The sequence below is a fragment of the Urocitellus parryii genome, chromosome 2 (genome assembly GCF_045843805.1).
Source record: "Urocitellus parryii isolate mUroPar1 chromosome 2, mUroPar1.hap1, whole genome shotgun sequence".
NCBI lineage: Eukaryota > Metazoa > Chordata > Mammalia > Rodentia > Sciuridae > Urocitellus > Urocitellus parryii.
This window is the reverse complement of record NC_135532.1, coordinates 23477706-23621884: the sequence shown is the minus strand read 5'-3', so window position 1 is coordinate 23621884 and position 144179 is coordinate 23477706. Positions and strand designations below refer to the sequence as shown.

The following is a 144179-nucleotide window of genomic DNA, read 5'->3' as shown; positions in this document are numbered from 1 at the left end:
AGTTTTAACAATCTGAAAACTTTAAATTCTAGATTTACAGGTTTTGAAACTAACTTCCAAACAAAATAGGATAAAAGTAACGCAGATGCATACTACACTGCCAAAGCAGCCCATACATGCCAAGACATCTTCAGAGCAAGTCCCTTTGTAATTATTCCTTGATGAGTCTTAAGGTCATTTTTCATCTGCCACCAACAGCCACCTTTAAAAACAACAAATGACCTACTGGGAAGATGGCTCTTAGGCATCTGCCCTGCCGGCTCACCTGTCCTCGCACACCCCAGTCCCAGGGCAGTGCGGGCTCAGCTGGTGTGGGCCGGCCCCTCCCACTCAGCCTCACCGCCTGCTGGGCCTCGGGTCACACTTGTCCCGGGTGCCCCGCTTTCTTGGGGGGGAGTACCCCACCGAGCCTCGAGTGTGCAAGCTGTGCTTGTAGGGATGGCTTCTGTGCTTCTTCGGGTTTGCTTCTTTCTGGTCCTGGCTTTTCGCAGGTTCCTTATTGCCTTCTTTTTGTTCATGCTCTTGCTCTTTATGGGAAGGCAATGTGTTCTTGATTGTGTTGATTAAGAATCTTTTATTTGTGCCAGCAAGAGGACACTTCATCCTGTGGGGTGGGATGGGGAGGAGGATGAGAAAAGGGAAACCATCATAAATAAGAACTGACTTTCAAGCTGAACCCACTATCATGATTAGTACCAAAGAACTGTGCTTTACAAAATCAAGTTCCTGAGTTTGTTCAGCTTTCCTTGCATGCCACCTAGTGTAAACTCCGAGTACAGGGGAAAGTAAAGACTTAGAATTCCTGAGGCAATCTGACTGGACAGGGTGCACCCTCTCGACCTTTTGTCCTGGGACTAAATTTCTTTTTCTTTTTAAAAATTTTTTTTTGGGACTAAATTTCTTATGAAATTTTATGTACAGGTGTTAACAATAATTGTTAACAACAATGCAAATTAGTAGAATCATTTAATATTTTCTCCATAAAAATGCCTGATTTGATTATAGTCTCTTTCCAGTTAAATTTATTGTTTTTTATTATCAAAGAATGAAAATGAAAACCAAGTACATTCTGGTATATCTTAAATACAGGAGTCAAATGACCTCTAGAAAGAAAAAAAAAATGCACAGGGCCCTTAATTATGTAATAATCTCTCAAAAAGTTTCTGCATGGAAGTAGCTTCATGATTCAAGTTCACCTGGGAAAGAGACTATAAATAATTAAATTGCCAATTTATATGCTTAGATATTTACTACAGTACTTATTTCGTATTTTTTTCAGGTGTAATTATACATTCATTTGGAAAAGAAAATCCCAAATAAATGAAAACCTGCATATTTCTCTTGGCTGTGACCAGTCTACCATATGATGGGCTATTTTAGGACAATGCTGGTCCCTAAAAAAAATCATGTTATTCAGGGTGACTGGTATTAAACAAAAATGAATAATATCCATCTTTCTATAAAACTTTTTCACACAACACAGACGGTCTCTTACTCTGGTTTTAATTCTTTTAAAAATTTTATTATTTTTATTTACAGCGGAATGCACTGTAATTCTTATTCCACATATACAGCACATTTTTTCATATCTCTGGTTGTGTACAAAGTATATTCACACCAATTTGTATCTTCATACATGTACTTTGGATAATGATGACCATCACATTCCACCATCATTTATAACCCTCTGCCCTATCTAGAGTTTGTCTATTCCTCCCATGCTCCCACTCCCTACCCACTATGAGTCAGCCTCCTTATATCAGAGAAAACATTCAGCATTTATTTTTTTGGGATTGGCTAACTTCACTTGCATTATCTTCTCCAACTCCATCCATTTACCTGCAAATGTCATGATTTTATTCTCTTTTATTGCTGAGTAATATTCCACTGTGTATGTATGCCACATATTTTTTATCCAGTCATCTATTGAAGGGCATCTAAGCTGGTTCCACAGTTTAGCTATTGTGAACTGAATAACCCAATCGGTAAATGGGCCAAGGACCTGAACAGACACTTTTCAGAAGATGATATACAATCAATCAACAAATACATGAAAAAATGTTCATCATAGCTAGCAATTAGAGAAATGCAAATCCAATTCTCACTCCAGACAGAATGGCAGATATTATGAATACAAACAACAATAAGTGTTGGCAAGGATGTAGGGGAAAATATGCAATGCAAATTGGTGCAGCCAATCTGGAAAGCAGTATGGAGATTTCTTAGAAAATTGGGAATGGAACCATCATTTGACCCAGCTATCCCTCTCCTCCATCTATACTTAAAGGACTTAAAAATAGCATAATACAAGGGCACAGCCACATCAGTATTTATAGCAGCACAATTCACAATAGCTAAACTCTGGTTTCAATTCTAATTTTTCAACTTCAAGAGGTTCAAAGGCACCAGGTGTGGTAGCATACACTTATAAACCAGCAGCTTGGGAGGCTGAGGCAGGAGGATGGCAAGTTAAAAGCCAACCTCAGCAACTTAGCAAGGCCCTAAGCAACTTAGTGAGACCCTGTCTCAAAATAAAAAATAAAGACTGGGGAGGTGGCTTAGTGGTTAAAGAGCCCCTTGATTCAATCCCTAGTATTAAAAAAAAAAGTACAAAAGCAATACTTAGTTGAAACTACACTTAAAATTCTGATTCAAAATTCTTTATAATAACTTTATTATAGTATAAGTTTTATATAGTTGTAGGCCAATGAAAGTGTTCTGAGCACATTTAAGGTAGGCTAGGCTAATCTATGATTTTCTGTAGGCTAAGTGTATCAAATGCATTTTTGATTTATGACATTTTCTTTCTTTTTTTTTTTTGTATTTTCAACTTGTGATTTCTTTCTTTCTTTGTGGTGCTACAGTTTAAACTCAGGGGTGCTCTACCACTGAGCTACATCTCTTGGCCTTTTTAAAATTCTAAGATAGGTCTCACTAAATTTCTCAGGCCGGTCTTAAACTTGTGATCCTCCTACCTTAGCCTCCTTAGTCACTAGGATTATGAGTGTGTGCCACCATGCTCAGTTATTATGGGTTTTATGAGGTTGTATCCCTATTGTAAGTCAACAAACAGTTGTATGTAAAAAATCAGTCCAATAGTACTCCATTACAGTAACTGTGTAGTATAGTATTGCAGAAATGAAAGAGGCTGTTATTAGCCTGGCCTCAGAGGTCAGATCACCTCAGGCAACCAGAATGACATTGAATCTGGAAGTAAAAGGAAGAAGGCAGAAAAAATAGAAAATAAAATACTCCATGCTGCAAATAAGTAGCTCTTAAGCCTAGAAGGACAGAGAAAACACTTCAGAAAAGCAAAAGTTATTCTCTGTGAGATATGCCTGAGCAATGCTCAGGCTAGGAAGTGACTAGTGAATGAAGTAAAATAAGGAAGGAAAAAAACTTGAGAAAAAAGGAAGCTGGAGGAGTATAGTAGAAGCAGTGGCAACATTTAGAGGTGGTGACAGTATTTAAGTTTAGGAGCCTCAGAATGAGAGGAGGAGCAAAGAAGAAAGGCAGGAACAAGGGCAAAGAAACACAGTTCTGCAAAAATCTGGAGAGTATAAAACTACTGGAACTCCCTGCCCTATCGGGGTGAACTTCCAGAAAAAGTGCACCATCATTACACTCCCCTAATAGTTCCAAGATAAAGTCCATTGATTCATCCTAGAGGCACATCAGCACTGGAACACTGCTGAGCATGGGGAGGGCATGTGATAAGAGAGTGGGATGAGTTCTTCCTGGCCTTATGGAATGTCACTGAATCTAGGCACTGCTTTGCTGAAGATACTCAAGCCACTGCAGTTACAAATTCAGCAATGACTCAGAATTCTGAGTATCATGCACCAGCATGTTCCTAAATGGTGTGCCACTGACAACCTAAAGAAAAAAACCACCCTTTGAACATATGTGGAAAGTATTCTGGATGGGTGGTCTGCTGCTTACCATAGGAGCAGAATCATTTTTGTGAAAAAATCAACCACATCTATCTCTTGGATATGTAAGCCTAGAAATAATTAGAAAATAGACCCACTACAGAAGAATTCTGGGTTAATTTCTGGAGTGGGCCATCTCAATACTGGTAAAGCTGATCAATTATTCTCTGGATTTAAAAAATGAGGAAAGGTGAACTATTTCCAGATGGGACAACAGGACCTCAAAACAAAATCTTATGGTAATTGCTGATGAAATCCACTAGATTCTGTGACTTTCAGTGTCAGATCATCTTTAAAACCATATGCTTATTGGAGGTTTGCCAAGCTTAGCTACAGAACTGCAGTGTTCATAGTATTATCCACTGACCCAACATACTGACCACAAGACTAGTTGTGAGAATGAGTTGTTTTTCTAGAATAATTCCACAAGAAAACTAGCATTTACATCTCCTTTTAACATCAAAGATGTAATTTAAAAGTTTGACACACAAATATTGCATGTAATTGGGGTACAGTGATACTTTGATACATGTATCAAACATTGTATACAAAATCTAAATATCAAATCAGAATATTAGCTTATCTATCACCTCAAGCATTTATTATTTCTCTGTTGTAGAATTATTCAAAATCTTCTCTTCCAGCTCTTTTGAAATATATAATAAATTACCAACTACAGTCATCCTAGTATATAGGCAATTAGACTTTGTTTACCCTGTTTTTTTTTTTTTTTCTTTTTAACCTATTAACTGACCTCTCTTATTATCCACAACTTCCCTTCCCAGCCTCTGGGAGCCACTATTCTACACTCTACTTCTGAGGTCAACACTTTTAGCTTCCACATATGACTATGAACTTGTGGCATCTATCTGTGCCTGGCTGATTTCATTTAACATGATGTCTCAGGGCTCTTCTATGTTGCTACAAATAACTGGACTTTATTCTTTTTTCATTATTTTTTAATGGCAGAATAGCATCCCATTGTGTGTAAGCATGAAAATTTTTAAATCCATTCATCAAAAGATAGACACTTAGGTTGATTCCGTATCTTATGCCACTATAAACATGGTAGTGCAGATGTCTCTTTGACCACTGACTTTTTTTCCTTTGAATATATACACAGTAGTGGGATTGCTGGATCATGTGGTAGTTTCTATTTTTAATTTTTTGAGGAACTTCCATTTATTTCCCATAATGGGTGTACTAATTTTTATTCCGATCAACAATGAATAACAGTTCCCCTTCAAAGATGCAAATCGTGTGTGTGTGTGTGAGACACACACACACACACACTAAGGATTTAACCCAGGGGCACTCTCTTGCTGATCTGCATCTCCAGACCTTTACTATTGGCTTCAAACTTGTGAGCCTCTTGCCTTAGCCTCCTGAGTTGCTGGGACAGGTGTAGGTCATGGGCCTGGCCAAAGATGCAGTTTTTAATGTTTGTTATGCCTGAAATTCCATTCAAGGTGAAAATCCAAGGATGGCTTAGAGAGACTTGGCTTACTTGGGGTGAGATAATTTTAAGTCAGACCTCTCCTAAACATGCCAATATACATTTTAGAAATAATACTCTCTTAATAAATAAGACAGGGCAATGAGAGAGGAGAGTAGTGGCAAGCCAATGGAAAAGTACATATAAGAAATAAATTTGTTAAGAAATTATAAAATTTGTGCTGAACATATTCAAGTGTAAGAGAGCAGCATCAAAGCTAACATTCTCGGAAACCAATTGGGAGAGTTTCTGGCTTTCAATGTAATCATTAATTTTGGTGAATCCCAAAGTCAGCTCTAACACTAAGAAATCATACTACATGGCCCAATGACTGAGCACACACATTCTAGAATCATACTATCTATCAGACTGAACATTAGGCATGTTATGTAACCCCATCTTGCCTCTTAGCTGCTAAATGGGGGATATTAATAATGACTATCTTAAAAGGATTGCATGCAGATCAAAATGAATGAGAACACATGGAGTGCTTAGAACAATGCCTGACACATAACAGTTAATTTTAGCTTTGGCTCATAGCTTAATTTTACTGTTTAATCAGCTGTGTGACCATGGACAAGTTACTTACCTCCTCTCTGCTTTGGTTTTCCCCATCTGTAAAATGGAACAATAGGAGTATCTACCTTAAAGTTACTGTGAGGATTTAATGCTATAATTCATAAAGCATTTAGCATAGTGGCTGGAATATAGCCAAACTTCATTAAATTTCAAGTTAATCAAGAACATAGTAGAGCTGGGTGTGGTGACACACATAATCCCAGTGACTAGGGAGGCTAAAACAGGAGAATTTCGAGGCCAGTCTCAGCAATTTAGCAAGACCCTGTTCCAAAATAAAAAATATATAGGGCTAGGGACATAGCTCTGTGATAAAATGTCCTTGGAAAACACACATACATAGCCAAGTATCTGATGTTTCTTAATGAAAAGGAAAAAAACTCAAAAAACAAAAGAAAAAAAAAACCTTAAGTTATCATTAAAAGCTAATGAGACATTTCATGGAAGTTTTCATAATGACTGTTAAAATTCAAAAGTTTTGGTACTTGGAATGGTTAGGCTTCCATACTGAAAGTTTCATTTTCTAGGCTATCTCAATTCTCTATTGGTACTAGAGTCAATGGGCTACTAGATACTACCTCTGAGCTTTATAACTTGCATTTCCACATGTTTTGCAAACTTTCTAGGACTATTGTCCTCAGATGTAAACTAAAGGTTGAAGTAGTAGGTGAGCTCTAGTGTCCCTCCTAGTTTTAAGGGTCTCTGCTATAGGTGTACCCGCTAGAGAACAGGATCCCCTTCATTCTTCACATTAGGAAATTACTTTATTTCCTGTATTTGTCCTCTTTTACCTCTTATTGCCATTTTCTCCCTGAATTTGAGATAACAAGAAAGCTGGTATAAGACAATAAACCATCATGCCTTTTCCATATCACCTTTGAACCTTATAAGATGAGCACAGGCCACGACTATTAGATGTGTTGGCACCAAGTCTGTGACTGTGTTTGAGAAGGGGTGAGGGACCAAGGAGACTATAGGGCAGAGCAGCTGCCAACTTATCTGTCTGTGGCCCATCCTAACCAACTGACTTTCTCATAGTGGCTAGTTATTTTGATTTTTGGTTTGTTTGGTTCCAGAAAGTTAGACTAGCTCATATGGAAAGTGCCAGATTTACGGCGTTAACAATATAAATGGATATAAAGCCTAAATATCATAAGACTGGTTACTGCTATAGAAAGGACCTATGACACACAGCCAGAATTAAGGTTTAGAGTTCTATCTATGTTAAGCTTTATTTTTATTAAAAAAATATTTTTGGTACCAGGGATTGAACCCAGGGGCACTTGATCACTGAGCCACATCCCCAGCCCTTTTTATTTTTAAATTTTGAGACAGGGTCTTGCTAAGTAGCTGAAGGCCTCACTAAGTTGCCGAGGCTGGTTCGGAACTTGTAATCCTCCTGCCTAAATCTCTCGAGCTACTAGGATTGTAGGCATGCACCATTACACCACCTCACAAACTTTGTTTTTTAAAAATTTATTACCTATAGCTGGGTATGATAGAACATGCCTGTAGTCCCAGGAACCTGGGAATTTGAGGCAGGAGAATTTTAAATTTGAGTCCAGCCTGGGCAAAGTGAAACCCTGCCCAATAAAACATTAAAATGGGGTAGGAATGTGGCTCAGTGGTAGTGCACCCCTGAGTTTAACTCCTAGTACTGGGGGTATTTATTTAGACAGGATCTCCTATGTTGCCAAAGCTGGTCTCAAACTTGTGTGCTCAAGTGATCCTCCTGCTTCAGCCTCTTAAGTAGCTGATACTGGGCATAAGCCACTGTACTTGGCTTATGTTTAAACAACTCCCTTGAAGGTCAAATGTGTCATCCCAGAAGTTGTGATGGAGGGTCTCACATGCTATAGGAGAGGAGAATTTCTAGAAAGTCTGCCATTAGAGACCAACATGGATTAGGGCTAGAATTATAAGCTTTTCACTTTTTTTTTTTTGAGTGGATACACCATAAGGCACTTGCTCTCTGTTGTTATCATACTCAACTTATGAAAAACAAAATCTGGGATGCAATAACATGAACTCAGCTGCTCTGGCAAAAGGATCACAAGTTTAAGGTCAGTTTGGGTAAATGGAATGAAATAAAAAGGGCTGGGTCTATAGTTCAGTGGTAGAGTACCCCGGAGTTCAATTTCCAGTATTGCGAAAACAAACACACACTTAAGAAATAAAGTAAGCTATAAAGAGGGCTGGGGTTGTGGCTCAGTGGTAGAGTGCTCGCCTAGCATGCTTGAGGCACTGAGTTTGATTTTCAGCACCACATAAATGTAAATAAAGATATTGTGTCCCCTTAAAACTAAAGAATAAATATTTAAAAAAATAAGCTATAAAGAAATCTAGAGGACAGAAAGTGGAAAATAAAAGGCGATTTTTAAAATTTTAATATTTTTGGGTCTCCCATTGAAGAATGGAGGTAGTATCTATCTTTCTACAGATTTAGACCTGCTACTTTTGGCTTCTAAAATAGCTTTATAAATATGATCAATTAAATAGTGATATATAATCACTAGCCATTGGATTTTAGGTAGAATAATAACAATGATGATATATACTTAGAAAGCAATCACTGTGCTAGTACATTACCGATGTTACTTCATTTAGTCTCTATACCAGCATCTACTTTATAGACCTGGCAACACTAGTCTGGCTAGGGCAGAAGGAACAGGACAGAGGAAGGCTCATTGCTGTCTAAGCAGATGGCTGATTAACAGAGCAGCCAGGGAAGCAACTACAGGAAAGTATATGACACAGGATCAGAAAAGGATGGCTAGTCTCAGAAGGGCAGAAAGTCACAGACATGGTTAAGGATAAGGATGAATACTTGACTCAACATACTTGACTTTGAGGTGAGTGAAATATAATAGGCATTGGGAAATTATGATTCATAAAAATTATTTTTTTTTCTTTTGCAGTGGTAGAGATCAGACCCAAGCCTCATGTATGCTAGGTAAGCACTCTACCACTGAGTTATATTCTAAGCCTCATAAAAATTTTTATGGAGTTTGGTGTAGTGGTACAAGCCTGTAATCCCAGTGATTTGGGAGGCTGAGGTAGGAATGAAAGTTTGAGGCCAACTGCAGCAATTTAGTGAGGCTCTAAGCAAATTAGTGAAACCCTGTCTCAAAATAAAAAATAAAAAAGGGCTGGGGATGTAGCTCAGTGGCAAGTGCCTCTGGGTTAAATTTTTTTTTTTTTTTTAAATGGTAGGGAAATAGATACATTGGGGTCATGGAAGCAAAATTCCATGTAATGCACTTCAATTCATTCCCTAATTCTATGGCCAAATCCATTCCCATATCAGCAAACAGCATTTCATCTAGCATGAACTATCATGGATGTAAATCTAAAATAATGCCTCTGGAAAGACTGAGGCTTTGGTCAATTACAACTCACTTTGTTGTTTAATGCTGCCACAGCTAATACAACCATCCATAGTGCTGCAGTTTACAATTTGGCAATTAAATGTCTCAGTGTGTGGCCACCTGAGAAATGCTTTTATAATATTATAATCCCCATTACTAAACTGTTAACCCTTAATTACTCTGCATACAGTAATCCACCCCTTCCCCCAAGCTCGAAGAGGGTGTTCAATGACTATCTCCAACCCTGTGCCTAAAAGTAATGTAAAATATTTGATGTGTATATTACACACACACAAACAAACACACACACAGATAGATGCATTATGCTAGGCCTGTAGTAAAGATAAATACCAGGCTATCATTCCAGGTTTTTTTGTTTGTTTGTTTTGTTTTTTTGTATTGATGGGGATTAAATCCAGGGCCTGGTGCATCTGAGGCAAGCACTCTACCAACTGAGCTATATCCCCAGCCTGAGGCTATCATTCTGTATATTCTCTTCACTGCTTTTTAGAAGACTGCAGAGAGGAACAAAAGGTAGAGGAGGGTGAAATTCAGAAGCAGATATGTAAAGAGTAGTTTGCTGGTATAGACTGTGGTGAGGCTGTATTCCTTGGCCTCTAATCCCTTAGCAACACAGGTAATTTACATAGATATGTGATCTAACAGTAACACATTCAGGGCTCTCTGATTCACTTTCATAACTGGATATGGCAGGAATGTAGAAAGCAGGGGCAGTAAGCACTTGCATTTCAGAGGGTCATCAGACAATAATCCAAAGAAGAAAGCTAGTGTAGAAAAGCAACATCACAGCCTATCAGCAGAGAGCTAGCTGGGGACCTTAGCAAACATCTTTTAATAGGTTATACTTAACCCATATTATGTATAAAGTAAAGACTTGGATTTCTCTGGCCCTGAAATACTATCAAGAGCCTCATCTATGCATAACCTGAGATGCGAGCTCAACTTGCTCTTCCAATTGATTCTAACACAGGAACACTGTGTTGTGATCACTTCTTATTTTTCTGTATTCACAAATTGATAAAAAACCTGAATAAAATGGAATGTGAGTATTCTTTACTGCTGTCCATATCTGCATCTTAATATACTTACTGGTATGCAGTTGAGTATTTAAATTAATTTTAAAAACCGTATGTCTGGATAAAGACTGGAGAAATTATTTGCTTTCCAATAATTAAATTGAGGACAAGGCTGAGGATGTGGCTCAGTGGTAAGGTGCATGCTTTGCATGCTCAAGGGTCTGGGTTTGATCCCCAATGCCAGAGGGGGAGAAAAGTTGGCGTCATCAAGTGGAAGAATAATGTGGGTTATTTCCTCTCTATCTCTAGACTGAATTTAACCAAAACAGAAAAGCATTCAAGAATGTCATTTTCCTTAAAACAACTGGCTTAAGAAAACAAGACTCATTTTCTTCAATTGAAAATAAAAGACTTTCATTATCCATCTCTCCCCTTCTACCCTCCTAGGAAATCTCTCTGGTTCTAGTGTGCTTGTACCAAAGTGAAGCTAAAGCAGATTAACCATAAGTGCATTTCTCCAATAATTTGGGGTTACATTCTCAGTTCCTAAACTCTAGACCTATTGTGAATAATTCCAACAGCTTCCTCAAAGCATTTCAATGGCAGCATGTAGTTGTTTCCTTAAAAGGTCAAATCTTAGCGTGGCTCAGGGGCACATGCCTTTAATTCAAGGGACTTATAGATCTTCGGCAGGAGGATCTCAAATTGAGATCAGCTTCAACAACTTAGTGGGACCCTAAGCAAGCATAGCAAGACCCTGTCTCAAAATAAAAAATAAAAAGTGCTGGGGATGTAATCCCCAATTCCTAAGTAAAGAGAAAAAATGGAAACAAACAACAACAACAAATGAAAATGAAAGGCTCATACTTTGGGACAATACTGAAAAATTACATTGGGCTGGAGATTAGCTAAAATGAATGTGACCAGACTAAAAATGGCTTTGAAGACAATGAAGTCAGGAAATTTTCTGAAATTTATGCTTATAAATCCCTTTTTGTTGACAAAAAGGAAGTCATATGGGTCAACATTTCAGCTCCCCCCAAGGTCTCTGTCAACAAAGAGCCTCTAAAGATTCTTTTGCTGAAATACATCCAAAGAAGCATACAACGCCAAATGGTATCTTTCTCTGTAAAATAAAAAGTGGTACCCCACTTGCATTTTCTTTTTTGTTTAGCAGCCTCTGTCTGGCACCTGACCAACTTTCTAAGATCTTTCTTATAGAATATCCAAAGTAAAACCATGTCACTCACTTTACTTCTATTTTAAATTGTAGGACAATTATAAAGGTTTTCTAGATGTTTAGAAAAATAAACATGGCCCACCAGTGAGCAACAGAATATCTTCTTTATGATTGGGCCAGGGTATAAGTGGCACATGCCTGTAATTCCAGTGACTTGGAAACTGAGGCAAGAGGATCACAAGTTCAAGGAAAGCCTGTGCAATTTATTGAGACTGATTCAAAATAAAAAAGGGCTGGGGATGCAGCTCAGTGGTAGAGCACTTGCCTAGTATGTGCAAGGTCCTGGGTTCAATCTGTAGTACCATAAACAAAACAAACAAATCTACAAACAAAAACTCCTCAAACTATCAGTCCAAGGAGGTCCACTCCATAGGGATGGGTGCTTGGACACCTGGTCAGGTTACTCCAGTGCAGAGGTACTGTCTATCTCTGGCAGAGGTGTGGATCACTCTGTATTCTATAGAGCACATTTTCGTTATTCTTTGAAGTCAACCAGGATTAGTAAATTATTTTTAGAATGTGTGCGCACTTTAGAATCACTTTTGGATATCTTTATTTTTAAAATTTTTTTTAGTTGTAGTTGGACACAATATCTTTATTTTATTTATTTATTTTTATGTAGTGCTGAGGATGGAACCTAGCTCCTCGCACATGCTAGGTGAGTACTTTACTGCTGAGCCCCAGCCCTATCACCTGGATATCTTTAGAACTCCAAAGTCTAGTCATGCCTTATAATAACTGAATGTGGGACATATGTATTAGTAGTTTTTGAAGCTCTCCAAGTGATTTAAAATATACAGATAAATTTGGGAACACACAAATCCACCCACAAATTTAAATAGATGGAACCCAGGTGTTACCCCAGGACGAGTAGAATATAGGGTACATGCGCTTTATCTCAGCACCAGTAAGAAGACGTAAGCTGTGGTTGTCCTGGGTCTAGACCTCTTTTCACAGCCCATATAGCTTCCTGAGTCACTGGGATTACTGATGTGCAACACCACTCCTTGCTATGCTTTGTTATTTTTCTTGTTTTGTCACATCTGCTTGCTGAAACCTCTTAGAGCAGCAGTTCTCTAAATATGATACGTGGAACTGGGGGTCCTTCAGGTCTCACCAAGGGATCTACAAATTTATTTTCATTTATTTTATTTATTTATTTCATTTATTTTCATTTTATTTATTTTATTTTGATGTTATTCATTTTTTCCCCACAGGATTGAGGTTGACATGTGCACTAAAGATGTAAAAGCAATGAATAAAACTTATACCAAGAATCAAGACAGTGACACCGTATGGTAAGTGGGAAGTACACGTAAAGCACTTCTGCTATTTGTGAAGAATGATGGTTACATGAAAGAAAAGTACTTGTGTGACTGCTACAAAGTGAAGTAGCTGATTATCTAGACATGAGTGAACCTGTCACCTCAAGGAAAAAGATTCATAGTACTCATTGCCAACATAAAACTGTAAGTTTTATTTTTTACTTTTGTTACTGGGGATTAAACTTGGGGTGCTTACCACTGAGCCACACACTTTATTAAGTTTGAACAAGCTCTATTTTATATAGCAACTGCCAGTGTGAACTTTATTCTCCTTCACCAAATTGTATACAATCAAATGTTTAGAGTTAAAAATCATATTTTAAGATAACCTGTAACTTACTAAGAACTATAATTACAACAGAAATTCTTTAATGATGAACTCTGATATAATACTGCTTTTACACAGGTGCCTTTGGGCACAGTGGTTATCTTGAATCTTGGGAATTTGTGAACAAAAGGGATGATAAAACCATAATGCACATCTTCCATACACACCCTGCCGCCCACATCCAGTGGCTGGAGCTTCTCAGCATTCAGTCCTCAGCAGTGCTCTTAATCCACACTCGCCTCTGGGTAATTTCCTCCACATACAACCTTGTATATTCCCGCTCTCTGTTGCAGATTCATATATGGATATTTCCTGCTAAGGCTTCTCTTGTTAATATATTTCTGAGTTTTAATAAAGATTACTCAAGAACTTACCAACCCATAGGTCCCATTGTTTCTGCTCTAGTTTTCCCACGCTTTGCCTCCTTTAGCAGTTCTTCTATTGCTTTCCTGATGGGAAAGAGGAAGAAATTTGAGATGCACTCACTCCACTAAGTTATGAAAATCAACTCATTTCTCATGTATGGGAAAGAAACTGACTTTTAAAGCATAAATGCTGGGGGAATACTTTTTTCTTTTTTAGTGGTGAACAGTTTTGAATACAAAATGAAAAAGAACCCTTTTATATGAAGTGAAAAATACTAAAAAGAAAATGAGAATAAAATAACGAATTGGAAAAAGTATTTGCAATATTAGACAATTCAATTATTTATCCTTAACATAAGAATTTTTTCTTTTTGCTACTGGGAATTTAACCCAGGGGGGCACTTTACCTTTGAGCTATATCCCAAGGCTGTTTCTAAATTTTTAGATAGGGTCTGGTTAAGTTAATGAAGTTCTCACTAAGTTGCATGTATCCTATGCTTAAAATGTTTAAATTCACTATTATTTAAGGAATCTCCAATTAACCATATAATGATTAATGTTTCTGCTCATTAGTTAGTGAGGGAGTAGATAAATAAGTATTCTCTTCTCTATTAGTGGTGACAGAATATTTTGAGAACAATTTGACCACATGATAAAGAGCCTTAAGAATACTACATACCTGTTGACCTAAAATTCCACTTTATCTTAAGAAAATATTCAAGTAAGTATGAAAACTATATGTATAAGGATACTCATTAAATACCTTGTTGACAAATAAAGAACAGAAAACTTAAATATTTACTAATAAAAGATTGGTTAAATAAACCACAGAACTGCCACATTTGGAGAAGATTAGGCAGTCAGTAAAATAAACATGAAGGAATAATTGACACAGAAAAACATTCCTAAGACTATAGACATTCCTATAATGACATTCCTTTATATATACTTAATATATAAAGCTGGTTACAAAACAGTTATGTATAGAATAATCTTATTTTAAACATTTAAATGCATAAGAAACCATTTGGAGGAACATTGTTAAGATAACCTTGGGGTGATTTTTTTGTTGTTTGCTTCTCTGTATTTTTTTTCTACAATTAATATGTATTATTATGTATAACTTATACATAATAATTTGATATGTATAATTTTAAAGAGATTAAAAATAAACTCCAGAAAACATACTTACTAACCATATTCTGAGATTTAACTGTGTGTAAGATACTGTGCTATGAGTAGCAACATAGGAAGATAATCCCTACCTTAAATATTATTATGATATGTAAATTATAAAGTTAAGATAAAGAGGTATGAAGTTGGAAACAATATAGTTCAGAGATAGAACCATAAATCTAATCAGAGTTTTAAAACTGAATAATTTATATAGATTCTATATTAAAACATTTAATTATACTGTATAGTATTACTGCATACTACTTACATAATCCTGATGTGATATTAGTATTTTGTTAGTTTATACTAATTTTATACTAATTTTTATCTTATCAAAGTAAAGCATGCATATAGCTTAAAAAGACAAACATTTCAAACATTTAAAAGACAACAATAAAAGATAGCAGTCTTCTACTTCATCCTTCCCTACTCACCCCACCAATTTTTTTCTCTTTTAAAATACATTTCTCCTGCTATTTACCTCCATATTCCTAATACTATGCTTTTAAACTATTCACCATCCTTTTAATAAAACACATCTGCTTCTTTTTGTATAACTCACATTAAAAAAAATTCTTATTAGTACTGACATCTTTAAAAAAAGGTCTTTTCAGTTAATTCAGCAACTTAAACAGTTTATGATCTCTCCTAGGAAGGCCACTTCCTGGGTCACTGAGGAACTGAAGCACTTGCTTATCTACCAACATGTACAACTTCTTACCCTGAACTTGCTCAATCAGATAGTTTCACAGCCCAGTCTTAGGATATCACAAATAAGAAGTCATCTGATTATTCTCCTCCTTCCAGCTCTTTAAAATAATACAGCCTACTGATATGATCTGGCAACTTTGTCTATTATAATTGCTTATGAAAATCTATCTGATCTAGCTTCAAAAGAGAGAGCCTTAAAAGGTACAACTATTCTAAAGACAATTCTCCACTTTCCATTCACTAGTGTGATAGTTTCTAAATAAAAGCGGATCATCAATCATTCTTAGCTCCATCCATATGCTCTTGTCATTACCACAGAAATAGTAAAAAATCTTCACTGGAAAAAAAATAATTTAAGAAGTTCCCTGTTTATGAACAATATATATATATATATATATATAAATTACAATAAACTGGAATGCATTTTCTAATAAAAGCTGTGTGCCTGGCTTTCTTGTACAGACTGCAAAAGCTTATTTGAGTCAGAATAAAGTTGAAATGCAGTACATCACAGAAAGAGTCTTACAGAAACCTTGAAGGCATGTTCTGGGTTCATTTAAGAATTCTGATTCTTCTTAATTTCAGTTTCACTTAAGATAATCTCCAGCACGGTTATTAACTTTACCTGGTATGATTAAGGGTGCCTTCTGATTTATAAATACAAAGAGAAAAGAAGGTGTATGTATGAGAAAGACTGGCTGAGGTGAAAGGAATTCAGGGATGAAAGATCATACAAGGAAGGGCAAGGAATGGGACAGGCATTCAGTCAGCTGGTCGTCTCACTGATAAAGATGGCTTAGTTGCAGTCCATAACAGAGGCTGGATGCAGGATACCACTCCTGTGGTTGTACTGTTAGGTGTCTTTAGCTGGTTTAACAACTGATGTAGATATAGAGCTTTCAGTTTACAAAATGCTTTCCTATCTGAATATGGTGATATAGGAATTACCACCAGCTTACAGATGAGGAAAATGATATTCAGAAACATTGACTACTTTGCACAAAGTAGTACTGCTAATGATGAGTGAGGAGGAGGAGGAGGAACAAAGTAAATGAAACTCCATCCAGGTGTTTGTCTGTGTATCCTCTGATCTTTCATTAAATTATCTCCTCCACAGACATTTGTACAGCAAATCCTAGAGAAATTTTCTATCATTAAGAGGCAAAAAATTAAAAAAAAAATAAAGAAAGAAAAGCTGTCACTTCTTCTATGTATAAAGAAAGTAGGAACAGGCCGATACTAGAGAGGCGGAAGGAATGAAAGAGGATTGCTCACTATTTTATCCTAAGAATGTTGAGCATTCCCTACTTCCCACCCGAAATTCTCCAGCATAAACTTCTGCAGGGCCTTTCTTCCAAATGGGAGAATAACATTTCTCATAATTATGTATTCTGACCCTGAAACATCATCACCTTCCAAACTAAGGGGGAAAAAAATCAGGTAGTTTTTCTACTGCTATGGCCTCTGGAACTCTTGCTAATGAATTCCTGAGTGAGGATATAGTTAGTAAATCTTGTTCTACTGCTCATAATTCAGAGGCTAACCACACGAATTATCAAAGATCATGGAACATTAATGTGTGTGGACCAAGACAGTTTTTACTGAGATGTTGAAATAAAAGTGTAAGCTGAAGTTAAAATACGGGAAAGAAACAGAAGAATATATAAGAACTAAATATAGAACTTAAACAATTAAAAAACTACTGAGGCATAAATTCTCCAAACACTAATTTTTATACTTACTTGAAATATCTTAGAAATTTCTTTGTAAAACAAACCCACTATATTAGAATGTTAAGTTCCACAAAATGAAGACCAGTAGAGCTGGGTCTCCCAAACTGGTATAGCAGTTTTCTGGGCACGGAAACAAACTATAATCAATTTTCAATGATCCACGAGTGTATCATCTACAGCCAACTTTCCATTCTAGCTCAGCTTGCTCAGGACTATCTATGCATTCCATCAGCCAGCTGGTACATGCTTAAGGAATGTCAACTGATCATAATAAGAGCTTAAATAAAAAGCCAAGTGGGAATGCAAATCTGGTGCAAAATCATCTTAAAATCCAAAGTCAAACAAATTAGTTTTGAGTTATCTGGGTCTGTGTTTCCTTTTATTCATACAAATCAACTGAGAGCTATAACTATTCTAGTCTCTAGAAAGGATACCAAGAAATTGAAGGCAATTAAAACGAAGCACCAGAAATGGAAAGGCAAATTAAATAAACAATTTAGGAAAATGAAGTTTAAAAGAATAAATTCAGGAGTCAAATCTTAAGTGACTGCTTAAAAATGAGGGGGGGGGTGAATAAGCGAGGGTAAAGGAAAGCTAGGAACATAAGGATGATCATGAGAAGCTCTCCTTGTTTTGTGACTCTATCAGTCTTTAAAAAGTCACCTTTGGCTGGCTGAGGTGGTGTAAGCTTGTATTTGTGGCTACTTGAGAGGCTGAGACAGGAGGATGACAAGTTGAAAGGCAGCTTGGACAACTTAGTGAGACCCTGTTTCAAAAATAAAAAAGGTAGGAGATGTATCTCAGTGGTAGAGTATCCCTGGGTTCCATCCCCAGCACTACCTCCCCCTAAAAAAGGTCACCTTTGAACAACTAACTGTACAGTATCTGTCACATGAGAGAAAAACAGGTTCAAATAAAATCTGTTCACACAAGCATGACTTGGTGACAAGAATACAGACTTCTTAGAAAACTGGTAGAAACCAGCATCATTTGCTGTTTACTGGGAAGTCCTTTGACAAGCCCTGTTCATTATCAATGATGATGGTAACCAGTAATTAACAATCAAACTACTGGGTAGAATATAAGAGAAATTTTGCTATAGCAGCCTAAATTTCTTTCTATAATGCAGTATTAAGATTTGAAGAGAAAAATGGAATAATCTACTTGATCTTTAGTAAGGATTTAATGTCAAACCACAGAACACTCTGATTAAAAAATGTGGGCAGATGATCGGATCACTGCTGGACATCTGCAAACAGCTGCCTATAGGCTCATAAGGAACCAGCAGTAACTAGTGGTTTAGCAATCATGCAAATCTGTAGAAACCACAGGACAAAGTCTGGATTCTGTGTGACTTACTATTTTGATTATTATACAGACAAATTCAGGATATTCTTATTTAATTTCAGTAAAACAGTCAATTAGGGTCACCTACCATCACCGAAGAAAGGCAAAAAATTTTAAATTGTAGATAAGGTTTTTGAAGACAAGGTAGAACTCAATAGGAACATTAGAGTCATTTGGTAAGTAAAAGATTTATTCAAAGATATAAGATGGAGATGGCAGAAATTAATCTGTAAATTATGCCAAATATCAAATTATGCCATACCAAAGACTTATATTTTAAGTATTATGATTTTTATAATGAGTAAGGCCTTTCCTACAAGACTTACTACTAGGGATTTCATAGCAAATAAATACCCATATATATACTTTAAAACAAAGGATGAATTATCTAGAATGTGGGGAGGGAACTCCAACATCTATTTATAACATAAAAAACAGGAAGTAGTGAGAAAAAGTGCTTAATTTTTGAAAATACACCAAGAGTGGAGGCTGATGTAGGAACACAAACATGAATGAATTAATGAGACCTTTTGATCTCATGTCCATGCCCACATGGACATCAAGAAAGAAGAAAAAAAAACATTTTAATTAATGACTCAAAAATATTAGACAGATATTAAATTGTTTGCAATGATGATGACAATTATCTTAGCTACCTCACAGGGTTTGTTGTGAGGATAAAACAAGGTACTTTATTTGGACCCAAGTGTTCTGTATTTTATAAGAAGCATAAAAAATATGACAGCTAGTTTTTACTTGACCAAATTCCCAAAGGTCAGAGAACTTATTTTTTCCACTTTAGTTTTCCTTACACATGGTAGGTACTAAGTTAAAATTTGGGGGAATTAATGGGTTCTATAAGTGAGTGGGACATGATAAAAATGTAAAGTTTTTTTTTTTTAATGGAACTCAATATAAGAAAACAACTTGATTAAACAATGGATAAAGGAGGAGCTAGGCATGGTGTACATGCCTGTAATCCCAGTAGCTTGGGAGACTGAGGCAGGAGGATAACAAGTTCTTAAACTCAGTCTCAAAATAAAAAAAAAAAAAAGATAAAAAAAGATTGGGGATATAGCTCAGTGGCAGAGCACCCCTGGGTTCAGTCCCCAGTATTTAAAAAAAAAAAAAAAAAAGAACAGAGGACCTGAAGAAACATTGTTCACAAAGAAACATTTGAATGGCCAACCGATACATGAAAAAAAAAAATGCTCAAAATCACCAATCACCAGAGAAATGTAAATTAAAACCACCATAAGATGTTGCTTTGCACCTGTCAGAAAACCACAATAAGATGATGTTGAGGTTACAGGCTTCTGTGTAATCTCCTAAAGTGGTCTGATTTGAACAGGAGCATATTGGCATCACATATCCTTAAAATATTAAGTGAAATATTAGGTCAGAGGTTGGTGTCATAGCGTAGTGGTACTGTGTAAGGCCCTGAGCACTGGGGAGAAAAAAAAATAGGTCATACTGGGAAACCACAGACCCTAAAGTCAGAATCAGGTCCATCTGGAATTTTTCCTGCTAAGATTGAAGATTTAGATTCTCAAAGGCTGCTTGAAAATCTCAGCAAGGCTCCATACCTGCAAAACACTCTTCCTGGTGAACAAAGTGCCACATGCCTGTAATCTCAATGGCTAGAGATGATGAGGCAGGACTGCAAGTTCAAAGCCCAGCCTCAGCAACTTAGTGAGGCCCTAAGCAACTTAGAGAGATCCTGTCTCAAAACACAAAAAGAAAACAGGTTGGGGATATGGCTCAGTAGTTAAGCACCCCTGAGTTCAATTCCAATCCCTGATACCCAAACAAACAAAAAACAAAACAAAACAGAAAATACTCTTCCCTTAGGTCACTACCACTTAGTCATAATGGCCTTTGTTTAACATCTAATATCATTCACTGGCTATGTAAGTGGTAAAAGTCCACTTCATTCACATATGTTGACATCCTCTAAACTTCCATTTCCTAAGACAGATGCTAATTGTGCTTTGAAAGGGAATAGCTTAGTGTTGGTGGCTGAGTGCTATAGTGAAATGTAATAATGGGGACACTGGCTTGTCTATTATCAGTTCTTGCCACAAGGGATGTGGGATTACCATGTTTAGGGACCTGGCTATGACTGTCCAGAAGCCTAACACAGCTCTAATGCCCAGACTGACTGCAGTAGCTATCTGCCCTTGGCCGTACAGCTGAGCTTCACTAGGCTATGCCTTCTGTCCAAATGGCTTTTCACTCTAGCCACACCTCATCACCAGACACTCAGCTCAGATGCTGCCCTTTCCACCAGACCTTTCCTGATCTCCCTTGTTTACTCCACATCAAAAGATGTAGTTGCTCTTTTTTCTCAAGTCCACTGATGGGCAAGTGAAATCCTACATGCCATATTTCCAAATATTTAAAAGTTATAGAATAAGCAGGGTGTGATGGCACAGGTCTGTAATCTCAGTGATTTGGGAGACTGAGGTAAGGAGATTCCAAGTTTGAGGACAGACTCAGTAATTTAGTGAGGCTCTAAGAAATTTAGGGAGACCCTGTCTCAAAATAGAAAAAATTAAGAAGGGCTGGAGATATAGCTTGGTCATAAAGCACTGCTAGGTTTAACCACCAGTACAAAAAAAAAAAAAAAAAAAAAAAAAAGTGTCACAGAAAAGCTAAAAAAGTATTAAATAAAATGTATTCCTTCTTCCCATCTTAACATTACAGCAAAAACAAAACAAAAGCCCATATGACAAAGTCAGCAAAATATTTGCTTTATTGCTAATAGACTAGTCTATTAGCAAGCTGGTAATATTTGGACAAATTAAAAAATAAAGACATAATTCATATATTTATTTACTCCATAAATTTTCTTGAATTGGTTTCAACAAAATTCCTAATTATATTGTGATTATCATGATTTTCACATAAATGATTTCTATATTAACCATAATCTAAAAGTATTAAAAAGAAAATGTAATATTCAATATGAGTAAAATTTTAATGTTTCTCAAAATGTACATTACCTTAAAAATGTAAAAAACTGACAACCTAAATTTTCAATGTTTTAGGATGTTCTTGTGAATTAGGTATGGTGGCACACACCTATAATCCCAGCTATTTGGGAGGCCGAGGCAGGAGAATTTCAAGTTGGAGACCAGCATGGACAACTAAGTGACTCTCTGTCTCAATATAAAATAAAAAGGACTGGGGATACAGCTCAGTGGTAGAGCACCTGTGGGTTTAATTCCTAATACCACTAAAACAAAACAAAATAAGTAAAATGCTCTTATAAAATGAAAAGATGATCTATGAATCAGCACCAAACTTCTTGCATGTTCCATATAGGCTTACACATATGCAATGTGAGTAATAAGATTTAACATTGCAAAATATTACTCAGATTCCAGGTGCAACTATTACAAGTACCATATTGTGTTAGTCAGCTTTCCATCATTATGACAGACCCGATAATCAACTTATATAGAGAAAAGGTTTAGTTTGGATCACAGTTTTGGAGGTTTCAGTCCATGATTGATTGGCCCTGTTGCTTTTGGGCCCGTGGGCAACACATCACGGTAGAAGTGTGTTGTTGAGCAAAAACTTCTTACGGTGTGGGTGGGAAGCAAAAAAGAGAGAATATGGCATGGGAGTCCCATTATCCCCTTCAAGGGTCCACCCCCTAGTAGTGCCACCCTGGAGATCAAGTCTTTTAACACATGGCCCTTTGGAGAATCATTCATTCGTTCATTTTTTTTTTTTTTTTTTAAGGTACTGGCGATTGAACTCTGGGGTGCTTTACTAATGAGCTACATTCCCAGTCCCTTTTATTTTTTGAGACAGGGTTTCATTAAATTGCTGAGGCTGGCCTTGAAGTTGCAATGCTCCTGCCTCAGCCTCCCAAGCTCCTGGAATTACAAGCATGCACCACTAGAGCTGGCAGAAAAACTTTCTCATGGTAGGATCTATTGCATTCATGCAAAGGGGAAGGATCTGGCAAGTTAATGTGTCTTTTAACTTCTAAACACTTCTGTTGCTCAAGCTGGGCATGGTAGTACATGTCTGTCATCCCAGGGACTTCAGAGAGGTGACTTCTTCAATTAGTAATGTGGGTTGATTCTTAATAATTAAGCTCTTAGCAGGTAAATGTATTGCTCAGTTCATAAGACACCATCCTCTCTGTAGGTTACTAATTTCATTTTCAAATCAGCAATTTTACAAATATTTTTTCTTAACTCTGAATTCAGAAAATGATGATTCATTTTCAGTTTATATTATAGGACCTGAGTAAATGCCCAATGGAAAATATTATATAAATTATGAATAGCATCTCTTACTAAAAATAATTTTGTAGGGTGGTAGTGGTAGGGTTGCTTAGGAAATAATAAACTAAATAGAAAAGCTCCTGAATTATATAATACCAGAGACAGCAGATCTGTTTGATAGGCCAATTGTTAGGTTTAAAAATACACGTTACATGCGTACTGAAATATTAGTTGGGACAAATAAATCCAGATGAGAATATAAGGTCAAAATAACTACTGAGCTATTTTACTCAATAAAAAGCATTTTTTTTTAAAGAGAACAGATGTTTTGAAGAACAAAACTGGTGAAAAGAAAACTGCAAAAGAAAAAGGGATTTAAAGTCTAGAAAGATGTGTGTGGAAGGAAGCCAATATCCAAGCAAAGAAAAGCTAATATGGCAGCTGCTTGAATTTAGTAAAAGGCAGGAAAATGTGGCAAAATATTAAAAAGGAGAAATATAAAATAAAACTCAAACTCTTACCAAACAGCTATCCAAAATACAAATAGGAAATCATATCATAGAAATTATATGAAAGAAAATATTATAATATAAAGTCTCAAAAGTTTGCCTCGACAACTTTAATGAGGGTAGAAATTTGACATGTTGTCCTTTGATAAACACCACATACCAGAAAAACCACCTTACCGAAAGCTTCATCTGTAAATCACTCTGGTGATCTTAAAAGAGCTTTATTTTGTACTGCAAATGATCTGCAGCTTTCTGCAGACTGTCCAAAACAATGCTTCAGAGTTCTTGGATCTCAGCCCTGAGGATGGCCTATTCAGCAGAAAAGTCTGGTCAGCCTGCTGGAGCTGTTTCCTTCACTTGTGTCAAAGCTGCAGTAATCTGTTAGAAAACAAGCTGTCCACCCTTCATAGATTTCAGTGTCTGATTCATCAAATGATTATAAATTATATTCAAAACTAAGAGCTAAGGGACAGAAAAAAAATAAAAGGAAGATAAAGGAAAGTTCCACAATTTGTAGGATTTCCTAATAATCTCAAGCTCATAAATTTTTTAAAAAATTCATATTACATATGTAGAAACTAATCTCTTGAAGGTGCTATTTCAGGATAAATAATTTACCTGTCATCAACTGAACTGAACAATTTTTAACCCAGGAAGAAGACATTCATACATCTAGTGCAATGTACAAAATAAAGGGAGGACTGGAAACTGTAGGCACAGACTCAAATGTGGCCTGGGGCCTCTCAGTGCAAGGCAGAGGTGGGCCTTGGGAGGCAAGAGATAATGGAGCCAGAGTTATTGAGGGTGTAGCCTGCTTGAGTGAAGGTGCTTTCCTCCTGCCATGTGAATTGCCAGAACTAGCCTCATCTTAGCTGCTAGGCATTTTTTGTCTTTCACACCATAAGTAGCAAAGAACGCTTTGAGGGTAGTATTAAAAAAAATACTACCATATAGGTACAGATCATATTTTCTACACTAAGAATTAAGTACAACTATCTACTATACTTTTGTAAAACCAATCAGTAAATTCTTGACTCTTAAACCCTACAACTTCAAGTGTGAAGTTGTTTTTCAGTTATTAATTTATACAGGGATGAAATTGAGTAGGACAAGCAATTTCAAACCCCATTTCACAATTAAGAAAATATATTAATTAATATGTATACAAGTGCTTGGAAAAACCTCCGTTTCTATAAAGCAGTTAATAAAATTAAGTAGTTAAGCACACACACAAACCTAACTTCTGAGCACTGTTCCTTTGAGAAGAATGTTTACAAAAGTTCAAAGTATTGAACTTATTGGTCTACCAAACAAGTATACCCAAACTGCACAACTGTGCAAATAAGGTTTTATAGTAACTTTCAAAGTCCCCAGAGATGCTTCCCCTTAGCTGGCTGAGGTTGTAGAGTTTGGTGAAATGTAAACACATTCTTGACGCTGAATTCAATGGCACTAGAAAAACTGTAGAAATAATGAAGAAATAATGAAGGGAAAGAACAGCTCATAAGGACTAATCCTACACATGCAGTATTTCCAAAGAGGTCCCAAATCTAAAAATCCAATATTTATATCATATTATACATCAGTTGCCAAAAGATGGACATAATACCTTTGTTTATTTAGTTTTATATGGTGTTGGGGATCAAACCCAGGGCCTCACACATGCTAGGCAAATGTTCTATCCCTGAGCTACACCCCTAGCCCCTTCAGTTGCTAAAAGAAACAAACCATAGAAAATAATACAGTTGGAGATTTTGGCATCAGGAACCGGTTGTAAAACAACCAAGAACCAAAACCTTTAATAAATGTAGAACTTTATTCTGAGACTTGTTTTACAAGGTATCAAAAACATCAAATTCAATCTTCTCCTAGCTGTACATATTCGAATCATCTCACCTACTAGCAAAACATGAATTATTCTTAGGGATAAAAAGCAGCTATAGTTTAATTGGATGGAGAAATGCTAACAAAGAGTTTAGAACCAAGTTAAAATAGAAAAGGTATGCAACTGAGAGTTCATGGTAAAATTGTAAGACAGTTCATGCTGATTATTCAAACAACATAATCTGGCTTCTTCCCAAAGTCTAATACACGGATGCTTACAAAAAAGGGCACTGCATTTTCAATGCAAATGCTTTGGACTGTCTTTTCATATATCATCTGAAATATTAACTCCCCAAATTTACAATTTTTTCCTAGTATTTGCTTGACAGAAATTGGGCCCACATATGTAAACTTCTTAATTCCTACACATGTAGTATTTCCAAAGAGGTCCCAAATGTAAGTATTTACAAGGCTCTTTTTTTACTATAATTTGCAAGGAAAAACTCCAAAATGAATTAAAATGTTCAGGTTAAGAATCATTAAGTAAATGCTGTGTATATGTATATTTTAAATGCAAGGTGAAAGTTTCCCATATGTTAGCATTAGAGGTCATCTAGTTTGATTGTCAAAGTCAAGAAAATTATGGTTCAGAGAAGTTAACAACGTGCCTAAGACTAAATAAAAATATCTGACTTAAAAAAATAATTAAAAATTATCAATAGTATTTCTTCTTTTCCCCCAGAATCTAGGATGGCATAGTATCTAAGGAGAAATTGTGAAATTATAATGTTTCAGCCCAGGATTATTACCTTTAGAGAACACCATGAGTACCAAAACTAACACTATGCCACTGCTAGGACGTTATATGATAACTGTGTTCAGAAACACTGAGCTTCGGTACAGAATTTCTTACCTGAAAAATCCAGACTGAGTAGAAATACTCAGGAATTGTCCCTAATACATCTCTTGATGCTTTCAGAAGAGAGATCATACAGTTGCTACTTTATGGTTTTGAATTGAGGCCATGTTCAAATAACCTTAAGAAAATGAGAAAGCAGCTACAATGCAGTGGAGAGAGAATGAATTACAGTTTGGTCACTTGCTACATCTTGTGACAAAGATCACAAAAATATGGATCTGTAAAATGGGGACATTTCTATGACCCTCTTGGAGTCCCTATGGGGATTAAATGCAATTACACATATATTTACTTTGCAACTATAAGATACCAAACAAATACAAGGTGTTATTTTAAGAATTAAAAAAATATAACCATATAGTTACAGCATGATATTGACAGTTGAACATATGATAATCAAAACACACACATACACACACATATATATATATAAATATAGTAACATCACTGTAATAATTTACAAAATAATATGAGTCCTTTTATTGGCTAGGCAATTAAGGGTTAGGGAGGCTGACATGTATAAGGGTCACAGTTGACTCAAACTTTAAGCCTCTGACTTTACATTCAGACAGCTTTCAATCAAGACATATCCTTACTTTATTCAATCATGAAGATGTTTTCTATATTTTGAGATGTTCAAGTGGTCTATTGGCACAACACAGATGAAAAAGTTAAAATGACATTTTCGTTGGGCACAGTGACCATGCCTGTAATTACAGACAGGAGGATCACATGTTCAAGGCCAGCCTGGGCAACTTAACAAGGGAGGCCTTGAGTCAAAATAAAAAAAAATATATAAAGGGCATAGCTCAGTGCTAGAGTGCTTGCCTAGTGTGTGTAAAGTCCTGGGTTCAATCCTTATTACTCCCCTACCTGCTCTATACACACATAATAGAAAAAGAAAATGATGTTTTCATGAACCAAGTATTGAGTAAACCCATCTTTTTTTTTTTTTGGTTGGGGTGGGGGGGGAGATTGAACATTAAGCTATATATTCCCAGTTCTTTTATTTTTTGAGACAGGGGTCTGACTAATTTGCTAAGCCTGGCCTTGAACTTGTGATCTCCTACCATGCCAACTGAGTTAACCTGTATCTTGGTCCTTAACTGAATACTCTCTTTAGTTAACTCTTTTCATGATTAAGATTTATAAAAAGCAGTCCCATTTCCAATGTTTCAGCCTCAACTTAGAAACAATCAAGGATTACTGGGCAACAAGTTGTTTTCTTAAACTCAACTCTTTAGAGCTTATGTCCTGGCATAGCCTGGTCTTCCTATGTGGAGGGTTAACCCAGGCAGCATGATGGCCACTGAAGACTGAGCTAAAGAGTAAGGCAGTCCTGATTCCTGTCCACTCACTAGCCATATAACAGATCTCAGTTTCCTTTTCTATAAATGGGAAAAACACTATCTATCTTGGAGGATTAAACTGGTTTCCCCACTTGAATCAAATGATTCTTATAGTCACAGTTACGTGGCTGTTAGGCCATCTGTTTTTGACTAGGAATAAGCCTAGTTGGCTTTCTCATGTCCTGGCGTGTTCTGAAACACATATTTCAGATGGGGACCAACCTATTAGAAAAGCAAATAGGAAGGGAACCCTCTGCTTGCTTGCTTGCTACAAGTCTGGGCAGCAGACAGTGGCACACCTGTAGGCTAACACTCCTAAAGACAGACATTTTCAGCAGAACAATTTCTAATTATAAACCCGTAGAATTCCTATTTTTTTCCTAACCATTTAAGGGCAAAGTACAATCTTTAACATGTAAACAGATAAATGAACAGAAAGCAGGAATAAAACTATATTACCAAGACTGAAAGACTTAGATTACAAGGTCTGATGCAGAACATAAATCCAACTCATTTACTTTGACAAAGAACATTTCTCATCTATATGGAATATAGTGACAATTGAAGCTACGTCTCTGATTTTTTAATTGATTATTTTTGAAGAAAAAAACTCTGCTAAGTATTTCAAGTACTAGGATTTATTCTTAAGTAAGCAAACCAGGATCTGAATAACTTTATTTGAGGAATCTCAGTGATTTGTGATCCTTGAACTCTGAGTTCCAATTAAATTTTATTCTGAGATCTCATATAACTTACCTAATATGGTGGTAAGAAATGAACGCCTTTGGACAAAATGCTCATGAGGACACAAGGGAAAAACTCCAAGAGTCTATTATGTATATTGTGGAGCAAATTTGATAAAAATGACACAATCGATGTCAAGGATGCTTAGTTTTGTACTTCATATGCTTCAGGCCATAAAAAGTCAAAGATTTCTAACAATTTTTCAGCAAAGCCAAGGAAAGTCCATTTTGCAAAGAAAGGATAAAATAAAACTTGAGTTACTATATCAGTAAACACCATTAAATTTTAGTTTTGGAAATATGGGCCTATGAATGCCCCAAATCTGAGAATATGTAGTAGGTATATAGAGGTGTTAACAATACTAACAATGTTTGCCTTGGGGGTCAATTCTTATTTATGTGAGAGGACCTCTCTTGCACCCAGACTTGGCCTTCCAAATCCAGACTCCTGCCTTCTTACATGTGTATAAGCACCATGAACAATTCTCAGCTCCGGTTACCCCTCTGGACTCACCTACCTGGCAATACCTGACAGATGTGCTTGGTTTCTACTGTGCAGGCTATTCCTCTGTTAGTCTGTCTTTGTCTGTTCTGGTTAAGGGCATTTTAGTTTCAATGAACTCCTAGGTCTGACTCTTCCTGGACAGGCCCAGTCTCTTGTCATCTATATATGAAAGATTATGGAGCTAAAGACATACAACCACAAATCAACTCAAAACAGACTATTTTCTCAGTTTTTAAAATTCAAGTGCAAGTCTTAAAGTATTTAATAAACAAACTTAAGAATCCATCTTCTATTTGAAATCTCTGCATTCATGGAACTTATGTTATAGTATGTATGGTGGGGGGATGGACATTATACAAAAACACAATAGGTAAAGTTGTGTGTGTGTGTGTATGTATATGTATATATACACAGATAGATGGATAGATAGATACACACAAATATACATACATACATACATACACACACACACATTAGAAGGCAGTAGATGTTATAGAAAATACATTGCAGGGGAAGGGTCCTGGGAAAATGGGCTACAATTTATTTTCTGGCACTCTTTACAGCACTGGGGATTGAACTCAGGGGTGTTCTCCCACTCAGCTACAGCTCCAGACTTTTTAGAATTTTTTTGAGACAGGTTCTCACTAAATTGCTCAGGCTGGCCTCAAAGTTGCAAACCTCCTGCCTTAGCTTCCCAAGTGGCTGAGATTACAGTGGAACTACAATTTTAAAGGGCATGGGAAAGTTGAAAGCAATGATACCTATCTTTCAGACATGACTCTTTGGCACAATCAGAATGAAAACTCTGAAAACAGGAGCCAAATGAGATTCATCTTTGTATCCCTAGTATCCGGAACATGGTAGGACTTTAAATAGCTGATGGGGGGAAAAAACGCAGGCATTCTATCTTTTTCCAAAGGAATGTTATTTGTAATAAAAGGCTTATGAGAGAGGTGGTTAGGGAATGTACCATTTGACCATGACATAGCAACATATCTTAGAATCAAATCCATAGAATTCCACTCCATGGCACTCAAAACAATAATCCTACAACTTCTGCTCCACTGGAGTTCTGTGGGGACAAGATCTCAAGGAAAATCTGAGTCACTATATTGGTATTATAAAATAAAAATATCTTTTGGGCTGGGGAATGTATCTTGATTGTAGAGCATTTGCCTAGCATACCCTAGGTTCAATTCTCAGCACATTAAAAAGGAAAAAAAAAAGGCTTTTGATCAATTTCAAGTGGGAGATACCTACTTTTATTTTAGATCAATAGACGATAAAAGATGGAGCATGAGAAAAAGCTGATGTCCTCTAGTTTTTTCCCTCCCTGTTGTGGCACTGATATTTGATCATGCATACATACATTCATTCAGACTACCAAGTGCCTGACCCAGTTTTAGGGGTTGGGAATAGAAAGGCAAATGAGGACAAAGTATATTTAAGTCGAGTTCGACAACAATCAAGTGAAAATATAATGCAATGTTAGTGAACAAAAAGTGTTATGAAGGAATAAATCAAAGTAAGTAGATAGAAAGTGACAGAAGGTTCTATATAGATGCACATTATATTTTAGAGAAAGTAGTCATAGTAGATAGCCTCTGGGATGGTTCAACCTCTTGGTATTCAAATGCTTGTGTGATTCCCTCTTCTTAAGTGTGGGCTAGATATACTGACTCATGTTTGACAAACAGAATAAAGCAGAAGTGACTGGATGTCACTTCTGAGATAAGGATATTAAAAAGACAAGTTTCTGTCTAGGGTTTTCCAACTCTCTTGGATTGCTTGCTCTGGGGGAAGCTAACTGCCATAGCGATAAGTGATTGAGCAAGAAGGCAAATCCTCCCCCCACACACTTCAAGGCTACCTTGTTGTCTAGATAACACCTGGATTGCAGCCCAAGTGGTTTTTGTTTTGTTTTGTTTGCAGAATTGGGGATGGAACCCAGGAGTACTCTACTACTGAGCTGCATCCCCAGCCCTTTTTATTTTTTAAGACAGGGTTACACTAAGTTGCCCAGGCTGGCCTTAAACTTGCAGTCCTCCCACCTCAGTCTTTGGAGTAGCTGAAATTACAAGTGTGCCCACCATGCCTGGTGCTTTGGTGTTATTCACCCAATTTTATAGATAAGGAAACTGGAGGTTCAGAAAGGCTGTCACTCACCTACATTCACAAGCTAGGATGTGATGGATCCCAAGTTCTCTGACTTCAGAGGACTACCCACCCTTTGCTTCTATATGATACTGCCCTGAAAAAAGAAGTCCCTAGAGTCTCTCCCACCCTTGAAAAAGTAAAACAAACAAAACAAACCCAACCCCAATGGTTGTTTAAGTCTACTAGTCTAGCCTCTGTCTGATTAGATACTCCAGGCTATTTGATTTTCTAATGGAGTTGTTTAGATGATGCATTATCTTTAATTTTTTTCAGGTTTGACCCAAGTCAAAAAGGTAAAACTTAGAAATACATCCAGGTAACTTTTCTTTTTGACATATGCATAATGAACAGGGAATTTATAAGGAAATAGAAATTATTTGATAAAATATCAATATACTCTATTTTATGCAGTTTTATGCTCACTGACCTAGATTGAGCCCCAGCTTCCTACCAACATTTCAGACACCTGGCACTACATCAGGTATCCATCTGCTACAGAACTTGCTTTTTCTTCCTTATCTAGAAGCTTGGGGAAGGTTATGAATGTTCCAGAAAGATCTTACTTTACCTTGAAAAAAGAAAATAATAAGAAACCTAATCTACTTGATTTTTATCTATTCTATTAACAGGAATGTTATTTCAAAATACTGTTTTTCTTAAAGAGTTTTAATAGACTGGGAACCTACCATATAGGGTTCCTCAAATTCATATTACAGTGCTGCTTTGGGCTAACGAAAGTTAAAAAAAAAAAAGAAAAAAAAATCACCTTTCCCCCCAACGTTTTCACTAAGAAACATGACCTAATCAGCTTGTCCAATATCATATAATAATAGTAGCATTAATAGCTAACATTGATTAAAAGTATGCTATATTGGCCAGGTACTGTCCTAAGCAATCACTTTGAATATATTATCTAAATAGTTAAAGCATCCATATACAGTATTATTGTTATTCCAAAGTTACAGATGAAGAAACTCAGGCGAACAAAGAGGTCAAATGTAGTAAAAAAAATTCCAGGCAGTGTGATTACAACAGCTTGTAACTTCTATGCTACACTGCCTCAGTTATTTAGACTGAAAAGGTATCCAAGATCCCCAACATTTCAATTTCCATTTCTAAGTATCCCCTTCACATCCATGGGTCCCATATACGTGGACTGAACCAATTATAGATGAAAACTACTCAGAAAAAAGAAACTGTGTTTGTACTGAACGTGTAGACTTTTTTCTTGTCATTATATCCTAAACAATTATAATAACTATTTATATTTTATTAGGTATTGTAAGAAAGATAGAGGTGATTTAAAGTATACAGGATACACATGAATGCCATGTTATTTTATATGAAGGACTTCAGCATTGGTAGATTTCCATATCCATTAGGGTCCAGAAACCTCTACACTGGTAGTTATTAAGGTATAAATGTACTTCTTTTCTTAAAAAAACTACCAAGAAAAAGACAAAGCTCCATTATAAAAACAACTTCCCGGCAAAATATAGACACATGTATCAACTAGTCTGAAACACCTACAATAGCCTACTACCCTATAATGCTAATGCTCTTTTCTATAACTATTAGCTAAATACAAATCAAAATTAAGTTACATAAACTTGGGCACTAATAAAAACCACACACATAGTTGAACTACAAAATTTATTCCTTTAAAAAGGTTCATAATTTTGCCTTTTAATTGCTGAATAATTTTAGGCTCATTTAAAAAAAATTCTGGTCTTATTTTCATTTATCTTTAGTCTTTCCTTTTAGTGCTCTGCTTAAAACAACACCTCCTGAGAAAGGCCTCCTTTGATTACTCAAAATTTTCAGTGCTTTCTCCTCTCTGCTACCCTTCTTTTACTTCTGTTTATGTGACTGCCTGAAAATGGATTATATCTATACATTTGCTTATTTCTACCTCTGCCATTAGAAAATACAACTGTTTATGGACTAACTTGTCCCTGCTGTATCCTGGTTCCTAAACTGTGACTGCAGTGTGTGCTCAATATTTATGGGATGAATAAATGAAATGTTCCCTTTGAATAGAGAAACCTGGGAAAGCAGATGGCAGCAAGAGTCAGTTTGCTCCCTTCCCTGATCCTCTCCCAACTCCCAATCTGTGGCCCTAGATTTGAATCCTTAGAAAGTATTAGAATTATTGTGATATTGGTACAGAAGGGGAAGATAAGGGTTGTTAAGCAACCTCTTATTAGTTTAGTACTAGACAGGCCAGGGAAGAGGACATTATAAACCTGGCCTTGCTGATTTTTGGTTGTGAGGAAGTGGCAAGAAAACTATGGTATCACATTCAATTGTAAAAATTAATCAGGCACTGAGATTATGAAAATTCTGGTGAATTCTAAAAGAAAACAGCATTGTTTTCTCACTGTATTCATATTTTTCACTACTGAATAAAGGAAAGCAAAAAGCAAATTAAAAACAAACAAACAAACAAAAAAACCTATGGGGTAAATCAACATGAATATGGAGCCCCAAAGAACTTTGGAGTCATTTTCAACCCTTCTCTCACCTTTACCCATGTTTGTTTCTAAGTTACTTTATTTTTCAGTAATTTTCTATTTCCATTCCTACCATTATGCCATAGAAAATCATATTTACACTATACCTCAACTATTACAAATGCCCTCTAACACTGCATCTCCCAGTATTCCCTTTCATTTATCCATTCTGCACATGGGTATGAGACAAAAAAATAAAACTTTATGGCATTTCCTAGCTCAAGAATTGTAATGGGTCCTTTACACTGAAAAAGAGGAAACCTAGGGGCTGGAGTTGTGGCTCAGTGGTAGAGCACTTGCCTAGCATGTGTGAGGCACTGGGTTTGATTCTCAGCACCACATATAGATAAATGAATAAAATAGAGGTTCATTAATATCTAAAAAAATATTTTAAAAAAGAGGAAACCCAATTATTGTGGACATTTACTTTACCAACCCATCAACTTCAATATCCCATGAGTTCCCAGAAGGCAGGTGATGCCTGTTTTATTTGCTACCCTCAGTGTCTAGCACAGTGGCTGACAGAATGGGTGCTCATGAAATAATCATTGCCTCACTAGTGTCTCTCACACATTCCATTCTATGTTCAGCATTTACTACTCACCACTATAAATACAATCTATTTTCTTTTTCATGTCCGGTCCAAAACCACATAAGATTTTTTAGGACAGATTACATTATACTCATATTCTCTTATTTCCACTATATCTCAGGACTGTGCTACTATTAGGCATATACTTACTATAAATAATAATGTAAATTTGGGAGAAACTTCATTATTGAAAGAAAGAAAAGACCAACATAGTAATTGTTCCAGTAGAAGTTAAAACATTTCAAGTAGCAAAAGGAAAACTAACAGTAAAAATTTGAGCAGAAAAACGCTAGATTTAATTTTTATAGGTCCTTGAAAGCAGAATAGAAATAAAAGATTTGGGCAAACTTTCTAGAAGCCCGGTGTGAAGGGTGTTACTTACAAAGATTATCTCAATCTAAATGATGCTAACCAAAATTACTTTGTCTAGTGAGCTGGAGAATATAATCTTTTTACGCTTAAAAGAAAGGAAAAGAAGGGTGGGGAATTATGGGTCATGAACTTGACATGCTTTCAAATTTCTTGAAACAAGATACTCTGGGTCAGTACTGAACAGATCACTTTTTTGCACGGAGGGGGTGTTCCGAGGATTGAACTCAGGGGCACATGACCACTGAGCCACATCCCCAGCCCTATTTTTGGTATTTTATTTAGAGAAAGTGTCTCACTGAGTTGTTTTGCTCCTTGCTTTTGCTGAGGCTGGCTTTGAACTCGCAATCCTCTGCCTCAGCCTCCTAAGCTACTGCGATTACAAGGTGTGCACCACTGAGCCTGGCAATAGATCTACTTTTTAAATAGACACCTTTTCTTCTCTAAGAGATTTTGCATTAGCCTGTGCATGATGCCAATTAACTAGAACACTTAGATGTTACAGCTACATGTAGTTTATAAATAACTAGTTTGTAAAATACTCTGAAAATAGAAAGTGCTAAGCAAGTACTCAGAATTATTATATATTAAAAGCCTTTGGTATGCAATCATTATTTAATTATTGGCTTTTAAAAAGGCATAGTATTTTATAGTTGGTCAGAATTTCTGATCTTGAATTATTAATAATACATCAGCCTATTTCAAGTGAAATGCTATTAGAAGGCAAATCAGATACTGATAAAGTGATTTTTTTGTTTATATAAATAAATGTTTCATGTCCATCTTTCTCACCCTGTCTTAGACCAACTTAGTCTTTCCCTGGTCCCTTCCACGGGTCTGGGCCTCTCTTGGTTATCCTATCTACCCTGCACTCAGTTTCTACCTTCTCCCATCTGCCTTCTGAATGTGTTTTAAATGGACTTGTTATGGTTAACCTAAACAGATTCAAGATTGCATGTCACATGACTAATGATAATAAACTCTTTATGCACAATGATGTAATAAGATGTGGTGGTGGTCACCAGCAGGTCCATTTCCCATGTGTGCTAATTACTTCAGCCTACTATCATCTTTCTATACCTCTATGTCCACTAATTGAACTTTGTTTTCATCTCCTGACAGTTCTTGGATTCAGTATTAAACTCCATGTAAATAATCCTACTTACTATGCTTATAAGTCTACCCATAGGCAAAATTTTGGAAGAGGCAAAGAACTTTTTGTTCCTTCTCCACTACCCCTTTTGGGCTTCCTTACATCTGCAGATGTTAATTCCCTTACACTGACCCTGGGTTTCTAGAATCTGTCACCCTAAGAGAATATTTTCTATTCTTGTCCCATGACTTTGATCTTTCCTCATCCCTACTCTCACTTAAACCGACTTCTCGAATGCCTTGAGTACTTATTGGAAAACTCAAACTAAGCCATTTCTCTACATAGTGAGTGTTAACGTTTACTTTTTTGCACATACCAGATAAGTGCTCTACCATTAAGTCATGTCCCCAGCCCACTTTTACCCTTTTAGACACTAAATGCTACTACTAAACTAATGCTACTCTCAGCCCTGTAACCTACGTGCCAATTCCAAATGACATTTCTTGGTGCTTCTCTGACTCATTCAGTATCACTCTCCTGTTTTGAAAGTCTTGGCTTTCACAACTTTTGGCAGACTTTCCTGCTATCTCACCAATCAACTCTTTGTTTAGTCACAATTTAATACTGAGGTTACCTAGGGCTTGGTCTTGCTCTCATTTCTTTGCTACTCTCAGATTTTTGAAGATTTACATCCTCTTTATGGTGAAGACTCAAAGTTTATCTCCAGCTTAGATAACTCATATATGCTGCCTATAATGTTCAAAGTGGAACTTTTCTACCTTTCATCCCACTTAAGTTTCCCCATTTTATTAATTAGACCACATAGACAGGAATCATCTTTCTGTTTCCTCACCTTCCAGACCCAATTCCTGAGGTCCACCAATTCAGTTAAAAAATATCATCTCAAATCCACCCTTTTTCTCATTCTTAGCTTATCACTTCCCAGGCCACTTCACTTCTTTAGTTTGTCTCTCTGGCTTCCCTATAATACATTCTCCTAGTTGTATGTAATTAAAGCAATCAAGATGGCATTCCTACTGTACTTACAATTCAACCTCCTTACCATGCTAGCTCTTCCTTCCTCTGAATCAAAAGGACAGGTCCTTCTCCTCCTTGCCTACTATGTTACAGATGTGCAGATCTTGTTTTTTTTTTTTTAAATATTTTAAAATTTATCAATGGTCATTTATTTTTATGTGGTGCTAAGAATCAAACCCAGTGCCTCACACATGCTAGGCAAGTGCTCTGCCAATAAGTCACAACCCTAGCCCATGAGCAAATCTTTTTCTAATACCTTAATTCCTCAAACCAATTTTCTACTTCAGGACCTACATACATTATTCCTCTGGAATGCATTTTCTCTCAACATTGCACAGCTAACTCCTTCTCTTCCTATAACCCTGGGGAGACCTTCCTTGACTTCTGTATCTAAAGTAGATTACTCTCGTGTTTTTATCTTGACCCTATATTTGTTTCTTTAACAAAAATACAACTTTATTTCTTTAATGTTGTCCTTATAATGCATGCTCTATGAGAACAGGAACCTTTGTGCCTCATCCACTAGTCTATTCTCAAGGTCTTGTACAAACCAGGTACTCAGTAAATATAGAGATCTTTAGAAATGGGCTCAGTATAGGAAATGTAGACTCTGTGGCAGGCTAGAAGAGGTCAATGTGAATGACTGAAAGGTTACCCATCATAAGTACTTACATAGACTCATCCAGTGTTTTACCAAGTAAATTGATATCACGATTAGGAAAGACAAAGTGTTAACAAAAGCACACAGAAGTTTCCCAAAGTAGGCTGGGGAGGTTGACAATAATCAAATTTTGTCTAAAAGTATGGTGGAACTGTTCCAATAAGAGAATAGCAGCATCAAAATCCAAAGCACAGGGCTCTGAAGGGTGAGGGAATCCTTGGGTTTAAGGTTTGACAGATATGTAGGGTGAATTGAGAGGCAAGTTGGGTAGGACAGTTATGAGACACAAGTTGAAGAAGTAGATATGATGGCTCTTAGATGTGATATGATTAATATTTCAAGTTTTCCAAAAAAGTCACTTCCACCCAACATAGAATTTTCCTTCTCATCATCCTTATTTTTATTCCAACAGTGTGTCTTTTATGTGACCCTGGGCTATACTTACACACCTATTGGTCATCCCAGTTTTATCCTATAAAACAATCAAAATATCTTGGCTTACTCAGGTCATGACTAAATATTTTATTAATGTCCTGCAAATCAAGAAGTAAATTGGTATCTATCCTATAAATACTATAAAGATGGAACTTGATACCAACTAAACTCTTATGCAAAATCAGAATCCTCACAATTCCCTCAAATTCCCCACTTTTACTCAACCTACCAACCAAAGAATGCAATTCTTATCACTTACAAATCTAGTAAGAAGCCAAGTTCCCTTTCCAATCTTCTTTCCTCCTTTTATAAACCAACTAGTCTACTGGGTCATGTTCTATTGCACCCACCACCCTTCCCTAACTACCCCAACCAGGCAGGAATGAATATTCTTTTTAATTCTTATGATCAAAATCCTTGTCTAGGGCCCTGATTTTCTCATAGTTTCCTCACTTTCATTGTTGATCCAATTAAGAAAGGTATGTGTGGGTCATTCTTGAGGATCATTTGGCTGTAAGGAAGAGAAACCAGTCGAATTAGTTTAAATAAAAGAGGGAATTTATTAGGTGAATACACAGGTTCTTGTAGGGATTCCAACAGCTGTATCCCACACCTGAAGGATAAAGCATGCTGTAACCACAAACTTCTAATTCTGGATTCTGCACAATCATGAAGAGAATTTCCTAGAGGATAGTCCTCCTTGTATCCTGAATAAGGGACTAGAATGTAGATTCATTTCTGCTTGCTTTTTGATCCTTATAGTCCTTTATGCTGGCCTCAAACTTGTCAAGCACATGTTGGCAGACATTCATGAGCTCATTCAGACCTCGCTGAAATGGCTCTACAGCTGGAAGAGCACCTCGAGTCTGAATGCGCAAATTAATTTTGCTCTCAGAAGGATGGGTCGTAGTGTAACCACAAAACTCCACTTCCGGATTCTTCATGATCATGTAACGCAGAGAATTTCCTAGGGTATGGTCTTCCTCGTGCAATACAAAAGTCACACAGTGTCTATCTGTTCCAGCAGCCTGGACCATTTCCAGGGCTGTCTTCCTCTCGCCTTCAGCCATTGAGGTCTTCAATCCAGATATTTTTCTACACACATATTTTTTATAAAAATGAGATCATTCTGAATACTGCTTTGCGACTAGCGTTTTTCCATACTAGACTGCGATTGCAACACATTAACCTACTACAATTACATAGAACTTTCTCGTTTTCCTGCTTCCACTTCTATCAGTAAATACTTAACTTACTGCCTCCAGTTTCTCTCTACTCCATCTGATCATACACACTGATCACAAGGAGAGTTTTCTCAGAAAAATACAAAAACTTAAAGCTTTGCCAAAAAAAAAAAAAAAAAAAGAAACAGAAAAAGAAAAAGGTCTTGGTAGCCACGAGAGGTATAGGATTACATAGGGTGGGCCCAGCCAGAAGATGAAAAGGAATTGAAAGGCTAGAAAAACAGACTGCTTTAGTATAAAAATAAAAACGACAGATTATCAATGTGCAAGCTCCACTATGGCTTCCATTAGCAAGAGGTTAAGGAAACTAGGAAGTGGAAGGTGTAATATAGGTCTAGTAGTAGAGAGAAAAAGAACTCGGCATTTAGGGGGTCTTTATAAGCAGTCTGCACAGAAAGGAACGTGAGCGGTAGTTACTGGGACTCAGGCCTGACTCAACACGGCGGCTCGATCACTCGGGAACCGCGGCCCGGTGGCTGACTTTACACCAATAGGGGAGGGCGGTTCGGGACGTAACTTTGGTCTCCCAATGGGGCGTCCCTCCCAGATAGCTACTACACGGGACGTTTCTACGTAAATATATCCACATCTCTTCCCCCTCTACCCAAACGGACCCCGCTCTGCTCTCTTTCCCTCTTTTCAGCGCCCGGAAATACGGTTGTGTCGCCAGGCCTGGCCGCGATGGCTGGGCCCGGTCCGGGCCGCGTGCCCCTCAGCCACCCGCTTCCCTCGCCGAGCGAGGCCCGCCCGCCCCGCTCCGCCCGCCTCCTCGGCCGTTACCTCTCCAGCTCCTGGTCCTCTTCCATCGCTGGGGCGGTTTCCGGGATCCTCAGGTGGTGCTGGCGGAACGGAGGCTCTGCCCCATATCGCGAAGCGTGAGGCGAAGCAGGAAGGAAGAAAGGACCGACGGAAGGAGCCCAGGACCCAAAGAGCGGGGAGGAGCCGCAGCGGCGCGCCGGCACCCAGCCACTGGGCGTGGCGTAGAGGCTCCGCCCCCAGGGCCCCGCCTTCGGAAGGAGGAAGGCGCGCGGCAGAGTCGCTCACCTGGCGCTCCCGCTGTTAGGGCACCCGCTCGGGGTCGGGCACCGGCCTCACCCCGAGGCCCATACAGGCCTATGGGAATCTGAGCTCTGCCTTTGGAACCTTACCCACGTGGTGGCAAAGGGGGCGGGTCTCACCTACCGTCCCAAATCACCTTCCTTCTTAGGGCGGCAGTCGGGCCTCTCTCTGACTTGCTACTAGACTCGTGAGGGACGGTGTAGCTTCTAGACTAGCCCTTCCCGGACCCCAGTCTTCACGGGCCTTGTGTGGGACAGCAGGCTTAGACTATAGTTAATCCGCCTAGAAAAAGGAGGGGGCTAATTTGCGTAGAGATGAATTTAATAACAATACTACGGTGTAGGACGGTATTTATCTCACCGGGTTTCTTTACAGCTGCACATTTCAACTAGATCAAAGAACAAGCGTTTGCCTTTTTTTCTTGAGGACGAGTGAGGAAACTCCTCGTCTAGGATCCACCTTCTCCCCTAGGATCCACTCTGCCTTTGGAGTACGTCCTTCCCCGCTACTACCTTCCCTTTTCTTTCACCCTTTGGGCTGTTTAAACCTCCTCACTGGCGGAACCTCCCGCTCACCTTTGTTCCCAGGTGCCCCAGCCCCCGCCTTTCACCACCAGACATACTCTCCACCCTTCTTATTTGGTATCTCCTCTCTCTATTCCTTCAGGTGCTCTTCCTCGCAGATCAGTCCTTCTCACTCCCCTGCACCCTCCAGACCCCAGCCAATCCCCCAGCTGTCCTCTCGCCCAACACACCTACATTTCTGCTTTCTTGCAACACTTGTTTTCCACCCCGCCCCACCCCCTACTCCCCTAGACGTTCCCTCCCTCCCCAGCTGTTCGACTCTTCTAGCCGCGGTCGGGGGTGCGCGCAGATATTTCTCCAGCGTCTTCTGCAGGGGAATCAGGCGAGCGGCGGGGACAGCCCAGAGCGGGTGGGGGAGGGCGGGCGACGAGAGGCGGAGTGGGTTCACTCTAACCTGGGAGTGACGGCCCGTTCTAACCCGCCCCCTGAGCTCTAGGATAGGTGGAACTACTCTCTGGCCCGCCCACTCCCGCCCCGCGCCGCGACTGATTGGCCCAGGTGCGTGTCGGGTTGGGGTGCTCGGCCCTGGCGCTTGCCCCCGGGAAGGCAGCAGGGGCGGTTGAGAAGTGAAGTCTTGGCCAGAGTTTTCTTCTTGCCAGGAAATCCGCGGCGGCAGCGGCGAGTCCCGGCAGAGAGGAACCCAGCTGGCTCCTGGCTCTCCCTCAGCGGGCCGCGGAGAGCGGGAGCTGGCGCTGGGCTACGGCGCTGGAAGCCGGTGTAAGCCCCAGGCAGCCGCGCTTTCCCAGTGAGTAACTTTGCCCTGCCTGCCTCGCTCCGCGTCCTCTCGCCGGCTCCGGGCTGCCGCCTCAGGTGCGGGCGTCGGCGGGGTGTGGGGCGGCGCCGCGCCCCGGGAGGCGGCCGGAGCGGCTCCGCGGCCCGCCCCGGAGCCGCCGACCTCCGCCGCTTCCCTCGCTAACTCGGGCTGCGGGGACAGCGTGGAGCCAGGAGCGGGAGCGGGGCTGGCAGAGATGGTGCCCTGTGCCTGGTATCGCCGCGGGGCAGGCGCGTGGAAGGCGGGCGGCCCCCAGCTGTTAGCATTTGGTGGTTGCGGCCACCGTGGTGCAGATCTTTGCGTCGTTTGCTTTTTAAGGAAGGGTGGAGGAGTGGATGAGTTTTAAAAATTTTGTGTGTGTATGCATTGTTGAGAATGAGTGGCATTAGCCACCCTTCCGTTGGATTTTGTTCTTGTGTGAGGGTATGGGGAGAGATCATTCTCTCGCCCCAGCCTGTTGCCTGTGAATTGTCACCTTTCCCTTTAGGCTGGAGAGAATAGAAGACAGATTTGACATCTTCCAGGGGGTAATTTGAAAATACGGATCTTGATTTGGAAGCAGTTCATACAAAGCATCGCTTAGGAAACACCCCCCACTAGCTTTTCAAAGCTTTATGCCACGTTTTAGATAAGTTTTGACTTATATAGTGTTTCTTGTAGTATTTCAGTTTACATTAAAGGTTGTGGATCCAGATATTTGTATCTGGCAGATACTAAAGTACACTCGTGCATGGGCTTCATCGTATAGATTTTTCTTTTTAAAATCACAGAAATGAAAAAACGAAGGTGGGTGAAAAGCTGTGGCAGTGCAGGAGAAACATTTGTAAGCTCTGGTTTATTAATTGCCTTCACTTTAAGAATTTCGCATTCTTGTAGCAACAGTACTTACTTGGAAATTGGCCCTGTTGTCAAGACAGATTTTGATTTTTCTCTTGCATGTATTGTGAACAACACTGATGAAGTTGGATCTGAGATCAATTCTATCTACTTTGATAAATTTGATTTCCACCCCCATACCCCTCTGGAAAAAGGACTTTGGCAGGTAAAGAAAGAAGAGGGGAGGGATCTAGTATCCTGTTTGGCCTGTCAAAGCTTTGTTGAGCCAGGAATAACAAAGTTGTGCCTTTTAAGCTTGTTCAAGAACCACATGTGCGAGTTTTCCCATAGGGGTAAAATGTAGGCCAAGTTCGAACCACAGTAGAATAACATTGCTTTTAATTCAGCGTACTTGTGTGTTAACTTCTTAATTTGTGCCTTGTTCTTCTGCTCTTTTCATTAAATTTGAAATTTTCATTGTTTATTCATTTAGCTAGTCATAAAGTGCCTAATGCATGCCAGGCATTAATGGCAGAGGTCAGTTCTTACTCAGAGTTGCTCAGTCTCTTATGGAAGCTGATCCATACCTTTGTTCTACTAATTAATTACCTCACAGTAATTTGAATAAAGTGCTGTGGCAACTTAAGAATCTTTTTTCCTGGAGTTTGTTAGAGAGGACTCACATAGGCACTTTTCAAAATTGGTGTTGGACTTTGCCATATATATTCTAAACACACATATCTTTGGCATGTTGGATTATGAGATCTGCATATGAGTAGTCCAGCTGGAGAATACAATGTTTGTGGTTGAAGTAGGATTCAGGGGCTGTTGTGTTATTCATTTCAAAGCACTTTGCCTTGCCTGCACTAGGCACTCAAATATTTATTTATTAAGCTGTCCTGAGCAGAAAACTGAAAGGTTTTGTGTACCATATTAAGAAATTTGGACTTTATCTGGTCAGTGATATAGAGCTGCCAGTTTTAAGCAGGAGAATGTCATGACAACATTTGCATTCCAAAAAGATATCTGTAGCAGTCTGAAGGATGATGGGGGTCCAGATGGGAGGTAAAGACAAAGGAGATTGTCACAATGTAGGTGTTAAGTGCTCAAATTTTTCAATTCAGATGATCCAGATTTGAATCAGGCTCTGTTACTCTCCAGTTAACTTCTTCATTCCTTAGGTTCTTCTTCTCTTAGGGTTTGGGGAGTGAAAGTTGGGGAAAAATATGTATTACTTAATAGTACTTGGTAGGTAGTAAGGACTTGGTTCTCATTCCATGAGAAGGCATTGATAAAAAGAGATAATGTTGCATTTAGGAGACTAGACTCTAAGTGACTAGATAGGATTAATGAGAAAAAGATGATTCCTAGGTTTTTTGCCTTAGGGCACAGGCATATTCTGGTTTAGCTGGCTGTGGAGTTAGAACAGAGGTCAAATTTTAATTTCATCATTTACCCTTAGAAATTACTATCCAGGCTGAGTTTTGACTTCCTAACATTTAGGAAATGATCATAGTACCTGTTTAGTAGGGTTTGAGGATCAAGTGAAATTATGCACGTAATAACCTTGGCACAATACTTGGTACATTCCAACTGCTCAATAAATATTAGTTGTTCCTTTAGTGATGATGGCATTAGTGAGCTGGTGGAATGTTGGAGGCTGTGAGAAGGATGGTTAAAAACAATTGAAGGCAAAGTAAGGAAGGGAAGGTAAATAAATTCTGGCTTGGAACCCACCCAATGAGGTGCTAAACAGATGGTTGAGATGTCTGTTATACAGTTGTTGGATGCATGTATCTGAGAGGAGCTAGGAAAGAATAGAAAAGGAAAAAGAATTTCCATAAAGCCTTGTGGGACTGTGTGAAGTGGTGGAGCTTTTTGAAAGATTTGGGGAAAGACGGTGAGATTTTGGAAGAAGGGGTGTTGGAGTTTATAGTGTAGCAATGGCAGTAGTGTTGACATTGAACATCAGGCATCTCTAGCCTCAAAATGTGTTTTGGCTACTATCAAAGGAGAAGTCTAGGCTTTTATAATCTGTTTTGCTCTGTTCTCTTATCCTTCTCTCCTTTCTGATTGCCCCCACCAAAACCCAAACAGTTTGTTATGCAGATTCATTTACTTCATCCTTTGCTTTCGGGGCCAGAGCTACCTTCCTATATCCAAACCCCATGAAGTTTCTAGAAGAATCATAGGTCTCATTTCATAGATTTTACTTTGTTTAGAAAGCAGTGTTGGCTGAGTAGTAAAACATACACATCTTGGATGAGCCTAAATTGTCCCTGTTAAGAGGGCCTGGAAGTTTTACAAAACAAATCCCTTTAGCCTAACTATCTATGTTTTTTTTTCCTCATAACAAAACACAAAAATCTGCAGTCATGTAAGTGTTTTTGGTTTAAAAAAAAAAAGGCTGTTAACCTGAGATGTTATTAAGAGGGATTTTTAAAAAAGCAAATACTCATGCTATATATTATAATAATAAATGATCCCCTAGTTGTTTGTTTTGTATTTTGAGGTGCTGGGGATGGCACCTAGGTTCTCATGGGTACTAGGCAATTAATTATTCTACTACTGAGCTACCCCATCAGCTCAGTTGAGTAATGATTTTAAAGAAGCAAGTATCCTAGGTTCTATTTTTAAAATATGTTCTTCCCAGAGCAGAGATTCTGTTTTGCTCACTGCAGCATTCTCAAATACTTAGAAAAATAAATACTAATGTATGCATAAATGAATTAGATCCATTGGCTTTGATCTGTCTTGGCCCACAGACTTTTCCAAATTTTTGGAATAATCCCTGGTCAGAGGGAAAACAAGAGAGAATTGATCTAGCTAGGACACTTAAGATGCAAGAATTATACATGATTGATGGCTTTTAAGATTCAACTATTTTAGTGCCAGATGCTGCAATTATTTGCATAATTCCCCACTACCACCACCGTTTCCCCCTCACATTTTACAACGATAGTTATGGTGTGTGGTAAGGAGAAACACCTTTATATAGGGATATGGCATTGTTCAGAGGTAAACTGACAACAGCTGTATCATACATTTGTCCTCTTGATTCTTACAGAACTCCAGGTCAGAGTCTCAGAAGTCTTGATAAGGATAGTTGAATAGAAATGTTGTGGGCAGATAGGGCTTAAGCATAATTTAGTCTCATAGCCTGGAGATTTAGGACTTTTACTTCTGGCAGTTAATATTTCTTAGTGGAGAAATTATGTGAGGGAAAATTTTGTTTTTTCCCCAATATTAGGCTGGATAGGAGAAATGAGAAATAAAGACAAATGCAGAAAATAGGTAATAGACAAATAATATTCTAGAAAACAACCATTGTATATCTATTTAAAAAGCAAGTTGTCTTCATATGTAAAACAAATGAAATTTCTGTTTTTCTTTATTGAAAGAGTAATCTTAGAGTTCTTCTAAATAACAAAGTGCCCCAAAATTAAAAACCCATGTCTTAGGTAAAATAAGTTGTACTTGGCTATAATCAAGGTTTCAAAGGCTCTGCTGGCTATTTGTTTTGTAAATAAAGTAAATCTGGAAAATATTTGCCTGGATTTTGGCTGCCAATCTTCAGTTAAATTTGAAATTTAATTCTTTATCAGAATCTTAAACCATGTAATTACTAAACAAATTGGAGCCTTTCACTTAAATCCTCCTTTCATCTTGAGAATACTTTTCTTCTACATGATTTTAATGCTTGAACTTTGATTTTTTCAATTTAACTATATTCATTCAATACCTAAGCATATATCATCTGATCATATTGAGCTGTGTGGAACACACATGACAGTTTTTTCAAGGGCAAAATTTTAAATTCTTAAAAAACATTCATTCAGTGGAGGAGTTAACATTCAAAGCAATTCTATTGAGATCCATGACTTCCAATTACTTGGCTCTTCACCTCTTATGATCTTCACTTCCACTGTGTTTTAACATTCATTTGGTAGTTTGTTATTTCCTCAAGTTTTTCACATTAGAAACATGTTCTTAAAGTTCTATATCCTGTTCTCTGATCATAGTCTTCTATGGAGCCTTTCAGCTCTCTTATTCCCACACTTATTATAGTACAGTGCCCTTCTCACAGAGATAGTTTGCAGATTTCTGTATTCCACTGCATCTCCCTTTCCCTGTTGCATGAATATCCATTAGACTTGCAGTTTTGCAGCTGGAATATATTTTTACTGGCACTTTTGCATCTCTTGAATTTGTGCTTTACCTGCCAGGTAACACTGTTGTTCAGATTAACCCTGCTTCTGCCCCCACATTGATTTTCAGATTAACCCTGCTTCCATCCCAGCATTGGTTTTTCTCCATGCAGGGATTTGTCATTCTAACTCCTCTCCATTCTCCTCACTCAATTTGGTACCTATAAAATGCTTCCACAGTGACCTGAGACACGCTTTCATTAAATAATAGATAGAGGTCACACAGTTATAAACTGTGATGAATGCTTTGAAGAAATACCATGGGTTATGCTATCCAGTATTATAGTCACTAGATACATGTGACTGTTGAGCTTTTGAAATGTAGCCAGTCTGCATTGAGAAATACAGTAATTGTAAAATATACATCAAATTTTGAAGACTTAGAAACAAAAAGTCATAAATTATATCTCAATAAATTTAATGATCACATCTTAGTGATAATATTTTAGGTATATCAGATTAAAGTATTAAAAGGAATTTTTTCACTTATTTTTTTAAACAATATGGTCAGTAGAACATGTAAAATTACATGTGTGGTTTGCATGTTTCTGGGACAGTGCTGGCGTAGTGTGTTGTTGGGATATAAAGGGAAATGATATTTCTGGTGAGCTGCATATCACTGAAACCTCCTTTAGGAAGTTGTCTTTGAGGGAATATGTGGATGAATAGTGTTACACAGGTGAACCCTCTCTAGAAGATGCAGTTGGAGGTGGATGGCATGTTGGGGTAGAGGAGAGCTGGAAGAATCACAGAGGCCAGAGAAGCAGGGCCTGATCATGTATGCAGCTTTTTTGGTTCTAATGAAGATTTTGTTCTTCATCACTCATAGATTATTCCAAACCTTTATTTTATCCACAAGTTTTTGTCTAACCCCCACCTCTTCTATGGTCTGCAAATAATCTGATCATTTCATGGAGAAAATTGAGATGGTCTATGATTTCTCTAACAATTCAGTCCCTTTCCTTCTTATCTCACCTACTGGACCAAAGTCTCAGATCTCTGGAAGGCTAACTCTTCCTAATGCTCTCAATTCCATCCTTCATGTCTCTTTCAGGAGAGGCTTCATGGATTAACTCTGTTATTCTATATTTAATCTCTCCCTGCTCACTTTATCACATCCACCTATAAGTGTGCTCCAATATTAATCTAATGAAGCAAACACAATTTCATTGACCTCATATTTCTCTTCAGTTATTGTTCTTAATGCATAGCAATTTTTTAAAAAAATGTGATGTATTCAAAGCAGTATGTTTAAAATGTGTTTACATATCAAAATAAAACTATTAATGAGATTTGACTTCTTTCTGTATTGAGTACTTGAAATCTGGTGAAATATTTTGTACTTAACAACACTTCTCATTTAGATGCTACACTTTCAGTGATTCAAATTAAGAGAATTCTGCAAAAATTATGGAAATTTAACAGAAAAATAGCATATTGCTTCATTTTTTTTTCTTTTATTGTGGTTAAAAAACACATGCAATTTACCATCCTAACCATTTGCTAAGTATATTCATGTTATCATGAAACAGATCTCCAAAACTTTCCTCTTGTAAATCTGAAACTACCATTAAATAACTTTCTGTTTTCTCCTCTCCCAGCCCCTAATAATCACTCTTCTACTTTCTGTTTTTATGAATTTGAGTATTTTAGGTACCTCATTTAAAGAGAATCATCCATTATTTGTCTTTTTAATACAGAAGTATGGTTCTGTAGGCTTCCCCCCCACCCCCCAGAACCCATCTTTTTTCCCCATGTTTTTTATTGGTGCATTAGAGTTGTACATACTGATGGGAATTATTGTTACATATTTGTACATACACACAATGCACAATATAACAGTATAATTTGGCCAATATCAATCCCCAAAACTTCCCCTCTCCATCCCTACTTCTTTGGTTTTAATCTAGTTTTGAGTATATCGTCCAAGGGTTCAGGTGTTTAGAACTTGTTCCCTAAAGTGGTGGGAACTTTAAAAGGTGGGGCCAAATGGAAGGTCCTTAGGTCAGCTGGGGGGGGGGGCAAGCCTTTGAAGGGAATATTAGTCTCCTCTAAACAGCCAGTTGTCATAAAAGCCTGAGCATGACCCTTGAATGGCCTCTCTGGCTTCCTATTTCAAGATGTGACTCTCCCTTTCACATGTGCTCCTGCCATCCTACATGTGGTCCTCACCAGAGCCAAACCAATGCCAGTGCCACATTTTGAATCTGCAGAACTGGGAGCAAAGTAAAGTAAACGTTTTTCTTCACAAAGTTAGCCTTCTTTAGAATTTTTCTTATATTAATAAAAATGTACTGATACATATGGTAAAATCAGAGTGCCAATCACAAACTTTTAACTAGTGTTTATTGTATTAACTTTTCCTGTGAAATATTTACCTTTTAAAAGTTTCCATTATAATTTTGGCCTCCTAAATATGATAAAGTCTGAATTTTCTTTTTCTATGGTTTGGGTTCACCTGAAATAATCAGTTTGTGCTGGGGGACAATTAAATAGACTAGAAAATAGTTCTTAAATTGTTTATTCATACAGCATGATAAAACTTAAGTATAAAAAGACTTACAGCAAGATTGGGTAAAATTTATTATTATAGGTTAAGAGTAGTTGTGGTTCAATTCCCAGCACCGCCAAAGGGAAAAAAAAAATAGTTGTAATTGAAAACAGATTTTGTGTTTGTGCAGATCCTAGGATAGCTAAGAAAGCTTTTTTCCTTGACTGGGTATTTATTGAATACATATTATGTGCCAGACTTTAATGAAAATATAGCAATGAGTAATGTAAGTAGGAACCCTGCTATAGAGTTTATGTGCTGGGGGAGCAGGAGCATGTGTTATTTATTATAAACATAAGCAGGTAAACACATTAATGAAAAGGATAATAAATCTTAGGAAAATAAGGTGACATGGTTTGATCTGAACATGTTGGATCTGAATGGTCATGCTAGTGATAGTAGAGCTGGTTTCCAGATTTCCCTTCAGCTATTAGTTTGTCTTCACCAGGAAAACTTTTAGCCAATACTGCTAAAAAAGAATGCAGTGTTGGTAATCAAACCCAGGACCTTGTACCTGCCTGGCAAGTGTTCTATTGAATCACACCACAAGCCCCAACAATGTCATATCTCCCTCTTGACCCCAGCCACCTAGTTCCTTCCCTTTGCACCCTTCTTCCTTCTCAGTGAAATGGCTAAATAGAAATAGTAGAAAGGAATTAAGAGGAGAAGCAAGGCATCTGGAGAAATCATTCCTCAGTTAATTTGCCTTTTCATGATGCTGGGAGTTTAGTCTGTAAAGACCTGAGTTTGTATGTGTTAGTATTTCAGTGGGGTTTTATATTCTATGTTCTGAATTAACAGAAACAAAACACTACTAGTTATTAGAAGAGGGAAAATTGTTTTGTCAATTCTTACAGAATTCTCAATTTTATTTTGAAGCTTCTCATCTTAAAAAACTCCTATCACCTCATAAAAAACTCTTAACTTATAACTTATCTTTATTAGACAGCCTTTACAATTGATGTGTAAAACTTGTGCCTTGCTTTCTTCGGTACATAAGAGTTTGGAGTGTGACCCATGACTCATCAACTGACGTTGTGGTACATTTTTAGAAACAAAGAATGAGATAGTAGATTTCCCTTAAGCAGCAGTGCAAAAGTAAATACAAGAAAGCACAGGGGGCACTGGGATTGTGGCTCAGAGGTAGAGCGCTGGCCTACCACACGTGAGGCACTGGGTTCCATCCTTAGCACCACATAAAGATTAACATTAAACAGAGACAAGTAGTGGGAGGGAAAGGGAGAGAGAAGGGAAATTGCATGGAAACGGAAGGAAACCCTCAATGTTATACAAAATCACATACAAGAGGTTGTGAGGGGAAAGGGGGGGGGAAACAAGGGAGAGAACTGAACAACAGCAGATGAGGTAGAGAGGGAAGATGGGAGGGGAGGGGAGGGGGGATAGTAGGGGATAGGAAAGGCAGCAGAATACAACAGTCACTAATATGCATAATGTAAAAATGTGAATGTGTAACTGATGTGATTCTGCAATTTGTATTTGGGGTAAAAATGGGAGTTCATAACTCATTTGAATCAAATGTATGAAAGATGATATGTCATGAGCTTTGTAATGTTTTGAACAACCAATAAAAAAAAAGATAAAATAAAGATATTGCATCCACCTATAACTAAAAAATAAAATATTAAAAAAAGAAAGCACAAATTTGTGTCTGTGCCGGTGTGATTACAGCTATGTGTTGAAAACATAATACAAATATGTCATAACACTGAGCATTTCAGTGCTTGTTGAATAGAATTGGTGTAAACATTGTGTGTCTTGCAGAAAAATCCTTATATGTAGCAGTAACTACGTTTCTCCCATTTTTATGGGTGTGAAGTAACTGTGGACAAATATGCTTAGTATTTAGACTTGTGTTTTACTTACTGATTTTTGATATGGAGATGAAGCAGTGAAGAGGAAGCATTATCTTGGGCATACTACTATGTTTTTAGCGCTCCATAAAATTTTTTTTACATTTGATGGGGACATCTTGTTTGCTTTGCTTTTTCTTTTTAACTGTGTATGTAAGAACCAGGTTCAATTGCTTTCTGCTTCTTTCTTTATTTCTTTTTGTGTGTGTACCCTTGCTTCTGTCATAGTACATTCCCATCCACATAAAAATGAATCTGTGCCGGATATGGAGGTGCACACTTCTAAATCCCAGTGACTTGGGAGGCTAGGGCCTGAGGATCACAAGTTTGAGGCCAGCTTGGGCAATTTAGGGAGACCAGGTCTCACAATAGAAAAATGAAAAGGGTTGGGGATGAAACTTAGTGGTAGAGTGCCCCAGGTTCAATCTCAGTATCACAAAAGGGAAAAAAATGTCAATCTGTACTAATAGGTACTTTTTTCTTTTATAAACCATGACCCTCCTGCTTAATTCTTGTTTTTTAAATATTTTTTTAGTTGTAGTTGGAAAGAATACCTTTATTTTTATGTGGTGCTGAGGATCGAACCCAGTGCCTACCTTTTAAGTATTAAGGTGAGTGCTCTACCTTTTAAGTATTAATGTTTGTAGTGGGCACTCTAATAAGAGTATCCTTTATGTTTAGAACTGTTGAGTGCATTCCTTTTCTTACAAAAAGTGAAGGGGGAAAAATGGTCTTTTCCTTAAATTCAATTAGAATATGGTGTCAGTTCTGGAGGGGAAAAGGGTAAATTGTTTTCAGTAACTTATAAGTATCATCCTAGAAGGCTTTGACATCTTCAGTGTTACATTGCTTGACTTTGAGTTATGATATGTAAGTGGACAGAATTGTGTAACTGCCAATATTAATCATTATGGTATGGTAACACCATTTATATGACTACTCTATAGCTGTCCCTCAGAGCTTTCAGTTTCATTCAGCAATTAATTATCATAGTAATCCTGTGAGGACAGTGTTAGGCATTTAAGAACTGAAGTTCAGAAAGTTTAGAGGTAATATACAGTTTGCACAAGGTAAAATGGTTACCTGTGATTGGAAACCAGACCTATTTGATCTAAAGGCCATCTGACTCTTTACTATATTAGGGTTATACTAGTATAGTAAATAGTTAATGTTTTGATAGAATTATGATTGTTTTCTTTTTTCTTGCTGAAAGGACTTTAGAGATAATTTTAGTTTAAACCACATAGTTGGCCAATAAAGAGAGAGGTTTCAAGTATAAAAGTCTGTGGTTGGGTTCTTGGACTCATAATGAGATGATTTTCTAAAAGAAACTCTGGGATTGTTTTATTATGGTGCAGTGAATGGTTTTGTAAAAACCATGGTTTTAATCGTAAAGCCTGAAAGGGAAAAGCTAGTTCCTTACATCTCTCTCTCTCTTCCTGCCATTCTTCCGCCTCCCATGAAACTTAGAGAAGGGAACAGTTATGTTCTGTATGTACTGCTTTAGCTTAGATGTTTAATTTTGGTTAGTGGTCTTAGAGAGGAAGTGATAGAATGTTTAGGAGGATAAGAGGATTAGAAAGTAATTGGTTCTTTATTGCAGAGACTGGCCCCTAAAAAAGTATGTGTACCTTGACTTTTGTAGTGGGCTATCAGCAAGGACTCTGATTTTTAGTTTTATCAACCTTTTACTAATAATCTACTGAGATGTGTACCTGCATGGTTCTGTGTATTTATTTTGTATGATATATTCAGGAAAGGCTGTGTTTTCCCCCCATTAATTCTTTAGAAAATGTAGGCATAAGAAAAGGTTGCAACAACAACAGCAACAAAAAAGATAAAACATTTTAGCTGAGGTGTTCTTTGTATGGACCCTTTGAGCCATAGGTTTTTCATTCTTTCTTTTTTTTGGTCTGTCTTTTATATTTTAACTGGTGGCATAAAATAGTTTTCACCTTTTATATCATAAAGATAATTAAATGATAAGATACTTATTTTAGATATTCATAGATGGTTTTTCAGTACAAACTAAATGGGATGGATTTTTTAAATGCTATTATACACAAGCAATAGAAAGGAAAAATGTGTAATTCTGTCTATCAAATGTATACCACATCTCTGTCCATAATTTTTTCTTGCTCCCAGTCATAATTAGACAATCTTCCTAATCTACAGTGTAATTTAAGATGCTCTTTATAGTGTCAGAGGACTTCTACTAAACCCTCATTAACCTTGGTTTCTTATGCTTTTCCCTGTTTCTTGGAATGTGCCTCAGTTTATACAGCAAGCTTTTACTTAGGTATTATCCTTTGTTTTCAGCATTACTAACATGCATAACTTTTGTAGTCACTATGGGTCAAACTGGTACCTAGAACATGAAATAAATGACAGACCAAAATGAAGAAAACAGTTCATTTGCATAGCATGTATAGTTTAAGATTGCCCTGCAGCATGCTTATTAGTGAGGAGCATTTGTACAGTGTGTGACTATTGGCTGTGCCTGCTGTCCTTGTCTGAGACTGTGCATAGCATGGAAAGTATATGATAATTGTGTGTTGGATTTAAAAAATGTACTTTGTAAATTAATGAAGGCATTTTGAAAAAACGTAAGAAAAACAAGTTGGTGCTTTGTGGAGTGGCACTACAGATGTTATACCTGCGTTTAAATTGCAGTTAGATATTTACTTTTGGGTGGAAGGATACATTAATTTTAGTCACTTATTAAAGTTTATCATTGTAAGGTATGACTAATCTGGTGTGTGTTACTATTTCTTTGTTATCAGCAGATGGCAGTTTACTAATTTGGATAGTCACCTGCTGACTTCTATAATAGCTTTGATTACATAAGCATACTCTATTGAAAATGGTCCTAAAATATTCACCAGTGACTTACTCTTATTTCTAGAACAGTTGAGCTGTTTTTCTAACTTTTTCCAGAATATGAAATTGTACTAAGGTTTTTGTTTTTATTTTAACGTTGGGACTATTCTGATTGCCCAGACCTTAATTAAAAGACATTATATTCAATTCTAATACAAATTATGTTGGGAAAGGTGACAGAATTCTTTCAATGTAAAAAATAGGAATTAAATTTTAAAGGGAGACTAATGGTGTTCTTTTTAACAGATGTCTTTTAGTTCATGTTATTGATCTAAATTATGAATTAAGTGAGCCATAAATTTTTGATGTTATTAAGTAGTAAGGGATGAACAGAAAGACAAGTTATTATTTTGACACTAGTTTCCCAAGTAACAGTGCTAATATTTGACAGCATAATTATGGTTTCAATAATGTGACTTCCAGAAAATATAAAGTTATGTAAAAATTCATAACATTATAATTTCTCTTAATATTTCCTTATATTTTATGTAACTTCAATTATTTATTTACTTATTTATTCTTGTCAGTACTGGAGATTGAACTCAGAGGTGCCCTTTTTATTTTTTATTTTGAGATAACATCTTGCTAAGTTGCCCAGGCTCTACTCCTAGCTCTGCTTCACTCTTCTGGGATTACAGGTGTGTGCCACCATACTTGGCCTCTCAAGTTATTCTTGTGCTATATGATCTTACAAATGGATTCAACTTGAAAGTGATCGGTTTTTAATTATCATATACTACAGTGAACTGGCTAAAATTTAAAAAACTAACAACATCAAATGTTGACAAAGAAAATGGAGCAACGAGAACTCATACATTTTTGCTGAGAATGTAAAATGGTGCAACCACTTTGGAAAAGATCTGGCAATTGCTTATAAAACAAAGCATATAGCTCCCTGTGACTCAAACCTTCCCCTTTTAGATACTTACTGGAGAGAAATGAAAACCTATATTCATAAAAACTCTTGTTCATAATCACCCAAAACTGGAAACAGTCCAATTGTCCATCAATAAGAAGCATGATTCAATGGGATACTACTGAGAAGTTGAAAGAAACAGACTAGTAATATATACCACAATGTAGGTGAAGTTCAAAAACACACTTAGTAAAAAAAAAAAAAGTAATATGTACCACAATGTAGGTGAAGTTCAAAAACACACTTACCTAAAAGAGAACATACTCTGTGTTCCCATTTAGATAATACTTTAGAATATGCAAAACTCATCTATGATGAAAAAATATCAGAGGGATCATTGCTTCTAGAGATGATGGTTGGGGACTGTCTGAGAAGGGGCATGAAGGAACCTTCTGGTATAAACATTTTGTTTTGTATTTGGATAGTAATTCCTGTCACATAGGTGTTTTTCCTTAATGATGGGGAAAAGAGGGCTGGGGATGTGGCTCAAGCGGTAGCGCGCTCGCCTGGCATGCGTGCGGCCCGGGTTCGATCCTCAGCACCACATACCAACAAAGATGTTGTGTCCGCCGAGAACTAAAAAATAAATATTAAAAAAAATTCTCTCTCTCTCTCTCTCTCTCTCTCCCTCTCTCTCTCTCCCTCTCTCCCTCCCTCCCCCTCCCCCCTTTCTTACTCTCTCTTTAAAAAAAAAAAAAAAAAAAAGATTTCTTTAAAAAAAGAAAAATGATGGGGAAAAGAGAGAACCCAGTAAAAATTTCTGAATTTTAAGTATCATTGAATGTAGACTGTGAAGTTAGGTGGGCCAGGGTTTGAATCTCTTCTCAATCACAGTCTACTTGTTTAACTTGAGTCTCGTCTTCCCCATCTCTTAAATGGATGATGGTAATTATTTCATAGGGTTTACTGAAATGATAAAATGCTCATAAAGTAATTAGTATGATATATAATATGTAGTAATAGTGAATGAATGGAGTTAGGAGGGAGTAGGTAAATTGTTGGAAATGAACTTCAGTACTCTTCCAGGTTGAGTAGGAAGTAAAGCAGTGAGTTAATACTGAAAGCCTAAGTGAAAATAAGCCAAATGTATGACTTAACTCTGAATGGTCACTTATAAACTGTAATATACCTGGGAAATCTCTGAGGACTTTGGATCAATAGGCTGCTGCAGAAGTAACCAATGTGATACTCAACGTTTAAAGTGGTGTTTTGGAATGAGAAGATGTTAAAGTAGTAGATGTTTGTTTTTTGGTACCCAGTGTTTGTTACCTTACTTCCAGCCATAGCTCCTTATTTCCCCTTTTTGGAGTATACCCTTTTTCTGCTTTGTGCTTCTTGGGGAAGCTGACCCAGGTCTTATTTCAGAAATGACTCAGGTCTGGCCCATTAAAGCACCATGTGTCCCTAACTACAGTAATTGATTCAATATGGGTACGTGACCCACGCCAAGCCATCAGAGGTAGGAAAATGTGATTCTGCAGTTTTTATTGGCAACATTGTGAAACCTGAATAAGGACTATGACTTTGTACCCCTGAAACTGCAGGGGATAGCCACTATACACAGCCTGAGAATGTAAAAGGAAGCAAAGTTGGGAGAGAGTCCTGAGGCAGGACTGAAACCTTAAGCTGGTTTCAGTTAGGTTTTACATTGAGGCTGAAAGAATTCTATACATAGTTGCTCACCCAGTGTGATGTCTATTAGTAGTGCTGCTTATGGTTTTCTTTCCTTACTAATTCCATGGTTACATGAGCTAATGTTTTTGCATCACATATACTTTGCATATGTAATGTTTAGTTAGATATTAAATTTTTCTAAAGAATGGAATTATTTACTCGTGCAGTACATGGCTTCTCATCCTCATTAGAATATCTCTCTATGCTGTTTAATACAGTAGGCATAGACTTACATGGTTATCAGACATTTGAAATGTGAGTATTCCCAGTTGAGATGTGAAATAACTATAAAATACATACTGGATTTCAAAGACCTGGTCTGAAAAAAGAATGTAACATAGTTCAATAATTTTTGTACATGTTGCTTACATGATAATTTGAATATAATAAAGTGTGATTTAAATAAAATATATTGTTAAAATTAGTGTCATTTTCTATTTTCTTAATGTGGCTACTGGAAATTTTAAATTATATATATGTCACATTGTCTTCCTGTTTGTGTCACTGGCTAATTAATGTCTTTATACTAGACTAATCTCTGTGAAGGCAGGGACTATGTAGCTCTCCAAAGTAACCCTATCTCCTACCAGGGTGCCTGGTATGCAGCATATAATTAACAAATATTTGTTGAATGACTTGTGAATTTTCTAGTACTTAATTTACATACCTGTTAGTGTACATGTGCTATGCTAGTTGAATGATAGGGGAAAACAGGATAAAGTGTTTTTTAAAAATACATCATGTTTTACTCTTACGTTTTCTTCAACTAGATTGTTTCCATGGAAACAGCAACCAAAGAACTGTCAGGGTTACTGTAGTACTCTTTGGATGGTATTTGCTGCCATTATTAACCAAAATCTGCAAATGTAAATATTTGAATAGATGTTTCTCAGGTTTGAAATCCAAAGTGTACAAATTTAATTTGAGGGGAAGTTGTTAAATATTCGCCTTTGAAATTCTTCTTTTCTATTAGAGTAGTTTGCTGAAAAGCAAATGAGTTGTTAAAGATGAGTGCTGTTTTATTTCTACTAGATACCGTTGTTGTCATTTGTTTCAGTTTGTACTGTCTCTTCATTCTTTCCTAACGAATGCTTTATAAATGTAGATTACTAAATTGACCTTTACGTGGTTAGAACATAATTACATTTTGGGGGGTAACATAAGTGACTTATTAAAAATAGCAAGTTCAGATTGCATTGAGGATGCTAGTAGATAGGGGTAGAGGCAGTTATATCCAAAATTATTTATATTTAACTCAGCCATTAACAAGAGAAAAAATGATGGAATTCCATACCGTTTCATCCAGGGGCACTTTACCACTAAGCTACATCCCCTGACCTTTTTTATTTTGAGACAGTGTTTCAAAATAGTTGCAGAGGCTGGCTTCCAACTTGAGAGCCTCCTGCCTTAGCCTTTTTAGTCACTGGGGAGATTCCAGATTTTGAGAGATTAATTTAGTGGTGGTGAGGTGACCTTTGAGGATAGTGTCATTCCAATGAGGAAACATATAGGCTTCTTTTGATACCTGTACCTTCAAAGCCTAAGAAAAGGAAAACTTTAAACCTAGTTAAAATGTGTCTTTAAAGATGCTTTTGTACATGAAAGTTGCATTCAAAGCCTTATAAAAATTTTGTACCCCATCGCAAATCAATGTTTTTCAAGAAGCTTTTTGGAGATATTAATGGACAGCTCAGAATTTGAGTTGCTACTCAGTTTTATGTTCATTTAAATTGAACACAGAAGCACCTAGTTATTTGGATTTGGTGAATATAAAAAGGAATGTCTTTTTTTTTTTTTTTGGTATCAGAAATTGAGCCCAGCGGCATTTAACCTGAGTCATATTCCAAGACATTTTTATTTTTTATTTTGAGACAGGGTCTCGCCAAGTTAGCTCGGGATTTACCAAGTTGCTGAGACTGGCTAAAGATACAAAATTGTAGGAAATTCCTGTAAAACTAAGAAATTAGGTCCATTTAGTATTTTGGCCCTTATGTACATGGCAATGTGTGTTTTCTTCTGGAACATGGTCTCCCTAATGCTGACAACAGCAGACAAGTAATTTTCCTGTGAATCTTATCATCCATTTATTTATGTAAACATGTGTATGTATGTGCATATATTTTCTCTTGTGCAACCTCTACGTATTTATCATACTCTGTACTTAAAAAATTATAGCTCTGGAATCAGACTTCCTGAATTGAATCATGTTTCCATTAGTAACTGGTTTTAGGTTCTTGGGCAAGTTACTTGATGTTTCTTACTCTGAATTTCCTCATCTGAAAAATGAGGAATAGGGTGAGAATAATATTAAACTCAGGGTTACTATGTGGATCCAAAATATTAGTTCTCCATCTCAGTTAATATGGTGCCTGATATATTACAAGTGTTTAGTAAGTACTATTATAAGTATCTTCCCAAATTCATTCCTTTTAAATGTCAACATTGACCTCATGAGTTAATCCTGTTTAATGTGGACTGTTTATAACTTTATGACATCAGTCCTATCCCCTTTTATTTAATAATAAAAAATCTCATATTCTGTTCTTATTCCATGTTCTTATCTTTTCACTTTTTCTAATTTTTGTAGTTACCACTCAACCTTTTCCTGGGTACACTGTGGTTTTCTTTAGGTAATTCGATATTGATACTTCAGCCAACTGTGAGCATCCCCTACTTACCCTCCCCCACCAAGTAATGTGACAAAATGTTTCAGATTGAGGAAGCCTTACAGATCGTCTAACCCAGTGCCCTAGTTTTTCAAAGCCAAGGTTAGGGCCTAAGGCTGGTTGCAACTTCCTGATGATGAACATTTGGTACAAATGTTGAAGGATATCTTATTTCTCAACAGGCTACAATTAAGAGTGAAATACTAAATGGACTCTTGACCTTTTGGAGATACTAGGAAATTTTTACAGTCATGACTGAGAAACTTCTTGAATCATAGGGAATGTAGATATATTTTGATGAAAAATACAAGGGAAGTTTTCTTTGTATTTCTTTTTTCTCTGATATAACTGTTCTCTCACCCCCACCTTTTTTTATATCCCAAAGTACAGCTCAGATCTATTCCTTTTTGACCCTTTCCCAGCATGAGAGTTCAAACTCTCTTTCCCATTTGTCTTGACCATTTTAGTAACTTCCTGTTTTGCCTTCCTTCATTATTCATAACCTCTTACCTATAGGAAACCCCAGTGACTTGCTTGACCAGTGGATTTTATCACATTGTTTCTTGACTCAGAACTCTTCAGTGGCTTACCAGTCCCTCTAGTCTCCTCTCCCTACTGTGGTCAACCCTCCAGCCCCTCTCTGTGGCTTCACCCCTCACATGTATACACCCACATATGGTGCACTGTTCTCTATTAAAGTATTTTCTGATTTTGAAACTGTCGTCCCAGCTCCATTTAGACTTTTCCTGTTGTTTTCTGAGCCAATGCACTTCTCTGTGCATGAAACTTTCTGAAATTATCACAATAAAAATTATTTTTGGCCATTTTGTGTAGTATTTTATTCCTTTTATACCACCACCTAGACATCCTTGTATTAAATGTTTGCCTGTTTCTTGTGTCAGAGCAATGATTATGTGCTGCCATCTTTTTCAAAGGATTGACCTGAATGAGTCTCTTATTTTATCATGAAACTAGGAAGTTGATTTTAGTGAAGGTGGTCACTGGTTATATAAAAATGTCCATAAAAGAAATGACAGGTTGCCTTTTTTAAAAATTTATTTTAAAAAAGTTATTTATTATGGTGCTAGGGATGGAACCCAGGGGGTCTTATGTATGCTAAGCAAGCACTGTGCCACTGAGCTACCTCCCAGCACACTTCCTACTTTTTAAAAATTTGAATTGTATTTCTCACAGTTCTGGAGGTTAGGAAGTCCAAAATCAAGGGGCCAGTATTTGTTAATGCATCATAGTGTGGTGGAAGGCACCGGTAAGAGCAAGCAAGAGAGTGCAAGAGGGATATGAACTCAACTTTTTAACAAAGTCACTCCAGACAGGTTGATTGCTGATAGCCACAGGACTTTAAGACTTTTTCCTCTGGCAGTGATCTAACAACAGAGAAGTTAATGACTGGAACTGAGACAAGCAGAGAGGCTGTGATGAAGCCTTGTTTTAGAGGTTACAGTGTTGAGAAATACATGTTTTGTGGTCTTTGTCCCCATTTGCTGGCATAACTCCTAAACTCCTTAGAATCTTCAAAGTGGTAAGTGTCTTGATGTGCTAAGAAGTTGTCTGACCGTCATTTCCCAGGGCTGTTTCAGCATGGGGAGTAGTCAACAGAAAGACCCAAGGCAGGATTAGAAGGTTAGATCTTTGAACCCTACCTCCTGACCTCCAGGAAGGGAATAGGGGCCAAAGGTTCAACTAATCACCAGTGAACAGTGATTTAATCACTCATACATACCTCTGCAATGAGGCCTCCATGAGACCTCGAAAGAACAGATGCGGAGATCTTCCAGAGAGCTGAATATGTGGAGGTTTCTGCGCGCTTAGAAGCTTTGTGCATGCCTCTTTGCCCATATCTTGCTCAGTGCGTCTCTTCCATCTAATGTTCATTGGTATCCTTTGAAGTGTCCTTTATAGTAAACCTGTAAATGTGTTTCCCTGAGTTCTGTGGGCCATTCAAACAAATTAATCAAACCTGAGGAGTAAGTGGTGGGTACCTCAATTTATAGCTGGTTAGTCAAAAGCACAGGTAAAACAACTTGTTTTATTTACTTTTATGTAGTGGATTTCTGACCTTTGCTTTAAGATTGTTCTATAAGCAAAAGGTTGTTTTTCTTTTTTTCCCCTTTATTCTGGGGATGGAACCAGTTTCTCTTTTGCTTATTTTGATCAGTCTGTTAGGTCTCTTAAACTATCGTGCAACACCCTAGACAGATACCTTTTATAAAACTTTTAAATAGAGGAAAAACTCAAAAAGGGGAAAATGAATGGATTCAACTTCATGAAAATTGACAACTTCTTTATGACAGCAGATAACTAAATGAGAAACAAGAGACTTGAGAAAAGTAGTTATAATAGTGTGATATAGGGTTATATAAAACACTGAATTCATATCAGTTGATGAGCTAAATAAACACTGCAATTCAGTAGAGGAAAATAGAGCCAAGTATATAAAGAGGCATTTCACAAGAGAAATGAAGGTAGTAATCATATATTTAATTTAACTAGCATCAAAAAGATGCAAATTAAAAGAAAGCTGAAGTATTACTTTTTAAGTATAAAATTTATAAATACTAAAAGAAAAAAATTAATCAAGATTATAACAATTTAGAAGTTAGCACACTTATACATTGTTAGTAGGAATCAAAATTGTGTTTACCATTTTGGAAGGCAGTAAGTCAGCAAAGAATCAATGCTATTAAAAGAAAGTGAAGTAGAATTGGGGTTTGAGGAGTGGCCATTGGATTTAGCAGTTGGACATTCATGACCACAATAAAGCCAACTTTAGTGGCTGATGGAGATGGAAGCCTTTTGAGTAGAGTTGGAGACTGCAAGCTTTTATTTCAAAAACAATGCTGGGAAAAAGGATAATAATTGTAGAAGAGTGATTTGTTTTTATTTTTAAAAGTTGTTGACATGAACTTCATTAAGTGACATGAAAAAAAGGTTTAAGATAGATGAGGCAAATGACAAAGGACTATTGAGCCCTGGTAGAGGAAAAATTAACCCAAGAAAGGAGAGGGAGAGTTCTGATGCAACATTAAGGATGTATATTGATACAACTAATAAACTTGTCTGTAGGGGTGAAAAGTGTTTTGTTAATTGGGGTGGGGTATTTCCTCTGATAGTCTCAATTTCTCCTAGACTACAAATTTCCCCCTTTTCCATGTAGTATTATTTCTCAAAAGAATTGTATATGCTCTAATTGCTCCCTTGAGATTCTTTATTCTAGGATGCTTTTGCTCTTACCACTCCAGCAAAACCCTGTATCAAGGTCACCAATGAATTCCACATTGCTAAATCCAATGCTTAATTCTCAGTCTTAATCTTATTTAACTTGCCTGCAGGATTTGACACTGTTGATTATTTCCTCCTCCTCTAAACACTTTTATTTGTTTTGCACATCACTCTCCTCGTTTTCCTCCAAGCACAATGGCTAGTATTCCTCTACTTGGTTCCTCCTCACCTTACAGATCTCATAATATGGAAATGTCCCAATGCTGAAACTGCAGACCTTTTTTCTTTTACTCATTCATTCTCCCTTGGAGATCTTTTCCAGTCTCATAATGTACCATATTATCTATTATCTGATGTCTCCTTAATTCATAGCATCATCCTGTTCCTCTTTGAATGGGACTTGAGGATATAATTGCCTATTCAAATAGTGTCTCTTAGAGGTCTCCTAGGCATTTTGGATTTCACGTGTCTGGGTAAGTTTAACCATCAAACCTGCTGTCTCTTATAGATTTCTGCATCTCTATTATGCTAGTTCTATCTTTCCAGTTACCTAGACCAATAATCTTGGAATTGTTCTTGAGTCCCTCCCCCCAACCCTAAATCAGTCCATGATCATTTTGCTCATCAGCAATTCATGTACTGTTTTTCAGCACATCATCACTTTTGTCTTCAAAACACATCTAAAATTGCATTTTTTTTCTCACTATTTCAACTATGCCCATTATGATTCGATCTAACTCATCTCTTGCTTGGAATATTTCACTGGGCTTCTAATTGCTTCTGCCTTTGACCCCTTTAAATTTTTCTCAACAGAGTGGTCAGTGGTCTATTAAAATTCTTACTTGGAGCAAAAGCAAAAAGTTTTTAAGGCTCTGTAAGAGTTAGCCCCATTTATCTGTTCTTTCTATTTTGCTCATTTTGTCCACAAGAGCCTCCTTACTGTTCATTGAACATAATAGGCACATGCTTAGATCATGAAGGCTTTGACCTCATCGGTGGATTAACCCATAAATGGATCATTATTGATCATCCTAAAGACTACATAATATATTCTCTTTATATTTCTGGCCTGACAGTAAAATATTTTATTTTCAATTATGTAACTTTAGGCAGTTATAAGTAATATTTATGTTATTCTGAATCTGATGATGAATTACAATAGAGTAATGATTTTTTTCTCAGCATTAGAACTATACTCACAACTCATTTTAATGAATTAAAAAGCTCTCTGGTAGCAGGTTGGAATCATTGTGGATAAATACCAAAGCTGAAAAGCTTTGGTCCATGCCCCTCAGGTGATTGTTTATTTGGCCTAAGCTTGAGAAAGGACCAACATTTAGCCCACTCAGTGATAGTCTTTTGAGATCTGGTCCAAAGTAATTTTTGAGCTGATAATTGTTTAAATATATAATTTTATATATAATATATAAATGTAAATGTAATTTATATAATATTAAATTATATTTAAATAAATATTAAATTATATTTAAATATAAATTTATATAATGTGTAAGTGTAAATATAGTATAAAACAAATTTTTACAATATAAATATATATGTAATATAGAAATCTTATATAAATCAAACCATCTATTTGTGCCATAATCCCATATTATGTATAAATTTTATAAATATATACGAAGTTTATATATAATGTATATAAATAATATATAAAATATTTTTAAAGTTATAATGAAGAAATGGAACATCTTAAATAAGGTCTTTTTTTTAAATTATTGGTGTCTCTGACTCACTTTGGAAACTGCAGTATTTAAATTTCTTACATTTCCCCATAGTTAAGATAATAAAGTCTGGGAACCTTAATTATTTAGTGATACTACCACCATAAAACCTATCCTGACTTGTTTAGTTCCACTTCATTTGTTTGATCACAGAATAGTAATGTCCTGCTGATTCCTTTGCTTTTATGGGAGGAAATAAATTGAAAAACTTATTCTTCTAATGCTTTAGATTTTTTTTAATGAAAAAAAATGATTGACTCTGAAATGAAATCTGCCATTAGAAAGCATCTATTTGTGCCAAAAACAATTACCTGTTCTTGCCTTTGAAGAAACCAGCCAACTAACCAACCCTCATGGTCCTTCGGATGGGTGCAGCAACATCTCCTAAAATAGCCCCTTTTCTAGGAACCAGTAGAGAAAATGACTTTGTCTTACAACATTGTCATATCTTATATTGCACTGCCAGAAGGATTCCATTATTTATCTTGAACTACTCCCTTGTACATGTATACTGTGAAAATAAGAATTTTCAGTTCAGGATATTTAAAATGTCTATTATTATAATGACAAAAACAAAACAAAATAAAAAACAACAACACAAACTTCCCAGACAGGCTGTGGATTTATCATTTGATACTGGATAGCAGTAAAAGAAAATGTTTGTTTTGTTTTAGGTCAAAACGAAAGGAATGTGTGTGTGCTCAAAGCACGTTTTTAAATAAGAATTTATCCATCACTTGAAAATAAATGTGTTTTTAGGACTTAATGTGGAAAGAGTTAAACATTTGAAAGTGTTCATCTATAGAAGAAAAGAGAAGGTATTGATTAAAATTTGAACCCTTGTCTTCAAATGTAAGTAAGGAAGCAGTTAAATTATTTGTGTATCCAGCACATAAACTTAACACAACAATAAAACTAAACCAGTGAATATTGTTAGCTACTTTTACCCTCCACCCTGAATCTTTTAAGTATGTAACACTTGGGAATCTGTGGCATTCTTCCAAGACATCAGGAATTGCCTCCACTCAGCTGGCTGGTGAAGAATGCTCTTGAAATGAGCCATGTGCTGTAGATGCTGTAGGAGTCTGGCTTCCCTAGAATAAGGTTCTTTCCACAGAGGTCTCTTCTGACTAGTAGAAATTTGTCTGGATACTTAACTAAGTAGAAAAGCTTTGCAAGCCACTTGGCATATTTGTTTTCTGAAATAATTTTTATGTAAGTTCTAATTTTAAAGTTCTCTAAGGAAACACGTTTTAGGATAATTTCGAAAGTATAACTTTAGTCTAACATCCGAAGGTAGGGATTAGGTAGGTAACTCAGTATGGGATTTTATTTTTATCCTTTTACATTACATTATATAGCAAGTAGGGCTCATCTCTGCATTTTACTCTTTTTAGTTTTGTTTTTTCTTCACTATTGTCTGGTCTTTCTTTCAATATGAGTTGATTACAGTGGTTGAAAAAGAAACAATTTGAGACTCTATGTTAAAAAAAAGTTCCTTTCTTCTTATTATATTTTTTATTTTGGGAAGAAAAGTTATTTTTTATAAAAATGCTAATCTGATGGGTTTGTCGTTTCTTTACAAATGAATATTTGAACACTTTACTTAGTGCAATAAATATGCTTAGATTTAAACAACAGCTCTTTAGGGTCTTCAGTAATGTTTTATAAACTAAACTCTTTATTTAAAATAAAAGATTCACATGCAGTTGTAAGAAGAAATAACCCAGACTTATTACATGTTCCTTTTATGCCTTTCACCACCAATGGTAATAGTAACTTGCAAAAAATAAAACAGACAAACAAAACTATAGTACAATAGCACAACCAGTATATTGATATTAATACAGTCAAATTATAGGACATTTGCATTACCACGAGGACCTTTCCTGTTACCCTTCTCTCCACTCTTAACTCTTGGCATCCACTAATCTATTTTCTGCTCCTATAATTTATTCCAAGAATCTTATAGAAATAGGGTAATGTAGTATGCAACCTTTTACGTTGGCTTTTTGTAGTCACTTAATTCTTTGGAGACTTCTCAGGTTACTGTAATATAAAGGAAGCAGTTAAATTATTTGTGTATCCAGCAGATAAACTTAATACAGCAATAAAACTAAACCAGTGAATACTGTTAGCTCCTTTTATCCTCCACCCTGCATCTTTTATATATCATGTAACACTTGGAAATCTGTGCATCAGTGTAGTTCATTCCTTTTTATTGCTGAGTAGTATATTTCATGGGATGGATATATATCACAGTTTAGCAGCCTTCCACCTAATGATGATCTGGTTGTTCCTAGATTCTGGCTAGATTCTGGTTGTTTTACATATCTGTGTGCAGGTTTTTGTGTGAGCATGAGTTTTAATCTCTCTGGGTTAAAAGCCCAGGAATACAGCTGTTGGGTCATATGGTAGTTGTATGTTAGTTTAATAAGAAACTGCCAAATTTTCCAGAGTAGATAGAGATCCTGGCCAGAAGGTTTGACTGCTTCATTTATTTATTTGTTAAAGGGGCAGCTGTCAAAGCTAGTATGTGACACACTAAAATTTTCTTGAGGTGATACAAAAGCAAGGACACTTTTTTTTCTTCAGGCTTCTGAAGATTAAAGGGAGTAATGCTTTATTCTATGTAAATTAGATGACAGTGTACAATATATTGATTACTTTGAAGAGCTACAAATAAATGCTCAAAGTTTTCTTGTATTTATTTTATATAGTTTTGTATTTCTGGCTCAAATATGAGCTTAGGAAAAAAAATTTGTAGTGCATAGTAAGTGTAAGAAATAGGACACTATCTGTGCTCTCAAAGAAAAGAGGAAACATATAAGCAAATGTACAGCATGGAAGGTGCTGAAATAAAGGTAGGTGTGTGTGTGTGTGTGTAAAGAGCTGCAGGAGCCTAAGGGAGGGAGGTGGGCTGAGGGGGAGGAGTTTGCCAGAGGGATTGAGAGGGTGTTCTTCCACATAAGGCACTGATAAGTCACAGCAATTACAGATGTCTAACCATACTTTTGTGGTAGCTCTTAGCTCATCATCTTTTTTTCTGAGCTGGATCTCCTAGGCTAGGGCCAGTGAGGACTCTTTAAATCTGAGTCAAAAGCAATATCAAGAGAAATTAACTGAATGCTATTTAGTTTGTATATTAATAGTGAACTGTAGTTCTTTCTGAAATCTTTGACGTACCAGGATATTCTTGTCCCCTAAACCAGGAAGAGTGAACATGTTAATCATACCTGGGGTTAAGTAGTAAGCAGTGACTTATAATTTCCTTTCCATTACACTGGCTACTTTTCAATATATTATTTAAAATGTGTTGTAATAATTGAAACCAGTTTAATAGGTTTTTTTCTTTACTACTCTTAGAGTATTGCTAAACAGATAATGTAGTTTGTAAAGACATATTATGCTACATTTTGTCTCTATATTTTGAGAAATGTTCAAGACTGAATGACTTGTATTTTAATATCTTAAACTATGCTCATAGATTCTATATGTAATAACTAAAATAAAAAATTATACATAAACTTGGGCAGATAAGATAGATATTGATATATAATTTTGGTCACTTAAACTTACCAAGAATTAGAATATAGTTGTGCAATTGGTCTTTCAACATTATTGAGCTTCTTTTTCTTCTATGGAAGGCCCAACTCTTAAAGTTCTTTATCTGCTTTCTGTTATTATAACAAAATACATGAGGCTGAATACTTTATTTTAAAAAGAGATTTATTTAGCTCACAGTTTTAAAGACTAAAAGTCCATCTGTTTGGCCTAGGGGTCAGCCCCCTCAAGCTGCATCACAGTATAGAAGAGAAAGGAAAAACAACTGCTTGCTGAAGGGTGACATGGTGAAATGGGAATCCAGAGAGACTCAGGGCCAGGCTTACTCTTTTTAAGGCAATTCTTGTGGGAATTAGCAAGGGCCCTTGGAGAACTACTTTAACGCCTTCTGAGTATTGTACCCCAGTGACCTAGTCCCCTAACACTGGGCCCTACTTCCCAAAGACCACCACCTCAACACCTCCACACTAAGGACCAAGGTCTAGTACCTGAGCCTTTGGGGGACACATGCAAACCAGGGCAAGCTCACAATTTAGAGACCCTACCAAAGGGGTAGTGTGAGGCAGTGCAGTGGACTTCACACAAAGCAGAAAGAAAATTATCTACCCAAAGAAAGAAAACCACAAAAAGAGAGAAAATGGTCTTTGTGGGACCAGGATGTCTTCCCCTATACAAAATTTACTCACGAGATACCTTTCCTCTTTGCTGTAATAATATCTAGAAGCAAGAAAGATAGGGTTTTTTCTTCTCTCTCACTAATTTTGAGTTGTTTGGGCACATCATAAAATTTGTCAGAACTATCATTTCTTTAATAATAGTTAACATTTATATTGCATCTGTTATGTGTTGGGCATTGTTTTAATCGACACTTTTACTTTATATTGAGATAGGCACTGTTATTAACCCCACTTTTCACTGGAGAAGGAAACAGATCAAACATAAAATCACAAGGGTAGTAAGTGACCAAGCAAGGACTTTGCCCCTCAGACCAGTTCTGGGTCTGTGCTCTTACTTCTTGGCCGTAGGGCCTCACAGTTCAGTTTCTATTTAATCTTGTTTCATGGTAGCATAGAGGTATTTTGGGGGTGGAGATAATGCAATTATTTGGTATTTTAAATAAGAACATGTTAATTTTCCTCATGAAAAGATTTTGTGATAAAATAAAAATAAAGAACTAAAGTTAGAGATTTAGAAATAGCTAAAATAGTCTTAAGATAAATGCTTTCTTAGTCATTATGTGGGAGGCTAGAACTGCAGTGCTTTTTCTTGAGGAAAAGAAAAATTAAACACTCAAAACAAAGCGAAGGATATGTGAACTTTCTCGATAATTGAGAGGGAAACAAGAGTCTGTAGAAATTCTGTATTAGAATACTTAGTTTGAAGCAGTCCATCTCCTGAGATACATGATGTTTCTCTCCTTAATCTCATTCATATCTTGCACTTTTGGGTACTGGGGATTGAACAGGGGTACTTTATCTCTGAGTTTCAGTCTATCCTCAAACTTGACATCTTCCTGCCTCAGCCTCCTAAGTCAATGGGATTACAGGTGTACACCACTACACCTGGCTTACACTAACATTTTAAAAGTCATAATGTTCAAAAGGGCAAAGAACAAATCCCATATAGGTTACCAAATAAAAGAAGGCTTGGCTCTCTCAATGTTGGTATTTAGACCACAGGTTATTTTACTAGGATAGCTTTAAAAATCATGATTTATCTAAGATCAGGTCCAACTGTTCTACCAGAATTTTTCCCAATCCCCTTAAAACTCATGACCATTCTTGTTACATCTGTTAAAATGTAATGTTTTAAAATAAGCACTCTAAATAAATAAAACAGTAAATATCTGTATGTGATTGGAGGAAAATTTAATTATTGAAATACAAACACTAGTAGAATCAATAGGTTATCTTACTCTTCCTGTCCTTGGGCAGGGATACTAAGTTTTCGAGTTCCCCTTTCCCAATGTATGCTCTTTGTCTGAGATGTTTTACCTGCTTCAGGTTTCCTGAGTGTTTTGTGCACCTTCTAACCCCTGTGACTTATGAAAAAGTAACTGATGCTACTAGCTGATGCTATTGTCTTGCCCCAGATGCCCTTGTCCATTTTTCCTCTCTGGTTAATGCTTCCTGTCACAACTCAGCAGTCTTTGTTTCTTCCTCTTTTAAAAGTATTTCCAGCCACAAAGCCAAATGGAATTAAATGCCAGTTCTCCTCATCTTTCCCACATTCATACAAGACCCTGTGTATCACTTTCTTTAGAGTACTTATTACACAGAATTTTAATAGCTGGTTTTCTTAACTGTCCTCTTCCTCTGCCGGGCTTCAGTATTAAGCATATACTGGAGACTCTGTAAATACTTACAGAAAGGATATGAAGAGCTACTGCCTTTGGATTGGAAATGTATATATGTACACACACATATATGTATATACATATATACATATATATACACACACATATATATGTATGTTTTTTTTTGTATCAGGGATCGAATCTAATTTTTTAACCCTTGGTGCTTCGGCAGAAGGAGTATGGAAGCCTTTATATGAGGGGAATGTTCCCTACTAGGCATGTACTAAACTGAAGGAGAATGTTCTGAGAGTCTTGTGTTGGCGAGAATATACACACTCCAAGTAAGCAAGACCTAATGAAAGTATGGAATAATGTGAGGTAGAATTGAAATTTACCACGTCTTATTTAATTGAATTACAGCAGATTTTTTTCCATTTAATGGAATAAAATAGTATTTTACCTAACAGTTTGTACAGATGTTTATATGCTATGCAGATGTGTCTTTCTATAATCAGTTTTATATGAGGGAGAATATTGAAATCATGCTTTGAAGTTTTTTCCCACAGTGCAGAGCAAAAGGTCACTTTATTAACAAACTGAATTATCCTTAAGGCTACATTTCAAACACACTATCTTTTGTATAGTACCAAATCAGAAGTAAGAAGACATGGCTGGGATGGCAAATATAAATGTATTACATAATATACCACAGAATGCACTGTTAGAATATTATGAATATTAATTGACTTTAAAACTACCATTGGACAGTGAAATATTTGGGGATTTCAATCAGTAAAACAAATTGATTATTTCTTATGTCATACCATATAACATGGTATCTTTGCTTTTAATCACAAGTTCTTTTTTTCATCAACATCTTAATAGTGTGTAAGTCATTCTTGGCTATGAGGAAATTAATTTATTTCATAAATTATGAAATAATTATCTTTATCTTTATGGCTAATTTGTTACCTGATCTAAACTTTAATTTTGTACTAAAAATGTTAGTAATGCTATATTCACTGTTTTAAACCTATCTTGATTGATACTGATTACTTTTTTTTTGTATTGTTTATCTAGAAAAACAGATTTGGGCTATAATCAGATACATCCCTGTCTATTCAAGGAATACCAAACCTCCAGAGGAAGTCTAATATATGAGGGTACAGAAACTGCATCATTTGATTCAAAATGGGAACAACAAGTGATGAGATGGTATCAGTGGAACAGACTTCCTGTTCTTCCCTAAACCCCCTGTGTTTTGAGTGTGGCCAACAGCACTGGACAAGAGAAAACCACTTATATAATTACCAGGATGAAGTGGATGATGACCTCGTCTGCCATATTTGCCTTCAGCCTCTGTTGCAGCCACTAGACACGCCCTGTGGACATACATTCTGCTACAAGTGCCTCAGAAACTTTTTACAAGAGAAAGATTTCTGTCCATTGGACCGCAAAAGACTTCATTTCAAATTGTGTAAGAAATCTAGCATTCTAGTTCATAAACTTCTAGACAAATTATTAGTTTTATGTCCATTTTCTTCAGTGTGCCAAGATGTAATGCAACGCTGTGATCTGGAGGCACATCTTAAAAACAGGTAAGCCAGAAATAGGAAAGAAAGACAAACAATTAGGTTTTATAAAAAGATTGTTGAAGCAAATAAACAAAAAAATGGTTAAAAACAGACCAAGCAGCAGTAAATAAATAGACAAATCTAATACAGTAAGTTGCATGGGATAATATTTAACTTGATGATTTTTCAAAAACATGAATATAGAAATTATAGTGAGAAGCTAGTTTTATACTTACTAATATTTTTATTACTATAATACAAAACAAATTCAAATGGGTGATAGCTATAAATGTAAATATGCTTTTATCTAGTTTATTATCCTAAGAAAATAATCCAAAGGAAGGAAAATTTATATATAAAGATATTTACTGCAATCTTGTGTATAGTTTGTTAAATTGTAGTCAAAATAATTACTTACAAGTAGAGAAGCATTAAAATTACAGTAGTGTATCAATCCAGTAGGATATTATACAACTAATAAAAATGGTAATTTTGTTAGAAAAATAAGTATGGAAATAGGGTGCATGATTTTATTTGCTAAGATCTTGTAGAGTCTATTCAGAGGCTAAACTGAACAAGAACTAGGAGTTGGAAAACAGGATTTTTTTTTTCTGATTAAAAAGCTTCTTGAGTGGTTAAGTAATTTAGTTAGCTGATTGGTGAATCTTTTTTTTTAACTCATGGTTTTTCAAGATATTCAATAGTTTTTTAATTTTTTTTAATTCTAATTAGGTGTATGTAACAGCAGTATGCATTTTGATTCATTTTATACAAATGCAGCACAACCTTTCACTTCTCTGGCTATACATGATGTAGCATTGCACCATATGTGCAGTCATACGTGTACCTAGGGTAATGATGTCCATCTCATTCCACCATTTTTTCTGCCCCCATGCTCCTGCCCCCCATTATGGATTAGCATTCACTTATCAGAGTGAACATCCGGCCTTTGGTTTTTTTGGGATTGGCTTACTTTGCTTTGCATGATATTCTCCAACTCCATGCATTTACCTGAAAAGGCCACATTTTATTCTCTTTTAATGCTGAATAATATTTTATTGTGTATATGTATCACAGTTTCTTTATCCATTCATATTGAAGGGCATCTAGGTTGGTTCCACAGTTTAACTATTGTGAATTGAGCTGCTATAAACATTGATGTGGGCTGTAATATGCTGATTTTAAATCCTTTGGGTACAGACTGGGGAGTGGGATAGCTGGTCAAATGGTGGCTCTATTCCAAATTTTCTAAGGAATCTCCATACTGCTTTCCTTAGTGGCTGCACCAGTTTGCAGTCCCACCAGCAATGTGTGAGTATGCCTTTTTCCTCCACATCCTCATGATTAGTGAATCTTATAATTTGATTTCAATAAAAGATGATCTTTAAAATTATTTAAGCTATAGGAAGGATTAAAATATGAAAGAAAGAGAAGTCACTAGGTTTTATAAAAAGGTTTATAGGACCACATAAAATAACAGAAATAAATGTATTGATTTCTTAACTTCAAGGTAAGCCATTTGCACAGTTTGAATCTGTGGGTATCTGGATTGCTGTGAAAAAAAAAACAATGCAAATACATCATATTGCATTTAGATATGAGTCTGGCAGGCAATGACTTGTCATTAAACCAATATAAAATCATAGAATTGAAGGAGATTATCTAATCTTACCCCTTCATATTACAAATGAGGAAACTGTCATAAAAATTTATAGCTAGTTTATGATAGAGTTAGACTTCAACTTTAGTATTTTTGTTTACCTTCTAATATGCCATGCTAACCCTATCACAGACAGATCATGTGCCCTACTACTATACATATCCATGAATATACAAGTTCATTCTGTTCCTAAATGGTATTATAGTACTCATTAGAAATAATTAAGACATATGAGGAAAGAATGAAAAATAATGAGATGCTATTAAAATGTTAGAAATTGTAGTGCATAAATAAATAAATAAATAAGAAGGATTAATGTAAATAAAGCATAATTCCAATTTAAAAAAATGTTAGAAATGCTTAGGTTTACAGAGAAACTGCCTATATCTAAACTATGTTGTCTGAAAATGGAGGCCTAAAAAGAATAGGCTAAGGATTGGGGATTTAACTCAGTGGCAGTGTGCTTTCCTAGCATGTGCAAGAACCTGAGTTTGGTCATCGATCCTGAAAAAAGAGAAAATAGGATGGATAGACTTGAAAATGCATGTAGTTCAGTCTTAATTTTCCTGTGGGTCTTTTGTCACCAGTAGGCATTGAATCTGAACATAAGACTTCCTAGAATTTGGCACCAGGCTTTGGAATATGCTAATCTGGGTCAGGCCTCTTTATGGCTATAGAATACTTTGAGCTTTTTATTTCTCTTCATAGATCTATTCTTAGGGTATAAGATTCTTTTGTGCCTTTTTTTTTTTTTTTCTGGAGGGGGTGTGCTAGTGCTAGGGATTGAATCCAGTGGCACTTAACCACTAGCCAACATCCCCAGCTCTCTTTTTATATTTTATTTAGAGACAGGTTCTCATTGAATTGCTTAGGGACTTGCTAAGTTGCTGAGGCTGACTTTGAACTCGAAATCCTCCTGCTCAGCCTCCCAAGCTGCTGGGATTGCAGGTGTATGCCGCCATACCTAGCCTTTTGTGACCTTTTATCAATATTAATTATGGGATTTAGAGGAACCAAACAAAGTCTTAATTCAGAGAAGTGAGTTAAAAATTTCTTAGATTTTTAGGAATATTCATTGAACTAGCATGCATATAAGAATTTAATATAGAGTATTTTCTATTAAAACATTTATGATGCTGATTTAAAAAATTAGGAATTGCAAACTATCCTTTTTATTTATAAGTTGATAAACAATTACATCTTTTTGGACGTTCATTTTCCAGGTGTGCTTATTAATATTTGAGGTCCGAATTTATTCATTTCCAAGGTATCTTAAACCTAAATGTGAAAGATACAATGTAAAGGTGGATTGTTGGGAAAAGTGGTTATTTGCCTGCTATAAACAGTACGTACAGAGTGATTACTAATACGAATATAAAATGTTAAATTATAAAAGTTAATAAGATTTTTGTATTCCATATGAACACAAATGATGACGATCTTGCCTTTCTCTGGTCTCAATTTAAAATGTTAAAATTCAAGTAGAAGTGTTTTATCTTCTAAAACTCAACTGTACATAATATAGTTCTTCATTCATTCATTCAACAGATATTGTGTACTGTGTGCTACACACTGTTCTGCAGACTACATAATCCTGGCAAGCTGATAGCAAGTTGGAATCTTCTGGGTTGCAGATTCCTTTAGGATTGTGACTGTGTCTTTACTAGGCTTTGGATTCATTTGCTCAAAAGTTGACACTCTTCTAATATTTATTCAATTCGGTTGTTAGCCTGTGCTCTGGTTATCCAATATTGGGAAACTAATCAGGCCAAATAGAGGGACATACAACAACAAGCATTTGATTCTTTGCACAGATTCTATGAGTTAGGAATTCAGACATGACACAGCAGAGATGGACTGTCAGTGCTGCATATCTAGGCCACATCTGGGAAAAGCATAAAGCCAGGGATTACAACAGTCAGAAATGGAGAGTCTCCTTCCAAGATGGCTTTGTTATTCACATGTCTGTCTCCATGGTGGGGATTAATAGAAGCTTGGACCCAGCTGGAGCGCCTACAGGTGGCCTTTCTGCATGGTGGCCTTGGAGTATTTAAAGTTTTTATGTAGTTGTTCAGTGTTCTTGTAAACAAGGCAGACATTTCAAGACCTGGTATGATACAGCCTCAAGTCACCTGGTATCTCTTGTCTCTTTGTGGGAAACAGTGATAGAACCATGTAGACCCATCAGAAAAGACATTGACATCATCTTATGATGAGAAAAGGTAAAAAATGATTGCAGCTATATCTCAGATCAAAACGAAGTAATAAAAGAATGAAGTGCTGAGGCATAGAATATGATTGTTATGACTGTGGTGTCTTTGTCCACAATCTTACTTGTGAGAAATAGGTAATTTTTGTCAGTAAGTTCAACTAAAATTCACAGAATTTGAACATCAGCAACAATAAGTCTCATAAAAGTCATGTCTATCATGTACCTTTTGTCCTTGAATATTTAGGGTTTGAAAAACCTCTTAGTTATTGGTAGAAATAGAGCATTAGCAATAGTTTATATAAATTTGGTGATTTAAAGTATTAGATTGCCTTCCCTATTTGAAGACATTCTCTTTAAGAAATATGTGTCAAGCACGGGCCAGTGGCGCAATGGATAACGCGTCTGACTACTGATCAGAAGAAATATGTTTCAGTTTGAGAAGAGCTGACATTTTCCTCCTACAGTTAAAAGTAAAATATTTAGGAAAAATGAATGTTTCTAAGTAAAAGTACTCTTAATGGATTACATATTAGTAAAACAATGAAGAATTTAAAAAATGTAGGCAGTGTCTGGCTTTGAATGAAAAAACAAAGTCTTTAAGAAATATTCTATTTATTATACTAAATATGTAGCATTTTAATCATTACTTTGTTATATTCTGTCAAGCAACATCAATAATAAAGCATTCTTACCTCTTTTAGCCTATTCCTAACCCACCCTCAATAATTTAACATTTAAAGATGTAGTAATTCTAAATGTTAGTTTTTTTGTTGTTGTTAAATTGTGCATTTGCATCCTATTTTTCTTTTTTATAATTTTTAAGAAGGAAAAGCCCATTTGGTGAATTAGAGAAGGTCTCAGCATAGAAAAAACTTATTAAAGGTTTTCTCTCTGACGTACCAGCTGACTATCGGGTATCTTTTTGCTTTCCCATGTCCTTTGAAGGACAAATAAGTTGATTTTTATGAAGCCCGGTGTATTTTTTGTTTGCTTGTGCTTTTGTGGTCATATGTAAGAAACCATTGGTTGGACTGGGGTGGTGGCTCAGTGGTAGAGTGCTCGTCTAGCACGTGAAGCCCTGGGTTCGATCCTCATCACCACATAAAAATAAATAAACAAAATAAAGGTGTGTGTACAACTAAAAATTAAATATTAAAAAAAAAGAAAGCATTGGCTAATCCAAGGTTATAAGGATTTACACCCAAAAGTTTTGTAAGCTTTTACATTTAGGTCTTTGATCTACTTTTAGTTAATTATTGTGGGAGAACATAATGTGTATTATTCAATCCTTTAAATTTTATTGAGACTTTTTTAATGGCCTACCTCATGGTCTATCCTGGTAAACTAAATGATTCCATGTGTTCTTGAAAAGAATATGTGTTCTGCTATTGATAGATGGAGTGTTCTGTAGATGTCTGATAGGTCTAGTTGTTTTATAGTCTTATTAAAATCTGTTTATTCTTTTGTTCTTATATTTAATCGTTCTACCCATTATTGAAGCCTTCATTATGTTGAATTCTTTCTTCCTTAAATATTTGTTGTGTTTCTGGGCTCTGTTGTTTGGTGTGTTTATATTTATAATTGTTATATCTTCTTGATAGATCAGGCTTTTCTTTCATCATTATAAAATGTCCTTTGTCATTAAAAATTATTTTTTCTTCTAAAATCTATTTTGCTGAAACTAGTATGCCTTCCTATCCTCTTTTGGCTATTGTTTATATGTTTGTTTGGTTTTTTTTCTTTCCATTTCTTACTTTTGGCCCATTTATGCTTTTGAATCTGAAGTGTGTCTCTTGTGGGTAGTACATAGTGGTATTATGTTTGTTTTGTTTCTTTATCTCATTCTGCCAATGCCTGGCTTTTGAATGGAGTATTTACTCTAATCAAATCATCAATTTAATTACTCATAAAGTGGCATTTATGTCTGCCATTTTGCTATTTGTTATTGTCTTTCTCTGTTTCTTTATTCCTCTGTTCTGTTTTTGTGTTAGATTTTTTCTAGTACATCATTTTAATTCTCTTGTATTTCTTTCTTTCTTTGCTTGTTTGTTTTTGTACTGGGAATTGAACCCAGAGGTGCTTAACCACTGAGACATATCCTAAACCTCTTATTTTTTATTTTGAGACAGGGTCTGAGTTGCTTAGAACCTAAGTTGCTGAGGCTGGCCTTGAATTTGCAATCCTCCTGTCTCAGCCTCCCAAGTTACTGGGATTACAGACATGAGTCACTGGGATTATAGGCATGCATCACTGCACCCAGCTCCTGGTTATTTTAACTAAAATTATTTTCTCAGTGGTTATCCTGGGATTACAATTAATGTGTTTGTTTATAACAGCTTTATTCACAGAAACAGAACCAATAGGAGATTTCTTTTTTTTTCCAAACAATTTTTTATATTTATTTATTTTTTTTAGTTGAAGTTGGCCACAATACTTTTATTTTATTTATTTATATGTGGTGCTGAGGATTGAACCCAAGGCCTCACATGTGATAGGTGAGCGCTCTACTACTCAACGACAATCCCAGCCCCAGGAGATTTCTTAATGAAGAATTGGCTCCCATGATTATAGAGAGACTGAAAAGTCCCACAAGATGCTGTCTACTAGCTGGAGACTTGGGATAATCAGTGATGTAATTCAGTCTTAAGGTTTGAGAGCTAAAGGAGCCATGGTGTAAATCCCAGTTTTAGGCGTAAGAGAAGATGAGATGTCCCAAATCAAACAGTGAGAGAGGGGAAAAGGGACTATGTTGTCTTTCCTCTGCCTTTTTCTCTGTACAGATCCTCAATGGATTGAATGATACCCAACCATATTATACTTTACTGAGTTCACTGATTGAGCACTACCCTCATTGAGACCCACCCTCACAGACACACCCAGAAACAATGTTCAGTTTGGGCACTTACTCCATGACCCATTCATATTGATAAAATTATCCATCAGCACTAGGTATACAGAAACTTTGCATAATCACACACTGCTTCACAGCGTTTCAGTTAATAACAGACTGCGCATATGGCAGTGTTCTCATAAGATTATAATGGAACTGAAAAATTCCTATTATCTAGTAATGTCATAGCTAATGTAACACTGGTGTAACGTATCACCATGTGTTTATGGTGATACTCATGTAAACAGACCTACTGTGCTTCCAATCTTATAAAAGTATAACAGGTACAGTTATGTAGAGAACATAATATTTAATAATGACTGTTACTGCTTTGCGTCTTTACTTTTTATCATACCTTCTACTTATTAAAACATATTTTATTGTTAAACAGTATTCTGTGTTATGCCACCAGCAGCCTCATATATCTTGTTTGCCAAGTCTCAAGCACATCAGAAGGCTACCTTAAGTAATTGACCTGGACCACATAGAGTTGTTGAGTGCACTCTGCAGTACTTAATGGTGCATTTCTCAGAACATTTCCCCATTAGTAATGATGCATGACAGTATGTACTTTTGTTTTCTCCTCTTCTTTCCTGCTGTTACTATTATGAAAACTTCATCTTTGTGTATTATGTACCCACCAACAAAGAATTCTAATTGTTGTTTTGTATAGTTGTCTTTAGAGCAGATAGGAAAAAAATATTATAAACAACAACAAAAAAAGGAAGATATGCTATCTTTTTATATTCATCCACCTTTCCTGGAACTCTTTATTTCTTCATGTGTATTTGAGTTACTGTCTGGTGTCCTTTCAGGTAAGCCTGAAGGACTCCTTTTAGTGTTTCTTAGAGGGCAGGTCTGCTAGCAACAAACTCTTTGTTTTTAGTTTATGTGGTAATGTCTTAAACTGGTTTTTGTTTTGAAGGATAATTCTACTGGATATAGATATTCTCTTGTGCTTTCCATTTTAATTTTTTTTAATTTTTAAATTTTAAAACTTTGACCATGTTATCCATGGCTGGCCTTTTAGCCTCTATGTTTTCTGAAAAGAAATCATCAGGATTTTATGAGGATCTTTTCCATGTGATAAGTTGTTTCTCTCTTCCTGCTTTGAAGATTCCTTTTCTTTGTTTTTTATCAGTTTGATTATGATGTGTCTACGTATGGAACTCACTGCTAGTTTTCTTACTTGGACTTTGTTGATCCTCTTAGATGTAGAAATGAATGTGTTGGTTTTTTTTAATCAACTTTGGTTTTGATTATTTCTTCAAATACTCTTTCTGCTCCTTCTTTTTTCGGCTTCTCATAGTACCCCACGGGGCCCTACTCCTTCCCCCCACCACCACTATTTTTCTTTCTGTGTTGTTCTTTTGTTTTCTCCCTCATTTTTCTTTCTGTGTCTCAGATTGATAATCTTAGTTAACCTATCTTCAAGTCTGCTCTTTCTTTTCATGTGGTTCTCTAGCGAATTTCTTGTTTATTGTACTTTTTATCACTAGAATTTCAATTTAGTTTTTTATTATGCTTTCATTTTAATTGATACTTTCTTTTTGGTGAGACATAATTCTCATATTTTCTTTTAGTTTTTTTTATATGGTTTTCTTTAGTTCTTGAATATTTTCAAAATAGCTGATTTAAGTCATCATCTATAAATATAATGTTTGGGCTTCCTTAGGGACAGTTTCTATTGTTGCTCTTTTCCTGTGTGTGGACCATACTTACTTGTTTCTTTGCATTTCTCTTAATTATATTTTGAACTTCTGGGCAATTTAAATAATATAATGTGGCAACTCTGGAAATTAGATTTTTTCCCCTTTTCAGGATTTATTATTGCTTTTGTTATTGTTATTTGTTCCGTGACTTCTATGAACTAATCCTTTTTAATCTTATTCACTGGTCAGCTAATGATTGGACAGACTTTCATGAATGCCTGGACGCAATAAATCTCAACATCTTCCCGAGGGCTCTGTACATGATGGGGAATGCTATGCCTTCACCACTCTGAGCAGTTGACAGCTCTGCCTAAGTCTTCATACTCTGCTTTCACAGAGCTTCATCATCAACCCAAAGTGAGCTCAGGTCTTCTTTTATCTTTCCTGTGTGTATACACAGCCCTTGAACCCCTGAAGACATTTCATTCCCTAGTTTTTCTTTTTAAGTTTTTCTTTTCAACTTTTGCTTTTGTCCCACAGGCAGTCACAATCTTAAGCAACTGTATGTGATTCTCCCCTTCCCTCCAACAAATGCCCCCAGCAAAAAGACTATTTGTACTGAGCAATCTCTAAGTCAGATAGAGATAGCCTTCTGAGTGGAGGCCTCCAGGGAACCAACAGGTCATTTAATGACAGTTTTCTGAGCATGGGGCTTTGGAGGCACTCCAGTTTGGCTCCTCTAATGACTGTGAGACTCCTGATTTTCAGTATGAAGAGACTGTTACTTTTCCAGTAATGCAGCTGAGGAGATGGGGATAGCAATAGGACTTGTCCGGTTGCCACAAAGCTTCCTGTTCAGATTGAGAATCAGCCATTTTCCTTAAATAAATCCTTTCTGAATTACTCCAATTCTTTGACTAGAGTTCAGAAATAATTGGTTCTGATGATTTCTTTCAGTCTTCACATTGCTTTTGTGGAAAAGAGGCTTTTTAGATATCCTGATGCACTGTTTTCACCAATATCAGTTGATTTGGGGTTTTGCATAGTTTATAACTTTTTATCATTTTTCTTGGTTCTAGGATGTTCACATTCTTTCAGTTCCATTACTTTCCAGACATTGTGTGGCACTTAGCATGTGTTGCTTTATTTTACTGGTATATTACCACCACTGTTATCCTATTAATACTACTGATAATAATATAGTGTGTTCTTTTAAACCATATGTTTCCTAATATGAATTTGCTCATATACAGTTTTTATCAGGGAATATGTTGTTGTAGCACAAATCAAGTGGGAATAGACATGACCTTCATTAAGAGAAGAAAAATATCCCTCAGTTTGACACTTGGCTTCTGCAAGAGCCCTTTGATTTTATTTTAAGAAAATTAAAATGCACACTTTCATCTAGAGACCCTGCCCTATGGAGGTACAGACCTCAGCCTCTGGCAGTTTGTGCTGGACATAGCCTTAGACTCCACGTGCACTGGTGTTCTCAGCACATGCCTACCCTGTTCTAATAAAACATTGTACACCTTTCTATATTCGTTTTTAATATCCCTATACTACTCTACTACATTCAGTTACCTGCTTGAATAAACCAAGCTGCCTGCTCTATTCCCATAGTTTGTGTTAGTGTTAAGGGCTCTGTTTCCAAAACTACATAGGTTTTTGGTTTTGTTTGCTTTTTTATTTATTAATTTTTAACAACTACTATGGCCCTTCTAGCTCTTACATCTATTATTATTTCTAAGAAAGTTTGTAGAACAAATTTGATTTGAGACTGGGGGGCATGTGATAGGAAGGAAAGAGCAGAAACCTTTGAAATATGATTATATTTGGATTGGGGCTCTGCAATAAAATAGCTATGTGATGTTGGCATAGTTGAGTCTCAAGTGTTCCATTTATAAATGGAGATAGTAAAGTGGTTATGAGGCAAATAATGTGTATAGGAGTTGTTACTTTGTCTTTCATTTGCAAGTGATTACAAATTTGATAGTTCTGAGTTGTTGGTCATGAGCTTTTCTGTCAGATCTATTTGTTCCCTAACAGTTTTTTAAAATAAGTTTATTGTGGTATATTTCACATATTATAAAACTCACCTTTATAAAGTGTACAGTTTTAGTATATTCATCACAATATAATTTTTAAAACATTTCAATACAACCAAAAAGAAACACCAGGCCTGTTAGCAGCCATTTCCAGGTTTTGAATGGACTATCCTAACCCTCTTTTTCCTTTAAATTGTTCAATTTTCAGTGTCTAGTTTGCTTAGAATGCCTGTTATATTAACAAAAATGTTTATATTATACTCTGGGCTTTTGTCCTCATTGCCAAGAGTTTCTTTTCTCATGTCACCATGACCTGTGTTACCTTTCTGTTATGACAAAATACCTGAGATAATAAACTTAAAAGGAAGAAAGGTTTATTTTAACTTGTAGTTTCAAAGGTTTTAGTGTGTGGTCACTTTGGCCCTATTGCTTTGGGCCTATGGTGGCATAGTACATCATAGTGGGGAGTGTGTGGTAGAGAAGGCCTGTTCATGTCATTGTGACGGACAAGCAAAGAGAGGAAAGGGGACAGGATCCCAATATCCCCTTCAAGGATATGCCTTCTAATGACCTATTTTTCTCCCACTAAGCCCTGTCTCACAAAGGTTCACCACTTCCCTGTAGTGCCGTTGCTGGGAACCAAGGCTTTACATGAGCTTTTGGATGATATTTCAGATTCAAAATAGAGCACCTGAGTTTTTCCCAAATCAGACTGAAATCTCCTTATTTGCACCTGTTGTGGCGATTGCCTTGTTAGCCACTCTGCCAGTACTCTGCCTCCCTTAGTCAGGTGTGGAGTTTCCTCTTCCCGTCTTCTGTCTGTGGTTCTGTCTCCGTCTGCTCAGCTGACCCATCTTGTCTGGCTCTGGGTGTTCCCAAAAGTCCTGTCTGTGGCATTCTTCCTCTAATGCTGGGTGAGGTCGTCTTTCGTGTTTTTAAATGATATCCTTTTTAATATCTTTCCTGTTCCTGTCAGTAATTTCCTGTTCTTGTTAGCAATTTGCTGTCCCATTGGGAATGTAAGTATGCCTGTTTCTTAACCTCTCCAACAATTTTGGGTTCACCTTTTTGAAATTTTGTTTTTAGTGTGTTTTTAGATATGCCATAATTATTTGGTGTGCAGATAATTTAGGATTGTTGGCTAAGCCAATTCCCAGATGTTCACATTCTGTTTATATTTTTTATTTCCTGTTTCTGGTCTGTTTTTTTCCTCTGAGTACTAGCTTTTGCCCATGTGGATATTTGTCTATGATATATTTTGGAAATTAAATCTTAACCTATTTTTTTCAGTCAATATTTTTATAGTCCAGTTTTTGCCTCGAGTTTTTTTGGGGAGAGGAGGATAAAATATTTTAAAAATATATTTCTAATTAAATCTGCTTATCTGACAAAAGTAGTGTTTTCCATGATCTAATTTCAGAAGCGTTTGTCAGGTCCTTGCAGGAACAATGCAGAGAAGAAAATCAATTATCCCCCTTATTAACAAGATATAGAGAAAACAAGAAACGAGAGAAAAGTGAATAAAAGGAAGTTCATAGCGGGCCTTTTCAAGAACTTGAAATACAAAATTTAAAATAAATCTTTAGTCCTCAAGGGAAAACATTACTTTTATAGTTAAGGAGTAGCTTTTAGTTTTATTTAATCCTGTGTTTTGTTAGAAATATGGGAATTTTAAAAATATTATTATTAAATGAAGGTCTGCAGCCTTAGTATACAGTCTAGGATCATCTCCTTTCCCAGAGGCGGCTCTCATTCACTAATTTGCATCTTCCACTCTTCATACTGGGCATTGTTGGTCATGACATCCAACTAGGTGTCCAATTAAAGGAATATCATTTCTAATATGTTATATAAAGCCTTTATTTAAATGTTTTGAGTTTAAATAAGGGTCCATCTGACCTTTCTGTTTGCGTAAATAAGTAAAAATAAGTGCGTTAACAGTTCTTATTTCTTGGTATTATGTAAGTTTCCCAAATAATTGAAGTACATTCTTCAGCTCACATATCTTATCTGTAATGCCAATTTTGCAAACCTAGTTTTACTGAGTAGGAGATATCTCTTTATCTCCCTTCATGTCTATCATAGTTATTTGGGCCTTTGCTGTGCCTTGCTTTGAGTTGTAAAGCTTCAGGTGCATTAGTACCCACTAATTAATGGGTGTGTAATGTAACTGTGGAGAGTAGAGCGGCCTCGAGGCACACTGAGCATCTTAAGTTGGGACACCCCTCCGGGCAGAGACTGATGATCCATTCCTCTGCTTGAGACAACTTGCCTGTGAAAGGGATCATATGATCAGATTCTTGGGGTCAGTCCTGCAACACAGACATTATTGAGTGTTTTCTGATGACTAATGTATACCTGAAAATGGTTTTCCACTGAAGTATTTTTTGAGATTGGTATCAAACCACTGTTAATGCCAATGCCATTTATTTGTAATTTGCCTGCTATGTGGAGTGTAAGAACTTATTTTGAGAAGAGATCAGGATCAGAATTATGTACCACTTGTGTGGTATTTCTAGGATCTTTTTGAAAGGAAGCCTCTGCGGTTCCTTTGTTCAAGAAAAAACTAGTAATCCACCCATCCCTCTCCCCTTTTGTTTTCTTTTCAAATCATCTGGAAACCACCTAATACTCTTTCTAGGTGTCCTGGAGCTTCTCATCGGAGAGTTGCCTTAGAGAGAAGGAAAACTAGTAAAACTCAGACAGAGATTGAGAATGAAAATGGATCCACTATAATAGATCCTTCAGGTTCTTTATCTCTAGAAACAGACTGTTTGGGGATGGGGACAGGCACAGGCACAGTGCCCCCTGAGCGGAATTCAACACCTGCATCTCTTCCCACTTGGACTGAAGAGCCTGGCTTGGACAACCCTGCCTTCGAAGAGAGCACCGGAGCCGACAGTACGTGCAGTTTATCTCTTCGTGTACTTCTCTCTCTATTGCCTTCTTTCCCACTACTCTTCCAACACTTTGTCCTCTTTAAAAATATCACTTTGAGATGTAATTCACATACCACATCATGTACCCTTTTCAGTGTACAGTTCTAGCAATTTGCATTTTAGAAATAAAACATGAGTCTTACCCTGGAGGAAGGTGAACCTTCCCCATCCCTTTTCTCTAGTAATCCACAAATTCACTGGTCATTCACACAATTCTTATTATTCATGTGTATGTGTTCAGAAACTTGTTTGTCTCTTGACATAAGAAATCAACAATATCAAGAACAAAACAAAAATGTTAGCTGATATCAACTGCTTATTCTATGTTTGCTTATTCTATATTGAGTACTTTCTATTTAATTAATTAAATGCTTAAACATCATTAGAAGATTAAGATTAAAAGGGAAAGCTTATATAGCCACTAGGTAGCTGGGGATTTGATATCTGACTTCAAGAACATGCTTCTAATCATCATTCACCTCTGGAGCTAACCACAGCTCTATCTGTACACCCCACCAGGAAATAAACGGAAAGCCTGCAGTTCTAGATCTTAGGCAGTCCTCTGCAGTTAGCCTTACGTATTTTACTTCTAAAAATACTTTTCTCTTACAAACTACAAATTTTACTGCATACTAAAATTTTTCTGGCTATAGCTGTGGACCCTTTTCATCTCCTAAGACTCAAGATCTGCCTCTTTCTTAGGAGCTTGATAAGGCAAATTTCTTAACACCTGAGGGCTTATTTACAACAGAATTAGGGTTTTCTTTTTTCACTGCCTTGAACTATTTACACTGCTTCATGGCCTAGACTTTCTCTTCTCTTATTAGTCATGGCAAGATGATTTATGTTAATGTTTCTTCATCAGATCATTCTTGTCAGCCCTAGTGATCTGATATGCAGTAGTTATTTGTTGATTATTTGCTGATCACCTTTGGAAAGAGGAAATTTTAGATAATGTTAACCTAGATTTCGTTTGTCATTACATTTCTTATCCAGTGGCATTGCTTAATTAATCATCTACATAATAACATGAGAAGCCTTATTGACCTGAAAAGAATCAGAATATAAAACATTTTTTTCTTTGTTTTTCTTCTCTCATTTTCAACTTGGCAGCTGCACAACAGCCACTTAGCTTACCAGAAGGAGAAGTTACCACCATTGAAATTCACCGGTCCAATCCATACATTCAGTTAGGAATTAGCATTGTGGGTGGCAATGAAACGCCACTAATTAACATTGTCATCCAGGAAGTCTACCGGGATGGGATTATTGCCAGAGATGGGAGACTCCTTGCTGGAGACCAGATTCTTCAGGTATCAGTTTTAGTTTTTTCTGTTAACTTGGGCCTTTTTGTTCTTGTAAGTTTAAAACGTAGAAAATTATGATATTGTGGAAACTGATAGAAAAGTTTTTCTATTTTCATGTGCAAAGCAGATCAGAGTTTATCTTTAATTTTTTCTATATCCCCATATACTTTTACATATATATATATATATATATATACACACACACACATATATGTATACTTAATTTTCAGTCTCACATGTGACTGTATACACAGTACCAGGCTCTCTGGGCATGCTAGGTTCTTCCTGGCTTAGGCTTCATGACTGACTAGTCCAGGGTGACCTTTACCCAGGCTGAGATTTTCTTATCCATTGGCATTTCCCACACCCAGTTTTCCCATCCGTCTCTTACTTTTATGTCTGTTTTATCTTTCTGTATATTGATTACTGACTGTAATCAGAACCACAAAACATTAGTTACTTTTTTTTTTTTTTTTTTTGGTGGTATAGGGAATTGAACCCAGGGCCCATGCATGCTAAGAAAGTGCTTTGTCATTGAACGATACTACCCCAGCCCAACTTACTTATAATTTATATCACAGAAATTTAAGACAGAGTTCAGAAATTTTAGTCATCTCTTACTGACTCCCACATATACTCTAAGAATTCTAATTGCATTTTTAATAACCCCTGATACAACTCTTTCTCTTGTTCCAGAAGATTATTTTTAAGAAGAAATAAGTATTCCCAAAAAAACAATTAGTATAGACAAGATAATTTATTGGAGGGCATATTGAAACTTAAGAGATAGGAATAGTAAGAATTCTCTATACAATTGGAATTTATATGAAGACTGGTCTGGACATTTGAATCAGTGTAATATTTAAAGCTCAAAAAATGGAATCATTTCTGGAAAGATGAAATAAATACTCATGAACAAGAAAATCTGTCTCTTAAGAATCAAGTGCAAGGACTTTTCCTTCTTTAGATTTGTTGTTGAGTCTAGCACCATGATCTTCAGATACCTACCTCGTACTTCCATTTGCTCTGGTGTAGGCTTCACTATTTCATGTCTGATTAGTAGAATACCCTACACACACACACACCCACAGTGGTGCTTTGGAGCCCATAAGTGAAGCTACCCACTTTGTCCAGAAGTGGAGAAGTAAAACTCTTGTGGTCATTGAGAAGTGAAACTCTTGTGGGATGGGGCTATAGCTCAGTGATAGAGTACAAGGCCTGGGTTGAACCCTAGTACTGCAAAAAGTAATAAGTAAAAACCCTTTTTGAATGTTTTTTCCCCCTGTTTGGTTTTTTGTTGTTGTTATTTTCTACTTCATATAAGCTGCATATGGGTAAACCAATTTGAAAATGCCCAAGAAGCAGTAAGATTATTTGCAGACCAGAGAGCTAAGCTGTAGTTTTATTTAAGCAAACCATGTGCAGCTAACAGTGGGTGACTTTGTTTCCCCCATATTGAAATAGATATAGACAAAGAGAGAAAGATACATGTACATACATTTATGTTACTTTATTAAAAGCCTCTTTGCAAAGGAGGACCTTTTGGTGCTATTCACAAATTTATAGTTTTTAAAGAACAGCTTTTATAAGCTTTATCAATATCATTATTAAATATAATATAACTTTTAGAACATTAGTAAGAATAAGTATTTTAGTTTGACAAAAATCATTGATGATTTAGGTGTTTCCAGTTTTGAAGGAAAATAATTAGTCATGTATTAATCACTTTGCTTAAAACACGCACCCGCGTGCGTGCACGCACACATACATACACACACACACACACACACTCTTAACCCAGAAATGTGGTAGAGTTTACTTTGCTGATGATGTTTTACAAAACCTAGAAGGAGCATTTAATTTGGTCTGTCTGTTCTCTGAATTTCAACTGACATCCAGTTGTAGGATATTTCTCAGTCTATTTCACAAAGAAAATATGAGACAGCATGTTTGCATGTGGCTGGAAAAAATAGTTGGATTTCAGCCAGATGTTTTGTAAAGTCCTTTATGATATGACCAAATTTGAGATGTGAACCTAGAAATAGGTAGCTTTTAGCTGATGAGTCCATTTCAGCCTAGTTTTGCAGAAACTACCTTAAAGTTCTGGTCTTGACCCATATTAGTCAACATTTCTATTAGTCTTGGATCACCACTACTAAGTGCCTATATGTTGCAGACTTGGGGAGAAGTTTATATGTGACAGCTATCAATTTGATGACTGAAGTTTAAAAGATGAAATTTTTAAAAAGAGGTGAAAAGCAATAAAATTCTAGGTAGTAATGTTCAAGTTAGTAAAGTTCATCCCAGGAAAAAGAAACCAGCAAACCCCAAAAGATAAATCAATCTCAGATAAATAGGAAAGGGGAGATCTGGCTTAACATGAATTTATATGAAAAAGATTTAAGAATTTCAGGTGATCACAAACACCTAACTCATAGCCTGCCCCAACGAAAATGTTCAGAGAATGTTTGTTTTAAGTCAGACCAATTCAAAGAATTCTAATTGTTTAAGAAAAAAAAACCCTAAAAATTATGATTATTTACTAGATGAATATTTGAACTGGATGTATTTTCTAAGTGATCTTACATGTCCAAGGATCAGTCACTATAATTATTTCAAGGTTGTAAAATTTAATAAATGATATCTAGTATTGAATTATGATTAGCGAGTTAGATATATACTTGTATAATAAAGAATTAAGAGTGAAATTTTAATTACCTACTTTTCTTAGAAAGTCACCCATCTAAAGTAGGTTGTGCACTTGGAATGTGCCATTTTCCTTAAAATAGAATTCAGTTTATTTTCTCTGGGTTAAGTGTACTTCATTTGGAAAAACAAATTTGTAACCCAGTGGAGCTCTGGTTTATCATTTAGTATGCCAGAACCAAGGACTCTAATTCAAGACTATCATCAAAACCTATGATCCTAACTCCTATTCTCTATCCAGTTCTAGTAAGTTGATTTTAGAAACTGTATTTTTAAATGTCTTCAAATTGGTTTTCTTTATAAATAATGTAAAATGCTGTATAGCATTTTCACAATCTTATTTCCATTGAAAGTGGCATACAAATATTTCTGCAAATTAAGAAAATGAAAGATTATTATGTGTTGATCCTAATTTTGTTTTTTTTCCCTAGGTCAACAACTATGATATCAGCAATGTGTCCCATAACTATGCCAGAGCTGTCCTTTCTCAGCCCTGTAACACTCTGCATCTTACTGTGCTGCGAGAGAGGCGCTTTGGCAACCGAACCCATTCTGACAGCAACTCTCCACGGGAAGAGGTTTTCCATGTGGTTCTTCATAAACGGGACTCTGGAGAACAGCTTGGCATTAAATTAGTACGAAGGACAGATGAGCCAGGTGTATTTATTCTTGACTTGTTGGAAGGGGGTCTGGCCGCCCAGGATGGCAGGCTTAGCAGCAATGATCGTGTGCTGGCTATCAACGGGCATGACCTGAAGCATGGGACCCCAGAGCTTGCTGCCCAGATTATTCAGGTAGATGCCGAATGTTGAGCCTTAACATCTGGCTATATTTGTTTTGACTGGTGCATAACATCAAAATTCAGGAAACATTTGATAAACTTTATTAGAAAGATCAGACATGGCTACCTTAATTCTTCAAAATTCACACTAGTATAAGTTTTCTTGTAGACAAAGGTTTTTTTTTTTCTTTCTATAAACTGTCTCCCTGTGTGAACTTTTGTGTGGATTCTTCACAGCATAAGCTCTACAGTTCACAGTCTCATTTGATTGCTGGATTCCACCTAGTAAGCGAGATACAACAGAGAGCAGTGTCTACCTTTAATGAGGAGGAAGGTGGAGCTCAGGGAAACTGTAATTACCAAGGCTATGACTTAGCAGTGGTTTTTAACTTTTAACTCCCCTTTTAACTCCCCTTCAGGATCTATATAAGTAAGGGGCAAATAATATTTTAATAAGAAAAATCTTTGCATGGTGGCACACACCTATAATCCCAGTGGCTCAGGAGGCTGAGGCAGGAGGATTGCGAGTTCAAAGCCAGCCTCAGCAAAAGCAAGGCACTAAACAACTCAGTGAAACCCTGTCTCTAAATAAAATACAAAATATGGCTGAGGATGTAGCTCTGAGTTCAATCCCTAGTACTCTCCCCTGCCCCCGCCCCCCCCCAAAAAGAATAATCTTTCTTGGCCTGGTGTGGTGATGCACACCTGTAGTCCCAGCTTCTATTTATTTTCATTTAAGATGCCCATAAATAACATTGTTGACAGAAATATATAGACTAAGAATTAATAGGACAAGTGCAATTGTATCAATATGTAATCATACATTTGTGGACATACACATAAAAAATGTTTGGAATGATGTTCTATAACATTAATGTGTTTATACTGAATGTGATTTAATTGTCTTATTTTCTATATTTTTCCTTCATTTTTTGTAACCCAAAAACAGTAAGACTTCTAATTTTTTTTCATAAAGGACCTTAAATTGAGCAACTTCAATTTTCCAGAGTTTAGGAAATTTTATACCACAAAATATGATGCCTTCAGTTATAAAAATTCAAATATGAAATATCAGGGAAAATTTTTAAAGTTTCTACTTGTATGTTACACATTCTACATTTTGGTTAGAAACTCATTTAAGATAACGAGTATTTAAACATTGTTTAGAATATTTAAGTATTGACTGAGAAAATGTACAAATAATAGCGTATTCCTCTTATTAGTCTTCTTACTTCATAAAGTACACTTGACTTTTTTATTTCCTCAAATTCATGAAACTACTAGATTTCTTTTTTCTTCTTTCTTTCTCCTTTTTGTTATCTTCTCCCTCCCACCATTCTCCACTCTCACAAGATGAACTAGTTTTCAACAGTATAGCAACTGGTTAATGTCCACAGAAATGAGTCTCAATAATTATCTTTTCAAGAATTTTAAAGCTATCCAATTTCTTTAAACCTCAAGTCTATAAAATGAGACCAAATACCTGAATCTCCTCTCAGTGTAATAAAAGGGGTGAAGACTTGGATATTCTTATATAGTTAAATGTTCATTGTTATTTGATTCTGTGTTGCAAATAACATTTCTCAGTGACTGTCAACCTGATGCTCAATTGTAATGATGCTGGTTTTGCTTTATAGCTTTTTGTTGTGCTTACTTTAAGAAAAACACCTTTGTGTTTCACATTTATCACTGTGGGGTATGGCCTCTATCATTAAATACCATAGCATGCTGCAGAACCTATAGATCATCTCTGGATTCGCCCCCGATGCTCTGTACAATGTTCTTCTTGAAAACATGTCTTCTCTAATAATGGCTGTCCCTACGTATTTCATAAGAGTATTAGAGAACACATTTTATGGTGTGTTTAAAACACTTTGAATTCCTTAAAAATTGAAAAAAGCACTAGTTTTCTTCCATGTTTTGTTTCTAAGTTTAAGTCATTTTGCTAAAGTCACTCCAGAAAGATCAGAAATACTTTTATGAATGATTCTAGGGCTTTATCTGGGCAGTTGATGGGGAGGAAACATGGCTGTTTTCATTAGCTAATATTTTAAAAATTCTGTGGTTGAAACACACACACACACACACACACACACACACATATATAAGTGTTAAATTATTTTAGAGGTTTGTAACTATCATTTTAAAACTGTTTTAAACATAGATTCATACCTATTATACTAATTTATAATCCCAGCAACAAGGGCATTCACTCATGAATTGCCGTTTTGTGATTTGGACAGCCTACATTTTAATTTCTAATTATTTATTTATTTAGGTAGAAGAGGTTGAACCCAAGGGTACTTTACCACTGAGCTACATCCCCAGTCCTTCCTATTTTTTATTTTGAGGGTCTCACTGAGTTGCTGAGGGTCTTACTAGGTTGCTGGCTACTGCTCCCAAACTTGCAGTCCTCTTATTTTAGCCTCCCAAATTGTTGGGATTACAGGTGTACACCACTGCATCCAGCAGCACCCTACATTTTTAAAATTTTGATTTCTAACAAAATGTTTGCTTTTTTTAAAACCCTAAAACATTAAATGCATCGGCTTTTGAAATTATACTAAACCCGCATGCTAGTCTGTCATTTAAATTCTAAATGCACACTTCATCACATTCACAGAATTTTGTCTTTCAAGCAATTTTTGAAAAAAAAAAAAAGGATTTGCTTCCATTAATAGGTGTGTATAAGCAGCTTACAACTAAAGTTGAAATACTGATTTTTTATTATAAAGTAAGCAGGAAGGAAAATTAGTCTGTATAATGAAATGAAATCCCAAAAGGAGCTATTCATCTCTTCACACAGTGCAATGTAATAATCTGTGATGTCAGAATTTTCAATAAAAGGATTCTGAACACTTCTCCTTGGCATTTACCCTTTAAATCAAGTTCCTGAACTGCGTGGAGATGCTGGCTGAATGTTATTCCTTTGTTATTTTGAAGAAATTGTCTGAAACTGTTTAGTTTAGTAAAATGCTTAAATAACAAATGATTTGTAGTATGGTATTCAAATTGTTATTTATTTTTCAATTTAAAAGCTTAAAAAAGTGATTTCTTAATATTTTGACTTCAATCATGAGGAAGATTTCTACTTTTTATCACAATTTGTAAAATAAAGCTCTCATAATTTCCCATAGGAATAATAGTAAAATTGGGATTGTGGCCATGCCAAGAACAGACATCAAGTAAATCAGACCGGAACTTTTAAAATAAGAACAAAATAAATTTTCAAACATAATAGGTGTGAATCTCTGTTTGAATTAAGATTACAGGCCTCTAAATTTAAAATGAAGGTCATCAACATCTAAAACAGTTTAATACGCATGTGTGTGTGTGTGTTTCAGCCACAGAAATTTTAAAATATTAGCTAATGAAAAGAACTTCATCCTCCCTGCCACTAGATATATTCAGCTGCTCAGTTAAAGCCCTGAAACAATGATTGAGAAGTGCATAGTGTAATCTTTTTAAAATGGCAAGCATTCTTCATGACAGTGTTTCCTCCTATGTGTTTCCTCCAGGCCAGTGGGGAGAGAGTGCAATTAACAATTGCTAGACCAGGAAAACCCCAGCCTGGTAACACCATCCGAGAAACAGGAAGTCACAACAGCAGCCAGCACCATGCACAGCTGCCCTCTCACAGCAGACCAAGCTCACATAAGGTGAGGTGGTTTTTGTTAATGTATGTTGTCCTCAAAGAATCACTGTTACAAGCTTATAAATTTTAAATGGAGGCATTTTATATGCAGATCATACCTCAATAAATGGATTTTTTTGGAACAATTTAATTGCAGGCTATTATTCTATTGAAAGTTTGTATCTTGGAGAGTCAACTTTCGTTGTCTCAATTCCTCAGCCACAAGAGATGGTTTCTTGGCAGGGAATGTTCCTCTGTCAAGTGGTTGACAAGAAGTATATGATCTTCCAGAAAAATCTGTTTGCTTAGTACTACTTGAAAGTGAGATTTATCTTGGGTTGCTTATTTAACTGTAAGTATTAGTTATATGATTGAAAAAGTATCAAAAAGATCAACATGTCGGTATTTAACAGTTGGGCACATTGCTTGCATAATAATTATATTTGTGAATATTAAACATGAATCATAAATTTAAAAAAATATTTTTAGTTGTAGATGGACATACTAACTTTATTTTGTTTATTTAGGGTTTTTTTTTTTTGTTGTTGTTGTTTTAAATGGGTGCTGGGGATCGAACCCAGTGCCTCATGCATGCTAGGCGAGTGCTCTACCACTGAGCCACAACCCCATCCTGTGAATCATAAATTTTGATAGATACATGTATAACATGTTTTCATGTGATAACTTAGAGGAATATTATCCTATTACAACATTAAAATTCCCATATGTTGAACTTTGTTACTGCTGCCTCCAAATTACTAAACTGGCTTTATAATATATTCCAAGGTCATTTATCTGTGCTGAGAATTTTGATGTCTCACTTGGTAATTACAAAACTCAAAAAAGAATGGTACTTTAGCATTCTTGGTATTATTTACTCCATGCATCCTTCCTTTAAACTAAACTTTCAGTTGGACAGGAATTTTAAAACAATGATGTAATGCTTACCCAGTTATCTGAACATGAAAGCTAAATAGGAGCTTCTAAAGTTATTCTTCTTAAGTAAAATTACTAAAGTCCTTGGCTTAACAAAAACTGATTGATCTGCTTAAAACCCATAGAAAGTTCCTTATCTGCTAAAGCAGCCTTTAAATTGAAGTATAACATTTGAGAGAATAATTCCCCTTAGAATCTACTGTTGGTATCCTAAGAAAGCATAGCTGAAAGGCAGTATTTTTGGCCCATAAAGTTAATCTGGTTTTCCAAGCTAAGTACAAATGTGTCACTAGTTTTTTATTTAGTTAATATTTAAGAGAAATTATAACCACAGAATTGTTCTCTTGTTTGAACAAAAATCAAAATGTATAAAGGAAACCTATAACTTTGCCTTCATAATGATGACTGTGAAACAATACCTGTAACCATTATTGTTTTGAAAAAGATTTTGAATGTTTCATATATCTAGTTGCTTCCATTACTATATATTAATATATGCTTTAATATATATATAATATGTATATATAATATATGTCAATATATTCTTTTATATTTATGAAATGGTAATATAAAGCAAAAGATAATGAAATCTTTTATGCCTCTGATTTTTTTACATTAATTTTGAGACACAGATGTCTGACAAAATTAGAATGTCAAGACAATTTTGAAAATTCTATTTAATCATTCTAGTATTCATATTTTTTTAAATTCATATTAATTTTTTAAAATATTCATATTTTTATTTTTTGTTTGGGGCACAGATATGTTTATTTCATAAATTTGCTATTTTTTATCCTCATTAATTTTTATGTGACACTGTTTTAAAGAATAAAGCCAAATTCATTCTTAATTTTAGGTACTTTATATTCCCTCATTGGTTAGAACAACGACATAGAATGAATTATAAATTTAGCTGTTTTCTTCTAGCAGATTGCATATGTTATATCAGGATCTGATTAAGAAAAAGATCTCCCATGGAAACCAAATTCACCCAGATTCACCAAGACAACCTATTCAGATGGTTGTAATCATCATTAAAAAGTACAGTGCACACTACACCTCTTAATAACTGCTTTGATAAGCATTTATATGATTTTTGAACCTTTAGTTCCTTGAAGCATACTAAATATAATCTTTGAAATTTGCTTTAGTTCCCTGAGGAAAAATTGCATACATTTTAGCCATCTGAAGCTATAAAATAACTGCCCTTATTAATTGACTAAATTCATAAGGGTATGTTTAAATAAGTATACTCAAGGCTATTTCCCTTAGTTGTCTTCATGACCAAATTGTGTTTGGCCAGTTTTGAAGAATACTAACATAAATTTCATACCTTTAGATAGAAGACTACCTTAACAATGTTGACAAGTTCATAGCATCAGGACATTTTTCTAGGAATTCTATGCTGCTATACAAGTAGTTCCTTTGATAAATTTCAATCATGCATGGATTGCATGTCAATAGAAGGGCAGATGAGCTTAGATTTCCAGACTTTAGAGATTTGGTAAATACCATCATCAACAGTTAAGTACATGTCAGCTTTTTAAAATAATATTATATATACTTTTGACATGTGTAAGTTCAAATCCCTTGTGCAGTCACTTACAATTGCAGGTTACCTGATTTCTCTGAGTTTGTTTCCTTGTCTATAAAATGGAGTTAGTAATAGTATTTACTTTCAACATCATTGTGAGGATTAAATGAAAGAATGCAAGCAGGCCACTAACTTTGCACATATTAAGCCTAGTAAATGTTAGTTATTATTTTAATATTGATATTGCATATGTATACCTTATTACTGAATTCTAATTCAAAGAACAGTGACATTTTAGATTCTCCTTTTTTCTTACTATCAGGAGTGTCTTGGTATGAATAACAGTAACAAATGTTAGTAAGGATAGCTTTTTCCTGCTGGGTACAGTGGCGCACACCTATAATCTCAGCAACTCTGGAGGCTGAGGCAGAAGGATTACAAGTTCAAATCCAGGTTCAGCAATTTAGCAAGACCCTGTCAGAGTAAAAAAATTAAAAAGACTGGTGAGGATGTGTCTCAGCAATTAAGCAGCCCTGGGTTCAATCCCTGGTACCAATCAATCAATCAATATTTTTTTCCTGAGAATATTGGTTCATTGGAAATTTATTTACATGTCATTAATATTTTCAAAAATGTGGTTATTTTGTATCGTTTCAGCTTTTTATGAAGGTTTTGAAAGTAGATTTGCATTTGCCTCATGACCAAGCACTTACAGTCCTCATCAGTAAAAATCAGAAGATAGGTCTCTAGCCTTTTTTAAAAATGATTTAGGGAGAAAGATACAAGTAAAATTAATTGGCTTGTCTTCAGAATTTAAAACTCAAAAGCATTATTTACTTTTACAGAGTTGATCTATCTTGGAGCTCAAGATAATTATACAAATGATGTGTTGATATTTTTTTTTACTTCCATATATCAACAGTTCTAAATTTTTTGAGTTCCATAAATATTATATAAAAATAAATTAGTTCAAAGTTTGACACTGATATTAAGTGTACATATTAAGAACTATGTGTTGCTTTCAGTCGTTAGGGGTAAAAAAATAAAATCTCTTTATAAATGCTACATAGGTATCACCTTGGTTTAATAAGCTGTTTTTACCTCAGCTATCTATTATTTCATTATTCAATATATATTTTTTTCTTTTTGCTTTAGGATCTTACTCAGTGTGTTACATGTCAAGAAAAACATATTACTGTAAAAAAGGAACCACATGAGTCCCTTGGAATGACAGTTGCTGGGGGCAGAGGAAGCAAGAGTGGTGAACTGCCCATATTTGTGACCAGTGTACCACCTCATGGCTGCCTTGCGCGAGATGGCAGAATCAAGAGAGGTAAGATAGGATCTGGAGCATTTCCACCAAATCTTATCCCTGATGAAGAGTATTTACAGGTGGTTATGATGGCTCATACCTATTATCCCAGCTACTGGGGAAGCTGGGGCAGGAGAATCAAAAGTTTGAGGACAGCCTGGGGGGGGGGGGGGGGAAAGCATGTCTTCAGAGTTTCCTATTAATGTCCTTGAATGTCCCTTGCATGTGATATCTTCCTATAGGGTTAGGTAAATACCCAATATAAAAGAAAATTGTTGAGGGCTGGGGATATATCTCAGTTGGTAGAGTGCTTGCCTTGAATGCACAAGGCCCTGGGTTCAATCCCCAGCACCACAAAAAATGAAAAAAAAAAAAAATTGCTGAAACTTAATAAGGATTCCAGAATTTACAAACTATTACTTTGTTGGATTTTTTTTTTTTTTTGGAAAAAATCCTCTAAAAGACTTATGCTTCAGCATTATGGCAGGTACTCTGAAGATTCATCTCATTAAAATATAAATGATGCTTGTGATAAAATGTCTATGTAGAAGAGGACTCAAAGAGGAGGTGGGGCAGAAGACAATTTTATTTTAGGGACAAACCCACTAGTTTAAGTTCCTTCCCTATGCTCTGTAATTTGCATAGATGGGAAGGTGTAACTTATCAGTATTACTATTGATAAAAACAACAGTCTTTATTGACTTAGTTGTTCATATGGAAAGAAAATTGAGCCTAAAATTTGTTTTCCTTTAGACTCCTGCCTCATACCATATGCAAAAATTAACTTATAGTGGATCCAAGACCTAAATTCAGAGCTAAAAGTCTTAGGAGAAAACACAAATGTAAATCCTCATGACCTTGGATTGTGCACTAGTTTCTTAGATAGACACTAAGAGGTCAAGTCACAAAAGAAAAAAATTAGGGAAACTAAACTTCATCAGAATTAAAACCTTTTGTGCTGCAAAGACCACCACCTAGAAAGTTAAAAAAAAAAAAAAAAAGAATGAGAGAAAATATTTGCAAATCATATATGTGTGTGTGTGTGTGTGTGTGTGTGTGTGTGTGTGTGTGTATAAATGATATATCTAGAATATATAAGAAACTATTCAAACAATAAAAAATAAACAGCCTAGAAAGACTGAAAGGTGATTAGTGGTTACTTAGGTTTTATAGGTGGGGAGTGACTGCTCATGGGGTTTCTCAGGGGATGATAAAAATGTTCTAAAAATTATTGTGGTAGTGATTGCACAATATGCTACAAACCATAAAACAATGTATTTTAATGAGCAAATCGAATAGTATGTGAACTATTATATCAAGCTGCCTTGATATAATAGTTCACAATCACTACCACAATAATTTTTAGAACATTTTTGTCACCCCCTTTTAAGTTATTTGTCCAGTTTTAAAATTGAGGTAAGTTTAGTTCCTTGTATTTTCCAAGTTTTCTATAATGAGAAAGTTTGCCTTTAATAATCTGAAAAATAGATGATAAATTGGGAAAGGGGGATTTTTCTATAGACTTTCTAGCACAAATGTCTGCTTCCTATAAAACTAATCCTTTCTTTCCTAAGCTTTACTATAATCCCCATCATGCTTTTTCATTATTATTTGGGAGAGCAACAAATACGTCTTTTCTCTCTCAAGCAAGGGAAAATGTTTAAATCACAAGTTTCTGTCGACTGGCCCAATGGTGTCTTCTCTGTACATGTTTTAGGTTTTTTTGCCCTGAGTGAACTATGCAGGGTTGTCTTTATGTATAGAACTGTGTAAGTATTAACTAGACTATATTTAAAATTTATTTCTAAAAAAGTAAAAGGTCAAATAGCTTTTGAACTGGAAATAAAAAAACTATAGAAATAGCTGAAATTCAAAGTAAAGAAATAAATATGCCCAGGGCCTGTAGATGACAAAACTCAAGTGAATGATTTGAATTTCCAATCATATCAAGGTGCCATAAGCCATACTTCTTTCTCTGTATTCTTTCTCTGTATTATGACATTATTTAAAATTTTTAAAACATTTATTTTTTAGTTGTAGTTGCACACAGTACCTTTATTTATATGTGGTGCTGAGGATGGAATCCAGGACCTCGAGCATACTAGGCGAGCGCTCTACCCCTGAGCCACAACCCCAGCCCTGTTATTACTTTAAATTTTAAAATTTTGAACCATTTTGGAATGTTTTCAATGAATTGGACTTGTTATCACTGCTGTAAAAATTATAAAGAAGTAAAAAGTGACCTTTTTACCTTACCTGAGTTATTGAAACCTTTGTTGATTAGTTTACAGACAAGTTTTGTAGGGAAATGATCATTTGGTGACCAGAGGACATATATTTTGGTTTCTTCATTTGAATAGGTGATGTGCTGCTGAATATCAATGGCATTGATTTGACCAATCTGAGTCACAGCGAGGCTGTTGCTATGCTAAAAGCCAGTGCTGCTTCTCCAGCTGTTGTCCTTAAAGCACTGGAGGTCCAGATTGTTGAGGAGGCGACTCAGACCTCAGAAGAGCAGCCAAGTACTTTCAGTGAGAACGAGTATGATGCCAGTTGGTCTCCATCCTGGGTCATGTGGCTTGGACTTCCAAGGTATTGATAGCTTTTTGTTGTTTTGTGGAGTAATACTTGCAGTCCTCTTCAGTGAAAATTAACATAGTGAACTTACTTCTTGTTGAGAGCAAAGGCCTTAATTAGATAAAAGTATCAACATCAAATCAGATTATTTTTTAAAATTTTTTCCTATTACATTTTAAAAGAGATTCAATAACAAGAGCTAAGCTAAAAAGATTTACCTGTTTATAAAAACAAGGAAAGCAGTTCTGCCCATCCTGATTAAGGATCTCATGTATGCTGGCCATAAGTTTGGCTGTGCCAGTTGCTTGCTTAGAAAAGCTGCCGTTACCAACACTCATTCTGATCTGTGCTTAGACTTCACATGCATCTTTCACATGAAAAACCAAGCTGGTGCTTGAGGCTATACCCTATTACAGGAGCCTTTTTAAAAGTCCCTTTTTATTTTTTTAACTTTCACTAAAAAGGCAGGATTTGGGGGTTTTGTTAGACACACAAATTTCAAAACCAAATCATTTTATTTTTAGCTATTCCACCTTTTTAAAGAGTCTATTGCTTCGTAACTGACTATGACCAACCCAAAACATTCTGTAGTTGGTTTGTGTCAGGGTCATAGAAGCACATGGAACCTCCAGTGACATCTTCCTTCCTCTGGACGGTTGTTCTTGGTATTAAGATGGCAAGAATGTATGTTACTATCTTTAGTTTCTAAATCAGTTTCAATTCTTTTTTTTAAAATACTTATTTTTTAGGTGTAGATGAATACAACACAATGCCTTTATTTTTATGTGGTACTGAGGATTGAACCCGGGCCCCGCCCGTGCTAGGCGAGCACACTACCGCTGAGCCACAATCTCAACCCAGTTTCAATTCTTACTGTATAAAAGTCTAAAAGTGAGCTATGATGAAACATTTTGACTCTTAACCAAATATAAAAATTACTGTCTTTAAAAAAAATAAATAAACAAGACAATACCAGTTTCTGGACCATCTGATTCATGTGCAATAAAGTTATAATAACTAGTAGTCATATAGTGCTTTATTGTTTCCCCTTTTTGGTTTTGGTATGGGGATTGAACTCAGGGGCACTTAATCACTGAGCCACATCCCCAGCCCTTTTTATTATTGTATTTTGAGGTAGGGTCTTGCTAAGTTGCTTAGGGCCTCACTAAATTGCTGACGCTGGCTTGGAACTTGCAGTCATCCTGCATCAGCCTCCTGCTAGATTATAGGTGTATGCCACCATGCCCAGCTCCTAGTGCTTTGTAGTTTATAAAATACTTTCACATAAAAAATATCAGGGAAAAAAGCACAAATATTACTGGATTTTATTTATTGCTAACCTAACTGGCTTGTTCTCTTGGTTAAGAGGGGAGCAGGGGAGACAATTAAAGGCCTAAAACTGGAGTAGAATTCATGTCTCACAGACCTGTAGAGATCTTGTGAAGAAAGCTTTTGGGTTTTTTTGTTTATCTGTCTTTGCATCAAAGATTATTACATCATATATGTTTATTCCGTGCATCAAAACTGATTTTCCCCCCCATTGGAAGATAAACAAAGACATCATGGCTGCTGTTAACTTCCTACAGAGCTACTATATAAATTGTGACGTTCCAGCTGTCAGAGGGAACTCATTTATCTTGTTCAGTTCTCAAACTGATACCTGAACCTGTCCATGTAAACCCAGAATGGCAGGACCAGTGGATGAGAAGCCAGCTGCCCAAGCTGCACAAGTGCCAATGAGTGCTAGAGAGCTGCTGTGCCCCCTGCTGATGGAGCAAGCAGAGTGGTGACATCTTTGGGAAAGGCACTGGACCTAGTGCTTCCATTAATCGTCCTTGTCTGTTATGCAAGTCTTGTTTTGGGTTCAGCATGTTCACATCTTTGTAAACAGAATTTTCTTATGTGTTAAGCAGAGTAAGAAAGGTTTGGGATGAGAAATAGGCTATATAGTAAAAATCTATTTCTGAGCCATCTGTATTGAAGGAAAACCCTTTGAACAAAAGGCAACTATTGCATGGATTTACAGAGGTCCCTGTTGTTCATGGACTTATATTTAATAGCCACGCATCTTCCTTTGTGAGTGTAGGTAGCCTGTATGAGCAGATTTCATGCCACACAGAGTTGCAGCTCTGCATTTCCTGAAAAGGGAGACTCTTCCGCTCTTCTTTGCTGGAAGCATACCAGAAAACTATTTTTTTGTTTGTTGAAAGAGATTCAGAATAATAAAAATAATCTTCACTGTTCCTGAAAATCAGGCCAATGAATAGTATCTTTCTCCATCTCAGAATCCTCTTTAAAAGTCCTTGTCAGTGAGCTAAGAAACTAGACTGGAAACTAGATTAGAAGTTTTGACATATGTATCACTTTACAGAAGTAGCAATATTAAAAAATCTTATTTAATATATTAAAAACAAGAAAACCTTGCCCTATATTTCTATAGATCTGATTTCACTTAATAATGAAAGATTTTTTTATTACAAAAAGATATTTTTCTATAATTTAAAAAAATAATTTTTTTTCAGTTTTTACTTATTGCTTATTTCCACATCTATAGAACTGTGAACATATAAGTAGATTTTTTCCCCCCTCACTGGACAACATTCTCCAAACTGACAGTAACATTTTAACAATAGCATCTCAGTGTTAGTGATATAAAAAGGAAAGACATATTTTTAGGTTAGTATTTTCCAATCTAAGTACTATTTTGGGTTTTTTTGTTTTGTTTTGTTTTGTTTTGTTTGTTTTGTTTTTTTGGTGCCGGGGATTGGACTCAGGGCACTTGACTTGACCATTGAGCCACATCTCCAGCCCTATTTTGTATTTCATTTAGAGACATGGTCTCATTGAGTTTCTTAGCACCTCACAGTTGCTCAGGCTGGCTTTGAACTCGCAATTATCCTGTCTCAGCCTTCCAAGCCACTGGGAGTACAGGTATGCACCACCATGCCCAGCCTATGTACTGTTTTGACTTTAGAGTCTTCCCTTAAAATGAAAACATTCTGAGTGAAAAAAGAACAACAAATAACTTATCATATGAACTGCTAATAGGACCTGAGGTGGGGCTTCTGGGAGGCAAAAGATAATTGTATACCTAAAGCTTTTGGAAAGCTTCAGTAGTGGTCATTTTCTTCTTTTATTTGAGAGTTGAGAGTGACAATACTAGATGTCTTTCATACCAATTTGTGATTATTATAAATTCAAGTGATTATTAGTATTAAGGATGTTGTTAGCAATACAGTGAGCAAATATAGGCACATCATCTTTTCTTTTTTTACATATTCTGAGATGTCATCAGTAATCAGGTATATTTAAAGCTTCTCTGAGTGCATGTGTTTAGTATACAGCTTCACTTGGGAAGAGGAGACTGAAAAAGGCTGGAAAGATTTGAGTCTGCCTAGGACTGCCTCTGTGCTGAAAAATGGGTGGTCAAAGTTATATAGTTGGGGCCGGAGGTATAGTGCATTGCTAGAGCACTTGCCTTTCATGCACAAGGCCCTGAGCTCAGTACCCAGCATCAAAAACACTACTAATATGAAAAGGAAATGAAGTAACTTTCTCTTTTTTACCAAGAGTGTTGTGTATACCATGTTGTGGAGTTTTAGCAACGATAAACAGGCTATCTATCACAGACTCCACTTTTAACTTTTTCTCTATTCTTGTGTTTGTTCACAGCGCCCTTCATAGCTGCCATGATATAGTTTTACGAAGAAGCTACTTGGGAAGCTGGGGCTTTAGTATTGTAGGAGGATATGAGGAGAACCATACCAATCAGCCTTTCTTCATTAAAACCATTGTCTTGGGAACTCCTGCTTATTATGATGGAAGATTAAAGTGAGTAGTGTTCTCATTAATGATGGAATTTGTGTTTGTTAAGCTACACATGATCTAGCCCAGGGTTTAGTACCCAGTTCAGCCTGCTCTCCATTTTTGTAAATAAAGTTATTGCAACACAGCCATGCTTATTTATTGATAACTTCTATGGCTGCTTCCATACAGACTTGAGTTGGTGTGACAGAAACCATATGACTGAAACTTTGTGTGATTCACAAAACCTATAATATTTACCATGTTTCCAGAAAACATTTGCCAACCCTGTCGAGGCCGGAGTACCACTTTTACTAACTTATCACTTAAAAGCTGTATTTTATTAATCTAATGACCAGAACTGAACCTGAGTCATTTGATTGAATATATTGTGACATGATGACAATCTCTGAGCAGTTTTTCCACACAGACTACTTAGGTTCAGTTCTGTCATTAGATGACTATTTTATTTTTCTACCTGAAACATCAGGCAGATATTTATAGGAACTCCATGAGGGAGGATTTTTTTTTTTTTAAACCAAGGATTGAACTCACGACTTAACCACTGAACTACATCCCCACTCCTTTGAGATAGAGTTTCACTAAGCGGCTTGAGGCCTCCCTAAGTTGCTGAGGCTGGCTTTGAACTTGCAACCCTTCTAACTCAGCCTCCTGAGCTTCTGGGATTACAGGCATGTGCTGCCATGCCTGGGGAGGGAGGAATTTTGTTGCATTTATTGTTATGTCTTGAGCAGCTCCCATAGCAGTGTCTTGCATGTAGTAAGATCTTGGTGTATATTTGGTGAATGAATGTGCAGTAGTTTACCATATGCCAGGCATAGTGCTAAGGGCTGTGGGTACATCACTTAACCTTAACACCCCTGGAATGTTTTACAGACAAACTAACTGAAGCTAGGGAAGGCTTAAGAAACTTGCCCACAACCAGATAGCTGAAAGTGATTGACTGGCATTCAAACTCAGGATTGCCTGGCTCCAGAGCCCTGGCTTCAGACTTCTGCTGACAGCCGCCACTAGGCCTCACCCAGCCAGCTTTTCTGTTTCAAAGTTTAGGCACTGGGAGAAGAAAGGAAAGTGTCATGTCAAGAGATTATCACCAAGAGGAAGGAAGAGGTGCTCAACTGTAAAGTCTTAGTACCTAGTTTTCAATGGAAGAACCTGTTTTTTTTTTTAAGTAAATATATTCTTCTGTGTGCAGTGATACACATCTGCAATCCTGGCAATTCAGAAGACTGAAACAGGAGAATGGCCTCAGCAACTTAAACCCTATCTCAAAAAATAAAAAGGGCTGGGAATGTGGCTTAGTGATAAAGCACTCCTGGGTTAAATCTCTAGTCCCACCCCCCAAAAAAAGTAAATGTATTCATACAAGACAAAATGCTGAACATCGGTAGTTTATACTGTTTGCAAAGAGGAAGAGACACTTAAATAATATTGTGAAAAGCTAATCAAAAATATGCTCCAGAGCAGTCTCTATTGATAAAGACGAAAAAGGTTATCACTTTAGGATGAACAAATGAATTAATCATTCTCTTCAACTAAATTATCTGCCAGGCCTCAGTTACTTAGTTTATTGATTTTTACCTCACCTACTTCCAAAAATGAAATTCATATTCATGTTGTTGTAAACTAAAAGTGAAACAAATCAAGGATAATAATAAAAGTTGTTACAAGGATTAAAAAAAAGTCCTCAGATTTGTCACCCACTTTATACTTGGAGGACAATGAGTATTGTAGCTGAAAGAAGAGGAAGTATGAGTCTTATTCGAATAATTTAACCCTCAGGTATATGAGCTCTAAGAATAAATAGAGAAATAATAATCAAAACAATAACTAATGGGCTAGGGACGTAACTCAGTGGTAAAGCACCTGCCTAGCATGTGCACAGCCCTGGATTTGCCCCCAGCACCACAAAAATTAAAAAATAAAAAGTTTAATAATAACAGTGTCCAACACTCTCCAAATGCATCATTTGGTGTTTTTATTTATTTAGAAAAGAGTACACACTGATTCTCCTTGTTGTTTGCCTAAGCTAGTATGTGAAAATTATTCTACTTGTTCTTCAACTTCACTTGTTAGTTATGAGAGGGGTTCGTACAGGGATATTCTTCGTTAGCCAGGGAAAGCCAGCAAGTATATGTTTTAAAAATTTTCCAGATGGTTCTCAAAATAGATAATATACCATTGTTGTTGACAGTAAACCCATAAGTAAAATTGAGATTTTCATACTGAACAATTGGGATCTTTTACATGTCCTCAAAATAATAACATTGTTTCTGTTTTTATTTGTCTTTAACCAGATGCGGAGACATGATAGTGGCGGTAAATGGCCTCTCAACTGTGGGCATGAGCCATTCTGCACTGGTTCCCATGTTGAAAGAACAGAGGAACAAAGTCACTCTGACTGTTATTTGTTGGCCTGGCAGCCTCGTATAGAGTTTTGGTTTCCAGTCTTGCCTCTTCATTTTTAGGTTTTTGAAAGAAACCCCCTTGGTTTCATGTGTTTCTGTTTGTTAGGAGCTACTGGCACAGCTGGTATATGCAGGGCCAAAACCCACAAAGATCATCCTTTCATTTTTGTTTAAAAGGCTTCCTGAAGTTAGTTATATTTCTTTTAGCTTGGAAACAGTCTTCTGCCAACCCTGGTGAGTTTATATTTTCAGAATTCAGACTCTTGGTGGTCAAATTGTAACCTATGGTTACAAACTGTGACCTAGCCAGTTGGATAAAAGTGGTGGTTCTTTGTTTTCAGTAACTAAATCATAAAATGAGTTCTATATCCCCCAAGATCAGTGTCAGTGCAGCCACTGACAAAAGCATTTACTGCCTCTGTCATAACGATGAATGGCTGGGTACATTTTAAGTTTGTGTGATAACAGTTGCTCATTTTTCATTGTTATCAACATTTCAAAACGTCACAGTTTATAAAGTGCTTTTTCTGGTTTGTTTTATTTCTACTTTAATCTCTCAGTATTTGTCAGTGATGAAGATATAAGTCTGACTCTATGATAGACTTTTTTTTTTAATAATGTACCATTATTAGAGTAGTAGAGAATAAAACATAAAATGTTATCTGTTATCCAGAGACAAAGAAATTTGGGTGGTAATTATAGCTTAGTGCTGGAGATATAAAGCTGCATTTACTAAAACAGTCCAAAAGCATTAAAGATTAATTTCCAAAGGAACATTTTGCTATGTAGGAAAACTTTGAAGCCGTTTTTGCTAAAAATCATTTCTAGAGTTTGTATTATATTTATCAGCAATCTTGTCTGGAAATGTTTTTGTGATTCATGCAGTTAAATTAGATGATAAAGAATAAAGACCATATTGCTATTAAATACGTATATATGTATCACAGCTGAGTAGGAGAAGGGAGACCTTTTTTATTTTATTGAGAATAGGAACTTTTGTTTGTTGAGTGTTTTAGAAACTCTTTAGTTTTCCCATTATTTCTTAAGAACTTATTGTTTCAAGTAAGAGATTGAAAAGCTCATTAAAAAAAAAATCTGAAATAGTAGGTTTTAGATGTTAATGTCCATCAGTCTGCTCTTGGTCACTAAACTTTCATATTTTGGAAATGTTTTTGAAAACTGTGCTTTATTCAACATGATTGTTCTCTGGAGAGTACATAAGGAAGTGAATAAGAAAGATATCTTTACCTTATTAATCTTATGCATACTTGAAAAAAGTTTCAGTTAGAAACCTAGTTCAGAATCTGAGCTAATTTATAAGTGACCTCTGTAATAAATGGTATTGATAATCAGAGAATGTATTTCAAAATATCACAGTATATTAAGAAGCATGATCACTTTATTTTCAAACCTAGCTATTGCATTGGAGGAGTTTATTGTATGTATAGCATGTCACTGATTATTCCAGTTAGTTTTATAATGATTTTTTAAAAACATATCTCTTTAGAGTAAATAAAAATTGGCGACAGTAATTGCTACTGATTTGTTCAACCCCTTAACTGCACTGTATGGTCAACATGTAACCATGATACAGTGGAATGCCCCATGCAGTATATTACTGTTATGCAATGATTGGCTTTTGAAGCAATTTGATATTGAAGTGCTTTGATATTCTAATTGACATGGAACAAGTTTTTTTCCTGCTTCCCAAATAGAATTTTGTAACCAACTTTGCTATTTTTTTTAAACAGTTTGTAAGAATGTGTCATTTCTTGGGGAGAGGCCATCCATCAGCAAATATCATAACTGCTACTTTGTTATATATAAAATACTTATATTGAACCTGGTGGTCTAATGAGTCTTTAGGAAGAAGATTTTTTTTTCAATATTATTTTTATCATGGAAATCTCAGAATCAGCTTAAGCTATAGATTTCATGAGAAAAGACTAGAGCTTTTGGTCAGAATGATATTTGGTGATGGAAACTTGTTCATAATTTATTGCTACTGTGGAAATATTTGCATTTTCTCATTTAATCTTTTACATTTAAATATTTTGATTTGTTCTGTGCCTTCAGTTTAAATTATTTCAGGACTTTTTTGGACATGTTTAAATAATGGTATGATAATCATTCAGGATGAAAATAAAAGTCATCCTTTCCATAACAGCAGTATTGTCTCTTTTCTTGAACAGCAAATATTAACTCAATCAGGAACTCTTATTTTTGTTCATGGCCCTTCCATTCTTAAAATAACACCAGGCCTGAGCCCTCAGGATCACAAGTGTCCCTTCCTACTCTCATTCCTGCAAGTAGAACACAGGTGATAGAATATGTATTGACTTGTGAATTTCATCTCTGCAGGAGCTCTAGACTACTTCATTGTTCAATGAGACCCTGAAATGTGAGCAGTGGTACATGTTGAAAGATAATATATAATATCTTGAATACATTGGATTATAGAATATTATTAAATTAATGCCATCAGTTTTTTACGTTTTCTAATGTGGTTTAGTAGGAATTTTTACATTGCATTAAATGGCAAAACTTATAAAATTTCAGTCAAACTCACTGATCCCCTCACCCTTTCCTTGACACAGCATTTGCCAGGGCAGGTAATCTTGGCATCATGGTTTCTGTTCTTTAGACGGCTTTGATCATCCCTGCAACGTTTTTTTTTTTTTTTTTTTTTTTTTTTTTAAAGCAGGTGTGGCTCATTGGTAGAGTGTGTGCCACATGTGCTTGAGGCCCTGGGTTCAATCCCAAGCACCGCACACACAAACACACATAAGCACAAAGAAATAAAATTGGCTCCCATTTTCCTTTTAAACTTGGCGTACCTTGTGGTTTAATCTCTAGTCTGGCATTCCAGATGGCTCCTCAGTCCTATTGACCCTCTGATCCTCCAGCAGGCTCCTCAGACCCCCAGTTCCTGGCCTCCCAACACATGCATATACTGTTTCCTCAAACTGTGAGACCTTCCCTTCTCTGCAAGTTCAGGTTCCCACATTTGAAGGCCTGACTTGAGTCTGCCCTGCCTGTCGGATGCCACTCCCCTTTGCCTGCTTGCCTCTGGATTTGCATTTAATCTGCCTCTATCACTTGCTATTTAATTATTGTCATAGTTTTAAGCACCTTCTTTGTCTGCCAACTTGTAGTGTGGAGTATTCTCCCAATGCCCTAGGTCTAGCTCCCATGATCTATTGACTCAATATCCTGTTATTCGATGGCATCTACTTCCCAAATAGAAATGTGTAAGCATTTGACAACCTCCACTCTTTGAATCCAAACCCTTAAGCCTATTAGAAGTCCTTTCCTAAATTTCATCTCTGGTCATATCCTTGTCCTATTTGAAAACCGTCAGTGTTCTACATGGTCTACAAGATACCGTGAAAATGGCTTGGTAATCTGGTCCTGCAGTCTTATGAGACACCCTTTCTTGCTTAATGTATAAACCATCCCCCTCACTCACCCATCTCCTGTGTCCACAGGGGCTGATTTGGTCCAAGTGACCATCTTCTGGGAAACCTTTACCAATCTCTGGGCAAATTTTTTTTTTTTTACCCTTGTAAAGGCTTTATTGAATTCTGTTTTTATGGTCATAGTTGTACAGTAGGGAGACAAGAACTTGCCAGATAGTTTCTTGATTACCCCACCTGCAGTTGTTTTTTAAATTAGACAAAGGACTGAGGACAGTAGAGTTCATGCTTGGCATACCTAAAACGTTCCATCCTTAGCACTGCACATACATACTCGCACAAAAAAAATTTCAATAGCCAATGTCAGATTCAGTCCCCTCTGAAGAGATTCCAGGGGAAGACTCTAGGCCTACTGTCCTTTTTCTATTCCAGGACCCTACATTACATTTAGTTGGCATGTCTCCTTAGGCTCCTCTTGACTGGGCTGTTTTCTCAGGCTTTCTTTGCTTGGAAGCATCCCAACAGTGTTGAAGAGTATTGGTCAGGTAAATGGTAACTTGCCTGTCATTAGAACTTGCTGTTTTGTTTTTGGTTTTATTTTGTCATGGTTAAACTGCTATATAAGCATTTGGGAAGAAAATATCTGAGAACAAATGCCATTGATCTCATATCAAGGGTACATACCATCAACATGACATCTGTTTTGTCAAACTGAGCGGGTGCAGTGACATCTCACTGGTTTCATTTTACATTTCCCTGGTTACTGGTGAAGTCAAGTATCTTCTCCATGTTTGCCAGCCATTCAGACATCCTCTGATGAGCAACCATTTTCTCATGGGCTGTTTGTGTTTCTATTATTGGCTTATAAAAATTATTTATTCTGTATGTTATAACTAGCAGATTATATGTGTGCAACTGTCTTCTCCCAACTCATGACTTCTCTTTTCAAGTTTGTAATGATATGATAAACCAATATTCCTCGTTAATTATATTGACAGAGGTATAAATAGCAGATAAGCAGATTGTTTTTGTCTACTTTTACAATTTCTTCATCTGCCAGAGATTGTCCACTTACATTATTCTGATGATTGTACTTTTTCCTTTCATCTTAATTTTTGCTTTCAATTTACTCTGCCTTTCTGTGCTTTATGATTTCTTCTACAGAATTATAGATTTGTTTCTCTTATCAGTTACCCTTGAATTTTTCTTTGTGCATACTTAACACCTTGATCACTCAGTTACTCTGCCCTTTCTCTGTAGTATGAGAGCCTCAGACTGTATGAACTGCAAATGCTATACTGTCTGACTTAGCCATGGTTGTAGCTTCTCTTTATTCTCTTGTGCACTTGACCATTATTACATGTTATATATTCATGGTTTGGCTACATTTTGTTTTTGAACTAATCAAACTATTGAAAAACAGATACAAACACATCAAGACAGGCACAATAATAACATCCCACAAAGAATATGTGCAAAACAGGCTAGAATGGGACTGGTGGGAACTCTAATCCAGACAATGTGGAGTTTGGCAATTGCAGTCCAGACCTAAGAAGAGATTTCATAAAAACTTGGGATGCAGGGATGGGGTTGTGGCTCAGTGGTAGAGTGCTCGCCTAGCAGGTGCGAGGCCTGGGTTTGAACCTCAGCACCACATAAGAATAAGTAAATAAAATAAAGGTATTGTGTCCAACTACAATTAAAAAAAAAAAAAAAAACTTGGGATGCAGTATCACTGTTACCATTAATGCCAAGATCCAAGCTTTGGGACTCACTAATGTAATTTTTCATTTTCCAGCAGGGAGACAAGGGCAGTCCTGCAAAGATGACTGTCAGATGCATCTTACATTATAAACCTAGAGACATGTTTTCGTATGAAAAAAATTGGAAGGCAAGTGTGTAAGCATTTTGTAACTGTAATAAAATACTTCAGATAATCACCTTTAGAAAAGGAAAGGTTTATTTTCGGCTCACAGTTTCAGAGGTTTCAGTCCATGAAACCTTTGTTTTTTTAGGCCTGTGGCCAAGCAGTATATCAGCAGGGAATATGAGGTAGAACAAAGCTGCTCACCTCATGTTGGCCAGGAAGCAAAAGAGAAAGACAGGAAAAGAACCAAATCTAACATCTCCTTTGCGGACACCAACTACCACCACCATGAGCTAAACCCTCCCACTTGGCCCTACCTCTTAAAGGGTCCACCATTTCCCAATAGTGCTGCATGCTAGGACCAACTACTTAACACGCTGTCTAAACCATAGCCTCAGATTCAGAGGATTTAGGTTTCTTAAGATACATGCAATGTGACTAGGTTTTCAGTCTTCCCTCTTTATGCTAGCAGTTGCTCTTTTCTCAGTAGAAGACCCTAAAGCCTTCTAATTCTATTGATATAACTTCAGAACTTGATTTTCATTTTTTTGTATGTTAAAGTAGGCTAGAGCTTTAAGATTTCTGGAATGTTGGAAGCTTTGGTCAGATAAATGGATGGTTAAAATGGTTTGAAGTTAGCACACCTGAATTTCAGCTTCCATGTAATGGTATAATCATGCCCCATTAATTCAGACTTCACTAAATTGGAATTTAAAGGGCTTAAACAGAATTGAAGTTATCTTGTCACTTTTTAAACAATAGACAACATACTAAAAAAGGAATCGTGGGGTAGCTGAGCTGTATACTGAAGTACACTGTTTAAACTCAAGTTTCTTAAGCACTTGAAAAGTACCCTTGAACTTTCAGTGATTGATGGACTTCTTTCCCATGTAGTCACTTAAACAAGATGTATATAGCACCTATTATATATACAGAACAGTGATAGCCTCTTTATCACTTCTTCACAACCTCTAATTTCATAATTCAGATGAGCTTCCATTTGTCCACATTTGGTGATGAAACCTCATAGATGACACCAGCACAGGAAACTGCTGCCCTGGTCACAGACCAAGAATTCACAAATTGAACTTTCTTTTTTGTTTTTTTTCTGTTAAGTCTCTCTCCCTGGCCTACTAAAAAAACGATTTCAACTCCTCGGGGTTCTTATTAGAAAGTTCTTACTATTTTATGGTGTGAATCGATTCCATTTAACTACACTACCAATTAATTTCTATGACAACACAAGATCTTTTTTGAAGTAAAGTTCTACAGGTACGCACAATGCCTAATAGCTATAAAGTGCCTAAATAAAAAATACTAAAACTTCAGTCACATTCAAGAATAGAAGACATACTCAGAGACCGAACACCATCCTGGCAGATAGCAGAGAAGGGCTCACCAGGAAAAGGCTCCATGGCGGAGGGGGAAGCGCTGATTTTCCATTTGATTATACTAGCTTCCTCAGCAGGAAGTAATACCTTGAAGACAAGCTAGTTAGCAAACTAATATCAACACTCGCCTTGCCTCTTCAAAAGTTTTCCATTTAAGGGTGAATCCAGTGGTAAGCCCTTGGGGTTCCAAAGACTCACCAAGAGAAGGGATTGCTTAGACTCTGATGGAGAGGAACAATTTGCAATGTTGAGTTTGGGAGGGTGGAAGCAGCTGATGAAAGTTTTTCTTTACTTTGCTGGATTTTATCCCAAAGCTTTCTCTCACCACTTAACTCTAGAGCTAATCTGGGAAGGCCCTAGATGTTAGGGTGTGGTGACATGGGTGTGAGCCTCTTCCGCTCCAGGGAAGCGACACACCCGAGCAGGTTTGTAGATTTGCCTGTAGGTGTTCTCCATGGCCCAGGCCCTCAGGGTTGGAGTTTGGTATCCTTGACTGACTTCTTGATGACCATGGACCAAACTCCTGCTCCTGGGGTCCCAGCCTATGGTGAGGTCAAGGAGCACCTGTGCAGGGTGGTGGGTGTTCAGCACAGCAAAACACTCTGTGGGCAACTAGTGTTTAAGGAAAATGTTTTTTTTTTTTTTTGTCACCTCTTGTTTCCATGTAAATCATTCTGAAGTATGCAGTGTCCTTGTTTCATCTAGTTCTCTAAACCCTTTATAATCATTTATCCTATTGGTCCCAAATCAGAGCCTTAGAATTGTAAGCTCCATTTTCCTGGCATAGGGATCACTTCTCTATGTCACCTAGGTCCTGCTTGAATAATTCCCATGACAGGGACCTCACTATCTCATTCCTAGTTTTCCCACTTGTAAACAATTGCTTTCTTTTTTTTTTTTTAATAGTAGTAATTTATCCTTGTCCCTCTTCTCAGCTAGAGTGTAGAAACTTGTACTTTTAAATGAAATATTAAGGCACAAGACACTTGATTCATCTGTTCTTTTTACTCAGCAAATATTAATTAATTTATCATCTACCCAGGACACTTCTAGGGGCTTAAATCCACCAGTTACCAAGACAGACTTGTTGCTATCTCTGAACTTACATCCTAAAGAGGGGACATAACTGACCGTAAAGAGAAGAAACTGTTTAATTTCAGGTGATAATAATGTGATGAGAAAAACAAAGGCAGATAATGGAGATGAACCTTCATGTAAAAGAGAGGGGCTCCGAGAAGGCCTGCATGAGGACGCGGGCGGGCAGAATACAGCTTCTCTGTGGACGTCAGATGTTTCACGACAGGCACCTGCGTTCCTCAGAAAGGTGATCACGCCCCACGAGGTCTGACTCGTGGCATCAGCTGAACTCTCCTTTTTTCCTTCATGCTGGAACACAGAAACACAAGTGTATTTTGGTGCCCATGGGATCCAAATAAATGTTGGAGAGACCAGCTGTGCAGCTCTGTGGGAAGAGCCACACAGGCCGCTGACCAGCCTGAGACGGGGTGACTTGTGGCCCTTCTCTGGTCCCCAGTTTTCTATAAAATGGGAAGAATAATGCTAACTTTGCTTGGTTATAAATTCAAGAGATTGCGCATGGAAAGTGGCTGACATCTTGTACTAAATAGATGGCAGTTGGTTATCTGTGGACACAAAGAGATTCTGGCTAGAATTAGCCTTGTCAGTGATCAAGAATCATACAAGTAAATTATTAAAACTACTTTTAGAGATTCCTTTGAACTCAGATGTGTGTTTACTGCTAATCCTGTGTGTGCTTTCTTAAATATGACACATTAACCAGCAGGTTCTCTCATGCACCTTAATCACACAAGTGACTCACATTCCCCAGACACCGCCCTGAGCTTTCCAGTGGTCAGGCTTCTGCTTCTGCTGTTCCCCAATTCCAGGAGCACCTTGTCCTGATTCTGTTCTTACCCCAACCACCAAGCACAGCTTATTCATCTAAGCCCTGCTCAAATGCCGGCTGTGTAAGGTTGTCTGGCACCCACAACCCTGTCTGCCCCCCACAACCCTGTCTGCCCCTCCACCCGTGTCTGTTTCTGCCTGCAGCCTGTCCCATCTGCACCCCTCAGTGTCTGTGAGCTCCTTCAAGCTCTGGGTGTTCAACCACCTACACACTTAACTGTGACAGTCATGCAATGCCTGATGGTTTCAGCACAATGCCAGGAGCTACAGAAGAGTTGGGGGTGAGGACTGAGAATAAATCTCTGGTTCGCATCTGCAGCAGGATAGAGCTAAGTTTAGGAGCCGATGCTGAAGCAGCAGAGATCACAGGCTTCTCTTGCAAAAAAGTATGGCAGAACGTGCAAGTGTTTGTGAATGAAATGGCATGATGTCTGGGATCTGCTTTTGAACACTCCAGCAAACACAGGAGGAAAAATGAGAGGAAGGAAATACATGGAAGTAAAGAAATGTTTGCAGTTTCCATAACAGAAATAGAACAGTGGCAATAAACCCACAAAGAGGTTTCGGAATGGGAAAAAAAAAAAAGCTGTGGTTTAGACTCCTGTAGTTAGACATTGGTAGAATGAGTCTTTGCAAGAAACATGAGAATGTCATTTGCTTTTGCTTTTGTTTAGTTGTGGCACAATTTCTAGCCTGATTTGCTTATTTTATCTCCTATGCATGTTTAAGAGATGCAGGTGTCGGTGACTGACAAAACTCCATGTTTGTCTAACACTTGTGTGCAGAACGAGTTTTGCATTATTTACAGATTTTTTATTTGATTCTCATAATAACCTTAGGAAGTATCTTTGAAGTAGGTTATTCTCATTTGATAAAATAAACAGCACCAGGATTTCAGTGAAGTGACTCACCAATGTGCACATAACTGCAAGTGGAAAAATACACACCAGTAACAGGAACTCTCCCCCGCCCCTTCCCTACCCACTGCCAACCTGGAGATTCTACATCCCCGACTTTCATCAGTATCCTGACCACACTGGCTAACCTGAAAATAGAGGAAATATTTGCTTCACACCTCTTCTTACATCTGCCTTCCTGGCAGAGGACTTCACCACATTCAATATTCACTCAACAAATGAGAAGGGCAGATGTGCCCTTTGGGAAGCCCACACTGTAAATAGTAAAGTCAGAGCAAAAATGAAAATGAGCATCCCTGGGTACTCTCAGGGGACTGGCCCCAGGACCCCCGTGAATTCCCAATCCTGTGGATGCTCAGGTCCCTGATGTAAAATGACACAGTACTTGCATAGAACCTACATGCATCTTCCCGTGGACTTTAAAACATCTGTGAGTTACTTCTAATACTTTATACAATGTAAAAGTTGTGTGAACATTTGTGATTGTGTATTGTCTAGGAAATTATGAGAAAAAAGTCTGTACATGTTCATTACAGATGTAATTTTTTCATTTTACTTTGTATGTGTGGTACAGGGGACAGAACCCAGGGCCTTTAGAATCCTAGGCAATCTATATCCCCAGCCATATATATACAAATACAAGTATACAAATACACATGTATGTGTATGTATGTTATCTATATCCATGTATATTTACATATGCATATACATGTATGTTTTCTAATCTTGGTTGGTTGAAGTAATGTCATTGTACTCTGCTCGACCTTTGGAGGAGGCCAACAGTTCTACTGAGTAGGACATTAGCAAGGTTGCAGGCTGTGCGAAATCTATATTCTGATTTATTCTTGATTTTGAACAAGGTTTGTAGTGTCAAACCAGCTTAATTCATCCCAGGCTTTTAATCTGAGCTATTTACTTCCAAAATTTCCATTTTAACATCTAAACATGGGAACTTCCTTGGGGACCTCTTCTCAATTCCTGCTCTTGGCTCTGCAGTTGCCGATCTTGGCAGCAACTCTCAAGTGTACATCAGGATTCGGAGACTGCTGTAAGTTGAGAACTTGGACACTGAAATTCAATAAAAGATTCGGAGAATTCCAGAAATGCAGGCTCTTTTTTGGGCTTTTGGTGGTAAGCCTGCAGTTCCTGCAAGTCGGCTACGTGCCAAGCATTGTTCCCCTGCATGAATCCATTTGTTCCTCACAAGTTTCCAAAGTAAGAACTATAATTATCCCAGTTCTTTAGTCAGAGAAGACTGAAGCACACACAGGCTAGGTCTCAGTGCTGAGTTGGTGGAACCACCTTAGTCTTAGGCTATGTTGGGTCCTGCTTCAGAGGGCCACTCCCAGGCCCTTACTTGATTCTTTTGGTGTCATGTGTGAGCAACAGACAGAGAGTCTATAATCTGCTAAATGATTCACAATCTGCCTTTGCCTATGTCTTTCCATTGGACCTTTGCCTTCCTGTTTGTCATAATCCTCTTGTCACATCTGACGTATGTAGGCAGCAAAGATTGAAATAGTGGGAAAGACCCTGCAGCTGAAGCAGCCCCTCCCTGGAAAGTTCTTGCCTCTTGGAAAGAATTTTTGATCTGCCCCAGCTCTCGCTGGTTTGCTGCTACTTCATGATAAGACCTCTCCTCCATGCACCATTATTTTCCACAGGATCTTTGATTTTATTTTATTTTTTTGGCAGTACTGAGGATAGAACCAGGGTCACTCTACCACACCCCCAGCCCTTTTCATTTTTTAATTTTGTTTTTATCAGTGCAATACTTTTTACTTTTTTTAACTTTCCAGACAGGGTCTCCCTACATTGCCCAGGCTGGCCTCATTTTGGCAATCCTTCCTGCCTCCGCCTCACGAGTTGCTGGGATTACAAGCATGCACCTTGCTTAATTCATGTGCTTTTACGGATGGGCTTTTCCTATGTTTGAGAAGTATGTAAGAAAGAGCTTGTTAGAAATGTTGTGTTTCCTGGACTAAAGTGCCCATCCTCCAAATATATAGTCAGCCCAGCCCTGGCCCCTGTTGATCAGACAGCCAGATGCTCCCCAGGGCCCTTGGAAAATGCCAGCTGTGTAGACAGGCCTCTGTCTAGTCCTCTGTAAACTCCAGGAGGTCGGGGCAAGGTGTACGCGGTCTCTGCTTTATCCCTAGGCTTCACCTGGGTGATTTTGGTTGAAGGAGGCAACTACTACATGAGCAAAATGGATTTGCACAGTTGTATCTAAACAACCTGAGGCTGGAAGAGAAACGCGGCCGCCTTCCCTTCCCCTGACTGCAGTCCACCCTAGTTGTCCCCTCCATGCCCTTCCCTCATTTCCCTCACTCTGTCTCCCCTTCCCTTGCTCTTTCTGTATTTCGTTGCCCCCACCACCCTGAAAAACACACTGCTTTTAACTATGCCTCCTTTGTTGTTATTTTATCTCTTTCCCATGGACCTTTGGGGCTTTGGCTGGGTTTTCAAGGTGTTGAGAGCTGAATTTCAAGTACTGAGTGCTCAGTCTCATTCCAGGAAACAGGAGCTCCTGGTTGCTGAGCGCCTATCCCCCACTTCCTGCTCCTCTGTCCTCTTTCCTCCCACACACAGCCCAGCCACTGCCTGCTCCCCAGGGCCCCTGGGTCCACCTCCTCTGGATGCTTAGCAACTCAGGCCCCACCTGCAGGGAAGGCCCAGAGGCTCCCCAAGTGTTGCTGGAGACTGCTTTTCATTTCCTTTCACCGGTCTTTCCTCCTCACTTGGGGATGTCCAGCCTTTGCAACTGCACTCAGGCTCCTGGAGGACCATCCTGGGGCTTTGCTATTTAAATATGTTTAGTCCACCTTGGCGCCTGCCTCAGAGAAGGAACCCAATCCATGCCCAACCTTGGCCGGTGCATGACGCAATCTCTGGCCCCCTGCCTACCCTGCAAAGTCCTGTCGTCCCATTAGACTTGTGCATCTTCCAGGCCTATTTCTGCATCTAGAACAGCCCTCTCCATTCTCAGATTGTCACTTACCAGAAACAAAAAGCCTGGAAGATGGAGTGTCCTACTGGGCACTTCTGGCACTGCTCAGTGGCCACCAGCCCTGGTGGGGAAGGCAGGTGAGGCCAGAGGGGACCCCAGAAAGACAACAGTTGAGCAGTTCATCAAAGCAGGTCGTCCATGCTTTTCAGGTCAAATACCCACTCAGGAAAGAATTCTGAACACTTCCCCCCGTGTAGGAATAGTGTGTGTGTGTGTGTGTGTGTGTGTGTGTGTGTGTGTGTGTGTGTATACATCCTAATATACAGACTCATTAGAAAATAAAATATGAAACTTAAAGAGAAACAAGATTTTAAGACTTTAAATGGTTTTAAAAGTACAAAATATCTTTAATCTCATAAGTAGTCAAATACTTTAGTATTTAAATAGATTGCTAATTATAAATAATTGTTAAATCATGAAATTATTGTCAATAGTACTAAATTATTGAAATTAACACTTTTTTAGGTAAAGAAATACAGTTAGGTTTGCATCATTCTTTTTCTTTCTCAACATTTTTTTTAATATTTATTTTTTAGTTGTAGTTGGATATAATAGCTTTAATTAATTTATTTATTTTTATGTGGTGCTGAGGATGGAACCCAGGACCTTGCCCATGCCAGGGGAGTGCTCTACTGCTGAGCCCCAGCCCCAGCCCCTTCTCAACATTTTTCTATTGGTGCATTATAGTTGTACATAATGGTGGGATGTGTTGTTATGATTAGCACATGTTCACAGTATAATGACATAACTTGGACAACATCACTCCCTAGCACTTCCCCTCCCTCCCCACCCTCCACCCTCTGGTCCCTTTCCTCTCTTCTACTGATCTTCTTTGCTTTTCGTGAGATCCAACCATGACCTTTCTTTTCCTTTTTCCTCTCTAGCTTCGACATACAAAAGAAAACATACAACCCTTGAGCTTTTGAGTTTGATTTATTTCACTTAATGTAATGGTCTCTAGTTCCATCCGTTTTTCTTTATGGCTGAATAAACTCATTGTGTATATATACCACATTTTCTTTATGCAGTCATTTGTTGACAGACACCTAGACTTGTTCCATAGTTTGGCTGTTGTGAATTTATTGTGAATTGTGCTGCTATAAATATGGGTATGCATGTATCACTCTGGTATGGTGACTTTAATTCTTTAAGATAAATACCAAGGAGTGGTATTTTGGTGTATCTGGGTCATATGGTGGTTCCATGCCTAGTCTTTTGAGAAACCACTGATTTCCATAATGGTTGTACTAATTTACAGTCCAACCAAAAGTGTGAAAGTGTTCCTTTTCTTCCACGTCTTTTTTGTCATTTATTATTGTTGGTATTCTTGGTGACTGACATTCTGACTGGAGTGAGCTATAACCTTAGTTGAGTTTTGATTTGCATTTCTCTAATTGCTAATGATGTTGAACATTTTTTTCATATATTTGTTGGCCGTTTGTATTTCTTCTTTCAAAAAGTGTCTGTTTAATTCATTTGCCTATTTATTAATTGGAATATTTGGGGATTTTGGTGTTAAGTTTTTTGAGTTCTTTATGTATTCCAGATATTAATTTTCTGTCAAAAAAAATTGACAGAAGAGTAGCTAGCAAACATCTTCTCCCATTCTGTAGGTTCTCTCATCACATTCCTAATTGTTTCCTTAACTGGGCAGAAGGTTTTCGTTTGTTTGTTTTTTAATTGAATGCGGTTCCATTTATTAACTCTTAGAATTATTTCCTGAGATTTAGGGATCCTATTGAGGAAGCTGTTGCCTGCACCTATGTGCTGAAGTTGACCCTATATTTTCTTCTAGGAGTTGCATAGTTTCTGGTCTAATTCCTAGATCTTTGATTCATTTGAGTTGATTTTTGTGCTGGGTGAGAGATAAGGGTCTAGCCTCTGTCTTCTACATATTGACAACCAGTTTTCCTAGCAGCATTTGTTAAAGGGGTTGTCTTTTCTCCAATGTATGCATCATTCTTTTTAAAATCTTAATCATGTGCTTTGGGATAGTGGTTAGGACTGGTTCTGGAATTTCATTTATGTTGGTTGGTACTCCTTGAGTGGCTGTCATAGCCAAGTAAGATCCCGCTCCAAGACTGCCAATCGCCCTTCAAGAAGCACATTGCTGCCAAGGCTCTGCTGTCTTACTCATTTCTTATGTTCCTCTACCGGTTATAAAATCTTTTAAATTTAAATTTATCTGGCACATCCCATCTTCTCTAATATCAGTCACTTTTTACATACTAATCAAGAGGTCTCACAATCTTACATTTTTGACAAATAGGCTTGAAACCCTGAAAGGAGATTTGGTAGATGATCATATAATTAGAAACTTGTTTCCACTTGAAGCATGCATTTATTCGAGTTTTCAAAGTTGCACCTACATACCTAATTTTTTGATAATTAATTGGTATAACAATAACAAGTTTCCAAACACCCATTTTCTAAATGCTCTCCTAACAGCTTACGTTTTCTTTGAACAAAACAAAAATCCCACAGCTTATGTTCTCATTTACTGTTAAAATATCTTTTCCTTGAAAGGGCAAATTTGTGGGTTTTCTAAAATAAATGCTCGGTGCCAAGACTGTCAGATCTGACAAGCTCATGGCGTTTTCCTGGCAGTGTACCTGCTGAAGGCTACCTCCCAGGCCCAGGAGATGGGGCAGCGCCACCATTCTCTCTGGGGTAGCTTTTTCATTGCAAGTGTCATCCACCTGCAACTTTTTTGGGGCAGTCTTTTTTAAAGTCACCTATCCATGTTTTCAAGATTTAATTCAGTTAACACTAAATAATGAAAGCCTTGAATCCACTTGGCCAGGAGCGCACCGACTATAGTAAATTACAACATGATGAAAGTGAATGGAGATGGGTTCCCCTCTTTGGAGATCACTCTCTGTCTATTGTGGTTCCTTGGGGGATCCCCCACCAAGGACCACAGTGGACCACCAGAGTGCCCTGAGCAAAACAGGATTGTTTTCCCTTTCTCTCCAGCTCCCCCTGAGCTATGGTGGCATCAGGGCCAGGGGGTGGCAGGAGACCTTATAAGTCACATGTGTGATAAGTCACTGTGCAGCCCTAAAATCACTGATTTCCTTAAGGCCCACCCATAAAGGCCAGCTTCTGTGACCTGACTTACGTTTCTAGGGTATGTTTCTGAGGGATGCATCACTTGCAGGTTGGGACCTATTTTGGGGGGCTTCACCCCATCCTTCAGCTCTACCTTGGACTGTCCTTGTCCTTTTCATAACAGCTCCTGTATTGTCTCTGTCCCCCACCAGCCTGGACTGCCCCTCTGCCCAGGCTAGTTCAAGTGCCTGCTCTGCCATCCCCAAATCAGAATGAAGTGTTCCCTTATCTCCAAGTCCATTTTAATCCCTCCCCCAATCCAAGTGTCAGTTGCTGAAGGAGGGCAGGTTGACACACCTGTTCCTTTGGGCTCCTCCTTTATCCATGTGTTCTCCTGTCTCAGCAGCTTGTCCAGTGGTGTGTTTATAACATACTCTAATTCATTAATTCATTAACTGATTAAATTTGGTTGAACCTGGAGGCATTCTACCACTGAGTTATATCCCCAGCCCTTTTAATTTTTATTTTGAAACAAGGTCTCTCTAAGCTGCCCAGGCTGGCCTTGAACTTGTAATCCTCCTGTCTCAGACTTCCAAATCCCTTGACTTACAGGCATGTGCCACTGTACCTGGCTGCTCTTCTGTTTTGAATGAAAGCAAACGTGCTTTCCCAGGCTCATGTTTCTCAGACTCTGGGCCACCTGTTAAAGTCATGGTGTTGATGATGTTAAGCATTTCCTGGAGTCAGGTGGCTCACTGTCTCTGCTCTGGGTCATTCCCTGGCCTCCCCTAATGCTGTAGAGGAATTGTGACCGATGGAGGAGGACGTCCCTGACCATACTTAAGTAGTGTGGAAGAAGATGGTAAACGGGACAACTGGTTAGTTCTTTGTTTTCCCTGCAGATTAGAGCAGCTGAGCCTCAGAACTCTAGGAGCTCTGGGGAATCTCCATTGGTCAGTTCCTCGCTGAGGGAGGTCCTGGTTAGCTGTGGCACATTCTAGCGCCCTCTGGTGGTCACATGGAGTGGCCACTCTTACTTGCAGCTCCCCTGTGTTTGCAGCTGGTGATTGTGCAGGTGTCTGGGTGGGATCTCTGAGGCCACAAAAAACTTACATAGAAGAGAAGAGTGGGCATATCCATCTTCCATGTGGTATGAAGAACCACATAGTTGGAATAAGATAGAAAAGTAAGGTGTGCAAACATTGTCGACGTTGGAACATTGTTCCATGGACATTTCTCCATCCATGAGTGACTAAGATGGCAATTTGCCTTGTCTCCTGCATGTGAGTTTAGCATCTATGGTATAGGGCTCTTTGAATGTCAATGTCATTGAGGTTTTGACAATTATGCACCTTCAAAAGATGTTCAATGTAATTCTGATCATACTCCTCTAAAAAAGCCTCAGATTAAAAGCTTTCGCTGGCTCTTTAGACCGTGGGCCTGCAATTACAGAAAATGAACTGCATTTTAGCTTTCCATTGAAATTAATAACAACGGTTCCCCAGTTGACTCTGTGAATAGTTAATGGAACAAACAGAATACTTCAGTACAATATGGGTTGGAAAGCCATTTGAGCGAGATTCTGGGTTTCAAATGGGAAAATAATTCATACAATGCAAACCTTTTTCATATGCACTCTGTACAGTGGGTGTTTCTCTAGAATAAAAACTGAACTATTTAGCAAATGATTGACCATACCTCAGTCAGCAGGTACTGATGAAAACAGAGCTCTGATAAATAATCTAGCGTATGGTATTTGGTGCTGCAAAAGACCTTAGAGGAAATATAGACAGATGGACCTCCTTATTTGACAGTGAAGAAATTCCAAGTTCAATGAAGTTGGGTGTTCTGCTCAAGCACAAGACTGGTAAGTGGAAGAGTTAAGAGTGGACCCCAGTCTACAGACCTGGTGCAAAGCAAACCCTCACAGAGGACCTTCTGTAGAAGGCCAGTAACAATGACAAAGGAGCCACTCTAGAAGTGGCCCCTTGACCTCTGATGATGCAAGATTACCTGTCAATTGAGAAATCCTTGGACTCTTGGGAGATTGTGACATGAACATTGGGGGACAAAGGAATGTGTAGCTCAGAGTATTCTCTGGGGCTCATTTATAAGAATAAAGTCTAAAAAGCAATGAAAACAATAATGCAGAAGTCAGCACAGTTGTAGGACACAAAATCAAAACACAAGAACAATTGCACTTCTAAATGCTAACAATGAATAATTCAAAAAAGAAATTAATAGCATCATTTACAATATCATTAAAAAGAATAAAATACTTGGGAATTAACTTAACCAAGGAGGTAAAAGACTTGTGCACTGAAAGTACAAAATATTGCTGAAAGCAGTTTAAAATGAAAATATATCATGTGTATTCATAAACAGAAAGAATTAATAATGTTAAGATGATGATACTACCAAAAGCAACCTATTGATTTAATACAATCTCGACCAAAATCACAATGATGTTTTCTGCAAAAATTTTTTTTAAATGCATTCTAAAATTCATATGGAATCTAAAGGGATCCAGAATGGTCATGAGTATCTTGAGAAAAAAAAGGAATAAAATTGAGGTCTCATACGTCCTGATTTCAAACTTATTGCAAAGCTACGTAAACAAAACAGTTCAGTAGTGACACTGAGAGACAGAGATATAGACCATTGGAGTAGAACAGAAAGCCTAGAGACAGACCCTCACACGCTGTCAAATGATTTACAACAAATGTTCCCAGATCATTCGATGGGAAGACAGTCTTTTCAATAAATGGTGCTGGGAAAATGGAATATCCACATGGAAAAGAATGAGATTGGTGTCACTTTGCTCTGGTTGAAAGTAGTTTATTGTGCCTATATTCCTATGGCCTTCTTTTGGATAGATTTTTTTTTCAAAAAAATAAAAATAAAAAATAAAAAATGCGGTGGGATCATTAACTTATGTCATATAAAACCATTTACTCAAAATGGTTGAAAAATCTCCGTGTAACAACTAAAACTATAAAAATCTTAGAAGGAAAGTTTCATGGCAAATGATTGTTTGGCTATGACACCAAAAATATAGATGACTAAAAATAAATTGGATACCATCAAAATTAAAAACTTGTATATTGGTACACTAACAAAAAAGGGAAAAGGTAACTCATAGAGTGGAAGGAAATATTTGCAAATCATGTATAAGAGATTACTATCGAGACTACATAGAGCAATCCCGCACCTCAGTAAGAACTACAAGAACAAAACACAACGAAAACGAGGCTGTGGAGAACCTAGAACATGTGTGCATTGCTGCTAGGGATGTGGAGTTGTAGAGCCACGAGGAAAAACTGTGTTGCTGCTCCTCACAAAGATGAAAATGGAATAGTCATCGCCTAGGGAGGATGTAAAAGGAACTTATTCCTGGAAATTTGAATGAATTGCTTTACTGAACCCTCATAACAAAAAAACCCTGTGAAGTAAATATTATCATTGTGTAGTTGTAGAAATAAAGGTAAAGTAACTTGCTCAGGGTATACCTCCTCTGCCTGTGAGCTGGCCAGCTCTCCCTGTTAGAGACACCTGCATTGGATCTCAAGCTCACGAAGGGCCGTCTGTCCTACCCCCAGCCCCAGCCTCAGTGGGCACCATCTGAGCTCCTAAGTCTCTTGTCCCATGGTGTTCAACTGTGAAGGGACTTTAGGAACCCATTGGCTCAGGACATTTGGTTTTGGACTCCTTCCCACCAAAGTCACATCATCTGGCTGTACCCTCAGTCCCCATTCTTATAAGGTCTACAGGCATAAAGGGAATTTCAAAATTGGGATAGACAAGGTGTTGGTGGTCAAGAGAAACCAAAAAGGTAAAAAGCTGAAAAGAATTTAAGTAACACAAAGACGTGGGAAGCTCCTCCCAGCCTCTCCTCCTTGTAAGGCACCTTCCTTGGGGCTGCATCTCTTCACACGCATTCACCCCTGATGTCACTCACCCGCGACACCCTAGGAAGAGGGTGAGTGACATAGAAACGTTACACCCTGATCCCAGTAGAAGACTGGAGACATTGGTGACAGGTGATTTTGGATGTACCAAAGGCTTGCCTGTGTGGGCATTTGGCATATTGCAAACATGTCAGTAGGAATGACACCCCTGACCTGTCTGGGCTTGGGGTGAAATGACCTGAAAATTTTTTCTGAGATGTGGAACAGCTGTTATTCTCAGAGCGAATGAAGGCATGGTTGAGAAACAGTAACTAACTTCCAATGCCTCAGAGTCAACTGAGAAAGGGACCATATAGCGCCCTGGCCAGAGCTCTGTCCTTAGATTTTGTCCTATGTGGATTTTGACTTCAAAATTGGTACAAAGCTAGGTGGAAGAGTTAAAAGATTGGATGACCAAATATCAGGATTTAAAAGGATCTTTTTTTTTTTAATAATATGTCCCCTAGTGTTACTTTTTTTGACCTTGACATATCATACATTTGAATCAGATGGGATATAATTTCTCATTTTTCTTTTTTTTAATTTCTCATTTTTCTGAGTGTACAGGTTGCAGAATCATATTGGTCATGCAGTCACATATATACACACAGTAATGATAATGTCTGTTTCATTCTGCTATCCTTCCTATCCCCCCCAATCCTCTCCCCTCCCTCCCATCACTTCTCTCTAGAAAAGAATCTTTTTAAAAAAAATTTTTATTCTCGTTTGTTATATATGACAGCAGAATGCATTACAATTTATTTTACATATGTAGAGCACAATTTGAAAAGGATCTTAATAAAGGAACTGAAAGATTGAACTTTTACAAGGTCAAGTGCCTTACTTAGGTTCCAGTAGTTAATTGTGTAAGTCCCAATTGGGGGAAAAGAAATTCTAGAAATTTCAGTATGAATGGGGGTGCAGCTTGGCCGCTGTGTAGCTAGTTTCTTTTTTTGGCTATGTAACCCAAGTGGGACATGGTGGCTACGTGAGAGGAGGGAACAACCCCCATCCCTTTGTTCTCAGCATGCCATATCCAGTTCTTGTAGATGCTCCTGAAGGTGGACATGGAAACTTGGAGAGCATCCAAGGGGATGCTCTGGAAATCTCATCATCTAAGCTGTGACTGCGGAAATGGTCGCCTTTTACCCTGGAATGACCTGGGACATAAACTGGCTGCCTTCATGAATTTTCCAGGCTGTCATGGAGAAGAGAATTGGCCTTTCCTGCTTCACTTCAGAGGACTGGACTAGTACTCACGTTAGGAACTCTAGGAAGGCAGACTGGGGTTCAGAATGTGGAGGCACTTCTGAACAATTCCAGGCATTCCAGTGAGTGGCCAGAATCTCTGGAAGTTTCCATGGAGAGACGGCTGGACATCAGGAGGGACTCTTGCACTGGAAGAGAAGTTGGTTGAGGTGGACTCTGAGGTCCCTTTTGACTCTGAGATTCTGGCTGGTGCTGTTAAGAGGAAGGAGTCCTGCTTCTCCATCACGGCCTCCAGGGTCCTCTAAGTAGCTTTGAGGCTGCTGCAGGGGCATTTAGAGGGCTAGTTATCTGCCACAGGGTACTTTTAGCAAATAACTCAAAGCCTAGTTATGGGGGACCATTTCAGAAACAAGGAAATAGTTCTATTCTACAGAGCACCGTGTGGGGCCCACAGTCCTTGGGTGGATTTCTCTGCCCTGTCTGGGCTGGTGTTGTCTTTGTTAGCAGATCTTGCTGCCTTGTACCGGGTCATCTGTCCTCCCACAAGGGGGGACAGGGCAGGGGGAGAATGAGAAGAACAGGGCATTGTGGGAGATGTCCATGTCCCAGAATCCTATGGAAGGCATCTTGTCAGTGGACCACCTGCCAATGCCCACTTTACAGAGGAGGAAACGAGGGTCCAGAGAAGTCCAATGACTTCCCCAGGGCTGGGCACAGAGCTCCAGGTCCCAGTCTCCTCACGTCTGACGCTGTCTCCACCTTCTCATTGTCACCACGCAGCAAGCTGACAGGTAGGAAAATGTGGGCAATGAAGCTAAGGGAAGGGAGAGAGCATGTAAATAAAAAATAAAAAAAGAGGAGACCAAGTCCACTTCCTCTGCTTGGGGAGAGGCTTCTCTTGAGGCCCAGAGCCCTGACTCCTGGTTCCTGTGGTTCCTGGTCCCTCCTGGCACTCCTGACCTAGAGCCCATAGAACAGAGGCTTGGAGACAGACACGGGGTTGAATCCTGGCCCTGCCACATGTGACCTGTGTGAACTTGGAAAGTCACCTCACCTCTCTAGCCTGAGAGTCATCAGCTCTTTGCTAGGGTGGCACGTGTGGTGCCCTTACAGCATGGTATGTGGTCACTGAGGGTGGCCACCACTCCTCTCTTACCTCCTTCTCAGATGCAGTCATTGCAGCCCCTCTTTCCTGTCCTGGGAGGGGCCGTGTCGTAAGCATCACCACTGCTCAGGAGGGAGGGTTGAAGACAGCATCCCGAGGGACCAAGGATGGGGTAAAGCTGAGAGAAGAGCAGTGGGAGCCAGATTCGGCCTTACTCGCCCTTTTTCCTGCACTCAGAGCCTCAGTCTCCTGACTCATGAATAGAACCTGTTTGACAGGCTCCCCATGAGCCTCAGATTGGGAGTGTGTTGGTCTGTTTTGTGGCTCTGGAAGAGAAAACCAGAGACTGTGTGATTTATAGAGAGCAGAAGTGTGTTAGCTCAGTCTAGAGACCAGGAGGTCCAATGTCCGGGTGCTGGAAGGTTTAGAGTCCTCATTCCCAGATGGGGCCTGGCATGCTGTGTGCCCTGGGAGAGGGACACTTAGTCCTCTGCCCCGTGAAGGCAGAAGAGAGAAAAGGGGACTGAGCTGACCCTTTTATAATGGCATCATTCCCACCCAGGAGGGCAGAGCACTCAACCTAATCACCTCCCACCTCTGAATACTGGTAGGATGGCAATGAAATTTCAACGTGAGTTTTGCAGGGAATAAATATTCAAACCATAGCCAAGTATAACCGGATCAGCCACTTGGCCTTCTGGTAAATGTCAGCAAATGACACTCCTAAGTACCCCAGGGCTGCCAGGTCGCCCGAATTGACTGTGAGTCCACCCTGGCTGTCTCTTCGACTGTGACATCTCCCCTCTCTGGACTTGGGCCCTGGGTAGCTGGGGCCTCTGTAGCTCCCCTGGACAAAGAGACTTAGGACAGACAGCCTTCAAATTGTCCCTGTTTTGTAAGCCAGTGTGCCTCTGTCTTTCCACTGAAGCAGATGCCAGAGGACACAGCATTCCAAACACCAGGCGGATCTCTTGAAGAGAATTTCCTTGGCCACACCCTGTTTTAAAAATAAACCAAGACGTAGCTTCAGGGCGCCAGTCAGTTGGTCATGAAGACGTCATTTCCATGATTTCATTTCTGATTCACGGATGGGACTGGCTTGTCAGTGTTGTGCAGGTAAACCGCCCCTGGCGTGGGCTGGGGGAGGGGAAGCTCTGGTGGGCACCATCTGCCAATTCCCGTGGCAAAAATACTCCCACGTGGCTCATCTCAAGCTGCCAATGCAGGTCACTGAATGCAGAGTTGGGAAGAGATGCGCACAGTTGGCTCTTGGGAGCCAAGGGGACCCAGCTGCAGCTCCCCTCTGCCTGAGACCTTCGTGGAGCACCCACTCAGCCGGGGCTCCCCGGGGTGAGGCATTAGAGTACCTCCTGAAGGAAGCCCCAGAGATTTTCTCAAATGCTATGGCTCCAGTTTATCTGCAAAGATGACAGATGACTCTCTTGATGAGAGTCAACTTCTGGGGGTCAGACCTCTGTCCCAAGGGCAGTCATCCCTGGGACACCTGTGAACATTTGCCGCCCTGAAGTTTCCCTCAAAGTTCCAGCAATTCCCAGAGGGTCTCTTGTCTCTTGAGGTGGTGACAGAGGCAGAGCCTGGGGTCAAATACCAAGGGAAGTGTCCATCTGATCTGAGCAAATTCAGGTTTCCTTGACCTTTCCTCCATTAGAAAAAGGAAAAAGAAAGGGCATTGGAACTGGAGTCAGAAAATCTTGATCCAAATCAGAGTTCATTTCTATCAGTCATCAGCCTGGGGCAAAGCATCTCACCTCTCTGAACCTCAGAATCTTCATCTGGCTGGGCGCAGTGACACACAGCAATTTGGGAGGCTAAGACAAAGAGGAGGACCAAGCCCCTCTCTGCCAGGCCTCCACAAGTTGGAGGCCAGCTCACAATTTAGCAAGGCCCTAAACAACTTATTAAAATGCTGTCTCAACACTCCAAGTCTCTCCAGGGTGAGGTGCCAACCTGCCTGATACCTGGGGGCTCACTCATGGGAACTCTGTGGCATTGGATGGGAGATAGAGCTGCAGTCCTAAAACCAAGAGAGCAGTGGGCATTTGCCTGGAGCACCAGAGACATGAAATCTGCCTCTGTCACCCATGTCTGCCTCTAGGCAGGATGGATGCACACGCTGAGTCCAGGGGAAGGAGATTCTGGAAATTTCTACTGACCCATATAGGATTCCTCACCAAACAACACAGGCATCAGACCACAACCTTTACTGTGACTGCATTTCTGCTCAGAATGACCAAAGATATCTTCCCAGACCCCAGTTCTACAACCAATAGTGGAGTAAGAAAAAAAAAAAAGCAACAAATAAATAACCTGTGGTAGTAGATGGTGGGGGGGGTGGGGGGCATTGCAAGTTGAACATGAGGTGGTGAATCCCCCTTCCAGGCAGAGGCACAGATTCTGCTAGACAGGGGGACAGCTTTGAAATGGTGACACTCAGAATCTTCATCTGACTCTGTGCTAGAATCGGAGAAGGAGAGGATGCTTGGCAGGCTGCGACTGGGCAGAGGCCAAGTCTCTTCTACCCAGCACCACTGCTGCAACTGCAGGGACACCAAACTGAGTCCTTAGGACAATGTCCAGTGCAGGCCAGCATGTCAGTAATGAACAGCTCTTGCAGTCACGATGTGGCCTGAGTTCCTCCCCCCCCAAGTGGCCATCTCTTCACTCCAGGTACAAGTGATCTCTCCCTCCTTTGGAGTTTGCACAGAAATCTTAGGACATCTGTGGGTAAATCTGTCCACATTGACCAAGCTCCTGCTATGCCCTGCTGAGGACACCATGGTGACAATACCACACTGCAACCCTGGAGCTGACAGATGTGAGCAGCCAGGGATTTGTACCAGTCGATGGTTCACAGGATACTTCTATGAGAAGGAGGTAGGACAGGTTCAAGTAGGACTTAGCCAAGGTTGGAGCAGATGGGGGAGACATTCTAGAGAGAGGGAGCTGATTATGGAATAGTGAAGAGTAGAGAGGAGTGCCTGGGGACATGGCCTGGAGAGGTGAGGGACAGTGACTCAGCACACCCCGTGGCTGAAGAAGGCCCAAGACCAGATAAGGGAGTCCTGGCGTACTACCTGGCCGAGCTTGACCCCAGGGCCCAGGGAACGTCCTTGAAGGACCTGAGGTACCCGCAGACCCTCCTGTCAATCAGGAACATTCAGAGGTGAAATGATTGTGAGAGCTGTCACCTAAGCAGTCCAGCCTGTCTGAACCAGTCAGGTGCTACCTGTAGGCCAGGGGGCGTGGCTGAGGAGGAGGCGGCTCCTGGGAGCACACCTGGGAGGGCTGGGGGGCTTCCCCCACCCTCTTTCTCTGTTTCCTCCACTTCCCTCTCCTGGCCGCGCCCCCCATGACGTGGTGCCTCACCTGGGGCCCAGAGCAACCGAGTGGAAACCCTGAGCCCCAGGTAGACTTTCTCTCCTGGAAGTTGTTCTTGTCAGGTATTTTGGGCACAGCCACGAAAACTGACTAAAACACACGGTAAACACAAAAGGACCAGGGTGATGTGACTGGGTCCTGAAAAGACCATTTTTACGGCCTCCTCCTAGTATTGCCGTGTCCTCTGTGGTGCGGTAAGCTCTGTGTGGGCAGAGCTGGGTCCCTCCCAGGCCCCCCCAGTCACATCCCCAGAGCACCAGTGGGTCCCGCACTGCCCACTCCCCGTGAGGAGTCATTGAGCAGCATTTCACCTTCATCCTCCCGCCATGCCCTCTAGATAAATGGGCGAATATCAGCTGTCAACTCAAGATTCCTGCTATAAACCACAGCTGCGGAACCATGGGAATGCTGCCTTTGTCTCCTGAAGACTCGAAAAGATTTCAAAAAGAAAACCCTTTCTTATGAATTTTATATATATATATTTTAAACTGCCCATTGCTTGCTTCTTAAAAATTACCTTTAAAATTTTAAAATGTCACATTTAACATATACACATGATAGCTTACGGCCTAGTAATAACATGAACTCCAGGAACCCAACACCCAGCCTGAGAACAGGAATGTCTCTAAGATCACTGAAACACATTGAATGTCCCCCTCTTGACCTCTTCCTTTGCCTCACCTCCATTCTAGGATAACCACCATCCTAAATTTTCTGGTTATTACCCCCTTGATTTTAAAAATTATAGTTTTGTAATATAAAGTTGAATTTTGCCTGGTTTTGACCTTCCTAAAACATTATACTATATGTTGGCTCTTCTGAGATTGTTTTGATTCAGTATTCTTTCTAAGATTTATTCTTACTTCTGGATATTGCTGATGGTCATCATTTTCACTGCTATATAACATTCCCATTGTGCGATCACAATATGATGTACTTGTCCATTCTCCTTTGATGACCATTTGGTTGTTTCTCGTTTTTGTGTATTATGAGAAGTCCTGCTATGAATATTCTTTCCAGATGCTTTTTGGCACAAGCAAGAGCAAATCTAAAGCAGATTACATGTATATTATATGTTGGCTTTTCTGAGACACTTTTTGATTCACTGTTAACTTTATTAGCCATTTACTTCTCCTCTGAAATATATCTATTCACAACTGTTGCCCATTCTATCATTGGGTGGTATGAATTTCTCTTATTGATTTTTAGTAGTTCTTTAAAAATAATCCTTTATTTGTTACACATATTTCAAGAATCAACTCCCAAACTGCTAATAAAACTTTTTATTTGGGAGTAATGTTAAATTTAGGGAAGAATTTCAAAGACAGTACAAAGAATTATCATGTACTATTTACCTAGTTTCCATGAATGTTAATATTTTAAATTATCATGGGACATTTTTCAAAGCTAAGAAACCAACATTGACATACATTACTATCAACTAAGCTCTGGACTTCAGATTTCACCAGTTTCTTTGGTCATGTCCTTTTTCTGTTTCAGGACCTGATTGAGGAAACCACTGTAAAAGATTTAGTGTGAATTGTCTTAATTCCCTTTATGTGGTTATCTTTTGATGAATGGAGTTTTTCATTTTAATGTAGCTGTATTTACCAAACTTCTCATTGTGAATTAGTGCCCTGGGAAATTTATGTAAGAATTTCTTCCTGGGTGGACAGTGTAGCTCAGTGCCAGAGCCATTATACCAGGGGCCCTGGGGCCAATCCTCAGCAATGAAAAAAAAATCTTCCTTATACCTATGCTGTTATGGCCCTTTTATATTTAAGTTTTGCGTTGCACATTTAAGTCTTTCCTTTTTCAGGATCAATTATTGTGCATAGTATCAGGAAAAGATCCAGTTTCATTTTTTCCCTGTAGTAATAAATGTGCATGTCTTAGTTTGACTTGAAAGTCTCTATAGATGTTTGTGTTTATTTCTGAACTCTCAGTTCTAGGCCATGGATCTATATCTATATTATGCCAGAAATAAACAGTCATTATTATGCTAGCTTCATAGTAAGTTTTGAAATGAGGAAGTGTTCATTGTTCAACTTCATCCTTCTCAAGATTGCTTTACTCTTCTGGATCCCTTGTGTTTCTGTGGACTGTGTATCACGGGGAGGGAGACTCTTGGGATTTTGATAGGGAATGCATTGAATCTATAGATCAATTTGGAAAGTAATGCCATCTTAACCATTTTAAAACTTTCAACCCATAAACTCTGTTTTCTTTCCATTTATCTTCATGTTCTCTAACTCTTTCAATGATATCCTGTAATTTCTAGTAAACAATTATTATCCTTCCCTGGTTAAATTGATTCTTTTTTTAAAATTATTTTATAGTTGTAGATGGACAGCATGCCTTTTATTTATTTATTTATTTATTTATTTATTTATTTATTTATTTTCATGCAGTGCTATGGTTTGAACCCAAAGTTTCACATGTGCTAGCAAGCACTCTATCACTAAACTACAGCCCCAGCACCCTAAACTGATTCTTAAGAATTTTCTTCTTTTTAGTGCCATTGTAAATTGAATTTACTTCATTTTCAGATTGTTCATTATTGTATATAGAAAAACAATTATTTTACATAATAATCTTATACACATAATTATATTATCCTCAAACAGAGATAACTTTATTTCTTCCTTTCCAATCTTTTTCTTTCTCAATTTTCTTCTCTTATTGCTTTGGCTAGAATCTCTAGTACAATGTCTAATAAAAGTGGTGGTAGTAGATGTCCTTTGTTGTTGCCAATCCATGGGGGAAGCTTTCATTTTTTAAATATTTTTTTTTATTTGTTCTAATTAGTTTACATGACATTAGAATGTTCTGACACATCATACATAAATGGAGTATAACTTCTCATTCTTCTGGTTGTACCTGATTTAGGATCACACTGATTGTGTAGTCACATATGCACATGGGGTATTAATGTACAGTTCATTCTATGCCCATTCCTATGCCCACTCCCCTTCCTTCATTCCCCTCTGCCTAATTTAAAGTACCTCTATTCTTCCCTAGGACCCCCCCACACACACACTTATTGTGGATTAGCAAACATGTATTAGTGAAAACATTCAGCCTTTGGTTTCTTGGGATTGCTTATTTCATCCATTTACTGGCAAAGGCCATAATTTCATTCTTCTTTAAGGTTGAGTGACATTCCATTGTGTATATATACCACAGTTTCTTTATCCATTCATTTGTTGAAAGACATCTAAGTTGGTTCCATAGTTTGTCTATTGTAAATTGAGCTGCTATAAACATTGATATCACTGTGTCACTGTAGTATGCTGATTTTAAGTCCTTTGGGTATAAACTGAGGATAGTTGGGTCAAATGGTGGTTCCATCCCAAGTTTTCTAAAGAATCTTCACACTGCTTTTCTGAGTGGTTGTACCAATTTGCAGTTCTGCCAACAATGTATGAGTGTACCCTTTTCCCTACATCCTCACCAACATTTATTGTTGCTTAGATTCTTGATAATTGCCATTCTGACTGGAGTGAGATGAAATCTTAGAATAGTTTTGATTTGCATTTCTCTACTTGCTAGAGATGTTAAACATTTTCTGATATATTTGTTGATCGATTGTATTTCTTCTTCTGTGAAGTATCTGTTCAGTTCCCTAGCCCATTTTTTGATTGGGCTATTTGGATTTTTTTTTTTTTTGGTGTTAAGTTTTTTGAGCTTTTTGTATATCCTGGAGATTAATGCTCTATCTGAGGTGCTTGTGGTAAATATTTTTCACCATTAAATGTTATGTTGCCTGTGAGCTTCTCGAACATGCATTTCATCAGATTGATTGTTTCCTTCCTAGATCATGAAGAGATGTTGGGTTTTTCTAAATGTTCTTTCTACATCTACTCAGATATCATATGTTTCCATCTTTTATTCTATTAACATATGTATTATGTAGGTTGAAACAACCTTGTATTCCTGGGATAAATCCCACCAGGCAGTGTGGTAGACTAAATCCTTTCTATATGTTACTGGATTGAGGTTGCTAGCATTTTGTTAAAGACCTGTGCCTCAGCAATCATCAGAAATATTGGTTTATGGTTAGTTGTCTTTTCTGTGATATCTTTGGTTTTGATATGACAGTAATATTAGATTCATAGAATGAGTTCGGAAAATTCTCTCCTATAATTGGAAGAATTTATGAAGGATTGGTGTTAATTCTTTTTAAAATAATTAATGGAATTTTCCAGTGAAGCCATCTGGTCCTAGGCTTCTTTTAGTGGGAACATTTTTAAAAAATATTATTGTTAGTTTAATTGCTTTACTTATTTTTTGCCTGTTCAAATATTCTACTTCTTCTGGGTCTACTTCATTAACTCGTACCTTTCTAAAAATTTATTCTTAATTCTTCTAGGTCATCTATCTAGTTTTTTGATATCCAATTGTTCTCAGCATTTTCTTATAATCCTTTTTATTTTGATAAGGTCTATAGTAACAGCCCCTCAATCTTGATTTCAGTGATTTAAGTTCTCTCTTTTTCTTGGTAGACAAAGTTTTGTCAATTTTGATGATCTTTATGCAGGAATGATTTTCTGTATTGTTTTTCTTGTCTATTTCATTTATATCCATTCTAATCTTTATTATTACTCTCCTTGTTTTTAACTAATTTATTTTTTTAAAGAGAGAGAGAGATTTTTTTAATATTTATTTTTTAGTTTTCAGCGGACACAACATCTTTGTTTGTATGTGATGCTGAGGATCGAACCCAGCGCTGTGCCCATGCCAGGCGAGCGTGCTACCTCCTGAGCCACATCCCCAACCCCTTGTTTTTAATTTAATTTGCTCTTTTTATTTTTCAGTTTCTTAAGGTAGAAGGTTAGGTCATTATTTGACATAGATTTTTAAAAACTATAAATTCCACACTTAGCCTTCATTAGTTGTGTTCTGTAAATATTGATATGTTGTGTTTTTATTCATCTCATAGTATATTCTAGTTTCCTTTTTGATTTGATTTTTTGCATATTAATCTTATGCATAGACATCTTACAAAGCTTATATTAATATTAATAATATTTCTACAGATAATTTTAAATAATATGTCTTGTATTTTTGATGTGAATGACATTATCATCTGTCATAAAAGACAGATTTAATTTTTCCTTTCCAGCACATATTTCTTTGGTTTATTTTTCTTTTGTCACTGTTCTGCGTAAAACCTTGAGTACAAGGTTAAATAAAACATTTTCTTTTTAAAAAAATCTATTGTTTTAATGGCCAAACTCTCCCTTAAAATAAGGAATAAGACAAAGATTTGGCTTAGCGTCTCTGTCTCTCACGGGGCCAGTTTTATTACTTTGCTTCCCATGCCCATAGTGATTGCTTCAGGAACCCAAGGTGGCCTGTCAGCCCTATTTCGTAAGATCTGTCAAACTGGCTCTGGAGAAAATAACCCATTCTCTTCTCTCTGACTGGAAAGACCTCATTCAGAAATACCAATCCCATGCCCTCTGCAGAATGAATGAGCTTATTTCCAGGAATAACAAATTACAATGCTGACTCTCTCTCTTTTCCATAACCTGAATTTTTTGCTGGGAAACTACCTCCTGGGTTGTTGTAAATATTAGGTAAATTAATGAGTAAAAATATTTAGCACAAAGACAATACTACCTGCTAATTTTGTTAATGTTGACTTTTGTAATGTTTACGATATTAACATTATGACATTAATGTTATTGTTACTAGTGTTAAAAGCAAGATTATTCTATGCTATCAGCTTTGAATTTTCCTTTCTCTCTTGTTTTCATTTCCTCTCCCCAAAGTAAACTGTCAAGGAATAACCTTCCTCTGACTTGCTAGCTGAAGAAGACGCAAATATGATTCCCTTTATCCATATTAGGAGATATAAAATGTGTATGATTAAGCATTGGTTAATGGCTTTGAGCACTATTTTTAATGCCTAGCATGTTTTATTTTACTACTCACTCCCACCTACAAAGTTCTGTTTCCAGAATGCAAACTCCAGCTTCTTTGCGTTTTTTGGACATTTTATCATTTTAATAACCCTGTTAGGCATTAGACATATATACATGAACTTACTATTTTTAAAAATATCCACCTGAAATCTACAAAGCACACCCAGAAATTGTGTTTTACTGGGGTACTTTGCAGTGTGCTAAGCAAACACCATCACAGAGCTATAGCCCCGCCCAGGAACTATTTCCTAAAAACGTAAATTTCTTTTTCTAAACATTCTGTTTTAGTTGTAGTTGGACAAAACACCTTTATTTTATTTTCATGTGGTGCTGAGCATCAATGGAACCCAGCTGCCCACATGTGTTTAGGCCTGCACTCTACCGCTAAGCCACAACCCCAATCTCCTAAAAATATAAATTTCTTATTGAAAAGATTAGTCTTCAGCCAATTAGAGGAATTTTCAAAACTATAAAAATCTTTCAGACAAGCAGAACAGACATCAATTGGTGGAAGATGAATAAAACTTTTTTAAAGCTTCAGAAAATTCTCCATATTTAAAAAATTGACCATTTCTTTCATTTTTTTTAACCTTTTAAAAATGTTTTCATTAGTGCATTATGGTCATACATGACAGTGGGGTCCATTTTGACATGACACAAGCATGGAAAATAGTTCGCTCCATTTCAGTCCCCAGCGCTCCCTCTTTCCCTCCCCCCCCATTCCTCTATTCTACTGGTCTCCCTTCTATTTATTTATTGTGTTTTTTCAGATAGACTTAAAGTGGAGCCCACTGTGGTATATTCATATATGTACAACTCCAGCTTATGTGATTTTTCAAAAAAAATATTATTATTCTTTAACCAGAGAACAGTATAAAAGTTTTATTAAATTCACTGTACACTTCACAAGAGTGAATCCTGAAGAAATGATCAAAGCATAATGCATTTGTGAATTTTTTTTTCTTTTTTCTAATTTTTATTTATATATGACAGCGGAATGCATTACAATTCTTATTACACATAGAGAGCACAATTTTTCCTATCTCTGGTTGTATACAAAGTATATTCACACCAATGTGTGTCTTCATATATGTACTTAGGGTAAAAATGATCATCATGTTCCACCGTCATTTATCACCCCATGCCCCCTCCCTTTCCCTCAAAGAAATTATTTTTAAAACTGATAAAATAAATATAAAATTTACCTCGAGGACTGTGTTGACTGTACAGTTCAGAGGCATTACAATGCTATTCAACCTCATCACTCTGAATCTCTAGGACTCTTTATACTGGAAATCTATACTCATTGGAAATAACTCTCCCCTTCCTCTTCTCCCAGCCCCTCACAACCACCTTTCTACTTTCTATTTCTGTGAATTCAGCTACTCTACATACTTCATTGCTATTTTGAAGCTTAAATATCCTCAAGAGCTCATGTAGTAAAGACTTGGTCTCCAGTATGGGGCTATTGGGAGGTGGGGCCCAGGTGATTGTGGCTGTGCCCTTGAAGGGGGTTATGGGACCCCAGTCTCCTCTTCTCTTTCACTTCCTGTCCATGAGGTGAGTGGCTTTGCTCTGCCTCCTGCTCCTCCCATGACGAACTACCATAGGCCCGAAATCAGTGGAGCCAACTGGAATCATTGACTGGAAACTCTGAAACTGTGAGCCACAATAAACCTCTTCTCTTTATAATTTAGTTATCCCTGGTACTTGTTTTAGTGACAGGAAGCTGAATACCACCCTCATGTGAGTGGAATGATGATATTTTCTCCCTGTGACTGGCTTGTTTCCCTTAGCGTCATGTTCTCAAGGTTCCTCCATGATTCAGCATGTCAGATTTTCCATCCTTTTTTTTAAGGCTGAATAATCTTCCATTGTATGTATATATGCACCACATTTTATTCATCCATTCATTTATTTGTTGATAGCCACTTGGCTATTGAAAATAATGCTGTAATGACTCTGGGTGTTCAAATACCTCTTTACAATCCTGCTTTCAGTTCTTTTGAGTATATGTTCAGCAGCTCATATGATTTTAGAGAAAGAAATCCTGCAATTCCAGCACAAATCCTCCCTACCTATTATTACTGCCCCCCGCCTCACTGGGAGGACCCTGAGACTCAGAGAAGATAAGAACTTAGTGACAATCTCCCAGAGCTCATTGTTTATTTGCAGCCCAACCCATCTTCTCCGAAGGCCATGCTCTTCCTGCTGTCATTTGCTAATTGTCTCATCATACAGAAAACTATCGAAGATAATCAGTGGGTTCCCAAACGGATGTGCTAAGGCATAAGGCCACAAATACAATCCCATTTTAATATCCAAGGGATAAACAGAAAACATAGCGAATGAGGAAATATTGTTCACCAAGTTTTAAACAACACATTTGGAAATTAACCTGGTGTGTTAGTTTCAAGATCTTTTGAAAGAAAATGGTACCATTCTGGTTGGAGAAATAAAAGAAGTGTTAAAAGTTGGGTGTTGTTTCAAGGTAGGAAGTTTTGAGATGGCAAAGATCCAAGATCTCCTGCAGTTAATTATGCAAATACTTCAAAAACTCGTTAAAATTCCCACAGGAACTGTACTAAAATCCTCCCGGAAAAACAATAGATATAAGAACATTGCACTCAGGAAAGGGACATAGACACAGAATCAAAGAACTCGACTTCCCAGATAATAAATAGTAAATAAAATATATTATTAAATAACAATCACCAGAACTATGTGATATTGACTTGAGAACAGAAAATTTAACCCATAAAGCACAGATTCTTGATATATGCCTAAATAAATATGCCAAATTTCTTGAAAATTTATGCCTAAATTTTATGACAGCTATTACCAAGACTAACTAGGAGGAAGAAGACGGGGGAAAAGAAATGATTTTCATTAAATGTCTTTAGAGAAACTGGATGACAAGAACAGCTGGTATTTAATGATACTAACTCTGTGCTGGAGTTATTCTAAGTATCATAATTTATCTAATCCTAACAAGAACTCAGTGAGGCATGTTCTATTATTATCTCAACTTTATAGATGAAGAAACTGAGTTACCAAGAGCTTGTATAAATTTTCTGGAAGACACCAGCAAATTAGGTGGCAGATTCCCCAAAGCAGTCTCAGCTAGGCCCAGCCTCAACCCCCTGTGACAGTGAGTATAACTGTTTAAGCAGTTATACTTCAAAAACCCTACTAAAAAAAGAAAAAAAAAAGAAAGAAAGAAAATTATTTAAACGTCTATCTCAAATGTAAGAAGTAGAAATTATCAGTGTCAGTGAATTGTTTTTAACTAATTTACTTTTTGTGATGAGGTCTTGCCATATTACCCAGGCTGGCCTTAAACTCCTGAACTCTAGTACCCTCCCTCCTGCCTCAGCCTCCCTGGTAGCTGGGATCACAGGTGCACCCCATGGTGCCGGGGGCTTGGCCAGTGATTTGTAAAATACCAGTATAAAAACAAAAATTTTGCTATAGAGAAGTTTGAAATTAGATGAAAGATTGTGAAAAGGCCCAGTTCAATCCCCAAATGACTGAAATTAAAAGACTGACGGTACCAAGTGTATGGTACTTGTACTCAGCCATAAAAGAAATCAGTGATACACAAGACAAATGAGCTTCCCAGATGTTCAGTTGAGTGAGAGAAGTCAGACACCAACAAGCTCATCCTGTCATTTGTATGATGTTCAAGAACAGGCAAAGCAATGGAAGGTTTTAAAGGATCAAAACTGTAAGTTCCCACTGGAGGGTGATGTCCTCGGGTGAGAGGCCCAGGGAATGTTTAGGGTGGGGAAATGTTCTGTATCTCCGCCTGGATGATGCTCCCATGTCCTAGTATGTCATTGTCCTGGAAGTCGTTAGCATGCAGACAGCTGTTGGTGAGGCTGCCAGTGACGAGGATGTGATATTGGGGTCATAGGAAAGAGTTCTGGGGATGCCATATTTTCAGGGCTGGAGCAGAAGGAAAAATCAGTAAAGGTGCAGATGGACACATGGAAGAGAAGCCAGGGGTGCTGTGGGGATGCCCAGGGAAGGGAGCATCAAGGAGGAGGCTCCGGCACAGCCTCAGCCTATCTGCAGAAGACGAATGGAGACACTGCACCTGGAAGCCATTAGCAACCATAGTTAAAGTGGATCCCACCTGCCATCAGCAATGAAGTGCTCCAGGAAGGGTCACCTGCCTGTGGGCTGGAATGAGCCCTGGCCTCGCACAGTCTTGGGAGATAACAAAGTTAAGACAGAAGCTAAAGGACCCATAGAATATTTGAATGATTGTTTTTAAGTAAATTATCTTTTAGGATTGGGTGGACTGAGAGTATTTGAAAGTTGATGCCACGGGGGAAAAGAGACAGTGGGAGGTAGAGAAGTCAGAAGTGGTTGAGATACAAGAACTTGGAGGCTGCAGGAGAAACAGAAGCAGCACACAGAGAAGGATGGAGAGGGTGAGAGGAAGCAAAGATGGAGATGATAGGACACAGTGAGCCTCTTCAGTGAGCAGGACCTGAAGAAGGTGTCGAGTCCTTTAAGGGATGCGCTGGGCACAGTTGTTAATAAAATGTCATGGTAGATTTCAAGGGTCATCTTGACTGGATGGAGGGCTGCCTGGAGAACTGTACAGGTTGCTTCTGGGTGGTCCGTGAGGGTGAGCCAGTCAGTAAACCAAGTGAGTAAGACCTGCCCTCGATATGGTTGGACACCGCCCATCTGCTGGGGTCTGGGTGTGATCAGCTGGGATGGAACAAGAAGTGGAAAAGGGGGAAATGCTTACTTCTTCTTTCTGGAGGAGGGCATGTTTCTCCTGCTGCTGCCCTTGAACCCTATGCTCTTCAGCCATTGAATTCTAGGACTTGCACCTGTAGCTGCAGTGGGCTCCTGGGCCTTGAGCCTTGGACACGAGGCTGCACCTTGGGCTCCCTGGCTCTGAGACGTTGGTTTTTCCCAGCTCTCCAGTTTGCAGACATCCATCAGGAACTTTTCAGCCTCTGTGATTCCAGAAAGGGGAGCCATTCTCCAAATTTATTAGCCAACAAAGATTTATTAACCAAGCTCCTAATAAACATAGATCATCTATTGACTCTGATTCTTTGGAGAACCTTGATTAATACATAAGGCAAATATGGATATTTGGCATAGATACCTTCCAGGACCACCAGTTGATCTCTGAAATACATATAGTACTGAATCAGATACTTGTTATGTTTTTTCCAGTACATAACACACATACATATGAAAACGTTTAATGTATAAATGAGGCACATAAGAGGTTAACAGCAATAACTAATAATAATTAAAAAACAATATACTGCAATAAGAGTTATTTAATGCTTATGGGTAATTTGTAGAGTTTCCTATTTAATATTTTTTTAAAGAGAGAGAGAGAGATTTTTTTTAATATTTATTTTTTAGTTTTCAGCGGACACAACATCTTTGTTTGTATGTGGTACTGAGGATCGAACCCGGGCCGCTCGCATGCCAGGCGAGCGCGCTACCACTTGAGCCACATCCCCAGCCCTCCTATTTAATATTTTCAGACTGTGGTTGACTATGAGTAACTGAATCCACGGACAATGGGGACTGTGGCACCTGGACAGAGATGAGGCCATTTAGTGCTCACAGTAAGCTTTGAGAAGGACTTGCTCTTTGAAGCCATGAATTGCCTCACACCAACTCCCAGGAGAATCTCCCAGGAGCATCTGTTCCTTGGTGAGTCTTTACCCCAGCTGGTGTTCCATGTGGGGACTCTTCTCTGCTATATCCCAGACCTGTGTGTCCCTGCACAGGTCACTAATGTGTGCCTTGTTGTGCCAGGTCCTCCCCATGGTGCAGGCCAAACAAAATCTGCTGCCCAAGGGTCCCTGTGCTGAGTTTGAGTCTGTCCATGTTATCAGTTACCAGACTTTGAGACAGAGCAAACTATTGGACTCTCTAAAGTCACACTTTCCTTCTGTACAAAATTGGGCTCGTGTGATCTAATTCAGATATAATACCCTACTATTATGTTAATGAATGAGCGCACAGGTTTGTTGGAATTTGCAGTAAATAGCAATGGCCATCGCTAAGATGTGTGCATGTAGAGGCCACCGTGCTCTCTGATATATACCCTGGTGCTTGGCTATTACCAGTATGTGAGAAAACTAAGGCCTAAAGATGTCCAGTGACTCCAACATGACTCAGCTAATCAGGAGCCAGGTGATTTTGTTTTTTCCTGTATTTGTGGTCACAATTTTAAATTTTTTTAAAATAAAAGAACAAACATTTTTTTTTTCCAGCAGTAGTTTTCAGAATAAGAGTTACATCCTGTGCAATGAAAATAGGCACTTGAACACTGTGCAGGTTTTATTACACACAAACAAGCTTAACCCTCCCTGACCCTCCAGGTGGACCGAGGGGCTCCTTTCTGGTGCTCCTACACACTGGGAAGCCATCTATTCCAGCACGATGTCCCCCAGTAACCACAAAGCTCCCCAAGGCAGGGCCCTGTGCTTTCATCTGTTTCCCAGGAGTTAGCATAGCCCGGCACATTGGGGCTGCCCAGTAGTCACTGCTGAGTCAGGGAATCACTCTGGGTTGTTTCAAAATGGTCCAGAGATGGGATGCATTTCTACAAAACTGTACCTATTCTCCTCACAGTTTTTCCGGCCAAGCCTGAAGCTACCTTCACTTGTAATTTGTCTCCTCTTGTTTCTCAATGAATTCAGTAAAGGGCACAGCAATTTGTTTGTTTATTAATCAGGTATGGTTGATCAGTCCCCATGCACCTGGCGCTGTGCTGGGGATGGCGATGGAGCCCCTGAAGAGTGGCTGAACATGAGTGTCTAGGTTGTATATTGCCCAATCTCAGGACTGCATTTCCCTAAGGCGTCTCTGAGTGCACCAAGCTTGAGGACAGAGGAGTCGATCAGACAGAACTCCTCCTGGCCCAGAAAATGTAGGTGAGGCAGGAGGGTGGGGTTCAACACTCTCAGTTACCATGATCCCTAAGTCACCCAATATTGGCCTTTGAGTACCAAGGTGCCTCCTCGGGGAGATTCTTCCCCCAGAGTTTCCCACTTGGCACTAACTTTCAGCCCCAGCTGAAGTTTCCCAGATGGATTTCTAGCCTTGGAAATGTAGGTTTCTAATGGAAATCCCTGAAGCCCTTTACTTAGAGCTGCTCTGGTGGGCACCACTCTAATTATTCAATTGCCTAATTCCATTTATCTTTCATGATCCATTATGCACCCCTGACAGGCTGCATCTTCCTTAGCAGATACATAACCTAGCCTAATGGACTCTGGGTGAAGCCAACTACATAGACTAAGGGATTTTGCTGGTACCTAATTCTCCTAAACTATTATTTTATAAATGAACAA

At 37.5% G+C, this 144179-nt stretch overlaps 3 protein-coding genes across 3 annotated transcripts in view; 1 reads left to right on the top strand and 2 right to left on the bottom strand.

Moving 5' to 3' along the window:
• The window catches only part of LOC113182464 (protein POLR1D), a 13822-nt gene extending 76 nt beyond the window's left edge, over positions 1–13746 (bottom strand). The window contains exons 1-2 of the mRNA XM_077792230.1: positions 13676–13746; positions 1–604 (exon numbers count right to left, since the gene is read on the bottom strand). The exon at positions 1–604 is cut by the window's left edge and continues 76 nt beyond it. Coding sequence (XP_077648356.1) covers positions 337–604; positions 13676–13692 — 285 coding nt within the window. The 5' untranslated portion in view covers positions 13693–13746 and the 3' untranslated portion in view covers positions 1–336. The remainder of the gene's footprint in view (positions 605–13675) is intronic.
• A 24374-nt stretch (positions 13747–38120) lies between these two features.
• LOC113182463 (DNA-directed RNA polymerases I and III subunit RPAC2) lies at positions 38121–40623 on the bottom strand. Its single transcript, XM_026388396.2, has 2 exons — positions 39609–40623; positions 38121–38679 (listed from the first exon to the last, which is right to left on the bottom strand). Exons 1-2 carry the CDS (start codon positions 39632–39634, stop codon positions 38304–38306), a joined length of 402 nt encoding a protein of 133 aa, XP_026244181.2. The 5' UTR covers positions 39635–40623; the 3' UTR covers positions 38121–38303.
• Positions 40624–41037: 414 nt separating this feature from the next.
• On the top strand, positions 41038–105825 carry Lnx2 (ligand of numb-protein X 2). Its single transcript, XM_026388399.2, has 10 exons — positions 41038–41216; positions 70748–71265; positions 84345–84604; positions 85756–85955; positions 89087–89449; positions 92955–93095; positions 96696–96873; positions 99213–99444; positions 103102–103260; positions 105552–105825. Exons 2-10 carry the CDS (start codon positions 70859–70861, stop codon positions 105685–105687), a joined length of 2076 nt encoding a protein of 691 aa, XP_026244184.1. The 5' UTR covers positions 41038–41216; positions 70748–70858; the 3' UTR covers positions 105688–105825.
• Positions 105826–144179: the final 38354 nt, after the last annotated feature.

Coding starts and splice junctions, on each gene's coding strand:
- LOC113182463 (XM_026388396.2), bottom strand. CDS start 39,634: ATGGAAGAGGACCAGGAGCTGGAGAG. Junction 38,680..39,608: donor GAGGACCAGGAGCTGGAGAG/GTAACGGCCGAG, acceptor ATATGTGTGTAG/AAAAATATCTGGATTGAAGA.
- Lnx2 (XM_026388399.2), top strand. CDS start 70,859: ATGGGAACAACAAGTGATGAGATGGTATCAGTGGAACAGACTTCCTGT. Junction 84,605..85,755: donor AGAGAGCACCGGAGCCGACA/GTACGTGCAGTT, acceptor TCAACTTGGCAG/CTGCACAACAGCCACTTAGC. Junction 103,261..105,551: donor TATTATGATGGAAGATTAAA/GTGAGTAGTGTT, acceptor GTCTTTAACCAG/ATGCGGAGACATGATAGTGG.